This window comes from Prionailurus viverrinus, chromosome X, assembly GCF_022837055.1.
Source record: "Prionailurus viverrinus isolate Anna chromosome X, UM_Priviv_1.0, whole genome shotgun sequence".
In the NCBI taxonomy this organism is placed as follows: Eukaryota; Metazoa; Chordata; class Mammalia; order Carnivora; family Felidae; genus Prionailurus; species Prionailurus viverrinus.
The window spans coordinates 48,090,588-48,234,766 of NC_062579.1; the positions used below are offsets into that span (position 1 = coordinate 48,090,588).

Consider the following 144,179-nt stretch of genomic DNA (forward strand, 5'->3'; position numbering starts at 1 on the left):
ACACACCAGAGACACTCCCTGAAGCACCAGGGTCAGGACAAAACATGACTTCTTATTCTTAGGGCCATTACTTTTAGCAGCAGAAAACATAACTGACTTTTCTAACACAGAAAAGAAGGCAGAGATTGAGACTAAATGTGAAGATGAGGGAATTGATCCCAAATGAAAGAACAAGATAAGGTCATGTCCAGAGATCTTAGTTAAATGGATTTAAGTAATATGCCCAAGGCAGAATTTACATCAATAATCATGAGGGTATTCACTGGGTTTCAGAAAATAATAGAAGACATCACAGATCCTTATAAGACAGATAAAAGAGTTTAAAAAAGAATCAATCAGAGATTAAGAATGCAATAAACAAGATTGGAAGCAGTCTTAAGACAACCAACAGCATTCTAGAAGAAGCAGAGGAACACATTAGTGATATGGTAGACAAAATAATGGAAAGAAATGAAGCTGAAAAAAAAAGAAAGAAAAAGCAAATACTCAAAATGAGCATAGATTTTGAGAACTCAGTGACTCCATCAAATGTAATAACATTTGCATCATAGGAGTCCCAGAAGAAGAACAGAGAGAAAAGGGGGAAGAATATTCATTTAAATAAATAATAGCTGAAACTTTCCTCAATCTGGGGGAAGAAACAGACATCCAGATCCAGAAGACAAGAAAACTCCTGTCAAAATCAACAAAATCAAGTCAACACCAAGACATATTGTAGTTAAACTGACAAAATATAGTGAAAAAGAGAAGAATCTTAAAATCAGCAAGAAATAATTAGCCATTAACCTGCAAGAAAAATCTGATAAAACTACCTGGAGATTTCTCAACAGTATCTTGGCAAGCCAGAAGGAAATGGCATTATATATTGAAAGTGAGGAATGGAAAATGTCTGGAGCCAAAAATATTCTATCCAGCAAGTTTATCATTCAGAATAGAAGGAGAGATAAAGAGCTTCCCAGACAAGCAAAAACTAAAGTTAGTGACCAGTAAAAAGCCCTGCAAGTAATATTAAAGGGGACTCATTTAGTACAAAGGAGACAGCAAAGGTCACACACACACACACACACACACACACATACACACACACCAGAGAAAATCTACAGAATCAAATATAAAATAATTAATAAAGTGACAATAAATACATATCTATTATAATTACTTTGAATCTAAATAAACTAAACACTCCACTCAAAATACCATTCAAAAGACAGAGTGTAAGAATGGATAAAAATAAAAAAAACAAGACCCTTTTATATGCTGCCTACAAGAGGCCCATTTTAGAACAAAGGACACCTGCAGAATGAAGATGAGGGATGGATAAAACTTTATCACACAAATGGATGTCAAAAGAAAGCCAGAGTAGCAATACTTATATTGGACGAACTAGACTTTTAAAAAAGACTTTTGCAGAATATAAAATCCACATATAGTAACTGGCTACATTTATATACAACAATAATGAAGCAGTAGAAAGAGAAATCAAGGAATTGATCCTATTTACAATTGCACCAAAACCCATAAAATACCTAGGAGTAAACCTAACCAAATAGGCAAAAGACCTATATGCTGAAAACTATAGAAAGCTTATAAAGAAAATTGAAGAAGACACAAAGAAATGGAAAAAAATTCCATGCTCATGGATCAGAAGAACAAATATTGTTAAAATGTTGATACTCCCAAAGCAATATACACAATCAATGCAACCCTTATCAAAATAACACCAGCATTCTTAACAGAGCTAGAAAAAACAATTCTAAAATTTATATGGAATCAGAAAAGACTTTGAATAGCCAAAGGAATGTTGAAAAAGAAAGCCAAAGATGGAGGCATCACAATTCTGGACATCAAACTGTATTAAAAAGGTTTATTCATCAAGACTGTATGGTACTGGCATGAAAACAGACACATAGATCAATGGAACAGAATAAAGAAACCAGAAAGGGACCCACAATATATAGCCAACTAATCTTTGACAAAGCAGGAAATAATATCCAATGGGGGGAAAAAAGCAGTCTCTTCAGCAAAGGGTGTTGGGAAAACTGGACAGAGACATACAGAAGAATGAATCTGGAATACTTTCTTACACCATAAATAAAAGTAAACTCAACAATGGGTGAAAGACCTAAATATAAGACAAGACACCATCAAAATCCTATAGGAGAACACAGACAGTAACTTCTTTCACCTCAGTCATAGCAACTTCTTACTATTCATGTCTACAAGGCAAGGGAAACAAAGCAAAAATGAACTATTGGGACTTCATCAAGATAAAAAAAAGATTTAAAAAAACACTTCTGCACGGTGAAGGAAACAATCAACAGAACTAAAAGGCAACTGATGGAATTGGAGAAGATATTTGCAAATGACATATCTGACAAAGGGTTAGTATCCAAAATCTAGAAGAACTTGTCAAACTCAGCACCCAAAAACCAAATAACCCAGTAAAGAAATGGGCAAAGGACGTGAACAGGTAATTTTCCAAAGAAGACATCCAGATGGCTAACAGACACATGAAAAGATGCTCAACACCACTCATCATTAGGGGGATACAAATCAAAACCACAATGATATATCACCTCACACCTGCCAGAATGGCTAAAATTAACAACTCAGGAAAACAATTGGTGAGGATGCAGAGAAAGGGGAAATCTTTTCACTGGAAAATGCAACCTGGTGCAGCCAGTCTGGAAAGCAGTATGGAGTTTCCTCAAAAAATCAAAAATAAAGCTGCCCTACAACCCAGCATTTACACTACTAGGTATTTACCCAAAGGAAAAAAATGATGATTCAAAGGAATTCACACACTTCTCTGTTTATACCAGCATTACCAAAAAAAGCCAAATTATGGAAAGACAGCAAATGTCCATCAACTGAGGAATGGATAAAGAAGATGTGACATTTATATACACCATAGAATATTACTTGGAGATCAAAAAGAACAAATTCTTGCCATTTGCAACAGTGTGGATGGAGCTATAATGTATTATGCTAAGCAAAGTAAGCAAGTCAGAGAAAGATATATGACTTCATTCATATGTGGAATTTGAAAAACAAAACACATAAACATAGGGGAAGGGAAGGAAAACTAAGTAAAATCAGAAAGGGAGGCAAACCATAAGAGACTTAATACAGAGAACACATTGATGGTTGCTGGATGGTTGGGGGGGATAGGATAAATGGGTTATGGGCATTAAGGAGGGCACTTGTTGGGATGAGGACTGGGTGTTATATGGAACTGATGATTCACTAAATTCTACTCCTGAAACCATTATTGCACTATATGCTATCTAACTTGGATTTAAATAAAATTTTTAAAAAAGGCAAAAAAGAAAAAAAAATAAAGACTGTAACAAGTGACAAAGCAAGGCACTATATAATAAGGGGAAAATCAAACAAGAAGATATAACAATTGTAAATATTTATGCCCACAACATGAAAACACCCAAATATATAAAACAGTTAATAGCCCATATAAAGGAAATGATTAATAATAACTCAATAATAGCAAGGGACCTTAACGCACCAATTACAACAATGGACAGATCATATAAGTGGGAAAATAAACACAGAAACAATAGCTATAAATGACACACTGGAATAGATGGACTTAATAGATACATTCAGAATATTCCATCCTAAAACAGCAGAATACACCTTCTTTTCAAGTGCACATGAGATATTTTCCAGAATAGATCACATGAGGTATACATCAGTCCTCAAAATATACAAAAAGTTTGAAATCATACCAAGAACCTTTTCTGGCCAAAATCTTATGAAACTTGAAATTAATCCCAAGAAAAAATCTGGGATGACCACAAATACATGGAGGTTAAACAGCATGCCACTAAAGAAATAAAGAATACATGGAAAGAAATTAAAATGAAAACACAATGGTCCAAAACCTTTGGGATACAGCAAAAGTGGTCCTAAGAAGAAAATATGTAGCAATACAGGCTTACCACAAGAAAGAAGAAAATTATCAAATAAGCAAACTCACCTTATATCAAAAGGAGCTAGGAAAACAACAACAACAACAACAACAACAACAACAACAACAAAGAAGCTTAAAGCCAGCAGGGGAAGATGGTAATAAATATTAGAGGAGAAACAAATGATATAGAAACTAAAAACAAAACAAAAACAAACACAAAAAATCAATAGAACAGATCCATGAAACCAGGAGCTTGTTCTTTTAAAAAAAATAGAGAAATTGAAGAAATTGATAAAACTCTAAACAGATTTATCAAAAAGATAAAAGAAAGAATGTGGGGAATAAGCTTAGAAATTCCCTGGGCTTACACCAATGGGTTAACAAGGTGTAAAGAATTATAAAGCTGTAGGGTGCTCTCACCCAAGCTTGGATGAACAAGATATGACCCCCAGAATGAAGTCGGGAGGGGCAAAGGCCCAAGAATAAAATAGGGAGGGGCCCGAGCCCCCAGAATAGAGAGGGGTGCAAAGGCACCCAATACAAAAGTATATGAGGTAAGCAAGATTAGGCATTCAGGGCAAAAGTGTCCCCAAATTTAGTACTATAGCAGAAAGCTGCTTTCACAGAAGGAAAGGACGGAGTTAGGTAAACAGGTTAATTTGGCTATAAATTGCTGCACTGTGTTGTGGGTGAAGTTGCCGAGTGGAGATGATTAACCAAAGAAAGGTGCCGAGTTAACTCCAAGGTTATTTGTCCTACGTGTCTCATCCCCTAGTCTAGCTAAGATAAACAGAGGTGGTGCCTCATGTCTACTGTAAACAACCTTCCACCCAACTGCCTGATGTCAATATTTTGTTTTGTATTAACCCAAACCCTTAACTCCAAATATCTTCAAGACCCCCTTTCCCTAACATCCCCAAGTTAATGTTCACAGTTTCATTGTCTTTTTGTGAACGTCCATCACCATGTTTGTAAGCCTTCTGATCCTAATAAAAATTGGGCAAGGATCCTTATTTGGGGCTTTTGTCTTTTCCCAGACATTAGCCATCTCTGGCTTTTCATCTTGCATCCTGATCTCTTGCTAGACAAGAGAGAACTTCAGTCTTAAAGTCTACAACAAAAAGACACAAATGAAATCACAAATGAGAGAGGAGAAATGACAACCAACAACACAGAGAAACAAACAATTGTAAGAAAATATTATGTAAATCCATATGTTAACAAATTGGACAAAGCTGGAAGAGAAGAATAAATTTCTAAAACCACGTAAATTACCAAAACTGAAAAAGGAATAAATGGAAAACTTGAACAGTGTGATATCCAGTAAATAAATTGAATAAGTAATCAAAACATTTGCAATGAACAAAAGTCCAGGGCCAGATGGCTTTCACAGACAATTTTCTCCCAAACATTTAAAGAAGAGTTAATACCTATTCTTCTCTATTTTTAACAAATAGAAAAGGAGAACTTCCATATTCATTCTATTTGGTCAAAATTACCATGGTAGTAAAACCAGAAAAAATATTCACTAAAAAAGAGGCATGTAGGTCAATATGCATGATGCACATGGATGTGAATACTCCCAATAAAATACTAGCAAAATGAATACAACAATATATATTTAAAAAATAACTCATTATGGGGGCACCTGGGTGGTTAAGTTGGTAAGGTGTCTAACTCTTGATTTCAGCTCAGGTCATGATCTCATGGTTTGTGATCACAAGCCCCACGTTGGACTTTGCACTGGTAGTGTGGAACCTGTTTGGGATTCTCTCTCTCTCTCTCTCTCTCTCTCTCAACTCTGTCCCACCTCTGCTCACTCGCTCTCTCACTCGCTCTCTCTCTCTCTCAAAATAAATAAATAAAAATAAACTTAAAAATATTAAAAAATCAACTTGTTATGATCAAGTGGCATTTATTCCTCTGTTGCAAGGGTGGTTCACTATGCACAATTCAATCATTGTGATACACCACATTAACAAAAGAAAGTATAAGAATCATATGATTATTTCAATAGGTGTAGGAAAAGGATTTGACAAAGTACAACATCCACTTATGATAAAATCCTTCCAGATAGTAAACTTAGAGGGAATATACCTCAACATAATAAAGGCCATCTGTGTGGCTAACAGACACATGAAAGGATGCTTAAAATCACTCATCATCAGGGAAATACAAATCAAAACCACACTGAGATACCACCTCACACTGGTCAGAGTGGCTAAAATTAACAACTTGGGAAACAACAGATGCTGGAGAGGATGTGGAGAAATGGGAACCCTCTTGCACTGTTGGTGGGAATGCAAACTGGTGCAGCCTCTCTAGAAAACAGTGTGGAGATTCCTCAAAAAATTAAAAATAGAATTACCCTATGACCCAACAATAGCACTACTAAGAATTTCTCCAAAGGATAGAAGAGTGCTGATTCATTGGGACACATGCACCCCAATATTTATAGCAGTGCTATCAACAATAGCCAAATTATGGAAAGAGACCAAATGTCCATCAACTAATGAATAGATAAAGAAGATGTGGTTTATATATACAATGTAATACTACTTGACAATGAGCAATAATGAAATCTTGCCATTTGCAACAACGTGGATGGAACTGGAGGGTATTACGCTAAGTGAAATATGTTCAGTCAAAGAAACAGATATCATATGTTCTCACTCATATGTGGAATTTGAGAAACTTAACAGAAGACCATGGGGGAAGGGAAGGAAAACAAACTGAGACACTGTCAAACCATAAGAGACTCTTAAATACAGAGAACAAACTGAGAGCCAATGGGAGGGACTGGGGGGAGGGGAAAATGGGGGCTGGGCATTAAGGAGGGCACTTGTTGGGATGAGCACTGGATGTTGTATGTAAGTGATGAATCATGGAAATCTACTCCCAAAGCCAAGAACACACTATCTATATACTCTGTATGTTAGTTAATTTGACAATAAATTATATTAAAAAATAAACATAAATAAGTACATAAATAGATAAATAAATAAATAAATAAATAAATAAATAAATAAATAAAATTTTAAAAAGACCATCTGTGAAAAACCCACAGCTAATATCGTCTTCAATGAAAAACTGAGAGTTTTTCCTCTATGATCAGGAACAAGATGTGGATCTTCGTTCTCACCACTGTTATTTAACACAGCACTGGAGGCCCTAGCCTCAGCAATCAGATAACAAAATGAAATAAAAGACATCCAAATGAGTAGGGCAGAAGTAAAACTTTCACTATTTGCAGAAATCCTGAAATAGTCCCCCCAAAAACTGCTAAAACTGACAAAATAATTCAGTAAAGTTGCAAGATATAAAATAAATGTACAAAAATCTGTTGCATTTATACACACCAATAATGAAGCAGCAGAAAGATAAATTAAGAAATGAATACTATTTACAATTGCATCAAAAGTAATAAGATACCTAGGAATAAACCTAACCAATGGTTTGAAAAACCTCTATGCTGAAAACTATAAAACATTGATGAAAGAAATTGAAGATGACACAAAGAAATGTAAAGACATTCCATGCTCATAGATTGGTAAAACAAATATTGTTCAAATGTCTATGCTAGCCAAAGTAATCTATACATTTAATGCAGTCCTTATCAAAACACCACAGGCATTTTTCACAGAGCTAGAACAAATAATCCTGAAATTGTATGGAACCACAAAAGACTCTACATATCCAAAGCAACCTTGAAAAAGAAAAGCAAACATAAGACATCACAATTATGTAATTTAAGTTATATTACTGTTGTGATAAAAACAGTAAAAAGAAAATAATGGTACTGACAGAAAAATAGACACATACATCCATGGAACAGAATAGAATTTAAACCTTAGAAATTAAACCATATCTATATGGTCAATTCATGTTTTAACAAATATGGAAAGAACATCCAATGGGAAAAAGACAGTCCCTTCAACAATGGTGTTGGGAAATCTGGGCAGTAATATGCAAAAGAATGAAATTGGACCATTTTCTTATACCACACACAAAAGAAATTTAAAGTGGATTAATGAACTAAATGTAAGACCTAAAACTATAAAAAAATCCTAGAGGAGAACACAGGCAGTAACTCTTTGACATCAGCTATAGCAACTTGTTTCTACATATGTCTCCTGAGGCAAGCAATACAAAAGCAAAAAATAAACTATTGAGATTCCATGAAAATATAAGTTGCTGAGAATATATACAGATTGCCAATAGATACATGAAATTTGCTCAACATCACTGATCATCAGGGAACTATAAATAAAAACTCCAAGAGTTTTCAACTATTGAGACTTATTCAAAATAAAAGCTTCTGCACAGTGAAGGAAACTATCAAAAAAACTAAAAGGCAACTGTTGGAATGGGAGAAGATATTTGCAAATGACATATGTGATAAAGGGCTAGTATCCAAACTTTATAAAGAACTTATCAAACTTAACATTCAAAAAAACCAAATAACCCAGTGAAAAAATGATCATAAGACATGAATAGACACCTTTCCAAAGAAGAAATTCAGATGTCTAACAGACATATGAAATGATGTTCAACACCACTCATCATTAGGGATATACAAATCAAAACCACAATGAGAAACCACTTCACACCTGTCAGAATGGCTAACATCAACAACACAAGAAACAGCAGGTGTTGGTAGGGATGCGGAGAATGAGGAACCCTCTTTCCCTATGGTGGTGCAAACTCGTGCAGCCACTCTGGAAATCCTTATGGAAGTTCCTCAGAAAGTTAAAAATAGAACTACCCTAGTATCTTGCAAATACACTACTGTGTGTTTATCCAAAAAAAGAAAAAAAAATCAAGGACACTGATTCAAAGGGATACATGCATAGCGATGTTCATAGCAGCAGTATCTACAATAGCCAAATTATGGAAACAGTCAAAGTATCCATTGACTGATGAATTAATAAAGAAGATGTGGCATATACATACAACATAATATTATTGAGTCATAAAAAGAATGATATCTTGCCATTTTCAAATACATAGATGGATTTAGAGAGCATTATATGAAGTGAAATAGTCAGAGAAAGACAAACACCTATTATTTCACTCATATGTGTAATTTAATAAACAAAGCAAATGAGCAAAGGGGAAAAAATAGAGAGAGAGGTGAACCAAGAAACAGTCTTAACTGTAGAGACAGACTAATGCTTACTAGATGGGAGGTATGTGAGGAGATGTCTGAAATAGGTGATGGGGATTAAGCAGTGTGCTTGTGATGAGCACAGGGTGACCTATGGAAATGTTGTATCACTATATTGTACACCTAAAACTAATATAACACTGTAAGTTATCTAAATGGAATAAAATAAATACTTAAAAATAAAAAAATAATAAAACTAAAAATAATAAAGTAATGCATAAAAAATCATAGCATTTGATAATTGAGTTTATTTGTCCCAGGTCATTGTATAGGCCATTATATGATGGATATTTTTGACCATTTATGTCCATTTTGGTGAATATCTATGAGCAAGTATTGATGTGGTATAAGGTATATTCATTTTACTTTTATTTTTTTAATATATGAAATTTATTGTCAAATTGGTTTCCATACAACACCCAGTGCTCATCCCAAAAGATGCCCTCTTCAATGCCCATCACCTACCCTGTCCTCCCTCCCACCCCCCATCAACCCTCAGTTTGTTCTCAGTTTTTAAGAGTCTCTTATGCTTTGGCTCTCTCCCACTCTAACCTCTCTTTTTTTTTTCCTTTCCCTCCCCCATGGGTTCCTGTTAAGTTTCTCAGGATCCACATAAGAGTGAAAACATATGGTATATTCATTTTAAATATTAGCAGATATTAACAAACTACTGTTTTTAATGTTTATTTTTGAGAGGGGGGGATCTGAAGTGGGCTCTGCACTGACAGAAGAGAGCCATATGAGGGGTTCAAACTCACAAAATGGGAGATCATGACCTAAGCCAAAAATGGGAAGCTTAACCAACTGAGCCACCCAGGCATCCCAACAAACTACTCTTGAAGGACGTTTCAATATACAGTTTACATTACAGTATGAGAGAACTTGTTTTTGCACACATTTGCATGCACTTTTATCAATTTTTGAAATGCTTGAAGAATGTTAACAAATAGTTCGTTGGTGAGAAATTATATCATTTGTTACTTTGATTTTCAGTTTTCATTTCCCTGATTACTGGTGAGATTATCTTTTCTTGTGTTTATTTTTCATTTGGGTTTTCTTTTTTATTTATTTACTTTGCCATCTATACGCATATTTTCATGGGTATTAATGTATTATTTCTACATGTTGTTATATATGTGGGAGATATTTTGCCTGGTATATTGCTCCTAGTTCCATTTCTCTCATGTTATTTTTATTGTGGAGAACTATTCCACATATTTTATATGGCACTTTTACTTTATTTGATCTCCAAATCTACATGTGACATTAGCCAACAAGGTGTTTTTTCCTCATTTTAAAGGTGAGAACTCTTGGGGCGTCTGGGTAGTTCAGTCGGTAGGTGTCCGACTTCGGCTCAGGTCGTGATCTCATGGTTCATGAGTTTGAGCCCCGCATCGGACTCTGCACTGGCAGCTCAGAGTCTGGAGCCTGCTTCGGATTCAGTGTCTCCCTCTCTCTCCGCTCCTCCCCCACTCACACTCTGTCTCTCTCTCAAAAATAAATAAGCATTAAAAAAGTTAAAGAAATAAAGATGAGAACTCTAAATCTGAGGTAAAGAAATCTTCCTGGTATTACACAGCTAGTATGCGGCAATAGCAGGACTTAAAAAGTTAAGCCTATTTACCCCTCTATTAGTTTTCTACTGCAATTGTAACAGATTAGCTTAAAACAACACATATTTGTTATTTTACAATTCTAACAGGTTATAAGTCTAAGATAGGACTCACTGAGCCAAAATGAAGATGTCAACAGGGTTACATTTCTTCTGGAGGCTCTACAAGATAATCTATTTAGTTGCCTTTTCCAACTTTTTATGACCTGGATTTCCTGGGTCATGGCTCCTTTTCTCTATCTTCCAACCCAACAGCAGTGAGTGGAGTCTTTCTCACACTTTGTCACCCTGGAATTCTCCTCTGTCTTTCTCCTCCAATTTAAAGCACTGTTGTGATAATATTAGGCCCACACAGATAATACAAGATAATCTCATTTTAAAGTCAGATGATTAGCAACCTTAATTCTATCTGCAAACTTAATTCCTCTTTGTCATATAATTTAACATATTCACAAATTCTGGGGATTAGGGCATGTACATCTTTGAGTAAGGCATTATTCTATCTACTTCATTCCCTCAAACTAGTGTCTTTTCCACTGTAACAGAATAACAAATAGCCAAAGAAGTAGATCAATTTGTTTGGAAGGTAAGGCTGAGAAGGGAGCAGTCTACCACAGCCTGGGCTATACCCTGAGTTTCTATTGTATTCACCTTTCCTGAAGCAACAGTTGAATCCTGAGAATGCCTGTGTTTTCTTCTTCTCATCTAAATAGAGATTTAGATTTCAAAACTTCACACAGTTATTTTTTTCCAAATGGTTAACTTGTCATAAAGTAATTCATGCAAATTCAGCTGCCCTATAACTTGTTTTCAGACACCTGCACATGCTTTCTGTATACTGGTAGGCACTAATCCAAAAGCCTTAATGATAGAAATATAGAGTGAGAAATATTGAAGATACCTCAAAGATCAGCTAATAAGAAAATATAATTTTACAAGTGAGAAGACGGTGGACAAAGAAGGAAGGATAAGCAGTAAACTAGAAAGATTAGGAGGGGCAGATAACATCATGTAATCTTCTACCACAATATGAAGAAAGTATAGGCATGAGACCAAAGACAAGATGGGATCTGGGAGCAAGCATTGAATTTTAGGTACCCAAGAGGATAAACACTCTCCACAAGAGAATGGGTTCTTTTGCTGTTAAAAAATGATGATATGGCATTGACTAGAATTTTTCTCAGGAGTCCTCAATTCAATAGAAAAACGATGCAATGAACAGAAGGTAGAAGATGACAGATGTTTGGCTATTTAATATAATGAAAAGTAATACAGAAGTTGAATGAGTTTTCTTGGGAGATTATGAGCCTTCAGTTATTGGAAGCATCCAGGTAGAGTTTGTGTAGCCATTTGGAAAGAATACTTTATTTACAATTTCAGGTTTATTTTACTAATATTTTTTTCTTTGAATGAAAATCTACACATCTGCTTAACCAAGAATATAAAACAGGTAAATGAGGCTTTTTTCTTTAATTTTTTAATGTTTATATTTGAGAGAGAGAGAGAGAGAGAGAGAGAGAGAGAGAGCAAATGGGGGAGGGACAGAGAGACAGGGAGGCACAGAATCTGAAACAGGGTCTAGGTTCTAAGCTGCCAGCACCAAGCCTGATGCGGAGCTCGAACTCATAGACCCTGAGATCATGACATGAACCAAAGTTGGACGTTTAACCAACTAGGCCACAACCAGGTGCCCCAAAGATCCTTTAAGAGCACTGGGAGGCAACCTAATCTGGAAGCAAACACCTCCCCATGTCTTCTGAAGTCTCCTTTTGATCACTATATTTGTAATCCAAGATACCCCAGGAGAATTTAGGGGTCAGATGCTTAGAAGAACAAAGTTGTGACAGTGTTATAATGGATAAATTAGAATAGCAGAGGGACCGGCATTGACATACAACACATATTTGGGGAACAAGCTGGTTGATCAAGTAGTGAAAATATCAGGTACAACTGAGTCAACCTCGAAGTTGGAAAAGTCCCACCTGTCATTTTCCTAAAAATGAAGTTTACAAATGCAGCCATTTTATGGTAGGATTTTGCTCACCATGAAGCCTGGCTCAAGGCTATTTTTTTATTCATCATTCACGTATTTCATTCATCAAGCATATTGAGCATCAAGTCTGTATCAAATGCTATGCTAGGCTCTGAGGCTATAATTGGAAGCATGAACGAGGTTATCTCTGGTCTCACAGAGCTACCATTATAAGCTTTAAAGACAGGCAGTTAAACAAGAAATTTTAATAAACTGTTTAATATACAGGGTGTATTAGGAGTATATGGCAACGTCATCTAAAAGAGAAACATGGGAAGTCAGGAAAAAACTCTGGAAGAAGGGAATTTTAAAAAGAGACCCAAGGGGCGCCTGGGTGGCGCAGTCGGTTAAGCGTCCGACTTCAGCCAGGTCACGATCTCGCGGTCCGTGAGTTCGAGCCCCGCGTCGGGCTCTGGGCTGATGGCTCAGAGCCTGGAGCCTGTTTCGGATTCTGTGTCTCCCTCTCTCTCTGCCCCTCCCCCGTTCATGCTCTGTCTCTCTCTGTCCCCAAAATAAATAAACGTTGAAAAAAAAAATTAAAAAAAAAAAAAAAGAAACCCAAAAGATAAGTTAGAGAGTAAATAAGGTGAAGCATGTTGGAGCCAAATAGAACAACACATAAGATCTGGAGGTAAGAGAAAGCACACAGTACCTTGGAAAAAATGGGAAACTGATATAATTCTGGCATGGGTGGATCATAGTATATGAGGTGAGGAAGGTCAAACAGTGAGCTAGAAAGATTAGTAAGGTGCACATCACAAAGAGCCATGTAGTCCTTGTTAAAGATTTTGGCTTTTGTCCTAGTGAAAATGAAGTCATTAGTTTTCTTAAAATACAGTTATAACTTTCTTTTTCATGCATAGAAACACACACAAAAAGAAACAAAAGTGAGTTTATATTCACTTTACATAATTAAAAAAATTAATATATGAAGTTTTGAAATTTAAACATTAAATTTCAAAATGAAAAATGCAAATCACTCTTTCCCAACCAGATCACTCTCCCTAAAGGAAACCACTGTTAAAAAAACATATTTTTATGACTATCAGAAAAAAAATCCTTACCCTACCATCTGTGTGTGTGTACACACACACACATACGTACATAGATGTGTGTGGATGTATGTGTGTGCATGTGTGTATCTATAAAGCAAATGCAAGATGTTCACTCTTTTGTGCCTTGCCTTTTACTTAATGATATATCTTGGAGATATTTCCATATATGCATTCACACATACATATATTCAACACATTTTACCAGTTTGAATGTCTTCCTTACTCAGGGGCCCTGCTAAACTCTGTATTACTCTAATTTCAGTCATTACAGCAAATGCTGCTGGAGGGTGTTAAATAAGGTATTAAGTAAAAATCACCTTTGTGGTTTGGGAAAGTAGTTTTGGCTGTTATTTGAAGAGCAGAATATGTGGGACAGAAATTAAGGCAAAAATCACAGCAAGGTGGTTATTATAATGATCCTGTTAAGAGATGAGTATGGCTCAGACCAAGGCTATGGTAGTGGAGAAACAGAGAAGTAGGTGTATTCAAAAGACATTTAGAATACTGATATGACAGCATTTGTCAATGGAATGCATGTGGAGAGTGAGACAAAAACTAGGAATCTTGGATGACATTCAGCTTTTTAGCTGGAGAAATGGGAGTGGGAGGGAAGATGCTATCATCTTCCTGAAGCTTATCCTGATGCCCACCCTTTGAAAATTATCTCTCCTTTCTCTTAAGTGATAGATCACTTTGTATAGGCCTCCCTCTCTCATTTACCATGTTCTTTAATACTAATGAAAGACTTTATTCCTGCATTGTCTAATTCTTATTTACTGCCAGCTTCTTACTGGGGGGTGGGGGAAGATAGGCAGGTGTAAGGAAAGTAGAGGGGGTAAAGAAAGAGAGTAACATTAATTGGTCAACTAGTATGTACTATGCCCTTTTATAGACATTCTTCCATTTTGTTTTCACAACCTGATTTTGCAGGTGACAGATTAAGGCTCAGAGAATTCAAGCAACTTCCCCAAGATCCTCTTCAGGAAGAGGCAGAAACAGGATTCAAACCAGAATTGTCCATGCCCAAAACCCACAATCAGGAAGCCACATAATGTAAAGAAGAGTAAAGTAGGAGCTAATGCCATTCATAGAGCTGTTCAAGGAAGGCAGCCAAAAAACAAGACATATTAACTGAGCATGATGGGGAAAGAGAGGTTTGCCAAGACAGGTAGGAAGGGTCTGGGACAAAGAAGTGGGTAAATAAGTGTTAGGAGGATGCTCAGGGAGTGTGTACATGAATAAAGTACCAGGAGGCTGAAGGAAATATACCTTTGGTCTTGGGACATAGATAGATACCTGAAGACTAGGGGTGTCAAGAATCCAAGAATCAGTCTGCATTTTCAAGTTAGCTAGCAGGGGGTGAGTTTCAAAGCAACTGAGATTTGAGCAGTGGTTCTCAAAGTGTGGTCCTCAGTCCAGCAGCATCAGCATCACCTGGCAACCTGTTGAAAATGCAGATTATCAGGCCTCACCACAGATTTACTGAAGCAGACACTCATTGCGTTAACAAATCCTCCAAGGAATTCTGGTGCATACTTAAGGGTGAGACCCATTGCTTTGGAGGGCTGAAGAAAGCAGCAAATAGAATTCAAGAACTAGTGTTTCCTGAGAGAGCCCAGGACAGTTACACATTGCAGCAGTGTAGATGAATACTTTCAAAGCATGATGGAGCCTGCTGGTCAGAAGTGGTGGTGGGGAATGTAAAGGGAGTGTGGTGGCTTCAGAGGTGTGGTCTCTAGGGGAAAACCTTTTCATCCCTGAACCTCCCCACTTTTTTCCATAGGACTTTCTTTCTTTCTTTCTTTCTTTCTCTTTCTTCTTTCTTTTAGAACTGTTAAGGGTAAGCTAAATCAAATGACCCTGTGATAAAGTACACAGACTGGCTATGCTGGAACACTGCCCATGGCTTTTTGTTTCTGTTTATGTATTTATGAGAGGTGAAGAGGGGTAGAGACAGAGGGGGAACAGTATCTGAAGTGGACTCTGTGCTGATCGCAGAGAGCCTGATGTGGGGCTCTAATTTATGAACTGCAAGATCATGATCTGAGCCAAGAGTCCGACATTTAACCCACTAAGCCACCTAGGCAACCCTGCCCATGGCTTTTATTTTCACCAAGTACCTTATGCTGTTGCTAAATTTCACTGTAAGAAGGATGGAAAGGAAAAATAAAACATTTATTGAAGGTCCTTAATGTGTTGAGCAGTGTGCTAATGGTTCATGCAAATGCAAGCTTATTTAATCCTCACAATGTTACACTCATGGAGATTTATTTATTTATTTATTTATTTATGAGACAGAGAGAGAGAGAAAGAGGCAGGGAAAGAAGGAGAGAGAGAATCTTAAGCAGGCTCCACACTGCCTGATGCAGTGCCTGATCTCATGACTGAGGTCATGACCTGAGCCTAAATCAAGAGTTGGAGGCTCAATGGACTGAGCCACCCAGGTGCCCCCAGTCATGAATGTTTTATTGTTTCTATTTTACAGATGAGGAAACAGTGGCTCAGAAAGGTTAAGTAACATAGTTCAGAAGAAACCATGTAGGATACAATCGCTAGTCCTAACTTCAAACACCATGCTTCTCATATTAGATAGTGAGCTACCCTGTGAACCTCTCATCTAACCATCCTAGGGCCATGCCTTGTGATTATCCATACAAAGTTAACTTGGAAATATCAATTAGGTGAATTGATAAATGGATGGGTTAGTGAAAGTATTTGAAACTTAAAGGACTTTTTCTTTCTTCCTTTCTTTTTTTTTGTTTTTTGTTATTGAAGTATAATTAACATACAGTGTTATATTACTTTCAGGTATTTACTGTAATGACTCAACAATTCTAAACATTGCTCAGTGCTCATAAAGGTAAGTGTACTCTTGATCTCCTTTATCTATTTCATCCCTCCCTTCAACCACCTCCCCTCTGGCAGCCACCAGTTTGTTCTCTGTATTTAAGAGACTATTTTTAATTTTTTTTTTTAAATAAAAGGACCTCTTCAGGCCCTCTACCCATTTTTAAATCATATTATTTGGTTTTATGGGGGTTTTGGTTTTGAGTTGTATAAATTCTTTATATGTTTTGGATATTAATCTCTAATTGGATATATCATTTATAAGTATTTTCTCCCATTCAGCAGGGTGCCTTTTTGTTTTGAGACTTAAGGGACTTTTAAGTACATTCTGGTCTTGTGTTTCTCAAATGTTCTTTTAAAGCTATCAAGATTCCTTGCTGGTGCTCCAGGGTTAAGCACATTGCCTGGGTGGGCAGCCATACAAGTGAGAAAGTCCCTAGGTACCCTTAGCCCTGACCAATTTTTTTCTTTTCCTAGCCTTACCAGAAAAGCTACACTTTCATCTTCCATAGGTAGTGGGCATTTACTGTAAGATTCTGTTTGGGTCAATAGTTTTGCTGTCAAAAATAATTTTGAAAAATGACAAATCTAGACCGCCTTCTTCATTTTACAGGTGAAGTACTCAGTCCCATAAAGGCAAAATCATGTATCCAAGATTACCTGTGTTTTCTTTAGTAAAATAACTAAAACTTAAAACCAGCATTCATGAAATATTCTTTTTTTTTTAATTACAGAGAGAGACAGAGCATGAGCATGGGAGGGTCAGAGAGAGGGTGAGACACAGAATCTGAAGCAGGTTCCAGGCTCTTAGATGTCACCACAGAGCCCTGATGTGGGGCTCGAACTCACAAACCACAAGACCATGACCTGAACTGACCTGAGCTGAAGTCAGAAACCCAACCGACTGAGCCACCCAGGCACTCCAAAATATTCTTTTTTTATTTTTACCATGAATTAGTACAACTTGTTTTCTAAGAAGAATTTAGATTAATTTCTTTGTTGAAAAATTTGGAGTGATAACTTTTTTTTGGAATTTTTTTTGCCAGATACTGTGCTAAATATACTGTGTATAATTTTATTTCAGTTTTCATAAAAGCCTTATAAGATATGTACTATTATTATACTCAATTTTACAGAGGTAAAACTGAGGTTTAGAAGGATTTAATGACTTTTCCAAGGTCACAGGCTCAGGAAGTTGTAGAGTTGAGATTTCAATCCAGATTGTCTGATTCTAGTTTCTGTGCTCTTAATAAGTTGCCATGTTGCAAGTGTTTATATTTCAAAGCAGGATGTAGTGGGAGTATTCAAACTACAGCTTGTGGGCCAAATCTGTCCTGCTTCTTGTTTATGAAATTAACTTTTATTGGTTCATAGATATATCCAATGTGCTGCAATAGCCTGTTTTAATACTTATGACAGAGAGATGCTATATGTTCTCCAAATAAAATATTTATTAACTGTCCTTTTACTGAAATACTTTAAAAACCTCTATTCTATAGGTATCAAGTTAAACATTTTTTAGGTGTCTCCTGAGGAAAAACACCAGAAATATGCCTAGGATTTGTAGAAGAGGTAGGCATTGTGTGCCCTGCAGTGAATTGCTGAATGAATAAAACAAGCTCAGAAACCTAGCCTCTCTGCCTCCTGCAGCCTTCATTGTGTTGGCTTAAGTGTGTCTATATGACCTCTTTCTTGTTGTCTTTTATGAGTCACAACAGAGGCCTTATCCCTTCCACTCCCTGTCATAAATGCCTTAGAGCCTGGACTTGGATCTCAGCTTAATGGGTTTGATCCCCACCTTCCCCTTTAACTCCAAGGTCTGCATCCGTGCCAGGTAGGGAAAGAGGCATGTAACTCCAAGGGCTGCTGTAGCCTGATCCAGCTTCCTTTGATCACTAAGTATTTCTCAGGGAACTGTATCTTGCGACTCCACCCTTCTCCCCGTCAGTTGCTTCTACTTGATTAAGCCTGGGGTGCAGTCTGTGAGGGCAGCTCCCAAGTGTCTAGGCACTCTTAAGCACCTCCACTGGTTTATGAGCCAGACTTTGCCCCACCAGTTCAGTCTTTGAAAGTCCTCCTCCCTGGACCCTGCTCCAGACACTTTGAATCCAGGAGAGAAAGATGTGTCAAGCCTGCCTGGAGAACAGCATCTGCTTCTAGCCAAGATCTCTCATCACAAAGTAAGGATACTAAGTGGTGGAATCACCATCATACCTATCTCCTTCTTATACCTTGTTCTGTTGGGTAGATGCAGTCCTTTCCAAAGAGGCATGAAATTATCTGCCTTTTCTCCACAATTACTCAGTACCCATTCTTTCCTTATACTTTGCATTTTTGAAATCTCTTTTTCTTCTACTGTTAATATAAATAATATGCTGTCTTCATGGAATCCCAGATATGTAAGTTTATAGAGCTGGGAGAGTCTGTATCTAGTTCTATGCCTTTATTATGCAAATGGAGAAAGTGTAGCCAGGAGAAAATAAGAGCCTGGGCCAAGGCCAAATGGCTGATTACTGCCAGAGCAAACCAGGGCTGGAACCTAGGGCACTTGACTGAGGCTAATCACTTTCCACTACTCTCTCTTTCCAGCAGGGACAAGGATAGCCTTTGTTTTTTTTTTGTTATTTTTTTTAATCCAAACTCCAGTTTCACTTAGAAATTTTAGGGCCCATTTACTTTTTTTTTTTTTTTTAGTTTTTTTTTAATTTAATATTTCCAGTTATTCTGGGTCTTCTCAGATTTTAGGATGTTGACCTATTTTCAAGCTACATCTGGTCTCCTTGATGGAAAAATGTTGGTAATATAGTCCTGGGTTTTCACTGTAGGAGTTGCTAGAAATTGCAGAGGTAGAACTAATGTACATAAAAAAAAAAACTATCAGTAACTGGTGGACAGCAGGCACATAATTTTGAAGTCACTTTTCCTAACTCAAAAAGGTCCTCTGTTTCTCCCCTTAGCAGCACAGTGTGGTAGTGTGGCAGCTAAAAGTCTAGACATACGCAGTAAAATCCCCAACTCAACTTTTACTTCCTAACTGTGTGACCTTGAACAAGTTACCTTCCTTCTCAAAGACTGGTTTTATTCAATTGTAAAATAAGAATAAGAGCAGCCTTTTCACAGGATATTCATGAGACTTAAAGAATGCATGTAAAGTGGTTAGCTTAGGGCCTGACATGTAGGAAGCTCTTTTGTTTTATTACCAGATTCATTTTTCTCTATTAACAAGCAATGATCACCTTAGAATAACAGACATGGCTGATAACTGTGCTTCACAGCAAGAAGGAAAACATTTGGCGGTGGTGGGGCCCCTTCCCACATTTAATAATATTTCTGAAATAGAGCTGCTGGAATCTGTGAGCTTTGAATGGGCAACTGGCAGTGCATTCTCCTCCCCTTTTCAGCAAAAGACCAACTACCAAGCTTCAATAACAAAAATGAAGCCCACCCCCTGTGATTCCTCCTGAGATCCTAATCAGGATTTGGAAAACACCCATATATGGTCAAAGAACCATCTAGTGTTTTGTACCAAACCAGGATAAACAAGACATTCCAATATAAGGCATCCAGCACTGCCCCTCGTCCATTCATCCCACCCCAGTAACACCAGCCAAATTGGAATCTTGGACTTAATTTATGAGAAAGGCTCTGTAACCCAGGATACTGACTGAACAGGGCTGGCTGTCTCTCGCTGGGGTCTGCAGTGCAGCATCACTAGGCTGATGACATGAATATGGAAGGATTTACTCTAGCAAAGGTAAGCTTGCTTTCTTCCCTTTCCAAACCCTACCTCACCTTCTTTTCTTTGTAAAACCTTTATGTGGCTGGATTTAGGAGAATTTTTGGCCACTGGGAGAGAAAGTCAGTGGCAGAGAAGTTGGAGGAAGCTTGGCTAGGTGTGCAGGGAAGTTAAAGTGAACAATAGGCTCCTTTCATTCCTTTGGCCAAAATGACCAGGACCACCCTGGCTTAACTGCTTCAGGAATGGTTATGGAGTTGTAGAGAGTAGTTAATTTTCTTGTTGAAATAATGTGCTAGTCCTCTGTCTCACAAATTGAGGAGTTTATTGATGTGATGGATCTGAAGACTAAAGTGAGAATCTCAAATGCTTGAAACAACCACTTGGTTTCGTGTTTTGAGATCCAGATTGGCATAAACTAAGCCAATAAACGAGAGCTGAACCAAACTATCAGCTTAAAATCTAAATTATTTCTCATACATAATGTCTAAATAGTAGAAATATTTTAGAAAACATGTTTTCAAATTCTGGCTTTGGCAGTAACTGGCTGGTTGACTTTGAGCAAATCCCTTCACCTCTCTGGGGTTGAAATAAGATGGTTTCTAAAAGTCTTTATGGATGTATGAATCTATAATGCATTCAGTCTTTTTACAGAGCATCTATTGTATTCCAAGCCCTTTGCTAGGGTCTCAAATCCATTTATTTATTTTAATTTCAAAATACTCCTGTAAGATAAATATTGCTATTTTTGGATGAGAAAACTGAGGCTCAGGGAGGTAAAAGTGATTTGTTGAAAGATCACATAGCTATTACAGGCAAGAGGAAGAATTTGATTCTAGGTCTTCTGATTTCAAATTAGTTTGCTTCTATGATACCACAATTGGAGTATGAAGAAATAAAGCAGTCTTATTACTACAAATGCAAGTATGTAGTGGAATCATATTGTCCCAGAAATGATATAAAGATGATATGCCAGAAATTATTGCCAGGCTGAGGTATCAGGACTCTTAGGTTCTAGTACTAGTTCTGAGGACTTTAGGTGAGTCCCTTCCTTTTTGGGCCTCAATTTTCCTACCTCCGGAATACTAGGATACAGTAATAATGATTAAACAATAATACAAATTGTATTTGTACTATCTGGATCCTCTTGGGGCTTTTAACACTCTCTCCATTTTCCGTCCCAGAAAAGAAAGGCCTATGCCTATTGAAGGTGAGAAAATCCCTATATGGAATCTATTTTTTTTTTTAGTTTTTATTCAAATTCCAGTTAGTTAATATACAGTGTAATATTAGTTTCAGGTGTACAATTTAGTGATTCAACACTTCTATATAACACCTGGTGCTTATCACAAGTGAACTCCTTAATCCCCATCTCCTATTTCACTCATCCCCCCACCCCCACCAACTCTGGAAATCATCAGTTCATTTTTTACAGTTAACAGTCTGTTTCTTGGCTTGCCTCTCTCTCTCTCTCTCTCTCTCCCTCTCTCACTTTTCCCCCCTTTGCTCATTTGTTTTGTTTTGAGTTACAGAGTGAAGAAAGAGCATTAAACCTTTAAAAAACAGAGAACTAAAAGGTCAGTCTTGACAGTGGGTTCTGTTAGGAAGGCTGCTGAGATTAAGACAGGCGGCCAAGAGTAGCTAAGAATTCCTGTGCTCCCTTGAGTGATCCTTTCACTCTAAAATAAACCTGTCCAGCCCAGTGTAGCCCAATGCAGAGAGAAATATGGAGGGAGAGAAAAGAGCATCGTTTTGTTGAAGGAAAAACTTGCAAATTCTAGGGAAAACACAGCAATTTGTCCTGGGTAATGGGGATCAGGCCCACATGATACTGAGATGACAGGAAGATAAGGTAAAGGAAAGAGAGGCTTGACCTACTGCTAGCTGACCTTCCCCCTAAGGCTATTTTCAAGTGTATATTAGTTAAACTATATCTAATTCCAAGTAGCCCAAAAATTCATTCACCCTTTCTCTTTCTCTCTTTCTCCATCTTTCTATTTCCCAGTCTCCTCCTTTGGTCATCTCTTCATTCTTGTTTTGTTTTCTTTTCTTTCTTTTGATTTTATTTCTTTTCTTTTCATCCACGACTCTTGCTCACCTTGCCTATTTCATTTCTTTTTTTTTTTCACCTTTCCCTCTTATTTTCCATCCTCAGTCTGGCCTTTCTTTAAGACTTCCTCCTGTGGACTCAGCTGGGAGAAAATAGCCCTGCCCAAGTGAAAAGTTTACATAGGGTTTTACATCCTTTACCTCACCAGATTTTCATAGCAAACTTTTGAGGAGCCCAAAGGAGAGATTATTTCCATTTAACAGATCACCTCCACTTATAGCTCAGGATATTAGGTGCTTGTTCAATATCACAACTAATACATGATGATTCTGGAACTATAACCCTTTTTTTTCTACAATATGAAAACTTTCAGTTTTACCATTAAATACCCAAGTGATCCTTAAGGAGTTTTATGGGTTTTACCTTTCTTCTATTCTTATACTGTATTATAAAAACAAATTAAAAATGACAACAACAGTAGCAACAACAAATGCAGTTTTGGGAAGAAAAAGAGGACTAGCCAGTGTGTTAGAAACTTAGAAAACTAATATTTATCAGGTGCTTGTTAAGTACTCAATGCTATCTCATTCAAACACAACTGAAAACAATACTCAAACCTGAATTTATCTGACTCAAAAGTTTTGATTTTTTTTCATTATATCATGTTGCTTCCAAAGAGACTAATCTCAGCCATATACATATACATGTACATGTATGCTTAGTATGTGTTACTGTGTATCGGAACTTATGAGTGTGTACATGTTGTAGCTATCTATAAAATGTTAAAGCTTCGTGATCCTGTCAAGTTTCATTTCTAAACCTGTTTCCCATTTGTAATAATAATAGCTATTAATACTTTTTGATTACTGACTTGGGCAACTTGATCACTTATTTGTGTCCTATTAACTTACAGATTTTAATTTATTTAATACTCAAAGCTACTCTGAGATGTAACTAATAGTATTAATTTAATTTCAAAGATGAAAACACTATGTCTAGAGAAATGAAGCAGTTTATAAAATCACAGAGCTTGAAAAAGTGGAGCCAGGATTTTGTTTAGGTAGTCTGATTTCAAACCCTGTGCACTAGATGAAAAATGGGGAAGACAATCCTTATCTCACAAAAGTTTAGAATTAACAAGATGGCAGATATAAAAACCATGTTGTATAGTGGGAAGTGCTAGGCAAATGCTAGGTAGCATTTTTCTCCCAGGATTTATTATCTTGCTCTTCTGGTCATTAGTCACCACTTTTTAATGCTTGTTCATTGTATGCTGAAGATCTGTACTGGTTTATTTATAGAATGTTTTCACATTTATTATGTACTTCTCTAATGGTGAAACTTTTACCTGGGGCAGTTTTCTCTCTAGTTAAGTGAGTTTAAGGCACAACAGCTTTGCTGGCATCTTTGCTTACACAAGGTCTATGTTATATCCAGACTTTTGTTGAATTAAGACACTCCCTTCCTGTTGAGTGTTCCAAGGAATTTGTGTGACCATATGTGGTACTATGTGTAGACACATGTAAATGCACCTGTGTTTCATTAGTGAATGTGAGTATTGGCAGAGTGTGAGAGCTTAAAAGGACTTTTTTTTTAAATTTTTTTTTCAACGTTTATTTATTTTTGGGACAGAGAGAGACAGAGCATGAACGGGGGAGGGGCAGAGAGAGAGGGAGACACAGAATCGGAAACAGGCTCCAGGCTCTGAGCCATCAGCCCAGAGCCTGACGCGGGGCTCGAACTCCCGGACCGCGAGATCGTGACCTGGCTGAAGGCGGACGCTTAACTGACTGCGCCACCCAGGCGCCCCTAAAAGGACTTTTTGAGAGCTCTTTATGTAAAATATTTTTTGTAGTTCTGCAATTTGCATTTCATTATATTCTCAAATATTCTGACCCCACAAAGGTAGTAACTATATAATGCAGCTCTATTATTTTATAGATAGGGAAACTCAGGCTCACTAAGGTGATGTAACTTGTGTAAAGTCACTCTTTAAATCAGTGGCAAACTTGAACTAGTGTCAACTAGTGGAAAAATGTATGTTTGTGTCACTTTATGACACTCTAGTAGTAGCTGTTTATGGTATACCTGCAGAGCCCCCATCACCATTTTTGGCAAAAGATACACAAAGACTTCTAAGACATGATGTCCACCTCCAGAGAGTTTATAGTCAAATTTGGGAAATAAAAACAGTTCATGAGGCAGCTCACCGAAGGGTAACAAAAATACAAAGTCTGACTTAATGTAATTGGGTGTAATAGAGAGTAAGTAGTCTTTCAGAGGACACTGGTATAGAGAGCCTACAAAGGGCCTTCTGGGGAAGTTAGGATTTAGATTCGCCTTAGAGTAGAAATATAGAACATATGGTGTGTGGGGACAGTGCAGATTAATAAAACAAACAAACAAACAAACAAACGAAAACTATAGCCAGGGGGGAAAAGGAGAAGAAAACAAGCAGTTACTTTCTGTTATGTTCCAAACTCTAATTGTACTGAGGCCCTTTTGTGTAAGTTTTCAAATTTACTTCTCCAAGGTTGATATTATTATATATATTTCATAGGTAAGGAAAAAAAGTTTAGCATGGTTAAATATTACCAAAGACTACCCAACTGGTCAGTGGGAGGCCTAGGTTTTGGAAAGAAAAATCCAGGAACAGGTCCTCCTCTATATCAAGGGCTTTCTGCCAAATCACATATGGAGACTGGGGATAAACACTTTGGCCACTGCTGTGTGGGGAAGGGCCTGAGATTTTGTAGACAAGTCTATTGTTCTGTTTATTAATCAAGGTAAATATCTAGGCCTAGCCAGAATAAATATCTGGGAATTTCCTATCCATATGTGAGTCTGTGCATATTTTTGATTTTCTCTTTTTGATTAACAGTCCCTATCTCATGAGTGTAGGACTAGGATTTAGTGAAATAATTTATATAAACCACTGAACATGGTGTTTAGTATATAGTAACTTCTCAATAAATGGCAGTTTCCATAATTATTATCATAATCATAAATGATATCGATTCAGTGTCTCCCTTCCAATATGAGTATGCATGTCTGTTTCTAGAAGTGATTATAACTACATATGATTGCATGTTTCAGAATGTACAGGGTTTTCCCAGATATGGCTATGGATATGGCATATTCATGTTCTCTGTGTATATATGTATGTGAGTGTGCAAGTATATTTTGTGGAAAGTGGTATAGTAAGGTGATTAAGAATATAGACAATGGAATCATAATTTCTGGGCTAACAACCCAACTCTAACTGATTGTTAATGAGGTGACCTTGTTCAAATTACTTTACACTTCTGTAGTTTTTTCCTCCATAATGTAGGGATAATAATGGCATATGTTTCATAGTGCGGTTGTGAGGATTAAAAGATTTAATCTACATGGGCTGCCTAGGTGGCTCAGTCAGTTAAGCATCCGACTTCGTCCCAGCTCATGATCTAGCGGTTTGTGAGTTCGAGCCCTGCTTTGGGCTCTGTGCTGATGGCTTGGAGCCTGGAGCCTGCTTCAGATTCTGTGTCTTCCTCTCTCTCTGCCCCTCCCCAGCTCATGCTCACACTCTGTCTCTGTCAAAAATAAATAAACTTTGGGGCGCCTGGGTGGCTCAGTCGGTTAAGCAGCCGACTTCGGCTCAGGTCATGATCTCGCGGTCCGTGAGTTCGAGCCCCCTGTCGGGCTCTGTGCTGACAGCTCAGAGCCTGGAGCCTGTTTCAGATTCTGTGTCTCCCTCTCTCTGGCCCTCCCCCTTTCATGCTCTGTCTTTCTCTGTCTCAAAAATAAATAAACGTTAAAAAAAAGTTAAAAAAATAAACTTAAAACAATTTAAAAAAAGATTTAATCTACATAAAACACATGGAATAGTGTCTGGCTTATTATGCACACTCAATAAATATCAATTTATTATTATTATTATTAAAGTACAAAGGTTCTGTGTGACAGTGTGGTTTTATGGGTGGATGCAAGTGCGTGCATTTCTGCTTTTAGATAAGATTGCATAAGCTTATTTATGTGTATTTATATTATTGTCTGCGTTTCTGAGTTTGACTGTAGCTGTGTATGGTATGACTGAATGTTTCATCGCCCCCCCCCCACAAGTCTAACATCTTGGCTGATGTACTATGAAAACCTAGAATGAAAGCCTAGAGGTTTTTGTTCTCACTCTGACTCAGGATTGGTCCAATAAAAAGGGTTTGTGCATAGCAGAGAACATTTCATCTGAGAAGTTAATATTTCCCTCACATATTCTCACTTGTTTTGTTTCATTTTTCACTTCTTTGAAGTATAACATATATGCAGAAAAGTGCACAAATGCTAAATTTATAGCTCAATATATTTTCCAAGTTTATAGCTCAATATATTTTCACAAACTGAATACACGCATGTAACCAGTATGTGTAGATCAAGATACATAACATTACTTAGAAGCTTTTATCCTCTTCTTTTCTTAGTCACTTTTCCCTTCCTAATGTTTACTCCACAGGTAAACATTATCCTGACTTCTAACAACATAGATTAGTTTTGTCTGATTTTATGCTTAACAGAAATTAATTCATATAGAATGTACCTTTTTCTCTGGTTTCTGGTGTCTTGTTTCTTTCTGTAACATTACATTTGCGAGAGACATCCATATTTTTATGTAAGGTTGTAGTGGGTTCATTATCATTGCTATATAGAATTCCATTGTATGAATAAAATACAATTTAGTCATTCATTCTAGTGTTCATGGACATTTAATTATCATTTGCTTTTAAACACAATTCAAAGAGGATGGGAAGTGACAACAATGAAAAAAGAAGCAGAGGAAGAATTGGTGACTTGACTTAGGTAATAAGTGAGTTAGTGGCCAAATCAGGTTTCTAGTGCCTGTTTTCTGATTCTTGGGCCAGAGTACATTCTTACTTTTATACTTTTGAAGGAACTCTATCTAGATTTCTAATCTGAAAGAAGTGATACATAATTATCACTATAAGTGACCTTTTAACTTTGCTCTCCAAAGTCCAATATACAGATATTATTGAATGTTTCTTGAACTGAAAGGGATCAGGTAAGAGAGAGAGAGATTCTGGGCTAATTGGTTTTTGCTTTCTCAGGCACTTTGTTTGGCTCTTGCCTTTTTAGTTTTCCAGACACAAAGCCCTTTTGTTTTCTTTCTTTCTTTCTTTCTTTCTTTCTTTCTTCTTTCTTCTTTCTTTCTTTCATACCAGCAGCTATTCATTTGCCTGTTTCCCAGAGTTATGTGGGCCATGAAACCAGGCCATCTCTTCTGGGCTCTGTTGTTTCTGCAACCTTTGTGGCCCCGACTGACTGATGGGGCCACTCGAGTCTACTACTTGGGCATCCTGGATGTGCAGTGGAACTATGCTCCCAAGGGAAGGAATGTCATCATGAACCAGCCTCTGGACAATGATACGTATGTTTAATCATTTGTGCAATTATAGCTGGAGTGGGGGGGGCACCACTGAGCTCAGGAGGCAGCCTTTTGAAGACCTTTTTCAGGGTGTGGTTAGCCAGCTCCTGATCTCCATGGCCATACACACAGTGGCACGTTTCCTGGTAAGATGGTTAGTTCACTCAGGTGCCAGCATCCTATATGGAGTCTGCTTTTCCACACTGAGGTGTCCCAGCATTTTTAGGGTCCTAAAGGTAATTCCATATTCTCTTGATTCTAAAATGTTATCTACAATGCTTTCAAAGAAGAAAGAAATGTGAAAAATATACAGTATTTCTAAGATGTATGTGATGGAACCATGCTACCATAGGTCAGTGGAACTATATTGATTTCAGATATGTGAAAACTTGAAAAATTATGGTATCCTCAGAATCAGGTAACTAACAGTAATGGCTATCACCATGTAACACTTTCTCTATGACAGTCACCATACTAGAAATTTACATACATTGTCTCACCTAATTCTCACAAAACTCTAGGACGTGAGTATGAATATCCTCATATTATAGATGAGAAAACTGAGATTCAGGAAGATCAAGTGACCTGCCCAAGTCCCACAGCTAGTAAATGGAAGAGCTGGAATTTAAGCCTGGGTAAAGTGAATACAAAATTGGTACTCTTGTCACAATTCTGCCTTTCACAGTTTCCATAAGATTAACCTTTCTTTTTTAATGGTTATTTTTGAGACAGAGAGAGAGTGTGTGATAGAGAGAAAGAGAGAGAGAGAGAGAAAGAGAGAGACAGCGACCAAGTGTGAGTGGGGGAGGGCAGAAGGAGAGGGAAACACAGAATCAGAAGCAGGTTCCAGGCTCTGAGCTGTCAGCACAGAGTCCAACACGGGGTTCAAACCCATAAACTGTGAGATCATGACTTGAGCCGAAGTCGGACACTCAACCAACTGAGCCACCCAGGCTTCCTGAGATTAACCTTTCTTAATCTTAGAGGCTTGAAGATTCTCCACAAATATCTATTGGGGAAAAAAAAAGAAATGTATTAAAGATTCTTTTGTGATCTTGAGTCACTTTGTCTCCCCAAAGTGTCAGAGTTTTCGAAAGTTGATTGTAATGTCTTAGAACTCTATAAGAAAAACTAAAGTAAGACTAGCAGCTATCTTTTTTTTAAAAACCACCTTCCTATCCATCTAGTTTTGGAGTAACAGTCTTTTTATTAAAGGTGTCCTTGAGGGATAACTTTATTATCTTCCATTCCTAATACTTTGAAATAATAGTTAACATTTATTAAGCTGTTACTATTTTCCAGGCACTGTCTTAAGCTCTTTATGTATTTAAAATTTTTTAGTCACCAGTATTGACTGTTCAAGTTGGATACCATGATTATGTCCATTTTACGATGGGAAAAATATGCATAAAGAAGTTAAATAACTTGGGGCACCTGGATGGCTCAGTTGGTTAAGCGCCCAACTCTTGACTTTGTCTCAGGTCATGATGTCACGGTTCATGAGTTTGAGCCCTACATTGGGCTCTGTGCTGACAGTGCGGAGCCTACTTGGGATTCTGTCTTCTTCTCTTTCTGTCCCTCCCCCACTTGCTATCTCTCTCTCAATCTAAATACAAATAAACTTTAAAAAAAAGCTAAGTAACTTTCTCAAAGTTCCACAAATTTGTAAGTGACAATATGGGCAGTATGGGAATCATCTGGCTCCAGAGCTTGTGATCTTAACCATTATGCTAGAAGACCTCTCATATATAGCAAGATGACTCAAGTTCAGGTCATATGGATTGGGAGTTGATGACCTAAAAAGAGTGAGTCTGTAATTGCTTGTCTCTTCATTACTATATATTAGGTTGAAGTGTGAAATTGCCTTTTTTTTGTAGTTTAAAAGTGGTCAAATATCAACAATTTAATATGGTCTAATTTCAATTTCATATAGTTGAATTTAATGCTTCCCATTGTCTAACAGTTAGATTCTAACCTAAAGCTTCTGTGTTTTGATCAGTACAATCACATTTTCTTTTAAACAAAAATAGACATTTTTTGGTCAGCTCCCTCTGGAGAAAGGTCTCCAGATGTTTAAAGACTGTGGCAAAATTGTGCATTGTTCTTTTCTTTCTTCCCAGAGTAGCTTCCAGCTTCTTAAAATCTGACAAGAACCGGATAGGGAGCAGCTACAAGAAGACCATCTACAAGGAATACAGAGATAGCTCTTATGTGGATGAAATATCCCAGCCTACTTGGCTGGGCTTCTTGGGGCCAGTGTTGCAGGCTGAGGTGGGAGATGTCATCCTTATCCACCTGAAGAATTTTGCCACTCGTCCTTACACAATCCACCCCCATGGTGTTTTCTATGAGAAGGACTCAGAAGGTAAATCAGACCACCCTTTCTTTCTCCTATCCACAACGAAGACTGCATTTCTTTTAGTGTCATTTTAGAGACAGGAGCTGGGAATGAAAATAATATTTAATCTCCTTATTGATCTGAATTGGCAGGGTAGATAATATGGAGATTCAATCTACCTTTTATCATAAAGAATTACTTGAATAAGATTTTTTCAAAATTTTATTTAAATTATAGTTAGTTAAAATATGGTATAATATTGATTTCAGGAGTAGAATCTAGTGATTCATCACTTATATATAATACCCAGTGCTCATCAAAACAAGTGCCCTCCATAATATACATAAAATATTTGACTGTACTTTGGGAAGAGAAGAGTGTGCTTCAAATGTAATGGAGTGTTATTCTAGTGTCACAGTCTTTTTTTTTTTTTTGCATCCATATACCACATTTAATATAATTTACATATGTTTAATTTACTTATATGTTGAGGTGGGTTTTACTTGACTAGTTAACATATTATATTTTGTAAGCATTTATAATCCTAATTTCATTATTTTACCTTAACATTTTGAACAACACATTCTTTCTTCTGAATCTTAAATAATTCCGTAAGCCCTTGAAAAACTTAGTGAGCATCAGGTACTGTGCCCATGGGTTTATTTATTTATTTATTTTTAATTTTAATTTATTTATTTAAATTCAAGTTAGTTAACATAGAGTGTAGTATTGGTTTCAGGAGTAGAACCCAGTGATTCATCATTTAAATATAACATCCAGTGTTCATCTCAGCACAGTGTCACAGTCTTCTGAAAGGTCCGGTTTTCTTCTTAAGAGGAAGTTCAGTTTACTAATCTGTAACCCCCATCCAATGGCCTATGATAATGACACAACAGTGAGGGAAGTAGAAGGAATCAGGTTTTGACTGGGCCACTAACGTCCTGTATCACCTTGGGTAAGTTATTTTTCCACAGTTTTCTCCTCTGTAAAATGGGTAAGTGGACCAACTGATCATTAAGTTGGCTTCATTTAAAAAAGTAATTCTAATATAGTTAACATTCAATGTTATATTAGATTCAGATGTACAATATAGTGATCAACACTTCCATACATCATCTGGTACTCATCACAAGTGCCCTCCTTAATCCCCATCACTTATTTAAGCCATCCCCCCACCCACCTTCCTTCTGATAACCATCAATTTGTTCTTTATAGTTATGAGTCTGTTTCTTGGTTTCTTCCCCCCTCCCCATTTTATTTATTTTGCTTATATGTTTTCTTTCTTAAAGTCCACATATGAGTGAAATCACATGGCATTTGTCTTTCTCTGACTGAATGATTTTGCTTAGCATAATACTCTATAGTTCTATTCATATCATTGCAAATGGCAAGATTTCATTCTTTTTATGGCTGAATAATACTCCATTGCATATATATCTATATATCAATATCTATATATCTATATATCTATATCTATATCTATCTATCTATCTATCTATCTATCTATATTATAGATATAAGCAACAGAAATAAAACGGGGAGGGGGAAGAAACCAAGAAACAGACTCATAACTCTATCTATAGATATCTATATTATAGATAGATAGATAGAGAGATGGATATCATATCTTCTTTATCCATCCATCAATGGATGCACACCTGGGCTGCTTCCATGTCTTGACTATTGTAAGTAATGCTACTATAAACATAGGGGTGTATGTATCCCTTTGAATTAGTGTTTTTGCTCTACTCTAGAGGAAGGGGGTGGGTCCACACAGTGCTGGGTCCTTTAAGACTTCAAGTTTTGAATCCCAGCCATGTGCCAAAGAAAGCACACAGGAGAGCTGTGGTGCAGGGTAAGTTGACTGATATTGTTATTCTGTGATGGCTGCCTGAACAGTGCAGGGTGTAAGATCCCCTGTCTGGGAACAAGAGATTAGGGTGGTGCCATTCCCCCCACCCAACACCAACAGGATGGGACTTCAGAGCAGCACAGCAGCCCCCAGTGAAAGCAGGAAATGTTTACACTAAACCCACCCCCCTGTGCCTGGCAACTGCATATTTACTAGAACAAGACTGACTTTAAGCCAGCACAGAATGTCTCTCCTCTAGAAGACCAGCATAGGCAGCACCCAACATGCACTAAATATACTGAAAATTGAGTGCTTCAAAATGACACCTGCAGTTCTGGTGGAAATAGGTCCAGGCTTATTTTTTTCCTGTTTTTTCTTTCTTCTTCTTCTTTTTTTCTTTCTTTCTTTCTTTCTTTCTTTTTTTTTTTTTTTGGAATCGGTTCATAGTTTCTTGTTTGTTTCATTTCCATTTCTGTTCTGTTTTGTTTTTTTGTGATCAGTCTTCTTTTTGTATTTTCTTTTTCTTTTTACTTTACTATTTTTTTCCTTTATTTTTCTCTGGAATCGACTGTATAGTTTTTTTTTTTTAATTCGCTGGTTTTTTTTAAAATTCCCTTTCCATTTCTCTTGTTTTGGGGAATCAGGATTTTTTCCTCTAGGCTTATTTTAACAATCAAATCAAAGCACACCTACTTAAATGTCCAAACACTTCCCCTTAAAATCAAAGAGAAACTCAACAGAGGACTGACCAGTGGGAAAGAGCAGACAAAACACAACAGCAGAGTGCACACAGCATATACCAGAAATACTTCTTAAAGTGCCACGTGACCCCTTTTTAATATAGCAGTACTCTCAGTTTCAGGAAACATAACACGCTTTTAAACCATGCAAAAGGCAGAAACTTAGCCAAAATGACAAGAGGAATTCTCCCCAAAAGAAAGGTCAAGAAGAAATCATAGCCAGGGAGTTGCTCAAAAAAGATATAAACAATACATCTGAACAAGAGTTTAGAACAACTGTCATAAGACTACTAGCTGGGCTTGAAAAAGGCATAGAAGACACCAGAGAAACCCTTACTGAATAGATCAAAGACCTAAAATCTAGTGAGGCTGAAATAAAAATTCTATAACTGAGATGCAAAACCAACTGGATTAGTCACAATGAGGACTGAAGAAGCAGAGGAGAGAATAGGTGATACAGAAGATAAAATTGTGGAAAATAATGAAGTTGAAAATAACAGGTAAAGTAAACTATTACAACATGAGGGGAGACTTAGGGAACTTAGTGACTCCATTAAATGAAACAATATCTGTATCATAAGAGTCCCAGAGGAAGATGAACAGGAAAAAAGGGGCAGAAGTTTTATTCAAACAAATTATCGCTGAGAACTTCCCTAATCTGGGAACGAAAAAAGGCATTCAAGTCCAAGAGACACAAAGAACTCCCCTCAAAATCAGCAAAAACACGTCATCAGCTTGACGTATCAGAGTGAAACCTGAAAAATACAAAACTAAGAAATAACTTGGAAAGCAGCTAGGGACAAATGTCCTTAACCTACAAGGGTAGACACATATATGGTTAGCATCAGACTTGTCCACTAAAACTTGGCAAGCCAGAATGGAGTGGCAGGAGATATTTCACATGCTGAATAAGAAAAATATGCAGCCAAAAATTCTTTATACAGCAAGGCTGTCATTTAGAATAGAAGGAAAGATAAAGAGTTTCTCAGTTTTTTTTTTCTTTTTCTTCTTCTTCTTTGGGGTCGATCCCCAGTAGTGTGATTACTGAATCATAGGGTAGTTTTATTTTTAATATTTTGAGGAACTTCAGTTAGCTTTAGTTTGAAATTCTGTAATTGTCTATTTTCCAAAGAGGGCCTGAAGAAAGGGCGGTGGGGGCAGGAATTCTGTCTTCTTTCTTGCTTCTATGCCATTGGTTTTGCACGAGGATACTATTGGATCAGGCTGTGCAGCACTTTCCATGGCCACAGCTCCTTCTCCAATGGCTGGCACCTCTCTAGGTGCTGGGAGGTTGATATAAAGTCTGTGGTTCTTTGGCTGGATATTACCTGAACAGGTGCCCTCTTCAGGTTGTGAGGACCACTGTCTCATATATCATCTCTCTCTTGGCTTCTATATCTGTTACGTTCGTTCTCACTCACCCTGAGATTGGGCATGTGCAATTTCATTTTTTAGGCTCCCTATACCCAGATGGCTCCTCTGGTCAGCTAAAAGCTGATGACTTTGTTCCCCCGGGAGGCAGCCACATTTACAACTGGACCATTCCAGAAGGCCACGCACCCACTGATGCTGACCCAGCATGCCTCACCTGGATCTACCATTCTCATGTAGATGCTCCACGAGACATTGCTACTGGTCTCATTGGACCCCTTATCACTTGTAAAAGAGGTACAGACCCCATGGGTAAGCTACTGAGATGTGGTGTGGGATATTTCCAGGAAGCAGTGATGTGTGTTGGATCACCTACATATTAAACAGGAACCTCAAGGAGTGTTAATCCAGCACCTTTATTTATTATTAGGAATAAACCACACTAAACTTTCTTTCTACTATTTTTTTTTTTATTTCATTACCTTTTAAAAAACTTTTGGGGCACTTGGGTGGCTCACTTGGTTAAGTGTTTGACTTTGGCTCAGGTCATGATCTTGTGGTTTGTGAGTTCAAGTGCTGCATCAGGCTCTGTGCTGACAGCTCGGAGCCTAAAGCCTGCTTCAGATTTTGTGTCTCCCTCTCTCTGCCCCTCCCCAGCTCTCCCTCTCTAAAAACAAAAATAAACATTTAAAAAATAATAATGTTTTCTTATTTTTTTTCTTCATTTTAAAACCTTGAATTAGTAATGATGAGAGTCAAGTAACATAAAAGTAAGGTGTGCACTAAGAGTTTAAGTGTGATTTATATCAAAAGTGGAGCCATTAGGATTTGGGGAGAACTGGAACTTGGTTGGAAATATGATAAGTTTAAGTACTGCCAGGCCCAGAAGACCTGGGTGTTGCAGAAGTATGGTCAGATTAAAGCCCTGGGTTGAAGGCATAGGTAGGGATGGTGGGAGGGATATTAATCCTATATGCTTAACCTTCAAGTCCTAGGCTCAGCTGAATTGGGTTTAACTGGGGTAATCGAAATTTGGAAATCGAAATTAGCAGTAAAAGGGGTGCCAGGTGGCTCAGTCAGTTAAGCATCTGATTTTTGATTTTGGCTCAGGTCATGATCTCACGGTTTGTGAGTTTGAGACCCATGTTGGGCTCTGTGCTGATAGCACAGAGCTTTCTTGGGATCCTTTCTCTCCCCCCCTCTTTCTCTCTGCCCCTCCCCCACTTGATCTCTCTGTGTCTAAAAATAAATAAATAAACATTTAAAAATAGGAAAATAAAAGAAATTATCAGCAAAAGGCCTTATCTGTTTTCCTGTTGACAACAGACTCTTAAGTCACCCTGTCTTGCTATTTATTTCTTATGAGTACCCTTTGCAGGTTACTGTTGCTAAGGAAGGGATGTTTTCAAGGGCATCTTTCTTTCTCACTCTAGGAACCCTGGATGGGAATTCCCCTCCTCAGCGGAAGGATGTGGACAGTTATTTCTTCCTGCTCTTCAGTGTGGTAGATGAGAACCTTAGCTGGCATATTGATGAGAACATTGTCACTTACTGCTCAGACCCTGCCTCAGTAGACAAAGAAGATGAGGCCTTTCAGGAAAGCAATAGGATGCATGGTGAGCTGGGAGAGGGTGGCCACACCATGATAGTGAAGACTGATGGAGAGTTTGTACTGGGCCTAGCATTTGGTGGGTACTTTCACATATTTGGTTCTTTTTAACTTCACAAGAACTTAAAATAGTAGGTATCTTTTCTCTGTTTTACCTATAAGGAAACTGAGGATCCAGGATCACAGCTAACAGATCTGTCAGCTGTTATCCAGCTAACAGATAAACTGCACAGCTAAAATTCTAACCCTTATCTGTCTTACTGCACAGTCTGTGCTCTTGCCATTAGATGCCCTGCCTTCTAATGTGGAATGGCCTAGGTTATCAATTCTAAAGTCAAGTACTATATGCTCAGTCACTCAGGGTGAGGGTTGCCCACTGATATAATTAGTCAACATTTCTTTGTCCTAAAAAGGTTAGAAGAATTACCCACTTTGTGGGGGGAAATGGTTGGCAATGAGGGAGTTGATCATCTTAATTAATCCAAAACAAACTAAAGACACAAAAGCCCTGAGTCATGAGCAGATAACTTATTTTAGTAATAGAAACAATTTGATTTTATTTTTGTTTAATTAAGAAAGGGATTTACTTCTTCTCAAAGCCAGACAATTCCAAGGGGAGGTGAAAACTCAGATGGAAGATGTAGGGATGGCTTGCACAGTTCAAATTTATCTTTAGTGTTACACCAATTGCTTTTGATAACCATGGTAATTAGTTAACTTGAAAATTGTCCTGTGGAAATTTCCGAAGGAAATTGGCCTGGAATGAAAGATTAGCTTGCAAAATAAACCCCATTCTTTAGAAAACTTCTTCAGATTTCTGGGTTGGAATCTTGGTTCTATCACTTAATAGCTCTGTGGCTTTGGCAGAGAAGTAACTTTATTTCTCTGAGCCTTGGTTTTCTCGTTGTTTGTTTGAGAGCAACAATATCTGCTTATTTCCCAGGAGTGTTTGTAAGGTTTTAAATGAAATAAAGCATATGGTCAACATAGTCTACTTTTTAAAAATTTATTTAAATGTTATCTATTATTATTGTCAGATGGCAAACCTTCTCCCATTAGGCTGTATTTTCCTAACTCTGATATTTTATTTGGATTTTTATTTGCAGCAATCAATGGCTTTGTTTTTGGTAACTTACCAGATCTAAGCATGTGTGCACAGAAGCGTGTGGCCTGGCACTTGTTTGGCATGGGCAATGAAGTAGATGTCCACACAGCTTTCTTCCATGGACAAATACTAACCATCCGGGGCCACCGCACTGATGTGGCTCACATCTTTCCAGCCACCTTTGTGACTGCTGAGATGGTGCCTCAGGAACCTGGCACCTGGTTGATTAGCTGTCAAGTGAATAGTCACTTGCGAGGTGAGATTAAGTAACTCTGACCCTTGAAGTATAGAAGGGAGATGGCATTAGGCATTAATGGTCATCAGGTGTCTGGAGCCATAAGATAGGTCTTTCAGGTGGGACAGCTAGGTATAAAGAATGAAATACTAGACTAGAATTCTGGGACCTAGCCAGGACTTTCCCTAGCTCAGCAGTTAACTTGCTGTCCTCTTTGCTCGGAATTTGAAGGAATTAAGATCTGGAGCAATTTGCAGCTTATTGAACAGGGAATGAAGGAGAGAGTAAAGAAGAGTAAGGCTTCTTCAGGAGATCATAGAGTACTGTGAGCAAGTAGTGATGCTCTAGTTGGGAACCAACAGTTATAGGGGTAGAAGATTTGGTTTTCAGAGAGAACATTGTTGAAGTAATGACATAGTGCATTGAGAAGCATCAAAGGAGAAGGAGAATATATGAGACAATGAAAAGAGCACTAGATGAGTGATTAGAAGGTTTGAGATATTGTCTCACCTCTGTCAAAAACTCACTGTATGACTTTGGAAAAGTGTTTTCCCATATATAGACCTCATTTTCCACATCTATAAAAGTTGTTAGTCTACATACTGTCTAAGATCATTGCTAGCTCTTTCTTTTTTTTTCTTTCAAATTTTTATTTAAATTCTAGTTAGGTAACATATAGTATAATATTGAGCTCACACTTTCTAGCATTATTTGATATATGATAAATTAGGTGGATCTCAGGAAGGTAATATGAGCCAGCCAGAAAAGCCTGAATTCAAATCTTGGTTCTACCAGTTGTTTAATTAACTTTGGTTGAGCTCAGGTAACTTCTCTGAGAGAAGAACATAAGCATTCCAATTTGCAGTTAAAAGATAGGATTATAAATCTCAGTTTCACCATTGACGAGCTGTGTAATCTTGGGCAAGTTTCTTAACCTCTCTGATCCTTAGTTTTCTTCATCTGCAAAAGGGCACATTAAAAGTCTGTTTCACAAGACTTTTAATCCTCATAATCATATGAGGATTGAAGGAGGTAACATATGTAAAGGTAACATAAGGTATTATTATCCGTTATTACTATGCATACCTCAATGTAAATTCTTGCACATTTGGAGATACTATTTAGAATTCAAATTTTCCTGGGGTGCCTGGGTGGCTCAGTTGGTTAGGCATCTGACTTCAGCTCAGGTCATGACCTCACGGTTTGTGAGTTTGAGCCCCGCATCAGGCTCTGTGCTGACAGCTCAGAACCTGGAGTCTGCTTCAGATTCTGTGTCTCCCTCTCTCTCTGCCCCTCCCCTGCTCATGTTCCGTCTGTCCCTCTCTCTCTCTCTCTCTCTCTCAAGAATAAATAAACATTATTATTATGATTATTTAGAATTTGAATTTTCCTGACATCCCCAAGTCTGCAGCTTCATCTCTATGTATAGAAGAAGTTCCATTATTTTGGGAACTTTCCAGTTTACATGTAACTTACTTCCCTTTGTCTTCTTACTCCTCTTTTTAAAAAAATGTGATGCTCCTGCCAGCCCAGTAGTAGATTTCTCTATTCTCCTCATTTACAAAACAGGGGTTAAAACTCAGATCTAGGAAGTGACTGGCCTAAGGTCATATAGCGAGTGATAAGGATTAGATTTGAACTCAGGTATTTCTGACTTCAAACTCTGTGATGTTGCTACAATGTAAGCCTTTTGAAGAAGCAAGAATGTGATCTAGTAAACAAACAAGTGGTGGTGAGCAAGTGAAGGTACTTGAATTCCCACATGGAATTCCCACATGGAATGCTCCCTTTCTCCCAGTCATGCTGTTAAGGAGTAAAAGAAAGTGGCATAGTGAAGGGGGGGGGGTAACAGGAGAAGGAGGAAGGTGGGTCATCTGGGTATATGACCTGTTGGGTAGAATGGATCCAGCCATTATGTCCTTCCTCCAGATGGCATGCAAGCACTCTACCAGGTCAAGTCTTGCTCCATGACTCCTCCCATGAACCAACTCACAGGCAAAGTCCGGCAGTACTTCATTGAGGCCCGTGAGATTCTATGGGACTATGGCCCGATGGGACATGATGGGAGTACTGGGAAGAATTTGAAGGAGCCAGGCAGGTAAGAGGCAGTGGGCTTCCTCCCCCAGCTCCTGGGACCAGCCCACCACCTATTACACCCTCTCAGAAATCTTTCACTTCACATAGACGTTACAATCATTGTCTGGCTGGAATTACATGACACAACTGTTAGCCAAATTCTTGTGGTCCCTTAGAGAGTTTGCTCTTGGGAAGCTACAAAGATTTTTGTAGGGTTATGTCATATTCTCAGCAAAGGATCCAAGTAGAGTTTGGGATTGCTCCTGTTATGATTCCAGGCCACATTCAGAAAATAAAACTCAAAAGAAACCAGAACAGTTGAAATGGCATTTATCCAATTCTTCTTTATTTGACTCATTGTTTACCTCATGGTCCCTTCCTTTCTTTTCTACAGCCTGAAGGAGGCAATTGAAAAGGAGTGTAAAAAGCACTGTGAGAAATGTAGGAAGAGTGGGAGAAACCCACATTGTAGCCATTCCATTCTCACCCTTTTGGAAGAACTTCTCCAAATTCTCCTACCTCACCCATGAATCATGTAGGGAAAATAGAGCAGAAGGTTAGTTCCCTATTCAGTTGCTAGGTCTTAACTTATACTGACTCACTGGGCTATCAGTGATTCCAGATCTTTTACAGAAGAGGTACTTAGTAAATGACTAGGAGAGTTTTGGGTGGAATATTCTAGGGCACCTGTCGTGTTTATTCTTCTAGTGAAGAATAATGGAATGAATCTGTAGAAACCATAAAAAAGTAGGAACTTGGATCTCAGCATAGCTTCTAGAATCTCCAACTGTGCTTGCTAAGTTTGTTGGCTTTCACTTTTAAGTTAAGAATATTTTTTATTAAGGTGAGAAAGGATCTTGAATACATGAGGATAATTAGGACATGTATAAGGCTATGTAACTTAAGAGGGCAGAACTTTTCCCATTGTCTGGAACTTGCTAAGGGAAGATTTCAGCCTACTGTAAAGAATCCCAACCATTAAAACTCCAATAACAAGAAGGATTGTTTTCTCTGAAAATAAGTCCCCTGACCTTTGAAAGACTCAAGCAGGCAGAAGCTATATATCATTAATTAGTGGTGTCATCAAAGGATATAACTTCACTGTGTGGAATTTAACCTGGGTTATCCCTGAGATTCTTACTAAACATAAGTACCCATAACTTAATGAGACCAAGGATGAGATGGGGATATATATGATACATAATGAAATCATATGACATTTACCTCTTTATATGCAGTGGCTCAGATAAATTCTTCCAGAAGAGCTCCAGTCGAATTGGGGGCACTTACTGGAAAGTCCGATATGAAGCCTTCCAAGATGAGACATTCCAGGAAAAGGTGCAGATAGAGGAAAATACACATCTTGGAATCCTGGGTGAGGAATTTTTAACATATGAAATTCATTTACTGGAACCTGAGAACTGGTGAGGACTTAGACACTGGAACCTGGGGCACCTCAGAGGTACACTTGAAACAAGCATCTCCCAAACTGAGTCCTGAGGGATGAATATCTGGTGAAAAAAAGGCTACAAGTCTGAATGTGTTTGCAAAACACTAGGTTAAACGTGGTCAAATAGTGTTTTCTGCAGGACTTCTCATAAACTTGTATTTATTTTTGTTCATCAAAAATATTCAAAATGTGAAGAATATATAGAATTCATCATACTTAATTCCTGAACTTTTTATTAGTGAACATCTTCTGGTAACACTGTTATACGGATCACACTTTAATTTTTTTTAACATTTGTTTATTCTTGGGGGGGGCAGAGAGAGAGGGAGACACAGAATCTGAAGTAGGGTCCAGACTCCGAGCTGTCAGCACAGAACCCAACATGGGGCTTGAACCCACAAGCTGCAAGATCATGACCTGAGTTGAAGTTGGATGCCTAACTGACTGAGCCACCCAAGCGTCCCCAGATTACACTTTTAGAAGTGCTTCTCTAGGTGTATTTCTGAAGGGATATACAAGGCAGTAAGACTGTTCAGGTTCCTGGCAATATGAGACCAGGAACAGACTGGCATGACATGCAGACATGCTTGCTATGGTGAGGGATATAGTACAAGGTTTAAAGCCTGATCCTGGATAAGGCATCCAGAAGAATAATATTCTGTAAAGCACAGATATGGCAAAGTTGGGTGTGGTTTAGCCACTTGGTAGAGCCAGGAAGTAAAATAGATTGGATAGAAGAAAACTTTTGTAATGAAAGTAATGGAATTGGCCATGTTCTGGGGTTAAGTGTGTGTCAGTTGATTCTAGGAAATATGAACATAGACAACAGGTATTACATCTGCTGGACAGGAAGATGCAAGGAGCAGAAAGCCACTTTGGGAAAGAAGGTGGGCCCTGAGTATTAAGAAGCTATCATTAGCTGGTGTCCAGTATGAGTTTCAGTCTTCTTTGTTCAACATTTTTATTGGGAAAACATACATATAGCATAAAATTTAACATCTTAACCATTTTAAGTGTACACTTCAACGGCATTAAATACATTTCATAGTGTTGTGTAATCATAACCACTATACATCTTCATAAATCTTTTCATCTTATGAAACTGAAACTTTACACCCATTAAACAATAACTTCCCATTCTTCCCTCTCCCTAGTTCCTGACAACTGTTGTACTTTCTGTCTCTATGATTTTAACTACTCAAAGTGCCTCATATAAGAGGAATCATGCAGTATTTGTCTGTCCATGACCAGTATATTTCACTTAGCATAATGCCTTCAAGTTTGATCCACATTGCAGCATATTGCAGAATTTCCTTCCTTTTTTTCTTGTCATCTATCATTCTCATGTCTTTATTTTTTATTAAATTTAAAAATTTTAATTCTCTTATAGTTAACATACAGTGTTATATTTGTTTCAGGTGTATGATACAGTGATTCAACTGCATATAACATAACACCCAGTGCTCATCATGACAAGTGCACACCTTAATCCTCACCACCTATTTACCCCATACACCCATGTCCCCTGCCCCTGGTAAATAGTTTGTTTTTTATAGTTAAGAATCTATTTCTTGGTTTCTCTATCTCTCTCTTTTTTTTCCTTTGTTCCTTTGTTTTGTTTCTTAAATTCCACATATGATGGATATTGTATGGTATTTATTGTTCTCTGGCTGACTAATTTCACATTATACTCTCTAGCTTCATCCAAGTTAGTGCACATCACAAGATTTCATTCTTTTTCGTGGTTTAATAATATTTCATTGTATGTGTATATTATATTTTGTTTATCCATTCATCTATCAGTGGACACTTTGGTTGCATCCACATTTTGGCTATTGAGAATAATGCTACTATGAATATGGGTGTACAATATCTCTTTGAGACATGCTTTGGATACATTTTGTTATGTGCACAGAAGTGGAAATGCTGTATAATACGGTAAATTTATTTTTTTTAATTTTCTAAGGAACCACCGTACTCTTTTCCATAGTGGCTGTAACATTTTGTATTTCCACCAACAGTGCACAAGGGTTCCAATTTCTCCACATCCTTGCCAATGCTTGTTTTCTCTTTTGTTTTGTTTTGTACTGTATTGTTTTTGTTTTGATAGTAACCATCCTAAGAGGTATGAGGAGGTATCCCATTGTATTTTTGATTGTCATTTCCCTAATAATTGGTGATGTTGAATATCCTTCCGTGTTCCTATTGGTCATTTGTACATTTTTAAATTTAAATTCAAGTTAGTTGACATACAGGGTAGTCTTGGCTTCAGGGTCCTTTGTGTATTCACTGGAGAAAAGTCTATTTAAGTCACTTGCCCATTTTTAGTTGAGTTTTTTTAATTTTTTGTTGTTGATTTTTAGGAGTTCCATATGCATTATTGATATTAATCTCCTATCAGACTTAGGAATTGCAAATATTTTTTCCCCATTCTGTGGGTGGTTTTTAACTCTGTTTATAGTGTATTTTGATGCACAGTTAAAAAAATACTGAAATTCATTATGTTTATTTTTTTCTCTTATTACCTATGCTTCTTGTGTCATATCTAAGAAATCATTAGCAAAGCAAATGTTGGGAAGATTTCGCCATATGTTTTCTTACCAGAGTTGTATAGTTTTAGATCTTAAATTTACGTCTTGAATATATTTTGAGTTAATATTTATATATGGTAATGAGGTATTAAATAGAAGTCCCACTTTATTGTTTTGCATGTGGAAATCCAGTTTTCTCAGCATTATATGTTTAAAAGACTGTTCCCACAGAAAAGGTCTCTTCAACAAATATTGGCAAAACTGGTCAGCTACATGCAAAATAATGGAACTGCACCACTTTCTTACACTATACACAAAAATAAATTCAAAATGGAGTAAAGACCTAAATGTGAGACCTGAAATCATAAAAATCCTAGAAGAGAGCACAAGCATAAATGTCTCTGACATTGGCGGTATCAACCTTTTTCTAGATATGTATACTAAGGCAAGGGATATAAAGCTAAATAAACTATTGGGACAACATAAAAATAAGAAAGCTTCTGCACAGTGAAGGAAACAGGCAACAAAGCTAAAGGGCATCCTACCCTATTTGCAAATTATCAACCTAATATTTGCAAATTATTATCCAATAAGGAATTAGTATCTAAAATATATAAAGAAGTTACACAACTCAACACTCAAAAACAAATAATCCAATTAACCATGGGCAGAATAAATGAACAGACATTTCTCCAATGAGGACATTGAGATACCCAACAGACACATGATAAGATGCTCAACATTACTCATCATTAGGGAAATACAAGTCCAAACTACAATGAGGTATCCCCTCACACCTGTCAGAGTAGCTAAAATCAAAAACACAAGAAACAACAAGTGTTGACAAGAATTTGGAGAGAAGAGATCCCTTTTGCACAGTTGGTGGGAATGCAAAGTGGTGCACCCACTTTGGAAAACAGTATGGAGGTTCCATAAAAAGTTAAAAATAGAACTACCCTAGAATCCAGTAATCACACTACTGCATATCTACCCCCAAAATATAAACACTAAATCAAAATACAATGCTAAACCAAAGGGATAAAACCATCTGTATGTTTATAGAAGCATTACTTACAATAAGCAGATTATGGAAGCAGCCCAAGTGTCCATTGATATAAGAAGATATACAGATAGATAGATAGATATAGATATACATCTATCTATATACATATATATATATACACACACACATATATATATATATATACACACACACACATATATCTTCTTTATATATAATTCAGCCATAAAAAATAATGAAAGCTTGCAATTTGCACCAACATGGATGGTGTTAGAGAGTATAATGCTAAATGAAAAATGTCAGTCAGAGAAAGATAAATACCATATGATTTGACTTCTATGTGTAATTTAAGTAACAAAACAAATGAGCAAAGGAAAACAAAGAGAGAGAGAGAAAGAAATAAAGAAGCAAAACAAGAAACAGACTCTTAACTATAAAGAAAAAACTGTTGGTTACCAGAGGGGAGGTGCGTGGGGGGGATGGGTGAAATAGGTGGTGGGGATTAAGGAGGGCACTTGTGATGAGCACCAGATGTTGTATTGAAGTGTTGAATCATTATATTATACACCTGAAGCTAATATAACACTGTATGTTAACTACACTGAAGTTAAAGTAAGAATAAAAATAAAGAAGAAAATACACTTGCTAGTTACAATTCTATTCAGACTTTCTATTTCTTTATGCTTTAGTCTTGGTAGGTTTTCTGTTCTAGGACTTTTTCCATTTCATCTAGGTTACCCAATTTGTCAGTATACAATCATTCATAGTACTATCTTACAATATTTTTTATTTCTGTAGAATTGGTAATAAAGTCTTCACTTTTATTTCTTATTTTAATAATTTGAGTCTTATCTATTTTCTCTTAATCCATATCTATGACAGTTAGTCAATTTTGTTGATCTTTTCAGAGAACCAACTTTTGGTTTCATTGATTTTCTTTATTGTTTTTCTTTTCTATATCTCATTTATCTCTGATCTAGTCTTTATCAGTTTCTTCCTTCTTCTATTTTTGGATTTAGTTTGTTTTCTTTTCCTAATTCTTTAATTTGTAAAGTAAGTTGTTGATTTGAGATGTTTTTTCAATGTAAATATTTATAGTTATAAAGGTCTCCCTAAGCACATTTTCCATGGCTTCACATTTTGCTATGTTGTGTTTTCATTTTCATTTGATTCTTGGATCATAGGTGCAGCATTAGGTGTGGAAAGTGAGTAGAAAACAAACCAGAAACACTGAACTAGGGTTTAAGCCTGCACAAATGCTCAGGGTATTGTCTTGGTACTTCTGGTTAATCTCAAAGATGACTGAGCTAAGTTAGAGGTGGTGAATAGTGGAACAAAAACGGCTCCATGAATCATGGCCCAACTACCTAGTTCAGGACCTGAATAGAGGATATAATAATTTTATATGCTCAGAATTGGTTTAGGCTTGAGGCAAGATCAGATAGTTAGATGTATCTTACTAGGAAATGCAGCTATGGGAATTGGGGCAATAAACGTAAGGGAAATGGGATTGAACCTGACAGTGGGGGTGGGTGAAAGACTTGGCTTTAAGTCATGATCTGTTTCTAATCAGTTATTTGAATTTGGGAACATCAATTCAACCTCTCTGAGCTGCAGTTTCCACATTTGTAAAATAAAAATATCCCCAATATAATGTTTGAAGATCCAAATGAGATAATGAATTTAAAAAAGAAGTTTTTTATAGCTGTCAATTGCAACACACTTATAAGGGATTATTTTTATTATTACACAGGGAGGGTTTATCTTTTTCACTTCCTTTTTCTTTCCCTCCCTCTTATTTTGTTTCCATCCTCCCTGGTCATCTCTGTTTTCATTCCCATTGTCTCTCCTTTCCATCTTCCAGGACCAGTGATCCGGGCTGAGGTGGGTGACACCATCCAGGTGATCTTTTACAACCGTGCTTCCCAGCCATTCAGCATACAGCCTCATGGAGTCTTTTATGAGAAAGATTACGAAGGAACAGTGTACAATAATGGTGAGCAAGCAGGGTTTCCAACTGATGTGGGCTGCAGTAAATATCAAGTAGCTCTTGAGGACAAATAAATAGGGGAGGAAATGAGGGAAGAGACAGAATTAATTGCCTTGCATGGATATTGTTGAATGCATGCATGATATTACAGTGAAGCAGAGCTGGGCTAAAAAAGAGACATATTCTTTCAAATATATTTCACATATATATTTCAAAATGATTGACATTTCAATGATATTTGTTTTTCCCATCCATGAGCATGGAATGTCTTTCAATTTCTTTGTTTTGTCTTCAGTTTCTTTCATCAGTGTTTTATAGTTTTCAGAGTACAGGTCTTTCACTTCTTTGGTTAGGTTGATTTCTAGGTTCTTATTTTGGTGCAATTGTAAATGGGATTATTTCTTAATTTTTTTCTGCTATATCATTATTAGTGTATAGAAATGCAACAGATTTCTGCACATTTAATTTGTGTATCCTGGACTTTACTGAATTAATTTGCTATTGCCAGTATCTTTTTTGTGGAATCTTTAGGGTTTTCTTTAGATAGTATCATGTCATCTGCAAACAGTGAAAGTTTTACTTCTTTATTACCAATTTGGGTGCTTTTTATTTCTTTTTGTTGTCTAATTGCTGTGGCTAGAAATTCCAGTACTATGTTGAATGAAAGTAGTGAGTGGACATCCTTTCCTTGTTTCTGACTTTAGGGGGAAAGCTGTCAGTTTTCACCGATTGAGTATTATGTTCTCTGTAGGTTTTTCATATATGGCCTTTAAGGTTAGTATCCAAAATATATAAAGAACTCATACAACTCAACACTCAAAAAAATAAATAATTCAATTAAAAATGGACAGAAGATATGAACAGACATTTCTCCAAATAAGACATCCAGAAGGCCAACAGACACATGAAAAGATGCTCAACACAACTCATCATTAGGGAAATGCAAATCAAACTACAATAAGATATCACCTCATGCCTGTCAGAATGACAAAAATCAAAAACACAAGAAACAACAGGTGTTGATGAGAATGTGGAGAAACAAGAATCCTCTTACACTGTTGGTTGGAATGCAAACTGGTGCAGCCACTATGGAAAACAGTATGGAGGTTTTTCAAAAAGTGAAAATTAGAACTACCCTATGATCCATTAATTTCATATTGGGTATACACCCACAAAATACAAAAAACACTACATTGAATATCATGTCATCTGCAAATATTTAAAGTTTTTCTTCTTCCTTGGTGATTTTGATTTTTTTAAATTTCTTTTGTTGTCTGGTTGTGGCTAGGACTTCCAGTACAATGTTAAATAACATTGGTAAGAGTGAACATCATTATCTTGTTCCTGACCACAGTGGAAAAGACCAAATTATTGGTTGCTGGAGGGAAGGTGGATGTGGGATGGGTGAAATAGATGACGGGGACTAAGGAGTGCACTTATTGTGATGAGCACTGAGTGTTGTATGGAAGTGGTGAATCACTATATGGTACACCTGAAATTAATATTACACTGTATTTTAGTGAACTAAACTTTAAATAATAAAAACTTTAAAAATTACCCAAAACACTAATTTAGAGGGATACACACAGCCTTATGTTTATAGCAGCATTATTTACAATAGCCAAACTATGGAAGAAGACGAAGTGCCTATCAATAGGTGAATGGATAAATAAGTGACTATATATATATATATATATATAGCCACATCTGCCTACTTTTTTATATTGTTTTGAAGTTTATATTTGAGAAAGAGATATAGTGTGAGTGAGGGAGGGGCAGAGAAAGAGGGAAACACAGAATCCAAAGCAGGCTCCAGTCTCTGAGCTATTAGCACAGATCCCAATATAGGGCTCAAACTCACAAACCACGAGATCATGACCTGAGCTGAAGTTGGATGCTTAACCAACTGGGCCATCAAGTGCTCCCATGCAACATTTTCTTTATCCATTTATCAGTCAAAGGACATTTGGGCACTTTCAGTAACTTTGTATTGTTGATAGTGCTGCTATAAACGTTGAAGTGCATATGCCTCTTCAAATTTGCATTTTTGTATCCTTTGGATAAATACCTAGTAGTGCAATGGCTGGGTCATAGCGTAGTTCTATTTTTAATTTTTTGAGGAACCTTCATACCGTTTTCCAGAGTGGCTGCACCAGTTTGCATTCCTACCAACAGTCCTAAAGAGTTCCCCTTTCTCTGCATCCTCACCAACATCTGCTGTTTCCTGAGTTGTTAATTTTAGCCGCTCTGACAGGTGTGAAATGGTATCTCTTTATGACTTTAATTTGTATGTCCCTGATGATGAGTGATATTGAGCATCTTTTCATGTGTCTGTTAGGCATCTGGATGTCTTCTTTGGAAAAGAAGTCTATTCATGTCTTCTGTCCATTTCTTGTCCATTTCTTCACTGGATTATTTGTTTATTGAGTATGGAGTTTGATAAATTATTTATGGATTTTGGGTGCTAACCCTTTTTCTGATATATCATTTGCAAAATCTTTTCCCATTCTGTTGGTTGCTTTTTAGTTTTGTTTATTGTTCCCTTGCTATGCAGAAGACTTTTATCTTGATGAGGCTCCAATAGTTCATTTTATTTCTCTTGTCTCTGGAGACATGTCTAGGAAGAATTTCCTGTGGCCATGGTCAAAGAAGTTGCTGCCTGTTTTGTTCTGTAGGGCTTTGATGGTTTAATGTCTCACATTTAGGTCTTTCATCCATTTTGAATTTATTTTTGTGTATGCTGTAAGAAAGTGTTCCAGGTTCATTCTTTTGCATGTCGCTGTCCAGTTTTCCCAACACTATTTCCTGAAGATTCTGTCTTTTTTCCATTGGATACTCTTTTCTGCTTTGTCAAAGATTAGTTAGCCATAGATTTGTCAGTCCATTTCTGGGTTCTCTGTTATGATCCACTGATCTACATGTCTGCTTTTGTGCCAGTCCCATACTGTCTTAATTAATACAGCCTTGTAATGAAGCTTGAAGTCTGGAATTGTGATGCTTCCAGTTGTGGTTTCCTTTTTCAACATTACTTTGGGTATTTGGGATCTTTTCTGGTTCCATACAAATTTTAAGACTGCTTGTTCTAGCTCTGTAAATAATGCTAATGTTATTTTGATAGCAATTGTATTGAATGTGTAGATTGATTTGGGTAGTATCAACATTTTAGCAATATTTATTCTTCCAACCCATGAGGATGGAATGTTTTTCCATTTGTTTGTGTCTTCTTCAATTTTATTCATAAATTTTCTATGGTTTTCAGCATACAGAAATCAAACTTTCATTCTTCATAGATGGCATGACACTTTACATGGAAAATTTGAAAGACTCCACAAAAAAACTGCTAGAACTGATACGTGAGTTCAGCAAAGACACAGGATGTAAAATCAACCTACATAAATTGGTTGCATTTCTATACACCAATAATGAAACAGCAGAAAGAAATCAAGGAATTGATCTCATTTACAATTGCACCAAAAAACAAAAGACACCTAGGAATAAACCTAACCAAAGAGGCCAAATAAGTTTTAAAGGCCCTTTTAATCCTTCAGTCCTATGAGTTTAGAAAACTGTAACTTGGCAAAGTTTAAATTTCCCCAGTTTGCATAACAACCATTGACAGAACCAGAAACTAACTTTGGTCTCTTCACTCCTACCAAGGATTCTTTTTAATATTCTATATTGTACATTGCTGCTGCTCAAAAATACCTTGTGGTTTATAATATTAACCACACTCTTTGGAGCTGTTGATTCTCACTGTAGCAAATATGATAATTAGTCATATTTTTCCCTGCAGGCTCATCCAACCTTGGCTTGGTGGCCAAGCCCTTTGAGAAAGTAACATATCGCTGGACAGTCCCCTCTCACGCTGGCCCTGCTGCTCAGGATCCTGCCTGTCTCACGTGGATGTACTTCTCTGCTGCAGATCCCATAAGAGATACGAATTCCGGTCTGGTGGGGCCCCTATTGGTGTGCAAGGCTGGTGCCTTGAATGCAGATGGTAAACAGGTATTGCCAAGGTTTATGGATGGAAAGCCTGCTGGGAAGAAGACAAGGCTATGTTGTTAAATAGGAGTTAAAAATGGAATGTGTTCTAGAGATAAGGGAATGGAAAAAAATAACCAAGCTATTTAATCAGAAATGGATACTTGGTGACCTCATGCTATTTTGCATGGTATTCTTTCATTCACAAATATCTTTCTTAGTTTCTATTCCTTTCTATTCTTTATCCTCTCATCACCTCCTCATTTTTTAAACCTCTCCTTCCTCTAAACCTTGATCTTAATTTTTTAAATAGTTTTTTTTCTAATTTTTAAATGTAAATTAAAGTTAATTAACACATGCTGTTGTCATGGATTTGGGAATAGAGCCCAGTGATTCAACTCTAAATATGATACCCAGTGCTCATCCCAAGTGCCTTTCTTAATGCCCATCACCCACTTAACCCATTCTCCCACCCACTTCCCCTCCAGCAACCTGCAGTTTTTTCTCTGTATTTAAGAGTCTCTTATGGTTTGCCTCCCTCTCTTTTTTTATCTTATTTTTCCTTCCCTTCCCCTATGTTCATCTGTCATGTTTCTCAAATTCAACATATGAGTGAAATCATATGATATTCATCTTTCTCTGACTGACTTATTTCAGTTAGTATTACGTTCTAATTCCATCCACGTTATTGCAAATGGCAAGATTTCATTCTTTTTCATTGCCAAGTAATATTCCATTGTTTATATAAACCACATCTTCTTTATCCATTTATATCAGTTGATGGACATTTGGGCTCTTTCCATAAATGGCTATTGTTGATAGCATATAAACTTTAGGGTGCATATGCCTCTTCAAATTTGCATTTTTGTATCCTTTGGATAAATATCTAGTAGTGCAATGGCTGGGTCATAGCGTAGTTCTATTTTTAATTTTTTGAGGAACCTTCATACCGTTTTCCAGAGTGGCTGCACCAGTTTGCATTCCCACCAACAGTCCAAAAGTGTTCCCCTTTCTCTGCATCTTCACCAACATCTGCTATTTCCTGAGTTGTTAATTTTAGCCACTCTGACAGGTGTGAGATGGTATCTCTTTGTGATTTTGATTTGTGTGTCCCTGATGAAGAGTAATGTTGAGCATCTTTTCATGTGTCTGTTAGGCATCTGGATGTCTTCTTTGGAAAAGTGTCCATTCATGTCTTCTGCCCATTTCTTAACTGTGTTATTTGTGTTTAGGGTGTTGAGTTTTGTAAGTTTCTTTATAGATTTTGGATACTAACTCTTTTTCTGATATCATTTGCAAATATCTTCTCCCATTACATGTGTTGCCTTTCTTGTTTTGTTTCCTTCACTGTGCAGGGTTTTTTTTGTTTGTTTTTTGTTTTTTGTTTTTTGTTTTTTGTTTGTTTGTTTGTTTTTTTATCTTGATTAGGTCCCAATAGTCCATTTTTACTTCTCTTGCCTTTGGAGACATGTCTAGTAAGAAGTTGTGGCTGAGGTTAAAAAGGTTGCTGTCTGTGTTCTCCTGTAGGATTTTGATGGTTTCCTGTCTCACATTCAGGTCTTGTAACCATTTTGAATTTATTGTTGTGTATGATGTAAGAAAGTGTGCAATTTCATGCTTCTGCATGTCACTATCCAGTGTGATCCTAATTCCTAAATGTATTTTAATATTTGTTTGTGTTCTTTTATTTCCATCTCACCATTTCTAGCTGTATAACCTTGGGCAAGTTACTTAACCTCCCATTGCCTCAGCTTCTATATCTGTAGTAAAGGTTAACAATAAAAGTCGGTATCTTGGGTTTTTGCAAGGATTAATTAAAATAATCCATGTGAAGTTTCTTTATCACAGTATCTGATATATAATAAGCACTTAGTAAATGTTAGAAGTAATAATAATAGTGATGATGATGATAATGATCATCATCATCATAATAATGATAATAGTACATTAATAATAATTATATACCCTTTTCTCTTATTTTCTTCAGAGTCTTCTCTTGATCTCCAAGCCACCTTTCCCCGGGTGACTCTATGCTCTCTTCTATCACTCTTTATTTCTCCATAATCCCCATCTTGTGCTTCTTCATGTCCACTTTCATATATTCCTCCCCTCCAGTCTCGTCACTTTATTTTATTTTGACCTCTTTCACCCACCTTCAGTTTGAAATTACCAGAGGAGGGGCGCCTGGGTGGCTCAGTTGGCTGAGCATCCAACTTCAACTCATGTCATGATCTCACCGTTTGTGGGTTTTAGCCCTGCGTCTGGCTCTGTGATGACAACTTGGAGCCTGGACTCTGTTTCAGATTTTGTGTCTCCCTCTCTCTCTGCCCCTTCCCCTCTTTCACTCTGTCTCTTTCTCTTTCAAAAATAAACAAACATTTAGAAAATTGAAATTTCCAAAGGAAAAACTGTGTAGCAACAACTACAACCCTAAGCAGGAGGAATGGGCATCACTCTGTATCTCAAAAAATAAATAGGAAAAATTGGGGCTTCTTAGGTCTAGAGCTGCACAACTCACAAATGCTGAAACCATTGTCATTTTTTTCCTATGTTCTCTACCATGGACCTACAGAAAGGGGTGGATAAGGAATTTTTTCTCCTTTTTACTGTGTTGGATGAGAACAAGAGCTGGTACAGCAATGCCAATCAAGCAACTGCTATGTTGGATTCCCGACTGCTCTCAGAGGATGTCAAAGGCTTCCAAGACTCCAATCGGATGCATGGTATGGAGAGTTTTTCCCCTGAGCTACAATTGAGAGGTTACAAGTAAAAACCTAACCTAAACGTAATCATGTCCCATCTGTGAAAGCACTGATCCCATGGTCAGCTCTACCCAAAATATGAGCTAGATTGAATAATTCAATCTAAGACAACAGATCTTATATTTTGTGCCTTCTTGGGCTCTATCTTGTGTTACAAAGTATGGGGGGCATTGGAAAAAGGTGCTATGAAATAAGAATTGCAAACAAGGCATCCACCAGAGAGTGAAGAGAGTAAGCTGGGATGATACCCATCCAGTCTTACCTCTTTCTGTTATTGACCACTATCCTTACTCCCCAACTCCATATTCCTGCCAAACAGGACTATTTTTCTCTATATAGACATACCTTGTACTTTTCTGACTTCATGCTTTTACAATGCTTTGCCCTCCAGTTGAAGCGCCTTTCCTTGTACTTTTTCCTTTAGCTTGTGGAAATTCTTTCCATTCCCTAAGGTCTTACTCAAAAGCGACTTAATCCATGTAACCATTTTTAGCACCCAATCCCAGGATAATGACACCCTCTTCTGAACCACTATTCAATTTGATCAGACTATTTTAATAGCATGTTCTATATAGTAATTTGTTACGTGGCTTTTGACTTCTGCTAGAGTGTACTTTCCTGAAAGGTGGGTATTGTTTGCTGCTCTCTGTATAGTCTACATTTTCTAATACACAGTAAATGTTTAATGAACAAGTGAACTACCAAATTAATGGGTAGGTATGTAAGTGGGTGAGTGAGTAAATGTGAAGACATGGTCCCAGTTTGCAAAGAGCTCCCAACATTTTGCAATGAAATAAGACTAATAACACACATGAAATAATTATAGAACAATACAAGATCAATTATAATGAAGTGCTAAATTATGTGAAACAGCTCTCAAATGACATGGAGTTCATAGGAGAACGTTAATGAGGAACAATCCAATTGAGGGATTCCTGGGAGAAGGGAGTCCTGGAGCTGGTTTTGGAAGCTAAATAGGTTTGCGATTATACATTACAGGCAATGGAGGCAGAATCAGGAGATTAGCAACATTCTCATCAGCATTTTGAAGAATTGCCAAGTAGGATTACTCATTAAAGGTGATTCCAGTGGATGTGAGGACATTAAAAGGGGGTCAGATTTAAGCAGACCTCCCTATATTTTCAAAAGGAGTGTGAAGAAAGGGAGGGAGTCATGAATGACTGTGTTGTCTTTTGACTGTCTCTTTGGTTCTCATAACCAGTTATATCAGCTGGAAAAAGTAAACAAGTCCTGTGAACCAAGTTCATTTCAGTTTGACTTTATGAAGCACGTGAGTAGTACCAGACAATATGCCAGGTGCTTGGGCAGTCACACAAATATAGAAAAATGTGCTTGCTTCCAGGTCAATCTAGTGTGGGAGATACATTTGTAAGTAAATCATTGGACTCTGTGATAAGTGATATGGAAGAATTTTGTAGGGGGGGAAATTTCATGGAAATGAGAGAGAAGGAGAGAGAGAGAGGCACACACAGAGAGACATGGTGGGGGGGAGAGAGAAGTAGCCCTGCTTCACAGGGGAGTTGACATTTGAGCTGAGGTATAATGGATGAGTAGCAGTTTGCTGTAGAGAAACTAGAGGAAAATGTTATTCCAGGCAGAGGGAATAGCATGTGAAAACTCAACATGTGTTTATAAACACCTAGCATCTTTAAGGCTACAGAAGGATACAGAGACAAATAGAGCTCACAGGAATAGTGTGTTCCTCTGTGTGAGATAGGGTAGGAGGATAGACTGAAGGCAAGGGTACCAGGGAGAGGGTTTTTTCAGGAGTTCAGGCCAGAAATTATGAGAGCAAGATACCAGGCCGTAGCAGTGAAGTAAAGAAAAAGAGACAGATTGAAAGATGAATATGGAAACTTGAGGAAACCCCAATACTTTCAGGAGGGATGGAGAACAAGAACAAGATGAAAGAGAAACAATCAGAGAGGTTGTAAGAAAACCAGGAAAGTGTGGCGTCACAGAAGCCAACAGAAGAGAGTTTCAAAAGAGTGGGAATAATAGACGCTGGTGTGTGTGTGTGTGTGTGTGTGTGTGTGTGTGTGTGTGTGAAAGAGTTGTGGTAGTGGAAAGAATTTCAGTTTTGCAAGAACGTGAAGTGTGATATAAGAGTTACAGGGGGTGAGTTCAGAAAGGACAGCTGGGCCCTTATCTCAAGGAGGCAGATCTTCATAAGTAGAACTAAAGTGGCTTAGGGAAGAAGGCAGAGAAGTTGAGGATGAATCCAACATTTCAAATTGTGGGAAACCATAGTACAGAACTGATGCTATGCTCCTGGCCAGTGCTTGAAGAATCTGTTCTCATCTTCCTGTTTTGTGTTGTGTTTTTGTTTTCCAGCCATTAATGGGTTTCTGTTCTCTAACCTGCCCAGGCTGGACATGTGCAAGGGTGACACAGTGGCCTGGCACCTGCTTGGCTTGGGCACAGAGACTGATGTGCATGGGGTCGTGTTCCAGGGCAACACTGTGCAGCTTCAGGGCATGAGGAAGAGTGCAGCCATGCTCTTTCCTCATACCTTTGTCATGGCCATCATGCAGCCTGAAAACCCTGGTAAGTGACTCAACAGCTGTCCCTAGGCTGAGAGGCTCTGTTGGGTATGGTGCTGGGTGAGGGGGGAAGGTGAAGAGAAAAGAGGACAAGTTAAGGGTTCATGGGAAGTTTTCAAAACACTCTTATCTCCTCTCTCCTTAATGTGCACTCTGTTCTGGTTATTTGGATTTTTTCTTAGCTGTAGGCAAAAAGTAAAGAGCTAAGGAAGTTCTTTTCTGGAACAACAGGAAAGAAATATGGATACTGCCCAACAACAGGGCAATTCTTTTTTTTTTTTTTTTTTTTTATGAAATTTATTGACAAATTGGTTTCCATACAACACCCAGTGCTCATCCCAAAAGGTGCCCTCCTCAATACCCATCACCCACCCTCTCCTCCCTCCCACCCCCCATCAACCCTCAGTTTGTTCTCAGTTTTTAAGTCTCTTATGCTTTGGCTCTCTCCCATTCTAACCTCTTTTTTTTTTTTTTTCCTTCCCCTCCCCCATGGGTTCCTGTGAAGTTTCTCAGGATCCACATAAGAGTGAAACCATATGGTATCTGTCTTTCTCTGTATGGCTTATTTCACTTAGCATCACACTCTCCAGTTCCATCCACGTTGCTACGAAAGGCCATATTTCATTTTTTCTCATTGCCACGTAATATTCCATTGTGTATATAAACCACAATTTCTTTATCCATTCATCAGTTGATGGACATTTAGGCTCTTTCCATAATTTGGCTATTGTTGAGAGTGCTGCTATGAACATTGGGGTACACGTGGCCCTATGCATCAGTGCTCCTGTATCCCTTGGATAAATTCCTAGCAGTGCTATTGCTGGGTCATAGGGTAGGTCTATTTTTAATTTTCTGAGGAACCTCCACACTGCTTTCCAGAGCGGCTGCACCAATTTGCATTCCCACCAACAGTGCAAGAGGGTTCCCGTTTCTCCACATCCTCTCCAGCATCTATAGTCTCCTGATTTGCTCATTTTGGCCACTCTGACTGGCGTGAGGTGATACCTGAGTGTGGTTTTGATTTGTATTTCCCTGATAAGGAGCGACGCTGAACATCTTTTCATGTGCCTGTTGGCCATCCGGATGTCTTCTTTAGAGAAGTGTCTATTCATGTTTTCTGCCCATTTCTTCACTGGGTTATTTGTTTTTCGGGTGTGGAGTTTGGTGAGCTCTTTATAGATTTTGGATACTAGCCCTTTGTCCGATATGTCGTTTGCAAATATCTTTTCCCATTCCGTTGGTTGCCTTTTAGTTTTGTTGGTTGTTTCCTTGGCTGTGCAGAAGCTTTTTATCTTCATAAGGTCCCAGTAATTCACTTTTGCTTTTAATTCCCTTGCCTTTGGGGATGTGTCTAGTAAGAGATTGCTACGGCTGAGGTCAGAGAGGTCTTTTCCTGCTTTCTCCTCTAAGGTTTTGATGGTTTCCTGTCTCACATTTAGGTCCTTTATCCATTTTGAGTTTATTTTTGTGAATGGTGTGAGAAAGTGGTCTAGTTTCAACCTTCTGCATGTTGCTGTCCAGTTCTCCCAGCACCATTTGTTAAAGAGGCTGTCTTTTTTCCATTGGATGTTCTTTCCTGCTTTGTCAAAGATGAGTTGGCCATACGTTTGTGGGTCTAGTTCTGGGGTTTCTATTCTATTCCATTGGTCTATGTGTCTGTTTTGGTGCCAATACCATGCTGTCTTGATGATGACAGCTTTGTAGTAGAGGCTAAAGTCTGGGATTGTGATGCCTCCTGCTTTGGTCTTCTTCTTCAAAATTCCTTTGGCTATTCGGGGCCTTTTGTGGTTCCATATGAATTTTAGGATTGCTTGTTCTAGTTTTGAGAAGAATGCTGGTGCAATTTTGATTGGGATTGCATTGAATGTGTAGATAGCTTTGGGTAGTATTGACATTTTGACAATATTTATTTTTCCAATCCATGAGCAGGGAATGTCTTTCCATTTCTTTAAATCTTCTTCAATTTCCTTCATAAGCTTTCTATAATTTTCAGCATACAGATCCTTTACATCTTTGGTTAGATTTATTCCTAGGTATTTTATACTTCTTGGTGCAATTGTGAATGGGATCAGTTTCTTTATTTGTCTTTCTGTTGCTTCATTGTTAGTGTATAAGAATGCAACTGATTTCTGTACATTGATTTTGTATCCTGCAACTTTGCTGAATTCCTGTATCAGTTCTAGCAGACTTTTGGTGGAGTCTATCGGATTTTCCATGTATAATATCATGTCATCTGCAAAAAGCGAAAGCTTGACTTCATCTTAGCCAATTTTGATGCCTTTGATTTCCTTTTGTTGTCTGATTGCTGATGCTAGAACTTCCAGCACTATGTTAAACAGCAGCGGTGAGAGTGGGCATCCTTGTCGTGTTCCTGATCTCAGGGAAAAAGCTCTCAGTTTTTCCCCGTTGAGGATGATGTTAGCTGTGGGCTTTTCATAAATGGCTTTTATGATCTTTAAGTATGTTCCTTCTATCCCGACTTTCTCAAGGGTTTTTATTAAGAAAGGGTGCTGGATTTTGTCGAAGGCCTTTTCTGCATCGATTGACAGGATCATATGGTTCTTCTCTTTTTTTTTGTTAATGTGATGTATCACGTTGATTGATTTGCGAATGTTGAACCAGCCCTGCATCCCAGGAATGAATCCCACTTGATCATGGTGAATAATTCTTTTTATATGCCGTTGAATTCGATTTGCTAGTACCTTATTGAGAATTTTTGCATCCATATTCATCAGGGATATTGGCCTGTAGTTCTCTTTTTTTACTGGGTCTCTGTCTGGTTTAGGAATCAAAGTAATACTGGCTTCATAGAATGAGTCTGGAAGTTTTCCTTCCCTTTCTATTTCTTGGAATAGCTTGAGAAGGATAGGTATTATCTCTGCTTTAAACGTCTGGTAGAACTCCCCTGGGAAGCCATCTGGTCCTGGACTCTTATTTGTTGGGAGATTTTTGATAACCGATTCAATTTCTTCGCTGGTTATGGGTCTGTTCAAGCTTTCTATTTCCTCCTGATTGAGTTTTGGAAGAGTGTGGTTGTTCAGGAATTTGTCCATTTCTTCCAGGTTGTCCAGTTTGTTGGCATATAATTTTTCATAGTATTCCCTGATAATTGTTTGTATCTCTGAGGGATTGGTTGTAATAATTCCATTTTCATTCATGATTTTATCTATTTGGGTCATCTCCCTTTTCTTTTTGAGAAGCCTGGCTAGAGGTTTGTCAATTTTGTTTATTTTTTCAAAAAACCAACTCTTGGTTTCGTTGATCTGCTCTACAGTTTTTTTAGTTTCTATATTGTTTATTTCTGCCCTGATCTTTATTATTTCTCTTCTTCTGCTGGGCTTAGGCTGCCTTTGCTGTTCTGCTTCTAGTTCCTTTAGGTGTGCTGTTAGATTTTGTATTTGGGATTTTTCTTGTTTCTTGAGATAGGCCTGGATTGCAATGTATTTTCCTCTCAGGACTGCCTTTGCTGCGTCCCAAAGCGTTTGGATTGTTGTATTTTCATTTTCGTTTGTTTCCATATATTTTTTAATTTCTTCTCTAATTGCCTGGTTGACCCACTCATTCGTTAGTAGGGTGTTCTTTAACCTCCATGCTTTTGGAGGTTTTCCAGACTTTTTTCTGTGGTTGATTTCAAGCTTCATAGCATTGTGGTCTGAAAGTAAGCATGGTATAATTTCAATTCTTGTAAACTTATGAAGGGCTGTTTTGTGACCCAGTATATGATCTATCTTGGAGAATGTTCCATGTGCACTCGAGAAGAAAGTATATTCTGTTGCTTTGGGATGCAGAGTTCTAAATATATCTGTCAAGTCCATCTGATCCAATGTCTCATTCAGGGCCCTTGTTTCTTTATTGACCGTGTGTCTAGATGATCTATCCATTTCTGTAAGTGGTGTATTAAAGTCCCCTGCAATTACCACATTCTTATCAATAAGGTTGCTTATGTTTATGAGTAATTGTTTTATATATTTGGGGGCTCCGGTATTCGGTGCATAGACATTTATAATTGTTAGCTCTTCCTGATGGATAGACCCTGTAACTATTATATAATGTCCTTCTTCATCTCTTGTTACAGCCTTTAATTTAAAGTCTAGTTTGTCTGATATAAGTATGGCTACTCCAGCTTTCTTTTGGCTTCCAGTCGCATGATAAATAGTTCTCCATCCCCTCACTCTCAATCTAAAGGTGTCCTCAGGTCTAAAATGAGTCTCTTGTAGACAGCAAATAGATGGGTCTTGTTTTTTTATCCATTCTGATACCCTATGTCTTTTGGTTGGCGCATTTAATCCATTTACATTCAGTGTTATTATAGAAAGATACGGGTTTAGAGTCATTGTGATGTCTGTATGTTTTATGCTTGTAGTGATGTCTCTGGGACTTTGTCTCACAGGGTCCCCCTTAGGATCTCTTGTAGGGCTGGTTTAGTGGTGACAAATTCCTTCAGTTTTTGTTTGTTTGGGAAGACCTTTATCTCTCCTTCTATTCTAAATGACAGACTTGCTGGATAAAGGATTCTCGGCTGCATATTTTTTCTGTCTAGCACCCTGAAAATCTCGTGCCAATTCTTTCTGGCCTGCCAAGTTTCAAAAGAGAGATCAGTCACGAGTCTTATAGGTCTCCCTTTATATGTGAGGGCACGTTTACCCCTTGCTGCTTTCAGAATTTTCTCTTTATCCTTGTATTTTGCCAGTTTCACTATGATATGTCGTGCAGAAGATCGATTCAAGTTACGTCTGAAGGGAGTTCTCTGTGCCTCTTGGATTTCAATGCCTTTTTCCTTCCCCAGTTCAGGGAAGTTCTCAGCTATTATTTCTTCAAGTACCCCTTCAGCACCTTTCCCTCTCTCTTCCTCCTCTGGGATACCAATTATGCGTATATTATTTCTTTTTAGTGTATCACTTAATTCTCTAATTTTCCCCTCATACTCCTGGATTTTTTTATCTCTCTTTTTCTCAGCTTCCTCTTTTTCCATAACTTTATCTTCTAATTCACCTATTCTCTCCTCTGCCTCTTCAAGCCGAGCTGTGGTGGTTTCCATTTTGTTATGCATTTCGTTTAAAGCGTTTTTCAGCTCCTCGTGGCTGTTCCTTAGTCCCTTGATCTCTGTAGCAAGAGATTCTCTGCTGTCCTGTATACTGTTTTCAAGCCCAGCGATTAATTTTATGACTATTATTCTAAATTCACTTTCTGTTATGTTATTTAAGTCCTTTTTGATCAGCTCATTAGCTGTTGTTATTTCCTGGAGATTCTTCTGAGGGGAATTCTTCCGCTTGGTCATTTTGGATAGTCCCTGGCGTGGTGAGGACCTGCAGGGCACTTCCCCTGTGCTGTGGTGTATAACTGGAGTTGGTGGGCGGGGCCGCAGTCAGACCTGATGTCTGCCCCCAGCCCACCGCTGGGGCCACAGTCAGACTGGTGTGTGCCTTCTCTTCCCCTCTCCTAGGGGCGGGATTCACTGTGGGGTGGTGTGGCTCGTCTGGGCTACTTGCACCCTGCTGGGGGCGCAGCCGGGGAGTCACAATCGCTCGGCGTGCACCACGCGCTGCCCTGGCACAGACAGGAAGACAGGGCAATTCTTATATGGGTAGAGGGTGGACTTAACTGTGCAGTCCCATAGCTATATAGAGATTTTATAGCTAAAATCCTTGCATTGTGAGGGAGGTCCACAAGATGTACCTATCTATAAAGTGCTTTTAACTCTGATATTCTATGAAGATTTGTGCAAACTTCTGGTGGGAGTGGGGTGGGGTGTGCTGTAACAAATTCAGCCCAGGAATCAGAACATAAAACCTTTTAGCCCAAGGTATTTAATTAATTTGCTATTTAATTGTGGTCTAACCAACCCCCACCCTGTGGCTGCATTTCATCATTCTTTTCTTTCTCTGTCCAGCCCCCTCACTTCCTCCCTCCGTTTCCTTTCCCATCCTCCCTTTTTCCTCCCTCTTTCCTTTCCTTTCTCTCCCTCCCTCTCTCTCCCATTGGTCATGCCCCTCCCCTTCCCTCTCTTTATCTATCCCTTTCCCTCATTTCCATATCTTTCTTTCATAAAGAAAATTAGCTAGAATATTTCTTTTTTTAAATATGGAATTTATTGTCTAATTGGTTTCCATACAACACCCAGTCCTCATCCCAACAGGTGCCTTCCTCAATACCCATGACCCACACTCCCCTCTTTACCACCCCCCATCAACCCTCGGATTGTTCTTAGTTTTCAAGAGTATTTCTTTAGATTCCATCTATGTCTGACATTTTATAATGCAATAGTACTTTTTCTTTGCAGTTTGTAGTGTGTATTATTTTTTTAGGCAGTAGGTGGCAATAGCGTTTTCAGAAAAATTTGTGAATTCCATACAGTCTCCACTAAACTCTTATTTTAGTTCTGTAAATTCCATTACTGTTTGGAAAAAAAAAATCCTCAACCAAACAAGTTTCCTTGACAATTTAATAATTTCCTTCTGGCACTACATTTGAAAAACATTTGACATAAAGCTGGTCTCCACAGACTTCTTGGAACTTCATTGATGGCCATCTACCTGGGGGATACTTTCTTGGTTAAGGAGAGATGGTGTTAGAAAATTAGAAACAATGGTTTATGGAGATGAAAAAAAAACAACAGACACAAATGCTTGTAGTAAGGCCTAGGGTGGAAAACTAAATGAAAAGACTTTCCAGGAAGGAAGGAAGGAAGGAAGGAAGGAAGGAAGGAAGAAATAAGGAAGGCAGGCAGAGAAGTCAAAGAAGCAAAAAGTGAAGGGGAAGAAAAAAGACCCTCCTCTCTATCCTTGATCCCAAAACCAAACCCTATGTTTACTCTCCTTCCTGCAAAATTAGCCAGGCTCCTCAGCCAAGTTTATATGTGTCCCTATGCTTACTCTTACTTTGGATAAATGAAATTATTTTTGTACCCACACAAAAGGAGTCCCAAGGAGGGTTGTTGTAGATGGTTTAAAAACATTATAATTGGTGATATGGGGGGGGGGAGGGAGTGAATGGGTTTATTAAAGACTTGAAAGGTTACTCTTGGTCCAATATCCCTTAAATATTAGCAAAAGCCCAGACTCTTTTTACCTTTGCATTTTCCAGATCTTTCAAACTCTTTTTTCTTTATGAATAATTAATGAGTAATAAATTGTTGGAAGTGGTAGAACACTTTTGAGATAATCTCAATTTAGTTACTTTACTAATGAGAGGAAAGACAGAGACCTGGATGGAGGGGGTGATGATTTACTCAGGTTAAATACCTTGGCTTTTTTTTTTTCTTACTGTCTTGCCCTTTCCCTATCAAGTTCTATTAATTCTTACTCCTAGATGATCTCTTGAATCTGATGTTTCCTTCATTCTTTCCCTGAGGGCTTGATATCCAATGAAGATTGAGAGAGACCGTTGGGAGTAGCTCTCCAAACCCAAGACAAAATACTGAGTTAATGGAAAAGCCAGCACTAGAATTTGGCTTTGGAATTCTAGAGGAAGGAGTAGCAATGGGGATTGGTAAATATACATATGTAATTAAGTAACTTTGCAGATGCCTTAAAAACACCACCATGAATATTCAACATTTTGTGTACTGGAGGCTTACAGTTATGTTTAACAAACTAGAAAAACAAATCCCCAGAAAAAATGCAGCAAAAGGTTAAAAGTGTTTGATTCCTGTGGGTTTATTGGTGATTTTTAATCCTCTTTTATTTACTTTAAATTTAAATAAGGTTACATTTAATAAAAATGAACAATTGTATTTAAAATATTATCTTGCATACCTCATCTCTTCCAATACAACTAATGATACTGGAATTTTAATAGACAGGGAAACTGGAAGATAAAAATCTAGGGCTTGTAATGTCTTATTTCCACCCAATTCATGTTAGATTTCTCAGCAGCAAAGAGAAAAATTCATTATTTATTACTTCCCTGTCCTTCAGGGTGTCTTTCCTTTCCTTCATCATTGGAGCTTTCCTTATTCATCATTCCTCTATTCCCTCCTTTAAAATCTTGTTTTCTTTCCACTGCCCCTTTTTCCTGCCGTTTCTCATTTCTCCTCTTCCTCACCCATCTTCTTTGTTTTTCTTATCTTTTTTTTACTTCAAATATTTAATAATAAAAATTCTAATTATTATCTTTAAATAAAAATATTTAACAGTAAACAATATTCAACCACATGCTTCATGTTAATAACAGATAATATCATATTGAAAAAATTACAGTTTAATATAGGAAACATTAACCATCAAATTCCTAGAGGATTTTGACCACAGGCCTTTTTTCTTAGTCCAAGCAATTCTTACTAGAAATGTCACTGAAGGCAAGGTAAACAAAAGCAAACATGAAGCATTGGGACCTAATCAAGATAAAAAGCTTCTGAACAGTGAAGGAATCTTAAAGGCAGCCTACAGAATGGGAGAAGATATTTGCAGGTGACATACATGATAAAGGGCTAGTGTCCAAAATCTATAAAGAACATATTAAACTCAAAACACACACACAAAATGTTCCAGCTAAGAAATGGGCAGAAGACATGAACATACATTTTTCCAAAGAAGACATCCAGATGGCTAACAGACACATGAAAAGATGCTCAACCTCACTCATCATCAGGGAAATGCAAATCAAAACCATGATTAGATATCACCTCACATCTGTCAGAATGGCTAAAATTAACAACTCAAGAAACAACAGCTATTGATGAGGATGTGAAGAGAGCGGAACCCTCTTGCACCATTGGTGGGAATGCAAACTGGTGCAGCCGTTCTGGAGAATAGTATGGAAGTTACTCAAAACATTAAAAATAGAACAACCCTATGACCAGGAATTGCACTGTTAGGTATTTGCCCAAAGGATATAAAAGTACAGATCTGAAGGGTCACATGCACTCCAAAGTTTAGAGCTGCATTGTTAACAATAGCCAAACTATGGAGAGAGCCCAAATGTCCATCGACTGATGAATGCATAAAGATGATATAAATATATATATATATATTCTCTAGCTGACTTATTTCACTTAGCATGATACACTCTAGCTCCATAAACATTGTTGCAAATAGCAAGATATCACTATTGGTTGAGTAATATTCCAGTATATATTATATATAATATTATATATTATTTATTAAAATACATATTATATATGTATTACATATATATGTTATAATGCTATATATGGATATATCTTCTTTATTCAACAGTTGATGGACATTTGAGCTCTCTCCATCATTTGGCTATTATTGACAATGCTGCTGTAAACATCAGGGTGCATGTGACCCTTCAAATCTGTATTTTTGTATCTTTTGGGCAAATAGTGCAATTGCTGTGTCATAAGGTAGTTCTATTTTTAACTTTTTGACTAACTTCCATATTGTTTTCCAGAGTGATTGTGCCAGTGCATTCCCACCAATGGTGCAAGAGGGTTTCCCTTTCTCCACACCCTCACCAATATCTGTAGTTTCCTGTGTTGTTAATTTTAGCCATTCTGACAGGTGTGTGGTGCTATCTCATCGTGGTTTTGATTTGCATTTCCCTGATGATGAGTGATGATGAGTGATGTTGAGCATCTTTTCATGTGTCTGTTAGCCATCTGGATGTCTTCTTTGGAAAAATGTATGTTCATGTCTTCTACCCATTTTTAACTGGATTGTTTATTTTGTGGGGTTTTGAATTTGATAAGTTATTTATAAGATATTGGCTACTGACCCTTTATCAGACGTCATTTACAAATATCTTCTTCCATTCTGTAATCTGCCTTTTAGTTTTATTGTTTCCTTTCTTATGTCTTTTTATCTCTCATTTCTTATCTCTCTTCATTTGTTCATTCTTTTCTTCTTCTACTCCCAACTATTTTTATGTATATTAATTTCTGTCTCTTCTTTTTCTTTTTTTTCTTCCATTCTTTTTATCTCTCTTCTTTCTTCTTTTTTCTTTCTTTTACTTCCCTTCCCTTTATTTTCACCTTTTTTCAACTTTTCTTTCTTCCTTTGTTTTCCCCTCCTTTTTTGACTTTCCTTCTTTCCCATTACCTTCCCTTTTTATTCATTTTTCTTTCTTTCTCTTTTATTTATGTCTTTTCTTTCCCCTTCTTCCTGTTTTCTTCTTTATCCTTTTTCTTCCATTCTGTATATATCTTTTATTTCTCTATGTCTTCCTCTCTGTTTTTCCTTCATTTTTAGTCTTCACATCTTATTTTCCTTTTATTTTACAATTAAATTTTCACAAAACATGATTAATATGTTTTCTTCCACTTACTGGTCTAGATATAGGGATGTAAAGATGAATTAGGCAGCTCATAGTTATTGTGAAATGGAAATGATGACACCATTGTCCCAAGAACTATGGTAATACACAGCAAGCTATAACAAATTCTGTCTGACTTGTAGAGTAAAGCTTTCCTAGAGAATCAGGCCTTCAAACTGAGCATTTAAGTATGAGTAAACTGTCACCCAGCAAAGAAAGGGGATGGGGGGGGTGAAGGGAGCATTATTATAGGCAGCAGGAACTTATGATAGTGACTTGGTAGAAGCATCTGCCTGAGAAAGGTTACATAAATTGGTTTTATTCAGTGACGTTCAACTCAAGGCAGTATGCTAAAAACTGTTTGGAAATGTTTGGAGGTACTTTTAGTTGTCACAATGACAGGGGATATGGAGGGGGTCATATTATTATTTAGAAAATGGGAGTCAGAGATGCTAAAACTTTATGCAATATGTAGGACAGTCTTAAACAATAAAGAATAATCCCATGCAAAATGTTACTATCAGCCCTGTGAAGGAATACTGAGAAGTAAGGCTTAAGTGATGTAAAGTAGGAGGCTAATGCAAGAGGTGATGAGAGGCTACCAATGGGTGTAAGCAACAAGGAAAGAAGGGTTACAGTTAAGGGACATTTGACAGAGAAAATACAAACTTTTCTGAGGGGCTGAGCAAGAATAAAAGACACCCAAGTTTTCTAGCTTATGTATTATATGTTTTGTGGCACCATTAACCAAATGAGCAAATACAGAAACAAGGGCAGAGTAATAAGGTTTTCAGAGAAAGTACTCATTTTAAGGCATGTTGAGCTTTAAGTTCTTCATGAAATACAGGTGGCGAGGATTTCACAATAGGTAGTTATGGGTAGAAATGTAAAGTTTGGGGAGCAAATTTGAATGGTCTCATAGTTCATGTCCATAAGCATGTAAAGTGATAGGAAAGAAAACTTAAAGCAGAAATCAACATTTAAGAGCCAAGAAGGAAAAGAGAAGTCAAAGTAAGGAACCAGCAAATAAGGGGTCAAAGAGTTAGGAGGAGGCTCAGGTTCCAAGGACAGAGGAGTGCTGAAAAAGTGGCTTGGATAACAATGTTCATATGAAAAAAATTTAGATGATGTACCAGTCCAAAGTCGCATGACTTCTTAGAATGTCTTCTATTTGTTTCATTCCCTTCAGTGATCATCAGACTTTCTTCCCCACACCAACTTCTGATCTATGACTTTGGGCAGCATATATGTTTATATATGCATTCATTTGCATATACATTTATTTACTCAAACGTATTTATCACACATTTTCAATGTGTTAACACTGGAGAATAAAGGTGAAAAGACAATGATTCTTATTCTCAGGAAAGATCCACAATAAACACATCAAAACCTACATAAAACAATAAAATAAATTTAGATTGGGATATATGTCATGAAGGAAATAAAATACAGTGATGTGATAAAATGATAGGAGCATCATTACTTTAGACAGGATGATCAGGAAGACATCTTTGAGAATGTGATATTTAAGCTAACGCCTAAATAATGAGGAGAAAAGAGCTATATAAAGTTTTCTGAGCAGAATATTTCAAACAGAGGGATAAGCAAGTGAAAATGTCCTAAACTGGGAAGAAGCATGGATTTTCAAGGGTCAGAAAGGTCAGTACCATTGGATTGTAGTAAGCTAGGAAAGTGACTGACATTATATCAGGCTGGCAAGATTCATATTATGTAGGGTCTTATAGACTATACTTAGGAGATTGGATTGCATTCTTAGTATAAAGGAAGCATTTAAAGCATTGGAGCAATGTGTTCTGAATAATATTCGTTAAAGAGAGCCTTGAATCCTATGTGAGGAATGGTTGAAGAAGGAAGGGGAAGAAGCAGAGAAGAAATTTGGAATACTACTGAAGTTTTCCATGTGATAGATGATGGTGGTTTTGACTAGGGGAGTGAGGGTGAAAATGAAAGGGTAATTTTTGAGGAATAGCTGATAAGATTTACTGATGGAATAGATGTGGGACAGTAGGGGACAGAGAAGAGTTGGGGAGTAGTTGTGGAAAGAAAAGAGTAGAATCTTTCAAGAAATATATAAATGAGTGAAAAACTCTTTCGTAAAGAGGAGCACTTAGTCCTTAACCATGTGGTTTAGATGTAAAATGAGTTAAAAATAGAGAGGCCAAGAATGTAGAAGTCATTGTGGGCCAGAATAGTCATGGAGAGATTTCTAGAAGAAATGAAACATGAGTTGGGTCTTGGAAAATGAGTGAGCTCTCTTAGGTATTTTGGGGAGGGGTGGGTGAGTACATTCTAGGGAGGAACAACATGAGTGAAAATTCCAAGATAGAAATGAGATATGTGATAAGGGATGTCAGGGACAGCTTTAGTTGGATCACTAGGTGCATTTGGCACTGGATCATAGTCTGGAGCCACCTCATAGAGGCCTTTGAAAACCAGGAGAAAATAATCTGTAGTGATGGGATACGTAATGGACAGCAAGGGAAGGAATGATGAAAAAAAATGTTTTAAGAAAGTCATTTTCTCCTGATTAACATTCTATAAGCCTTAATGTTCTTGACATAGAAAGACTGGGGCTTGATATCAGTTCCAGGCAGCTCCACAACTCTCATATTTAAGCCTGGTATCCAAACCTTTTATTATAAAAACCTAGGTAAGGCCAATCCAAAGCCCTCTGATATAAGCATCCCTATAACCAAGTTTTTTGTTTGTTTGTTTGTTTTTGTTTTGGGGGGTTCTATTTAAGGCCACCTTTATTTCCTTGGTACTTGGTAGAAAATAGAGACACTGGTCAATGAATTGTTTGGAATAATAATTATTACAATTTTATTTACGTATTTATAACTTTACTTATTAAAATTTACTATGCATTATGCTAAGCAATGTGTAAACATTATTATGTTTAATTCTAAAACAGCCCAGTGAAATAAGTAAAATGACTCCCATTGTACCTCTGAAACATACAGAGGCTTAACTTACTTCAAGTTATATAGCTAATAAATGTCAGATAGGGTGACCAACTATCCCACTTTGGTCAGAACTGAGGATTTTTCACAGAGTATGGGACTTTCAGTGCTAAAACTGGGAAAGCCCTGGGTTAACAGAGAAAAGTTGTCCATCCTGGAGGCAGAGTCTAGTTTTAAACCTAAACAATGGTAGTTTTGCAAGCAGAGCTTCTTAAAGTCCGTGCTCATTGCTTTCAATACACTTATAATAATCTGTGGGGTGCCTAGATGGCTCAGGTTCTTGGGTTCAAGCCCCATGTCAGGCTCTGAGCCAGCAATCTGTTTTGGATTCTGTCTCCCTCTCACTCTCTCTGCCCCTCCCCTGCTTGTTCTCTCTCTGTCTCCCCTCTCTGTATCAAAAATAAATAAACTTTAAAAAATAACAATAATATTTTATCCAATGCATAGAAGAACCTTATTTGAAACTACACACTCTGTGCAGTATGCCTAGAGTGAGGCAGGGAATCCCCCAGGCGCTATGCAGGGATATTCAGATTCAGGTTTTGCTCTCTGTTCTTTCTTTAGGGATATTTGAGATTTACTGCCAGGCAGGCAGCCATAGAGAATCAGGGATGAAGGCAATCTATAATGTCTCCCAGTGTCCTGGCCACCAACCTGACTATCATCATCGATACCAGGCTGCAAGAATCTACTACATCATGGCAGAAGAGGTGGAGTGGGACTATTGCCCTGACAGGAGCTGGGAATTGGAATGGCACAACCAGTCTGAGAAGGACAGGTAAGGCTTCAGAAAATAAGATATCACACTTTCAGAGACTCTGCATCATTTTACCAATAAGGAGGATACTAAAATTCTGAGAAGAGGACTTATCTAAGGTCACGTAATAGGATACCAGGAAATCTGGAACCGGTGGTGGAATGCAGATAAGCTGGAACTCAGCACTTCTTCTATGTTGCAATGATGTAGGCCTGAAGTAAAAGATCTTATCCACACCTTCATGTTCTTAATCTTTGCCTCTTTTCTTCTGGTAGCTAGTAGCACCTATACCAGAAGTTAAATTTTGTAGAGGTATCACTCAAAAGATTGAACACCCCAAGCTTACCCATCACTTGACAAAATGTCATTAAGCTACAGGCTAAGCTGTATAGCAGAAAAAGCTCAACATAGAGTGCCTTATGTGAGTTATAGTTTTATTTCCTGCTCACATACTAGTATAAATATGAACAGACCAGAACCAGTAGTTAAACTAATCACTCGTAATACATTCTTTCATCTCTGTAGCTAAGATGCCGATTTTTGTTGTAGAGATTCCAAGCTATCACAAAAGGAGAAAGCAGTCCAAGGCAAGCATCACTGTCTATAAGACAATGACCTAAAAGTTGTAGACATCACTTTCTCTCATAATCCATTATCATGAACTTATTAATGTGGCCATACCTAGCTGCAAGAAAGTCTGGGACTTGGAGGTGGTAGATGGTTGGACAAAATGAATGAAGGGGAAGGTGATGTACAAGCTTCCAGTTAAGGAATAAGTAAGTTATGGAATAAATCACAGCATGTGAAATATGGTCAATGATTTTGTAATAAAGATGTATTGGCACAGACAGTAACTACACTTGTGGTAAACATAGCACAAATATATACATTTATCAAATCACTAAGTTGTACACATGAAGCTAATGTAACATGGTATGTCAACTATAGTAAAAATAAATAAATAAAGCCTGGAAAATATAATCTATGGTTAGGTGGCCATGTGCTCAGTTCAATCTAGGTGATTCTATCATTACAAGGAAGCAGAGGAGAACAGAAACTGAAATACAGTTTATCAATTTCCACTACAATTTTGGTGCTCTCACAACAATTTAGCAATTCTTGCCTTTTATGTTGGTTGTTGATTGTTGACATTTCCTTGCTAAGTTGTTCTGAAACCTAGAAAAAGTGTATTTTCTTCCCTGGGCCTTAATTTACTCACCTTTAAAGACACGTGATACAGGGGCGCCTGGGTGGCACAGTCGGTTAAGCGTCCGACTTCAGCCAGGTCACGATCTCGCGGTCCGTGAGTTCGAGCCCCGCGTCAGGCTCTGGGCTGATGGCTCAGAGCCTGGAGCCTGCTTCCGATTCTGTGTCTCCCTCTCTCTCTGCCCCTCCCCTGTTCATGCTCTGTCTCTCTCTGTCCCAAAAATAAATAAACGTTGAAAAAAAATTTAAAGACACGTGATACAGTTAAAAGAAAATGACTAGAAAGAGATAAGGAGGAAGCAGCAAACTTGAATCCAAGTGCATGATCCCTTGATACCTTCTGGCTGACAGTATAAATGAAGATAAGTTCTGTCACCTCTGGACCACTGATTACACTTCTACCTATCTCATTATCTTATTGTAAATGTCAAATGATAAAATGAATAATAAGGTATTTGTAAACCAGAAAGCATCCCTTAAGGAGGAATCTGTAAAATTCCATTTCCTCCTTACCTCTTCCCATTCCTTACTCAGCAGCAGCAGCAGCAGCAGCAGCAAAAGTTAGTACTCTCCTTGCACCTTGTACCTTGTCCTTTTGTCAAACTGATTCCATCTGAGAAATCACTAAGACTGGAGTTGAGCCCAGGGCTTCTGATTCTTATTCCAGTGTTCTGGCCATATTAATTGTACTAAAAATTCCTATCTGGATTATGGTAAACAAGGAAACATTAATATAAACTTAAATCTGCTATCTTTACTGAAGTTATACGACCAATGTGGTGGGAAATCTGACATTAGAAGGATTCTATTTGTGATATGATGTTGGGTCTGACTTAGGTTTCTCATAAGTGAAATTAAGGAGTCGAAGCCCAGGTGATGATACCACTCTTTGTATTCCACTAGTTATGGTCACATTTTCCTGAGCAACCAGGATGGACTCCTGGGTTCCAGATACAAGAAAGCTGTATTCAGAGAATACACGGATGGTACATTCAAGATCCCTCGGCCAAGGACTGGACCAGAGGAACACTTGGGAATATTAGGTGAGTTCTTCCTTGTGTTAGAAGTTTATACTGATCCTAAGGATGCCATGTCATATAAGGACCTTTTTTTCTTTCAATTAGTTTTTCCTTATTATATAATGGAACAATAGTCATATATATTTTTTTAAATCAACCATAAAAATAAGCAATCAAAGGTAGGATTTATTAATTTTGTTGTAACATGAACCATATTTTTTCAGGAATCTCTCTAGGGATGTTTGATTGTGATAGATTTTTTAAATATACTAATGATAGGGGAACTTAGTAACATGAAAGAATAGGAAAAGCACTATACAGGGAATCAGTATTACCCTTGAACCCAGTTTAATTATTCATACAATTTATTCACTTTTTTATGGGCCAATGAGTTTCCTCATTCTTGTCCTCACAGAGAAGAAACCCATTGGCCTTTACAGAGATCCCAACATTTTTTTACTCTGTGCTAAACTCCTTACTGACAATGATTCCACAGAGCCCTGATTACCTAGATCCTTGGGATATTATAGATAATAGATAGATAGATAGATAGATAGATAAATTAAATGCATACATACCTACATACATACATTTGGGGTGGTAAAATAAGGATAATTGGGGCCACAATTTTCTTGTTGAAGTATCCTCATCCTGTAAGTAGCAGTATCAGTTAAAGAGCTTCTGGATTAAAAAAAATAGAACTGGTCATGATTTTCAGTCTAATGACTGAAAACCTTAATTCTAGAGAACTCTTCTGTGTGTCCTTTCTTCAATTCCTTTAGTACCCTTGTTCCAACACTCCACTAATGAGACTTTTCCTTCTTTTGCATATTTTAGGTCCACTTCTCAGAGGAGAGGTTGGTGATATTGTAACTGTGGTGTTCAAGAATAATGCCAGCCGCCCCTACTCTGTGCATGCTCATGGAGTGGTAGAATCTAGCACTGGTTGGCCACTGGCTGCTGATCCTGGTGAGTTGAAACACTTAGCTGAAGGGATAAAAGATGTGTAGCACCTCTGCTTCAGCCCTCTGACTTGTTTCTTTTAATTTCTCTTTGAGAACTTAAAATATAATATTAACCAGGATAAAGTCACAGCCTGAGTTTGTCTCTATGAAACACTCATTTTCAATTTCAGAATAGGGTACTTAGTTTCACCAAAGAAATGCCTAATATTGATCACACATGGAGCAGTATACTGGCCTTAACCCTGGATGCATATTGAGTTTCTCACCCTCTCTAGATCTGAAGTTAATCTTGGCTATAATGTGAGCTTCTAAACATGATTAGAGAGCGACATGTCCCATACCAAAAATTGATCATTAATCTCAGTCATAGATAAGGTTCTTGTCATCCTATTACAGGATAAGTTATAATCCCATTTATATACTAGGTTTCTAATATTAAAATGTAGGGTGATCATAATCTTGACCACATTGTCTTCCATCCATTTATTCATTGAGTAAAGGCTTGCAGGCAGCCTTGTTGGTGCAGAAACAATTTTAGAAGTTATGGATGCAGTAGGAAATAATACTTGCTCCTACCTTTACAAAACAGGCAATTATTATAGACAGACAAATAAACTGGTAATTATAATTCTATGTTTTATGTGTTAATAAGAGTTCTTAAAGTGTGCTGGAGAGGTATAGAAAAGGCTACCTAGGGAGGGGCGCTAAGATGGCAGGGTAGAAGGAGGACTAAAAGCTCCTCTCATCCCTTGAAAAAAAAAGCTAGATAATTATCATATTATTCTGAACACACAAGTGATCAATCTGAGGATGGACATAACAAACTACACAAATAGAGAAAGAAAAGAGGCCACATTGAAGAAGGTAGGAAGTGTGAAGACACAGTTTTGGGGAGCAACAGATTGCAGTTGCTTCAGAGGGGAGCAAGCCCTGGTTTTAGGGAAAGGAACACAAGAGTGGAGCACATAGGATAACACACAAGGAGAACATTTCCCAAGGCCACTGGTTGGGAAAATTAGAGGGGCTGGTTTTTGTGAGTTCTTGTAACCAGCGGTGCTTGAAGACTGGAGTTTTAAAGGTCATTGGACACATAAGTCGTGCATGGGGGGGGGACTGTTCACTCTTCTTGGAGTGCATCTGTGAGAGGTGGTGTTCACAGAGATGCCTTTCTGGGTACAAAAGAGCTTGCAGGTGCCATATACTTCCTCCACTCCTCAGTATATGAGCAGAGCCCAAAACTGGCTGCCTAGCCTGCTTGCTCCAAGTTCCATGCCCCTGTGCTCTGGTGAAACTGACCTTCTTGGATTAAACTACACCAGTACCAGCATGGTAAGACCCTCCTAAAACCAGCAAGGGCCCTGGCCTACAACACATTCCTAAAGTTTGGCATTTTAAAGGTCAGCAGGCTTGGTTGGAATAGAGCCTGGAGGGCACTGAGCTACTACTGTAGAGAAGGAAGGAAAACAACTCAGACACGGATAGCATGAAAATGGCCATCTGAAAAATACCTAAGATGCACAGGGGGGAGATTATTCACTATTCTGGGAGTACTTCCCTGAGAATATCAAGCCTGAAGACCACTCTTCATGGACAAAGGAGATGGCCAGCACCATTTGGCTCCCCACCTTCAGTTTAAGCTCAGAATCACCTTCAGTAAACAGCACAGTGCTGACAGTGCCTGCCTAACCTACTTACACCAAGTCCCACAACCTGCGCTCTGCCAGAACTGCCTTTCTCAGTCAAGTTTGCCTCAATCTGGGACCTTTCCTCAGAAGACCAGCAGAAAACACATGCACACAATGTCTCTGGACCAGAGGGTTCTACAACATTTCAGTTCTAGTGGAAGTAGCATCAGTTCTCATTTAACAAGCAGACCAGTACACACCTAGTTAAAACTCAGCACACTCTGGCCAAGGTCCAAACCCTGCCCAATTCAGGGAAGGAGAGCTTCTGTGGAGGATTGGCCTGAAGGATAGAGCAGCCAAAACACAGCAGCAGTGTGCACGCAGCACACACCAAGGACACTCCCTAAAGTTCCAGGATCTGGACAGTATATGGCCTCTTCTTCATAAAGCCATTATTCTAAGTAATAGAAAACATAGCAGGCTTATCTAACACAGAGAAGAAGACAGCAACTTAGACAAAATGCCAAGATGGGGTAATTCATCCCAAATGAAACAAAAAGATAAGGTCACGGCCAGAAATCTAATTGAGACAGATGTAAATAATATGCCTAATGGAAAATTTAAAGCATCAATCATAAGGATAATTCTGGACTTGATAAAAAAAATGGAAGGCTTCAGGGAGGCTGTTAAAGCAGAGATATAAAAGTTACAAATCTGTCAGAAATTGAAAGCACAATAACAGATTCAAAACAGACTAAGAGTAATGAACACAAGAATGGAAAATGCAGAGAAATGAATACATATAGAAGCTAATAATGAAGCTGAACAAAAGAAAGAATTATGTAACACAAGAATAGACTTAGTGAACTCAGTGACAACATCAGACATAATAACATTTGTATCGTAGGAGTCCCAGAAGAAGAAGAGTGAGAAAAGAGGGCAGAAATTTTATTTGAGCAAATGATAGAAGAAAACTTTCTGAATCTGAAGGAGGAAACCAAACATCCAAATCCAGGAAGCACAGAGAACTCCATCAAAATCAACAAAAGCAGGAAAACACCAAAATACATTGTAATTAAATTTATAAAATATTAGCTATACAAAAAAAAAAATCCTAAAAGGACCAAGACAAAAGAAGTCCCTAACTTACAAGAGAAGACCCTAAGGTTAGCTGCATATAACTCAAAAGAAATTTGGCAAGATAAAAGGGCATGATATATTCAAAGTGATGAATGGGAAAAATATGCAGCCGAGAATAGTCTATATAGTGACGCTGTCATTTAGAATAGAAGGAGAGATAAAAAGTATCCCAGACAAACAAAAACTAAAGGAGTTCTTGACCACTAAACCAGCCATGGAGGAAATATTAAAGAGAACTCTTTGAATGGGAAGGAAAGATCAAAAGTGACAAAGAAATAAGGATGAGAGAAAATCCCCAGAAACAATGAGAAAACAAGTAGAAAAAAACAAAAACTAAAGGAGTTTTTGACCACTAAATGAGCCATTCAAGAAATATTAAAGGGGACTCTTTGAATGGGAAGGAAAGATCAAAAGTGACAAAGAAATAAGGATCAGAGAAAATCCCCAGAAACAATGACAAAACAAGTAAAAATGGCAATAAAAACAAACCTATCAATAATAACTCTGAATGTGGCACCTTGGTGGCTCAATTGGTTGAGTATCCAACTTTTGATTTCAGCTCAGGTCCTTATCTCATGGTTCATGGGATCAAGGCCCACACCAGGCTCCATGCTCATGGTGAGGAGGCTTCTCAGAAGTGCGACCAATTTCTGTATATTGATTTTATATCTTGCTACATTGCTTAATTACTGTTATCAGCTCTAACAGTTTTTTTGGTGGAGTCTTTCAGGTTTTCCATGTAGAATATCATGTCGTCTGTGAAGAGTGAAAGTTTGACTTCTTCTTTGACAATTTGGGTGCTTTTAATTTCCTTTTGTTATCTGCTGATGCTAAGACTTCCAACACTATGTTGAACAACAGTGGTGGGAGTGGATATCCCTGTTGTGTTCCTGAAAAACTGAGAGATTTCCCCATTAAGGATGATATTAGCTGTGGGCCTTTCATATATGGCTTTTATGATGTTAATGCATGTTCCTTCTATCATGACTTTCATGAGAGTTTTTATCAAGAAAGGATGCTGTATTTTGTCAAATGCTTTTCCTGCATCTGTTGAAAGAATCATATGGTTTTTCTCCTCTATTTTATGAATGTGGTGTATCACATTGATTGATTTGTGGATATTGAACCAGCCCTGCAGCCCAGGAATGAATCCCACTTGATCATGGTGAATAATTTTTTTAATGCACTGTTGAATTTTGTAGTATCTTGTTGAGAAATTTTGTATCCATGTTCATCAGGGATATTGACCTGTAATTATTTTTAGTGGGGTCTTTGTTTGGCTTGGAAATCAAGGAAATGCTGGCTTCATAGAATGAGCCCAGAAGATCTCCTTCCATTTTTTTGGAATAGTTTGAGAAGTATTGGTATTAATTCTGCCTTAAATGTCTGGTGGAATTCCCCCGGGAAGCCATCAGTCCCAGCTTTCTTATTTTTCAGGAGATTTTTGATAACCAATTCAATTTCTTTTATGGATATGGGTCTCCCCAAACTTTATATTTCTTCCTATTTGAGTTTTGAAAGTGTGTGAGTGTCTAGGAATTTGTCAATTTTCCCCCCGATTGTCCAGGTTGTTGGCAAGTGATTTTTCATAGTATTCCATATTTTTTTTGTATTTCTGTGCTGTTGGTTGTGATCTCTCCTGTTTTATTTGTGATTTTATCTATTTTGGTCCTCTTGAGAAGTCTAGCTATGCATTTATCAATTTTGTTTATTCTTTCAAAAAACCAGATCTTGATCTGTTCTTTTTTTTTTTAATCTATGTTATTTATTTCTGCTGTAGTCTTTATTTCTCTTCTTCTCCTAGCTTTGGGATTTCTTTGATGCTGCCTTTTTAACTCCTTTAGGTGTAAGGTAAGTTGTGTATTTGGGACATTTCTTTCTTCTTGAAATAGGCCTGGATTGCACTGTATTTTCCTCTTAGGACTGTGTTTGCTGCATCCTAAAGGGTTGGACTATTGTGTTTTCATTTTCATTTGCTTCCATGTATTTTTTAATTTCTTCTTTAATTTCCTGGTTGACCCAGTCATTCTTTAATAGGATGTTCTTTAACCTCAGTGTATTTGAGGACTTTCCACATTTTTTCTTGTGGTTGATTTCAAGTTTAATAGTGATCTGAAAATATGTGTGGGATGATCTCAGTATTTTTAATACTTGTAAATGGCTGTTTTGTGACCCAGTATATGATCTATTTTGGTGACTATTCCATGTGCACTTGAGAAGAATGTGTATTCTGCTGCTTGAGGATGAAAAGTTCTCAACATATCTTTTAAGTCCATCTGGTCCAATGTGTCATTCAGAGTCATTGTTTCCTTATTGATTTTCTACCTAGATGTAAGTGGAGTATTAAAGATATTAAATATAAAATTATTAAATTAAAATTATGGTTTTATTTTATATACATGTTTATGTTTGTGATTAATTGATTTCTATATTTGGGTGTTTCACATTGGGGGCATAAATATTTACAATTGTTAGCTCTTCTTGATGGATAGATCCCTTATGATATAATGTCCTTCTACATCTCTTGTTACAGTCTTTGTTTTTAAATCTAGTTTTTCAGATATAAGTATGGTTACTGCAGCTGTCTTTTGATATCCAGTAGCATGATAGATCATTCTCCATCCCCTCTTTCAATCTGCAGGTGTCCTCCGTTTGAAAACTAGTCTCTTATAGTCAGAATATAGATGAATTTTGTATTTTATCTATTCTGAAGCCCTATGTCTTTTGATTCGGGAATTTAGTCCATTTTCATTTAGAATGATTATTGAAATATATAAATTCAGTGTCATTGTATTATCTATAGGTTTTGTGCTTATGGTGATGTTTCTGGTCCTTTGTAGTCTTTCCACTAACAGAGTCTCCTTTAGGATCTCTTTCAGGGTTGGTTTAGTGGTCATGAACTCCTTTAGGTTTTGTTCATATTGGAAAGTCTTTATCTCTCCTTTTATTCTAAATGACAGTCCGACTGGATAAAGGATTCTTCACTGCATATTTTTCCTATTCAACGCATTGAATGTTTCCTTCCACTCTCTTCTGGCTTGTCAAGTTTCAGTGGACAGGTCTGCTACTACCCTTATGTGTCTACCCTTATAAATTAAGGTCTATTTGTCCCTATCTGCTTTCAGAATTCTCTCTTTATCTTTGTATTTTGCCAGTGTCATTATGATATGTTGTGGTGTTGACCTTTTTGTGTTGATTTTGAAGGGAGTTCTCTGTGCCTCTTGGACTTGGATGCCTGTTTCCTTTCCCAGATTAGGGAACTTCTCAGCTATAATTTGTTCAAATAAGCCTTCTGACCTTTTTTCTCACTTTTCTTCCAGAACTCCTATGATATGGATATTAATTAATTTCATGGACTCACTTAGCTCTCTAATTCTCCTCCCGTAATCTAGTAATTTCCTTTCCTTATTTTCAGCTTCATCATTTTCCATAATTTTATCTTCCATTTCACATATTCTCTCCTCTGCTTATTCCATCTCCACTGTCACTGTATCTAGTTTATTTTTCATCTCACTTATAGCATTTCTTAATTCACCTTGGCTATTTCTTAGGTCTTTGATATTTGCAGCAAGAGATTCTCTGTTGTCTTATAATATTTTTCAAACCAAGCTATTAGTCTTATGTCTATTATTCTCAATTTTTGTTCAGATATATTGTTTACATCTGTTTTGAGCAATTCTCTGGCTGTTATTTCTTCTTGATTTTTTTTTGAGGAGAATTCTTCCTTTTCATCATTTATGGTAGGTTTATGTCTTTTACATGTTTTAATAGCTTGTTATATGTCTTGCACCTGCAAGTACTACTATATTAAAAAAGGGTCATACACTATACAGGGCCTGGCACTTCAGGGAGAGTTTTTGGAGTGTTTTGCATGCACTCTTATTGCCTTTTGGCTGCTCTATCCCACTGGTCAGTCATCTACAAAGCTTTTTCTTGCTTGTAGTGGTGGAGTGTTTGGACCTTCACCCAGGTGTGATCTGATTTGTTTATTGAAGTAATCCATTGCATGGGGAAATGCAGACAAGGTGGCTTACTCAGCATAACCCGGGTGAGCACTCCTACTCTAACCCCAACTGGGGTGCAGGAGCAACTCCTCTACAGTTAGCCCAAAGAGTAGTCCTCAGATGCAGAGCCATGAGGTATCTCCTTGGGATTCTCTCTCTCTCCCTCTCTCTGCCCCTCTCCCACTTGTTCTCTCTCTCTCTCAGGTTAAATTAATAAATAAATACTCTGAATAAATGGAATAAATGCTCCAAAGACATAGGGTGTCAAAATAGAAAAATAAAGGACCATCTTCCTATAAGAGACTAATTTTAGACCTAAAGAACCACAGATTGATAAAGAGGGTATATAGAAACATTATGTTAGTGGATATCAAAAGAAACCTGAAGGAGCATTACTTATATCAGAACCTAGACATTAAAACAAAGACTGTCACAAGAGAAGGGCACTGTATCATAATAAAGGAGATTATCCAACAAGATATAACTACTATAAATATTTATGCCTGCAACTTCTGACACCAAAACATACAAAACAATTTAAACCAAACATAAAGGAATTCATTTATAATAATACAATAATACTAGTGGATTTTAACACCCCACTTACATTAATGTAGAAATCATCTAAACAGAAAATCAACTAGAAAAGAATGGCTTTGAATGACATGCTGGACCATATGTATTTAACAGATATATTCAGAATATTTCATTGTAAAACAGCAGAATACACATTCTTCTTTAGTACAGATGGGACGTTCTCCAGAATAGAACACATATTGGGCCAGAAATCATGCATCAACAAGTAGAAAAATATTGAGACCATATCATACAAATTCTCTTATCACAATTTTATGAAACTTGAAGTCAGTCACAAAAAAAAATTTGGAAAGACCACAAATATATAGAGGTTAAACAACATGCTACTAAGCAATAAATGGGTCAACCAGGAAATCAAAAAAGAAATAAAAAATATACACGGAAATAAGTGAAAATGAAAACACGACAGCCCAAAATCCTTGTGATGAAGCAAAAGCTATCACAAAAGGGAAGTATAAAACAGTAGAAGAAAAAAATCTCAAATAAACAATCTAACCTTACACCTAAAGGAGCTCAAAAAAGAACAACAAATGAAGTCTAAAACTAGTAGAACAATTAAAATAAATATTAGAGTAAAAATAAATCACATAACATCTAAAATAAGAAGAAAAAAATAAAACAGTCAAATGAATCAAGGTGCTGCTTCTTTGAAAATATTGATACAATTTATAAAGCTTTAGACACACATACAAAAAAGAGAAAATACACAGATAAATGAAATTACAACTAAGAGAGAGGAGAAAAACAACCAACACCAGAGAAATAGAATTATAAGAGAATATTATGAAAGACTATATGCCAAAAAATTTGACAACCTAGAAGAAATGGATAAACTCCTAGAAACATATGAACTACCAGAACTGAAACAGAAAGAAATGAAAACTCAAACAGCAGAATAATCAGGGAATAAATTGAACCAGGAATGAAAATTCTTCAGAGCCACATAGTTTCACAGGTGAATTCTATCAAACATTTTAAAGAAGAGTTAATACCTATTCTTTGCAAACTATTCCAAAAAACAGAAATGCAAGGAAACTTCCAAATTCATTCTATGAGACAAGCATTACCCTGATACAAAAACTAGATAAGACTCCACTACAAAAAGAGCATAGACAAATAACCCTGATGAAAACAAATGAAAAATAAATAAATAAAATTCTAACAAACCAAATCCAAAGGTGCATTAAAAGAAACATTCAATTTGACAATAAATTTCATATATTAAAAAAATAATAATAAAATAAAAAAAATAAATAAATAAATAAATAAATAAATAAATAAAAGAAACATTCAGGGGTGCCTGGGTGGCTCAGTCAGTTGAGTGTCTGACTTCAGCTAAGGTCATGATCCTACAGTTTGTGGTTTCGTGCCCTGCATCGGGCATTATGCTGCAGACAACTATGAGCCTGGAGCCTGCTTCAGATTCTGTGTCCCCCTTTCTCTCTACCCCTTCCCCACTCGCACTGTCTCAAAAAGAAATGAACATTAAAAATTTTTTTTTAAAGAAACATTCACCATGACCAACTTGGATTTATTCTTGGGATGCAAGTGTGGCTCAATATTTGAAAATCAATCAATTTGATACACCACATTAATAAAAAAAGATAAACATATGATCTTCTCAATAGATGTAGAAAATGCATTTGAAAAGTACAACATTCATTCATGATAAAAACCCTCAACAAAGTAGGGTTAGAGGGAACATACCTCAACATACTAAAGGCCTTGTACAAAACAAAACACAGCTAATATCCTCAAGGAGTAAAAACTGAGAGCTTTTCCTCTATGGTCAGGAACAAGCATAGGGATGTGCACTCTCACCACTGTTATTTAAGATAGTAATGGAAGTCTTAGACTCAGCAATCAGACAATAAAAAGAAATAAAAGGAATCCAAATTGGCAAGGAAGAAGTACAACTTTCAGTAATTGTAGATGCCAAGATATTCAATATAGAAAACCTGAAAGACTTCACCAAAAAGTTACTATAACTGATACACAAATTCATTAAAATCACAGGGTATAAAATCAGTGTACAGAAATCTCTTGCATTCTGTACACTGATAATGAAGCAGCACAAAGAAATCAAGGAATTAGTCCCATTTCCAAATACACCAAAAAGAAGATGTGTAGGAATAAACCTAAGAAAAGAAGTGAGAGATCTGTAGTCTGAAAAATATAAAACATTGATGGAAGAAATTGAAGATGACAAAAAGAAATGGAAAAACATTCCATGCTCATGAATTGGAGGAACAAATATTGTTAAATGTAGATACTAACCACAGCAATCTACACATTTAATGCAATCTCTATAAAAATACTACCAGCATTATCCACAAAGCTAGAACAAACAATCCTAAAATTTATATGGAACTACAAAATACCCCAAAAATAGCCAAACTTATCAAAGAAAAGCAAAGCTGGAATCATCACAATTCTGGACTTTAAGTTACACTACAAAGCTGAATTTATCAAAATAGTATGTTATTGGCACAAAAAAACAGACACATATATCAATGGAACACAACAGAAAATCAAGAAATGGACCCACAACCATATGGTCTATTAATATTTGGCAAAGTAAGAAAGAATATCCAATGGACAAAATGCAGTCTTTTCAAGAAATTATGTTGGGAAAACTGGACAGCAAAGAATGTCGTAAACATAAGCAAAGAATGAAACTGTACCACTTTCTTACACTATAATAAATTCAAAAGTGATTAAAGACCTAAATGTGAGACAAAATGCTAAAGAACACAGGTAGCAGCCTCCTTGACATCGTCCATAGTAGTTTCTTCCTAGATATGTCTCTGGAAATAAAACAATCAAAAGCAAACATAAACTATTGAGACTTCATCAAAATAAAAAGCTTCACAGTGAAGAAAACAATCACAAACTAAAAGTCAACATGCAGAATGGGACAAGATATTTACAAATGACATATATGATAAATGGTTTGTGTCCAAAATATATAAAGAACTTATCAGACTCAACAACAAAAAAAGCAGATAATCCACTTTGAAAATGGGCAGAAGACATGAAAAGAAATTTTATCAAAATATACAGATTGATAACAGACACATGAAAAAATGCTCAACCTCACTCATCATCAGAGAAATACAAATCAAAACTCCAATGAGCTATCACCTCAAACAAGTCAGAATGGCTAAAATTAACAACACAAGAAATAACAGGTGTTGGTGAAGATGTGGTGAAAGAGGAACTCTGTTACACTGTTGGTGGGAATACAAACTAGTGCAGCCATTTTGGAAAACAGTATTGAGGTTCCTCCAAAAAAAGTGGAAAATAGAATTGTCCTATGATCCAGCAATTTCACTACTAGGTATTTACCCAAAGGTTACAAAAATACTAATTTGAAGGGATATGTGCACCTGGATGTTTATAGTAGCATTATCAACAGTAGGCAAATTATGGAAAGAGCACAAATGTTCATTGACCAATGAATGGTTAAAGAACATATGGTGGGTGGGTGCGTCTGTGTGTGTGTGTGTATGTGTCAAATGAATATAATATGTAATGAATATTACTCAGCTATAAAAATAATGAAATCTTGTCATTTACAACAATGTGGATGGAGCTAGAAGATATTATGCTATGCGAAATAAATCAGTCAGAGAAAGACAAATACCATGTGATTTCACTCATATGGAGAATTAAGAAGCTAAACAAATAGATATATGAAGAAAAAGAAAATAGGAAAACCAAGTAACATACTCTTAACCAGAGAGAAAAAACTGATGATTACCAGAAGGGAGTTGGGCGGGGGGATGATTTAAATGTGTGATAGGTATAAAGGGGACAATTGTGATGAGTACCAGGAGTTGTATGTAAATGATGTTACTAAATGCTACATCTGAAACGAATATTACACTTTATGTTAACTGGAATTTAAATACAATTTGTAATGAAAAAAGGACAAAAAAGAAAAGGTACCTAATTAATGTTTAGACTGTCAAGGGTAGTTTTCCAGAGCAGATGATACATCAGATGAGATTTAAATCAGTAGTTTTCAAAATTTAGTAAATTTCTGGGATCAATTTCAAGAATCTTTGATTCAGTAGGTTTGGTATGGGGTTTAAGAACGTGTTTTTTCAAGGGGTACCTGGGTGACTCAGTCAATTAAGAGTCCAACTCTTGATTTTGGCACGGGTCATGACCTCACAGTTCGTGAGATTGAGCCCAACATTGGGCACTGTGCTGACAGTGTGGAGCCTGTTTGGTGTTCTCTCTCTCTGTCTCTCTGTCTCTCTCTGTCTCTCTCTCCCTCCTTTCCTCTCTTTCTTCCCTTCCTGTGCTCTTGAACTCTCTCTTTTTCTCTCTAAAAAAAGTGGTTTTCAAACAAGTTTCCAGATAATTCTTGTGTTTATGGATCAGAAAAACTCAGAGCAATGTGAGAACCACTGATCTGAAGGATATGAAAAAGCATACAGGTAAAGGTATAGTACAAAAGAAGCACAGAGAAAAAAAAAAGTTCGGTTGTAGGGAACGCAATATGTAATGACCTAGTAAGAGTGGTGATAGTTGGGGTAGAGGAAAGGAGGAAAGGGGATAGGCTCTAAAAAAGATGAATGAAGTGAAATCAATAGGATTCAGTGACTAATTGAATATTGAAGGAGAGAAAGTAAAGGATTTTGGAAAGATACCCAAAGTTCTGAAATGATACCTACATTTTTGGCTTTAAGAACCTAATAGTAATGTCAATATCCAAGATAGGAAACATGGGGAGAATGTGACGTGGGATGGGGGAGATTGGATAATGAGGTGTTCATTTTTGACTTTGTTGAATTTGAAATGTTTGTAAGTCAACCGAATAGAGGCATCTAACTGTCACAAAGGTCTAAAGCTCAGGAGAAAGATAAAATCTGAAAGAATATATTTGAAAGGCATCAACATTTAAGTATAATTGAAACCAAAGTAACGAACACAACTTCCTTAGAAGAGTACATTAAATTAAATCATAAGAATCCTACAATAAGATTCTAGGAAGACCTATTTTTAAGGGAGGCAATGATTAAAAATTAAGCCTGGGGAAAAAGTGAGCAAGACATTAGAAGAGAGAAGATGGTGTCAAACATGTTAAAAAGATAATGTCAGGGGTGAAAAGATCAACAATTTCAAGTGCTTCAGAAAGGTTAAATAAGAATGGAAAATTTCTCATTGGATATAGCAAAAAAGGAGAAGCTGGTTATTTTTAATTGGTGGAAAAGAAGTCATATTAGAATGGATTAGAAAGTAATTGGAAGATAAACCACAATTTATTTATTCATTCATCAGTTGATGGAGATTTAGGCTCTTTCCATACTTTGGCTATTGTTGAGAGTGCTGCTATGAACATTGGGGTACAAGTGCCCCTATGCATCAGTACTCCTATATCCCTTGGGTAAATTCCTAGCAGTGCTATTGCTGGGTCATAGGATAGGTCTATTTTTAATTTTTTGATGAACCTCCACACTGTTTTCCAGAGTGGCTGCACCAATTTGCATTCCCACCAACAGTGCAAGAGGATTCCCGTTTCTCCACATCCTCGCCAGCGTCTATAGTCTCCTGATTTGTTCATTTTGGCCACTCTGACTGGCATGAGGTGATATCTGAGTGTGGTTTTGATTTGTATTTCCCTTATGAGGAGCGACGTTGAGCATCTTTTCATGTGCCTGTTAGCGATCCGGATGTCTTCTTTAGAGAAGTGTCTATTCATGTTTTCTGCCCATTTCTTCACTGGAATATTAGTTTTCCAGGTGTGGAGTTTGGTGAGTTCTTTATAGATTTTGGATACTAGCCCTTTGTCCGATATGTCATTTGCAAAGATCTTTTCCCATTCTGTTGGTTGCCTTTTAGTTTTGTTGGTTGTTTCCTTTGCTGTGCAGAAGCTTTTTATCTTCATAAGGTCCCAGTAGTTCATTTTTGCTTTTAACTCCCTTGCCTTTGGGGATGTGTCGAGTAAGAGATTGCTACGGTTGAGGTCAGAGAGGTCTTTTCCTGCTTTCTCCTCTAGGGTTTTCATGGATTCCTGTCTCACATTCAGGTCCTTTATCCATTTTGAGTTTATTTTTGTGAATGGTGTGAGAAAGTGGTCGAGTTTCAATCTTCCGCATGTTGCTGTCCAGTACTCCCAGAACCATTTGTTAAAGAGACTGTCTTTTTTCCATTGGATGTTCTTTCCTGCTTTGTCAAAGATTAGTTGGCCACACATTTGTGGGTCTAGTTCTGGGGTTTCTATTCTATTCCATTGATCTATGTGTCTGTTTTTGTGCCAATATCATGCTGTCTTGATGATTACAGCTTTGTAGTAGAGGTTAAAGTATGGGATTGTGATGCCTCCTGCTTTGGTCTTTTTCTTCAAAATTACTTTGGCTGTTCGGGGCCTTTTGTGGTTCCAAATGAATTTTAGGATTGCTTGTTCTAGCTTTGAGAAGAATGCTGGTGCAATTTTGATTGGGATTGCATTGAATGTGTAGATAGCTTTGGGTAGTATGGACATTTTGACAATATTTATTGTTCCAATCCATGAGCACGGAATGTTTTTCCATTTCTTTATATCTTCTTCAATTTCCTTCATAAGCTTTCTATAGTTTTCAGCATACAGATCTTTTACATCTTTGGTTAGATTTATTCATAGGTATTTTATGCTTCTTGGTGCAATTGTGAATGGGATCAGATTCTTTATTTGTCTTTATGTTGCTTCATTGTTAGTGTATAAGAATGCAACTGATTTCTGTACATTGATTTTGTATCCTGCAACTTGCTGAATTCATGTATCAGTTCTAGCAGACTTTTGGTGGAGTCTATCAGAAATTCCATGTATAATATCATGTCATCTGCAAAAAGTGAAAGCTTGACTTCATCTTTGCCAATTTTGATGCCTTTGATATCCTTTTGTTGTCTGATTGCTGATGCTAGCACTTCCAACACTGTGTTAAACAACAGCGGTCAGAGTGGACATCCCTGTCGTGTTCCTGATCTCAGGGAAAAAGCTCTCAGTTTTTCCCCATTGAGGATTTTCATAAATGACTTTTATGATCTTTAAGATATTCCTTCTATCCAGACTTTCTCGAGGGTTTTTATTAATAAAGTGTGCTGAATTTTGTCAAAGGCCTTTTCTGCATCGATTGACAGGATCATATGGTTCTTATCTTTTCTTTTATTAATGTCATGTATCACATTGTTTGATTTGCGAATGTTGAATCAGCCCTGAATCCCAGGAATGAATCCCACTTGATCATGGTGAATCATTCTTTATATAAGCTGTTGAATTCGATTTGCTAGTATCTTATTGAGAATTTTTGCATCCATATTCATCAGGGATATTGGCCTGTAGTTCTTTTTTTTACTGGGTCTCTGTTTGGTTTAGGAAGCAAAGTAATACTGGCTTCATAGAATGAGTCTGGAAGTTTTCCTTCCCTTTCTATTTTTTGGAATAGCTTGAGAAGGATAGGTATTATCTCTGCTTTACACGTCTGGTAGAACTCCCCTGGGAAGCCATCTGGTCCTGGACTCTTATTTGTTGGGAGATTTTTGATAACCAGTTCAATTTCTTCTCTGATTATGGGTCTGTTCAAGCTTTCTGTTTCCTCCTGACTGAATTTTGGAAGAGTGTGGGTGCTTAGGAATTTGTCCATTCCTTCCAGGTTGTCCAGTTTGTTGGCATATAATTTTTCATAGTATTCCCTGATAATTGCTTGTATCTCTGAGGGATTGGTTGTAATAATTCCATTTTCATTCATGATTTTATCTATTTGGGTCATCTCCCTTTTCTTTTTGAGAAGCCTGGCTACAGGTTTATCAATTTTATTTTTTTTTTCAAAAAACAAAGTCTTGGTTTCGTTGATCTGTTGTACAGTTTTTTTTAGATTCTATATTGTTTATTTCTGCTCTGATCTACATTATATCTCTTCTTCTGCTGGGTTTAGGCTGTCTTTGCTTTTCTGCTTCTAGTTCCTTTAGGTGTGCTGTTAGATTTTGTATTTGGGATTTTTCCTGTTTCTTGAGATAGTCCTAGATTGCAATGTATTTTCCTCTCAGGACTGCCTTTGCTGCATCAAAGCATTTGGATTGTTGTATTTTCATTTTCATTTGTTTCCATATATTTTTTAATTTCTTCTCTAATTGCCTGGTTGACCCACTCATTCTTTTTTTTTTATATATGAAATTTATTGAGAAATTGGTTTCCATACAACACCCAATGCTCATTCCAAAAGGTGCCCTCCTCAATACCCATCACCCACCCTCCCCTCCCTCCCACCCCCCATCAACCCTCAGTTTGTTCTCAGTTTTTAACAGTCTCTTATGCTTTGGCTCTCTCGCACTCTAACCTCTTTTTTTTTCCTTCCCCTCCCCCATGGGTTCCTGTTAAGTTTCTCAGGATTCACATAAGAGTGAAACCATATGGTATCTGTCTTTCTCTGTATGGCTTATTTCACTTAGCATCACACTCTCCAGTTCCATCCCCGTGGCTACAAAAGGCCATATTTCATTTTTTCTCATTGCCACGTAGTACTCCATTGTGTATATAAACCACAATTTCTTTTTTTTTTTTTTTTTTTATTTTATTTTTTTTATTTATTTTTTTTTTTATTTTTTTTTTTATTTTTTATTTTTTTTTTCTGAAATTTATTGACAAATTGGTTTCCATACAACACCCAGTGCTCATCCCAAAAGGTGCCCTCCTCAATACCCATCATCCACCCTCTCCTCCCTCCCACCCCCCATCAACCCTCAGTTTGTTCTCAGTTTTTAACAGTCTCTTATGCTTTGGCTCTCTCCCTTTCTAACCTCTTTTTTTTTTTTTCCTTCCCCTCCCCCATGGGTTCCTGTTAAGTTTCTCAGGATCCACATAAGAGTGAGACCATATGGTATCTGTCTTTCTCTGTATGGCTTATTTCACTTAGCATCACACTCTCCAGTTCCATCCACGTTGCTACAAAAGGCCATATTTCATTTTTTCTCATTGCCATGTAATATTCCATTGTGTATATAAACCACAATTTCTTTATCCATTCATCAGTTGATGGACATTTAGGCTCTTTCCATAATTTGGCTATTGTTGAGAGTGCTGCTATGAACATTGGGGTACAAGTGGCCCTATGCATCAGTGCTCCTGTATCCCTTGGATAAATTCCTAGCAGTGCTATTGCTGGGTCATAGGGTAGGTCTATTTTTAATTTTCTGAGGAACCTCCACACTGCTTTCCAGAGCGGCTGCACCAATTTGCATTCCCACCAACAGTGCAAGAGGGTTCCCGTTTCTCCACATCCTCTCCAGCATCTATAGTCTCCTGATTTGTTCATTTTGGCCACTCTGACTGGCGTGAGGTGATACCTGAGTGTGGTTTTGATTTGTATTTCCCTGATAAGGAGCGACGCTGAACATCTTTTCATGTGCCTGCTGGCCATCCGGATGTCTTCTTTAGAGAAGTGTCTATTCATGTTTTCTGCCCATTTTTTCACTGGGTTATTTGTTTTTCGGGTGTGGAGTTTGGTGAGCTCTTTATAGATTTTGGATACTAGCCCTTTGTCCGATATGTCATTGGCAAATATCTTTTCCCATTCCATTGGTTGCCTTTTAGTTTTGTTGGTTGTTTCCTTTGCTGTGCAGAAGCTTTTTATCTTCATAAGGTCCCAGTAATTCACTTTTGCTTTTAATTCCCTTGCCTTTGGGGATGTGTCGAGTAAGAGATTGCTACGGCTGAGGTCAGAGAGGTCTTTTCCTGCTTTCTCCTCTAAGGTTTTGATGGTTTCCTGTCTCACATTTAGGTCCTTTATCCATTTTGAGTTTATTTTTGTGAATGGTGTGAGAAAGTGGTCTAGTTTCAACCTTCTGCATGTTGCTGTCCAGTTCTCCCAGCACCATTTGTTAAAGAGGCTGTCTTTTTTCCATTGGATGTTCTTTCCTGCTTTGTCAAAGATGAGTTGGCCATACGTTTGTGGGTCTAGTTCTGGGGTTTCTATTCTATTCCATTGATCTATGTGTCTGTTTTTGTGCCAGACCCACTCATTCTTTAGTAGGGTGTTCTTTAACCTCCATGCTTTTGTAGTTTTTCCAGACTTTCTCCTGTGGTTGATTTCAAGCTTCATAGCATTATGGTCTGAAAGTATGCATGGTGTGATTTCAATTCTTGTATACTTATGAAGGGCTGTTTTGTGACCCAGTATGTGATCTATCTTAGAGAATGTTCCATGTGCACTCGAAAAGAAAGTATATTCTGTTGCTTTGGGATGCAGAGTTCTAAATAGATCTGTCAAGTCCATCTGATCCAATTTGTCATTCAGGGCCCTTGTTTCTTTATTGACCGTGTGTCTAGATGATCTATCCATTTCTGTAAGTGGAGTGTTAAAGTCCCATGCAATTACCACATTCTTATCCATAAGGTTGCTTATGTTTATGAGTAATTGTTTTATATATTTGGGGGCTCCGGTATTCGGCGCATAGACATTTATAATTGTTAGCTCTTCCTGATGGGTAGACCCTGTAATTATTATATAATGCCCTTCTTAATCACTTGTTACAGCCTTTAATTTAAAGTCTAGTTTGTCTGATATAAGTATGGCTACTCCAGCTTTCTTTTGGCTTCCAGTCGCATGATACATAGTTCTCCATCCCCTCACTCTCAATCTAAAGGTGTCCTCAGGTCTAAAATGAGTCTCTTGTAGATAGCAAATAGATGGGTCTTGTTTTTTTATCCATTCTGATACCCTATGTCTTTTGGTTGGCACATTTAGTCCATTTACATTCAGTGTTATTATAGAAAGATATGGGCTTAGGGTCATTGTGATGTCTGTATATTTTATGCTTGTAGTGATGTCTCTGGTACTTTGTCTCAAAGGATCCCCCTTAGGATCTCTTGTAGGGCTGGTTTAGTGGTGACAAATTCCTTCAGTTTTTGTTTGTTTAGGAAGACCTTTATCTCTCCTTCTATTGTAAATGACAGACTTGCTGGATAAAGGATTCTCGGCTGCATATTTTTCCTATTCATCACACTGAAGATCTCCTGCCATTCCTTTCTGGCCTGCCAAGGTCAGAAGAGAGATTGGTCACTAGTCTTATAGGTCTCCCTTTATTTGTTAGAGCACATTTATCCCTCGCTGCTTTCCGAATTTTCTCTTTATCCTTGTATTTTGCCAGTTTCACTATGATATGTCCTGCAGAAGATCGATTCAAGTTACATCTGAAAGGAGTTCTCTGTGCCTCTTGGATTTCAATGCCTTTTTCCTTCCCAAGATCCGGGAAGTTCTCAGTTATGATTGCCTCAAGTACACCTTCAGCACCTTTCCCTCTCTCTTCCTCCTCTGGAATACCAATTATGCGTAGAGTCTCTTTAGTGCATCACTTAGTTCTCTAATTTTCCCCTCATACTCCTGGATTTTTTTATCTCTCTTTTTCTCAGCTTCTTCTCTTCCCATAATTTTATCTTCTAGTTCACCTATTCTCTCCTCTGCCTCTTCAATGCGACCCATGGTCATTTCCATTTTATTTTGCAGCTCATTTATCACAGTTTTTAGCTCCTCCTGGCTGTTCCTTAGTCCCTTGATCTCTGTAGCAATAGATTCTTTGCTGTCCTCTATACTGTTTTCAAGCCCAGTGATTAATTTTATGACCGTTGTTCTAAATTCACTTTCTGTTATATTATTTAAATCCTTTTTGATCAGTTCGTTAGCTCTTGTTATTTCCTGGAGATTCTTTTGATGGGAATTCTTCCATTTAGTCATTTTGGATAGTTCCTGGAGTGGTGCGGAACTGCAGGGCACTTCCCCTGTGCTGTGTTGAACAACTTGCCTTGGTGGGTGGGGCTGCAGTCAGACCTATTGTCTGCTCCCAGCCCACTGCTGGGGCCACAGTCAGACTGGTGTGTGCCTTCTCTTTCCCTATCTTAGGGGCGGGATTCACTGTTGGGTGGTGTGGTCCATCTGGGCTACTTGCACGATGCCAGGCTTGTGGTGCTAGGGATCTGGCATATTAGCAGGGGTGGATAGGCAAGGTGCACGGGTGTGGGAGGGGCAGGCTTAGCTTGCTTCTCCTTCAGTGATCCGCTTTGGGAGGGGCCCTGAGGCAGCAGGAGGGAGTCAGATCCACCACCAGAGGTGTGGATCTGCAAAAGCACAGGTTGGGTGTTTGTGAGGTGCAAGCAATTTCTCTGGCAGGAACTGGTTCCCTTTGGGATTATGGCTGGGGGATGGGCAAGGGAGATGGCGCTGGCGAGTGCCTTTGTTCCCTGCCAAACTGAGCTCTGTAATCCTGGGGCTTAGCAACTCTCCCTCCAGTTGTCCCCAGGCCTTCCCACTCTCTGAGCTGCGCTTGTCTCAGGAGACTCTGTTCTGCTAGTCTTTTAGTGGTTTTCTTGGTTATTTAGGCAGGTATAGGTGGAATCTAAGTGATCAGAAGGACGCGGTGAGCCCAGCATTCTCCTACGTCAGCGTCTTCAAAATCCAATTCCTCTCCCCTTTTTCAATCTACAGGTGTCTCTAGGTCTAAAATGAGTCTCTTGTAGGCAGCATATGATGTGTCTTATTTTTAATCCATTCTGACCCGCTATGGCTTTAGATTGGAGTGTTTAGTCCATTTACATTTAAAGTAATTTTGATAGATATGCATTTATTGACATTTTATTACTTATTTTGTTGTTTCTGGAATTTTTCTCTGATCCTTTCTTGTCTTTTTGTCTTTCGTGTTTTGCTGTTTTTCTTTAGTGATATATTTGGATTTCTTTCTATCTATTCATTGTATGTTTTTTAGTTATTTTTGATGTATGGTTACCATTAGTTTTGTATATAAACTCTTCTGGAAATATCAGTTTATATTAAGTTGATGGTCATTCAAGTTTGAACACATTCACTTCTCTTCTCCCCATATTTCAGGTGTATGTTATATTTTATATCCTTTTTGTACATGCCCGTTCCCTCACTGATTTTTACATAAATATTCATTTTTACTGCTTTTTTTTTTTCTGCGTTTATACTGTCACTTTGGTCTCTACTTTGCACTCAAAGTTTTCCCTTTAATATTTCTTGTAAGACTGCTTTAGTGTTCATAAACTCCTTTATGAGTTTATGTGGGGTTTTTTTGTTGTTGTTTTTTGTCTGAGAAATTCTTTATCTCTTCTATTCTGAATTATAGCCTTGCTGTATAGAGAATTCTTGGCTGCAAAGTTTTTATTTTCATTCATGCTATTCTTTTCTGACTTGCTGGGATTATGTTGAAAAATATTTAGCTAGCCTTATGGGTTTTCTTTTGTAAGTTAAGAACTTCTTTTGCCTTGCTGCTTTTAAGATTTTTATTTGTAATTATGTTTTGACAATTAAATTACAGTATGTCTTGGTGTTGGTCTGCTTTACTTTATTTTGATGGGAGTTCTCTGTGACTCTTGTATCTGGAACGTCTGTTTCCATCCCCAGATTAGGAAAGTTTTCAATGATTATTTCTTCAAATAAATTTTCTGCCTCTTTTTCTCTCTATTCTCCATCTTGGACTCCTATAATATAAATGTTACTACATTTGATGGAGTCACTGAGTTCCCTAAGTCTATCCTTGTGTTACATACTTTGTTTTTCAGTGTTTTTTTGTTCAGTTTCATTAATTTCCATTACTTTGTCTCCTAAGTCACTAATTCATTCTTCTGTTTCTAGCTTGCTGTTCATTGTATCAAGCATGTTTCTTTTAAAAAAAAATAATGTTTATTTTTGAGAGAGAGAGACAGAGAGGGAGAGAGAGAGATAGTGTGAGTCAGGGAGGGGAAGAGAAAGGGAGAGACGCAGAATCAGAACAGGTTCCAGGATCTGAGCTGTCAGCACAGAATCCAACATACAGCTCAAACTCATGAACCATGAGATCATGCCCTGAGATGAAGTCAGATGCTTAACTGACTGAGCCACCCAGATGCCCCTGCATCAAATGTGCTTCTAAACTTGTTTATTGCACTCTTCATCTCTGATTGAATCTTTTTAATTCTTATCTCAGTGGTAAGGGTCTCACTGATGTCTTCTATTCTTTTCTCAAGTCCAGTGAGTATCATTATAATCATTGATTTAAGTTCTCCATCAGACATGTTACTTATACCTGTTTTGCTTAGATCTCTGTCTTTCACCTATTGTGTTCTTTCATTTGGGATAATTTCCTCTTTCTTCACATTTTGTCTAAGTGTCTGTCTTCTTCTCTGTGTTGGAAAAGACAGCTATGTCTCCTGCTCCTAAAAATAATGACCCTACGAAGAAGATATTATGCAATGTCCAGTGCCTGGTGTTGCATGGAATTTCTCTGGTGTGTTCTGTATGCACTCTGATGTTGTTTTGGTTGTTCTATCCTTCAGGCCAGTAATATGTAGTCATTCTTGCCTGATGTGGGCAGTGTTTGATTCTGGCCTGAATGTGGCAAGTTTTAATTCAGTGTGCTCTGATCTGCTTGTGAAATGAGTCCTGTCATCCCTTCCACAGTAACTGAGGCCCTGAAAACTCTCTGGTCTGGAGAAATGGTGTGGGCAGATGTTTGTGCTGGTCTTCTGGGGAAGGGCCCACAGCACTGGAATTGAGACTAACGTGACTGAGAAAGGCAGTTCCACCAGAACGAAGATGGTGGGACTTGGTGTAAACAAGTTAGGCAGAGTTGGTGCTGTGCCACTTCCTGCAGGTGGTTCTGTGTTTATACTGAAGAGTGGGGGAGGGAGATGGCAGCTGCCAGCTGTTTTTTTTTCCCCCGGAGAGGTGTCTCCTTGAACACTGCATCTCAGGGACACACTCTGAGAAAACCAAATCACCTCCCCCTGTGGTCCCCAGGCATTTTTCAGTAGTTGTTTCCATGCTCGCTGCCCCAGAATTATTTGCATGCCTTCTTACCAGGAGCAGTGAAGTGCCCTCCAGGCTCTATCCCAGGCAAGCTAATTGACCTTTAAACTCCAGGCTTTAAGCTTGGGTGACTGCCAGAACTGACAAAATTCAGGCCCTCTTGTTTTTCAAACCAATGGATTTGAGGAAATATTCTTTTTTTTTGTAATGTTTATTCATTTTTGAAAAGCAGAGAGAGCATGAATGGAGAGTAGCAGAGAGAGGGAGTCACAGAATCTGAAGCAGGCTCCAGGCTCTCAGCTGTCAGCACAGAGCCCGATATGGGGTTCAAACCCACAAACTGTGAGATCATAACCTGAGCTGAAGTCAGATGCTCAACCGACTGAGACACCCAGGTGTCTCATGTCCACTTTATATTTTAAAGGATTACATTTCTTGCTATGTAGGTCATGTGTTATGAGGGACCATTTAGGTGTTTATTATGGTTATTCAGGTGACAGAACATGATGGCATAGACTAGGGTATTAACAGTGGTGACAAATAGAAGTGGATGGGTAGGGAATATATTTCTTAGGTATATCCTTCATAACTTGCTGATAAATATGAGCTATAGGGGAAAAGAATAAAAAATAACTCCTGGGGCGCCTGGGTGGCTCAGTTGGTTAAGCGTCTGACTTCAGCTCAGGTCATGATCTCACAGGTTCATGAGTTTGAGCCCCACGTTGGGCTCTGTGCTGACAGCTCAGAACCCAGAGCCTGCTTTGGATTCTATGGCTCCCTCTCTCTCTGCCCATCGCCACTCATGCTCTGTCTCTCTCCGTCTCAAAAATAAATAAACACTATTTAAAAAAAATAACTCCTGAGTTTTGGCTTCAACAACTGGTTTCACTATTTACTGAGATAGGAGGAGTAAATTTGAGGGAGAAGTCAATGATGTACTTTGGATATGTTTAGTTTGAGATGAAAATTAGACAAATGTAAATATCAAGTAGGAAATTGAATAAAGGAGTCTAGAATTCAATGTAGAGGTTGGAGAATAGTTTAGGTAATGAGAAGAACATGATAAAGTCACAGATATGTGAAAGTATGGGATATGCTAAAGTATACAATTAGTTAAATTTTGCCAGTGTATATTTTGCAAAAGTAGGAAGAGTAAAAGTTAAGGCTAAAAGGTAGGTTAGGTCTGAGTTATCAAGGCTTGGATGTTTGGATGAAGTGTTTGAGCTTCATTACTTGGGTATAAGGGAGCCATTAAAATTTTGAACAGAAGAATAACATGAATAAACAGAAGTTTGGGAAGATTGAAATAATATAGCAAAAACAATGTTCAAAAAGAGTAATGAAGTTGGAGAACTTAGACATACCAATTTCAAAATTTACTATAAAAAGCTACAATAATCAAGACCTTGTGGTAAACCCTCATATTTATGGCAAATTAATTTTTAAAAAGGGTGCCAATACTAATTAATGGAGAAATAATAGTCTTTTCAACAAATGATGCTGGAACATACTAAATATCTATATACAAAACAATGGAATCATACCCCCTACCTTTTACCATATATAAAAACTAACTCAAAATGAACCAAGCACATAAATGTAAGAGCTAAAGCTACAAAACTTTTAAAACATAACAGTAAATCTTTGTGACCTTGAGTTAGAAAAGTTTCTTAAATATAACACTAAAAGCACAAGTGACTAAATAATAAATAAGTAAATAAATAAATAAATAAATAAATATTTCGACTTCCTTGAAATCAAAAACTTTTGTGCTTCAAAGTGTACCATCAAGAAAGTGAAAGGTGGCCGCTGCCTCTGGATGGAGAGAAGCATCAGTGGTTCCTTCTAACCATTGCAGAGCTGACCCCTTTGGAGGGCTCAGCAACAGCAGCTCCTTACATGGAGGATCAATGTATTAGTGGTTCCTACTCTTGGAGAACACAGAGGTGTTGGCTCCTTGTGTGGTGAGGGGACATAAGTGGCTCCCTCTTGCGGGTTGAGGTTGTTAAAAGCTCTTTATGGGAGAGCAGAATGTGGCTCTTTGGGTGGCAAGTTGAATGAAGCAGCTTCTTGAGGGGAATTTGGAGCCCTAGCGGCTCCTTCTGGGGTTAGGCAAAGAAACAAGGGGCCCTTATGGGAAATTCAGCACTGATGCATCTCAGGGGGACAGTGAGAAGAAGGGCAGCAGTTTGTTTTTTTTTCTGGGTGTGGGGCATGTAGTGGTAGCAGCTTCTTCTTGGGAGGATGCAGTGGTGGTGTCTCCTTCTAAGGGAGTAGACTAGTAGCAGCTCGTTTTCTGATGAAATACAACAGAAATGACTGCGGAACTGGAAGCAAATAACCTGTGATTCCTTGGGGGAAAGAAGATGGATAGTGGATCCTTAGGGGGCAGTGCAGTGGAGGATCCTTCTTGGGGAGCAAGGGAATGACAGCTCCTTTGAGGATGCAGATAAGATACAACTTCTTGGGTTGGGGCAAAGCCGTAATGATTCCTTATAGAAGTGGCAGAGCAGCATGGGATCCAGGCAGAACCATCAACTGGGGTCAGTGCCAAGAAAGACTCCCTGGTGGTGAGGGCTGCTGGGGTTCACCTTCTGTTCTTTTCCCCCATGAGTTTTCCCTCTTGGTACCAGCTGCACCAGACTGGGACAAGGTAGGTAAGATACTTCCTATACTTTTTTGTATGGCCATGTTCAGGTTTTTGCCCCCCTGGGTTGTTATAATTATTTCATATATTCTGGAGCTCTCTCAGATATATTTTTGTGAGTATATAGTTGCTTATTCCTTATTTTTGTTGTTATCGTGGAAGGAAATGAGCATTGAGACCTTCTTACTCTGCTAATTTGCTGACATCCATCCTATATAACTGAATTTGTATAAAATACTCAAAATGGGCAACTCTATAAAGATATAGATTAGTGGTTGTCCAGGGCTTGAGTGAGTGGGTGATTACAGAATGATGGCGAAAGAGTGAAGATTTTATTTCAGAGGTAGTGATCTTTCTAAAATTGATGTGGTTATGTTACAAAATTCTGTGAATATACTAAAACATTTAATTGTACCCTTTAAATGGTTGAATTGTATGGTATACAAATTCTATATCAATAGAAATCTTATAAAAGTAATATTGCATCAGTTGGAAGAAGGATTGGAGAGGACGAAACTTGGAGGCAGAGAAACGTGTTAGGGTTTTTTTGTAATAGTCTGGTTGAGAAAATAAAGGTCTATATGAGGGCAATATTCTTGGGAATTGGAAGGAGGAGAGCATGGCAACACAATATATTGTAGAGATACAATCAGTAGACTCACTACTTAGTTGCATGTGGAGTGTGTAAAGGTTAGAAGACAAAAACTAAAGTGTTGTGTGTGGGTAAGTATGAGGGTTTTGTTATCATTACTAGATACTGGGAGCACATATTGAGTAATAGGTTCTTTTTTTCAAAGGAGGTAAGTGAATTCAGAACAATTTTAGTTTTTGATGTGTTGTCAGGACAATCTTTAAAAGATGCTCAGTATCTAATTAAAAATTTCAGATTGGAGCTTAATGCTAGCAAGGGAGTTCTGGTTAAGTATTTAAGAGTCATCAATACATAGTTCATAATTGACACCAGAAAGGTAGCTAAAAGCGTTCATAGAGAGAGTATGAAAAAAAAAACCGAGAAGAGAACTGGAGACAGCCTTGGGAAAATAGTTGAATATAAGAAGCATCAGCAAGAAAAGGAGAACAAAGCATGCTAAAAAAGGAAGGAGGGAAGACATTATAAGATGAAAGAACAATATCAGAGTGGATTTACCAGGGGATTGGAACTGGACTTTTAAAGATAGGGGTATAGAAGAGAGGCTGAATGTGTCCCAGGAGTTAGAAGAGCAATATCATAAAACTAAAATGGAGACTGGTATGGAAATAATGGAAAAAGATCTTAAAAGTCCTGAGGCTCATCCACCATATCAACTGGGAAAAAGTTGATTTGGCCCAACTGGAGATCCCTGTTACCCTTCCTAGGTGAGGTTCTCACTTACCAATGGAACATCCCAGAAAGATCTGGCCCAGGGCCTAATGATTCTGCTTGTGTTTCCTGGATCTATTATTCTGCAGTGGATCCCATCAAGGTAAAGACAATATTGATTTCTTGGAGGTGAGTCTCATAAATGGGCAGAGCCCAACCCTGAAATAATGCAGCCCAGAGTTTGGGGAAAATTCCTCAAATGTGGTACTTATTTTAAAGACAGAAGGAGGGATGAAGGGAATAGGTAGCACCATATCTTTGTCCTAAGGGTTTTCTTCTTTGTTTCTTTTCTTTTCTTTTTCCTTTTGAATCCTATAGGTGAGTATGTTCCCATTTAAAAAGCCTAGGATTGGTTGTCAAATGGAGTTTTAGTCCCAAAATTTGTTTCAATATTGCTTTTGGAGTGAATTTCGATAGGGCATTATCTCCCCATTTCCTCATCTGGAAAATGAGTGTATCTATCTATCCAACCATTCACAACCATCTGTCAGCAATAATTTATTGAGAGACTACTATATTTTAGGGATTTTATTTGGTGCTTTGGTTGATAAAAATGTAAGATACAGTTCCCATCTTCAATCATATATATATATATATATATATATATATAATTAAATATATTATAATTATAATAAATAACAATATAATATAACATAAATTAAATATAATATAAATTTATTTTTACATATATTTATTTATATAAATATATATTATATGTATATGTAAATATATATATTTTTTATATATACAAATAAGTAAAATACTAACAGCTCCTTAAAAAAAAACATGTAATAGAGGGGTGCCTGGGTGGCTCTGTTGGATAAACACCCAGCCCTTGACCTCAGCTCAGGTCATGATCTCACAGTTAGTGGGTCTGAGCCCCACATTGGGCTCTGCACTGGCAGTGCAGAGCCTGCTAGGGATTTTCTCTCTCCCTCTCTCTGCCTCTCCCCTGCTCATGTGCTCTTTATTTCTCTCTCTCAAAATAAATAAATAAACTTTAAAAAATAATAAAAGAACCCATATAATAGTACTGTGAGGGGCTCATCAGGGAGTGATCACTTTTGGTTGGAGGAGATGATTAAAGGGAAGCTGTAGAATGCACCACAATGAAAGGTACATGTATTTCATACTTTAAGCCTTGAATACTAAATAGCAGTATACCTTAAGATAAGGTATGTGGCAGAGGGAAGGCATTATACAAAGAAGAAACAACATAAGGAAAGGCACTGGGTTGTGAAAGTGCCTTGTGAGTTTGGAGATCAGTGGATAGGCCAGCCTAGCTAAAACATAGGTTGCATAGGTACCTCTTATCTGTATCTCAAATTATTGTGAGGATGAATTCAGATAATATATTAGAGTTGCCTATAAATGTAAGACATTATGATCAAGTGCTAAGTACAGTAGGCTTGACTTAGAAGTCAGTCTGGCACCATGTACAACACTGCTACCCAGGAACAACTCCATTTGATTTACTGTCTTCCCCTTCCTCCCATCCTCAGGACATGTATAGTGGTCTTGTTGGACCCTTGACCATCTGCCGAAAGGGCATCCTGGAGCCTTATGGAGGACGGAGTGACATGGACAGAGAATTTGCCTTGTTATTCTTGATCTTTGATGAGAACCAGTCTTGGTATCTAGAGGAAAATGTAGCAACCCATGGGGCCCAGGAGCCAGGCCGTGTTAACCTACAGAATGAGACTTTTTTGGAGAGCAATAAAATGCATGGTCTGTAGAAAATAACCTACCTTTCTTCCAAAGAACTCCCCATTGGTTTCATGGAGGTATATGATAGGCCCATCACTACCTAAGGGAGCATAATTGAAAGTATGGGAAAGTAGGAAGGTGGTATGTGGGCAAATTAAAAGAACTGTCTCCTACTATTGTACATTTATATACACAAAATATATAAATAGTCAGCATTAGATCAGGTGCACATAAAGCAAGAAGCTGACTCTGTAAAGTTGTTGTAGTGACACCAGCATACTTTAACACACTAGAAAAGAAAGATGGAAATTTGTGACTCTCAATGGACCTGGTAGGTTGGTTGTTTAGGGTCCTTCTATTTCAAAATCCTGAGTTTAGTCTCTCAATATCATTTTATTTCTTTACCCCCCTGCATCTGGAATGTACTTTCTCAATAGATTCCAAGATAGACAAATTAAGGACAGCTTGTCTTTTAGTCTAATTTCACAACAAAGTTTCAATTTACAAATAGGAAAGAACCTCAGAGAAAATAATGCTGGATTTATATTACATACAATGAAGAGATTTTGATGCTTGAATGGATTTTGGAAGAAAATTGTGCATCCAAGCCTTCCTTTGTTTCAAAGATCTGTGTAGCATTTCACAAACAAAAGAAAATCTAAAATAAGAGTGAGAACTTAAATACATTTAAATGTGTGAAGTGATTTCTCACCATCCTTTCTAGTGTAATATTTCTTTGACATGAGGATAAGGTGCAGCTTTGATAGTGATTCCAATGGAACTCAAAATTAGTATCTCATTGTCGCATTGATTCTAGCTATTTCCCCTTGCTGGAGATAAAAATGATTCACATTGAAATAGAAGATTCACAAACTGAACAATGTGAACTTTGTATCTCCTGACAAATCAGAGAAATTAGTTGCCCAGGGGAAAAAGGGAATTAGGGCACATTTACAACTTGCTAGTGTCCATTTGTTTGGTTAATGCCCATTTCTATCTGTTTGTTTATATGTTCATTCATCCAAACTCCTCAGACATCAATCCATCTACTTATGTATCAGGAATTTGTTGAACACTTTCTAAATGCTGGTACTGAAGATAGAAAGATAATGTTATATTCTGAGGGAAAACAAATAATATATCGTTCCTTTCCCTTCCAGATTCTTGAAACAATTGAGAAAAAAAAAAAGAGATGCTTATGACCAAATGTGGGCTTACTGAGAAGGAACTAATTAGAACTAATTAGTTCTCCTGAGAATTAGTTCCTGAGAAGGACACTGAATTTATTTCTGAAGCTAAATGGGCTTGCTGATACTCCTCCTGCAAGGAATAGATTTTCTACCTTGACATTGATATAGATAAACAACAATAGCCTCCCCTTTGCAGCAGTAGAATCTTCTCTACAATGTAATATTAAATCAATTTGAATTATTTTCTATGTCAAGACTGATTCAAGAGAGAGAAGATTCACAAAGGGTAGAGTTGAGCATCTTTAGTTCCTTTTTTACAAATTCACAATTTGATTGGGGTAAATAAATGACAGGTTATAAATGTTCCTTCCATTATTTCCACTCTTGAAACGTAGAGTAAAAATGACTTTCCCTCCATAAGAATATGTGGGGCACAGGAATGTGCTGTGGGCATAGTCCTGACAATATGAATTAACATGGCTATGAGTAGTTTGTTGTCTTTAGAGCATAGGATGTGGCCTGTGAAGAAACAGATAATGAAGCCTATGCAATTAATATAATTATTAATTCCAAGAATATTGCAAGTACTTTTTATTTAACATGTATTGTAGGCTCAGGTGTCTTCTGGGTGCTCTGAAGAATATAAGGAAACTATATTAGTATAGTATATACTTTCATTTCCTGCTTACTAGGAACCTATAGTCCAGTTGGGGATATGAGCTTCCACCAATTTAAAGATAGGTAAGTATATAAGGGAGGTTTTGGTGACTTCCAAATATGGTACAGACAGTACTGGAGGAGTTCAGAAGTAGAAGTAAATGAAGGGAAAGAGAGTTACTAAGAGGAGCTAGATCAAGGAAGTGTTCTTGGATAAGGTAAAGTTATGATTGGGCTTTGAAAAGAATAAAATAAGGCAGGATTTCTAGGGGGAAATATCAGAAGCATGAGCAAGGACACAAAGAACATGAATATGGGGCCATATTGGGGATGGTGAATAAATCACCTTCATTGGAAAAAATGTGTTGGATAATGGGAAATGAATATGAGAAGGTGGTTTGGCCTTATATTGTGAAGGACCTCATTGGCTGAACTAAGGAGCTTGATCTTTTAGGCATTAGGCATCTATTATAGTATTTTAAGCAGTAGAAAGAAATGGTCAGATTAGATATTTAGAAAGACCACTCTTATAACACCAATGTGTAAGATAGACTTATGGAACGCAAATGTTATAGAGATTAGAGAAATTAAGAAGATATTGTTATCATCAAACATGATAGGGACTAGCCCTAAGGCAATGGCAATGGGAAATCAAAACAAAAGATATGAGACTTTTTTTTTTTTACAGCCATTAATGGAAAGCTCTACAGCAACCTCAGGGGTCTTACCATGTACCAAGGAGAACGAGTGGCATGGTACATGCTGGCCATGGGCCAAGATATTGACCTACACACTATCCACTTCCATGCAGAGAGCTTCCTATATCGGGTGAGCTGGCAAAGGGCTGAGTACCTCAGGAACAATTAGAGGAATGCTTTGACAGTCATTAAGGAAGAAAGGGATAGCTTCTTAAGGAACAAGATAATAGTTAAAAGAGGAGAGGTCTTGTACATGGAGAATTGAACTGGGAATTCTAGTTTGGCTGTGTACTCCAGGGTTAGTCACTTCCCTCTAGTCCTTGGCTTTCCCCTCTGACATAGAAGAAATGAGTAGCTCAAAGGAAAAAAAAGAAGTGAGTAGCTCATTTGTGGTGTAAGTAGATTGAAGAAACTGAAGTAATTGAACATCAGTCAAGGACTGGAGTTCCATTAAACAGTGATCCTAAGAGCAAGAAATTTCATAGTGATGTCTCAGAATCTATGAAAGTTCTTAATCCATTATAAGAAACTTCAATTCAGAAGCTACATGGAACAACATGTAGGTTTTGAGAAAGAAGTTTTAGTCTTAGGAAAAGGGGGCAGTTGAAGGGAAAGGGAGTTGAAGGCATTGATATAGATTTAAAGATATAGAAGTGTGATAAAGATGATAGCATAGAGGAGAAATCTAAATTGAGATAAATTTCTAAAGGAAATAAGTAGTTCCTTCCTAGGAGTCAAGGATTAAGCCAAATTCCCCAGATGTCAGCATGATGAAAAGTATGGAGATACTAATTTTAGCTCCCAAAGTGTCCTTTGGGACACTTTAAGGAAAAGTAGGAAGATAGGGTCTCCTCTGATGGTTCAATTTGTGTGGGCAGATTTATAGAGGAGATGGATCAGTTGTACTTGTTAAGCTGCTCTCTGATCTATGAATCTTGGAGCCCCATGTCCCTGATTTGTACATCCAAGTTTTTTTTTTAGCTCCTATAAGCTCTAAGATGAACTCTTTACCCTTCATTTCTTCTCCTCCACCCCAATCTCTTTTGCAGAATGGAGAGAGCTACCGTGCAGATGTTGTAGATCTGTTCCCAGGGACCTTTGAGGTTGTGGAGATGGTAGCCAGCAACCCTGGGACATGGCTGATGCACTGCCACGTTTCTGACCATGTCCATGCTGGCATGGAGACCCTTTTTACTGTCTTGTCCCAAAGAGGTAAGGTATAACTTCCCCCAAGATTGGAAATCTTTGAATACTTTATGTAGTCTACAGGAACCAGATAATCCCAAGAAATTCCTTACCCCTGTCTTTCTGATCCCAGAAGAACCAGGACTTAAGACAATGCATGCCACACTCAGGTGTTCTCCCAACTATATTTCTCATTCTCCATTGTTTCCTTGCTCCTTCCCCATCCTAATTACTTTGACACTTGTTGATTTCACATGGGTTGACCCAGCCTGAAACTCATTAGGCTCTATGCATTGTTGCTTAGCATAGATTTGCTTCCTTTGAAATATATTTCATTTAAATAGAAATCTATTATTTTAGGATTCATTAGAAGTACTCACTATTTCAAGAAATCTTGCTAATGAGTTCTTTAAAAAATAAATATAGTTCTAATAGTCACCCCTTAATTGATTTGTTTTGTGGAGCTTGTGAAAAAGTTCTTTCTGTATTGGAACAACTATGTCTAAAGCTAGATGGACATATTGGTCTTTAGTTATGGCTTATCTCAGAAAGAGTTGCTACCAAGGGTGCAAAAAGGTTTTGCCTTTTTTCTTTTTTTAATATGGAGAGTGAATTGCTGGGCTGGTTTCTTTATCAGTCAATTTTTGATCATCACCAAGAACATAAAAGTTTTGGCTGGCTATGGATTTTGTCTTTTGGTCATTAATTGTTTAGGAATCTCTTGACCTGTGTCTAGGATTTTCGGTCATTGGCACTCTATCAGCAGAAATACAAAGTTTGAAAATGTCTTTGGGCTTTTAAACAAGCTTAGCAAACCAGGGTAGAGAATACAACTCTGCTCTTTACCCCCAGGTAAAGAGAAATTTTCCATTATAATAACCTGTATCTTTGAAAAGCTTTGTTCTCTAGTAATCTATACTGCTAAAATGTGTCTTCAACTTACTACTATAGTACTATTCCTTACTACTCAGATAGGTACACAAAACTCTTTGTTGTGTTTTGTCAGCCCTTAGAAACAAAGTCAAGTGATAAATTGATGTGTCATCAAGATGCTATAGGTTCAAGACAACAGGTTTTGCCTGTGTATAGTAATGGGTCATCCAAAATCTGGACCATTTCACAAAATTATCTCAATATATAACATCAAAGAACTTCCATGAATAAAGATAACTCATATCTCTCTCTGACAATGAGCCAGCCTACAAAGCCTACCTATTTGCTTTTTATTGTTTGTTTATACTTCAAGATAGTCTAATTCAGTATTGCTCCAACCACATATATGCTACCTGGCCAACCAGAGGGAATAGTTGTAGACAGGGAAGAAAGGGCTAATTGTTGAAACAACATTCCTGATGAGGAAACAGGGTATGAAAACCAGAGATAAAATGAAAAATTAGACTGGAATAGATTTTTTTTTTTACTAAAAGAAGAGAAGACAGAAAAGTAAATGATCATTGTATAAGTTTGGGTGAGGAGTCTGACAGAAAGAATATTTATTTCCTTGTCTCTGCTTCATTTGTTCATTTGTGGGAGAGAATTCATCTGCTTAGAGTGAAGGATAGAAAGTAGGATAAGGAACTTGAAGAGAGTGGGCTAAGGTTTGAAATAACCACTTTGGGAGATGGGAAAACAAAGCTTACTCTGAGTGATAGAAAATAATTTATTGGCAGGAAAAATTGAGGGCTTAGTTAAAGTTTGACACAAAGAATACTTATCTTTACAATTACATGATTTTTATACACCAACATTCAGCATACCAGACAAAACACAGAGAAATCATACTCACTGTGGTTTCATCAGTCAATTATAATGCTCCTGGTAAGTCAGTAGTTGAAGTGATAGACCATAGAGTCTAGCTAGACCAGGAATGGGGTAAACAAAAAAAGGCATGATAAAGCTGACAGTTTGGGAAAAAATGGAAGGATCCAGGAGCTAGAGATCTGTATGAGGTGATGATAACAGGTTAAATGGAATAAGTATCATTACACTATGTAAGGAAGAGGAGGCTGTTGTTAGATTTTATATTTCTGAGATGGAGCAGTTCTGAATAACAAGTTCAATGTGGCCATGGGATTGTTAATAGAATTAGAGTAGATATAAAAGTTGTTGGAATTGAAAGGTACAGAAACTGTGAAGTTTGAAGGATGAATGGGTCAACACCTATGGTGGGAATGGAGGAATGGGAAGACTGAGTCAGGTAGCAAAGATTTCCGTGAATGAAAAGAACTACTAGGTAACAGTAACAAAAAGTGGTTGTGAGTTTTGTAGTCGAAAAATATAATCTTCAAAACAGATAGATATTTACCCCAAAAAGGGAGGAAAAATTATCTAAAAGCAGTATTGAGAGGATATAAAGGAAACATAGTCCTCAGAGAAAAGCTCAGCCTCATTAAAGCAAGAGGAAGCAGTGTTCTCAAAAGGGTTTGAATATGTAGGGATGTAGTTTTGACAAGGAGCAGAGATTTATTGAAGGGAGGGTGGGAAAGGGTGACAAAGAACACAAGAATGTGGGTAGGAAATATCAATAAATATGTACATAATGGCAGAGGGGTGACTTACCTTTTGGACTCCTAAGCCTATGTTTTTGCTTATATTTTTGTCACTACTCAAAACTAAATACAAGCGTCCGACTTCAGCCAGGTCACGATCTCGCGGTCCGTGAGTTCGAGCCCCGTGTCAGGCTCTGGGCTGATGGCTCGGAACCTGGAGCCTGTTTCCGATTCTGTGTCTCCCTCTCTCTCTGCCCCTCCCCATTCATGCTCTGTCTCTCTCTGTCCCAAAAATAAATAAAAAACGTTGAAAAAAAATAAAAAATAAATACATATGCCAATAATGACTTTGACCATAAGGTAATTAATTCCAGGCACCTTCTTTTTGCTTAGGATACTACAGAGAAATTCCTCTATCCAATGCCAATGCCCACAGCAAACCTGTGGATTGGTGGGAAGAATAACAGCGCTAACTAACCTCTTTTTTTTTCTTTTCTACCAGAACACGTAAGCACTATCACCACCATCACCAAAGAGATTGGAAAAGGTAGGAAGGATAATGCATAAACTGTGTAGTTATATGTGGTATGTACTTGGGGGGAGGTGTAGTGCCTCTAGAAAATGAGATTCACTACCAAAACATGGACTACAATACTAGCAGGAAGCACCCTGAAATTTCTGTAATACTTCAAAAGTCAGGAACCCAAGGTTCAGTTTTTCTCAGCATATTTATTCTCTCTGTCCCCTATTCCCAACATCCTAAGTTAGGGAAAACAGCCTCACCCCAGTTGAAAGTTGCTATCTTAGCTTCTCACCTAATGTGTGAAGGGGGGGGGGGTGTGGATTCAAGGTTTCTTTGGGTTAGACATGAAGGAGCTGTAACACAGACATAAATTATTCACAGAGACAGTATGAAACTAGTATAAATACCATACAGTCTACATCAGCTTTTTTATTCTTGTTTCTATGGAATACCAAATAGTTGACTCTTTGGAACCAGCCATTTCTTCCATTCACAAAAGTAGAAATTATTTTCCTACCTAAACTAGGTCCAAATAGTGGGCCTTACCTACCTCACTCTCCCCCATCCCATTTGTACATGGACTGAGAAAGTCTCAGAGGGTTATGAGAAGTAGAAGGGATGCTACAGACCATCAGTTTAATATGGGGATTTTTTTCAGCTCTGTTTTGAAAAGTCCTAATGATCTCCCCAAGTATTTTATAAACTGTGAACCAGGAGACTAAGGTATGTTTTGGAGGGATTGGGAATAGTAAAAGTGAGGTTGGGATAGTGTAAACTCTTGGTCTCATAAAGCCCAAAAATTTTCTACATGAGAAATTGATAAATGGAAAGTAATTTGTCCAAGATCACAAGAGGAGTAAGTAGTAGAATGTAAACTTAGAACTATGAAGTTTCCAGCGTCCATTTTAACTCACACTTCATCTTTTCTTATTTCTTTAATAATGTTCATTCATCCATTTATATATTTATCAAACATGTGCTGAGTTCCAGGGAAACCAAAACAAGTAAGATATTACTATCCAGGAGATTTTCATCTATAAATTGAATGAGATACAAAAACAATAATTGCATTGCTGGTATACATTGTAAAAAGGGGCAAAACGACAGCTATTAATTATTGTTCATTTGCTATCTTCCAGGTGCTATGCTAAATATTTTATAAATATTAGCTAATTTAAATATCACAATAAACCTCTGACCTAAGTATAGTTCTTATCATCATTTTATAAAAAAGGAGACTGAAGTCCAAAAGTGAAGGAGATAGTTCACTTGGCCCAAGCAAGTAAATCATGAGAATACAAACAGTACAGATACTTTGGGAACACAGAAGAAAGGACCATTAACTGACCTCAAATGTAACATTTAATATGCGTATAGAAAAGTGAAGAGGGAGAAAGGGTGCCCTGAAAGAGGGTCACCTGTTCTTGGAAACAAAGAATCAGTTGCTGTGGCTAAAGAGTATAATATAAAACCAAAATGGTAAGTTAGAGCCTGATTGTGAGAGTTGGAATGCCTAGTTTGATTCATAGCTTTGCTGTGTAGGTTAATTGGAGATCACCAAAAGTTTGTATGTCAGTAACTAAAACAATCATATTATTTCACCTCGAAGATCAATGTGACATCAGTGTATTAAGACTCAAAGAGCTGAGAGACAAGACAGCACAGTGGTAGGCTGTTGTCATGGTACAAATAGTCAAATTGAGCATTTATAAGCTAGATGATTGAGTCAAACTGCCTCCTTGAAAATTCCACTCATTGCTCCCAATTCTATCCTCTGGAAACATATAAACCAAATCCAATTCTTTTCATTGTTAGCTTTACATCACAAACATTTTTATATTTGAAGAAATATATCAGGGCCCTTTCTACTCAGTTTTAGTTCTTTCCATGGGGGTAAAGAACACAGTGATTCCTAAGGGCTTTCTTAGCAGTGACTTCCTGTTACACAAATTCTTTGTAACCTATAAACCTGTATTCATCAGCTGGTGTTTTTAGGGATAGGAGCAATTCCTCTGCCCTATGTTGATGGAGTTATTTCCTATTTCCCAAGAGTTGACCGCGAATGGTGCCACATTAGAGTACTCTCCAGCTCAGGGTGCCATTTTTCTCTTGTTCTATTTCAGCATCAATCCTCAGAAACACTGGAGAAGGCAATGTGAGAGTGCTGGGCATGTGGATCCCTGTAAAGAATATTGAGATACTGGCTTCTCTTTTAATTGCCATGAGTATCATTCTCCTCCTCATTGCTCTAGCTCTTGGTGGTGTGATCTGGTACCAGTATCGACAGAGAAAGCTACGACGCAACAGGAGGTCCATCCTGGATGACAGCTTCAAGCTTCTGTCCCTCAAACAGTAGCAGTTGGGTCCTGCAACTGCACATCTTGAATGCAGTCCCAGCAGGTCGTGCTCTAGTAACTAACTCCACTGTCAAAGGGACATGAGTGGTAGAGAGGCAGAGTAGGGAAATAAACTCATCTGGGAATTTCTTCACTTATTTATTTACATGGAAATTATGTACCTTCTCTTTTTCTTTATTTTTTTTCTCCACTTGGGAAGCTGGGGCAAGAAAATCCCATATTATCTTATATCACAAATTTCAACAGCTGGATTATATCAACCACTGACACTTGGAAGATCTGGAAATTACTAATAGCGTATTCTTCTTACAAAGTAGATACCTAAGGTAAAATCAATTGATTAGGTTTTTATTGCTTTTTCAGAACCTAGGTAAGTGAGCTGTGAAGATAATCCACATCTAAACTAAGGGCTAACAACATGGGCATGATGGAGAATGTGTGGGGTGGGATTTGAAGATCCAAATTTTATTTTGATTCTCCTTGGAAATAAACTATTTTGGAAAAGAAGCAGATGGAATATTATTGCTATGAGCACCTACAACCTCTGGAGCCAGAAGCTCCTCAGGAGGTCAGTCTTCAAAATTTCTGGCACAGTTTTCCACTCCATACTGTAGGCAAAAAATACTGTATGTTAAAGTACTTGTTAGAACACTATAAGAGTGAACATGGTGATTTTAATGATCTCTGTGGCCTCTGGGAATCTGTGACCATGATTGAAACAAAGAACACTCACTGGGAGGGGGTATAATATGGGTCTAGCTATCCTTTTTGTGGGGCCTATGTGTTTGTGTTTTGGAAAAAAAAAACTAAGTCAGACTGGTGGGTACCATCTTGTAACACATAGGTGCCAAAACACTTTTGAATTCTAAGAAAATTTTCCAGAGAGAAACAGAAGTCTGAGACAAACCTTAAACCTATCCACTGGGCAAGGTGAGATGGGCACCAATCTTGTGGACTCTTTGGCAATTGGGCGTATGAGAGGTCTACTTGCAATTTTTGGAGTTTTTTTTAAATAGGACAGACTCCTTTCTGGTATCTTAAAGCAATATTCCTTTGTTGCCTGTAAGTTCAAGCCTCTCTGAAAACTTGGTGGGAGACCACAGATGAACAAGATGTAGAGTAAGGATGAGATAGGATGATCCACCCTCACTATATATCCATAATACCATTTCACATGGGAAATGAAGAAAAGAAAACATTAGAAGCAGAATTAAGATAATAACTGAAATATGTACTGATTTACACTTTACAAAACATCTAATACCTGATTGCATTTAACTCGCCTTAGCTTTATCAGAGTGATACTTTGTTTTATATTTGAGTAAACAAATGATCAGAGTAATTTTATCCACGGGCATTCAACTAGAAGTTGAGCAAAGATTCATGTCAATCTATTTGACTCCAAATACTTGTTTTATCCTGGTGTATCATAGAAACATCCACCAATCTCCATCCTTTGTATCCATATTAACTGCAATTTTCTCATCTTCCCAGCCAATCTCTCTGCCTAATTAGGTATCCTATACAGATCAAATGTAGAAACCCACAGGGCTAGTATTCAGTTGCCATATAATGTTGAAGGTTGGAAGAGAAAACATGGTTCTGAGCCTATTATTCATCTTGCTTTACTGTGGTCAGTGGCTTTCTGGTGAGCTTTACTGGAAATCTCAGAAACATAACAGGGGAAGGAGATGATGGAAGGTTTAAATTGCTAGTTATAAAATAAAATGGTGGGTTATTTAAGCCATTGCAAAATCAATGCACTTAAAATCAAACAATTTTGGTCTATGGTAAATGTGGAGGTTATTGAAAACCCAGTGCGCACTGAGGACTCGAGTCAATTAATAGCTATGATTTGCACACAACTGGGATGTTACCTTGGTCATGGTCATGAATCAGAGACAAAGAAAAGTAGGTGGAATGAGGGTAAGTTTCCTCTGGGGATGTAACCCTCCTACAGTTTGGGGAAACTAAGCTCAAGCATATATATATATATATATATATATATATATATATATATATATATATATATTTGTGGTGGTTTTGCTCTCAGTGGGGATGTAGAAGATGTTTTTGATAATTAAGTGACACTTCAATTCGTTCAGTTGATCAAGCCAGAAATCCCCAAAGTAATCACACTGGTGAGCCTTGTCTGTTTGCCTCCTAAATTGGTATAACTGATTCACTTGTTTGTATCCTTACTGCTACCACCTCAGTCTAAAAAACAACCATCTTTTACCTGGACTAGAGTGGTAGCCTCATTATTACTCTCCTTTCATTTACTCTAGCCCTTCACATTTTATTCTCCATGCAGAAAAGTGATGTTTTAAAAATATAAATTGGGCTTACTTTTCAGGTGAGATGCCACAAACTCATCTGTGTTTAATGATAAATAAACACTGTAAATAATGAAAGAGGCAATAGGAAGACTGAAAAATATAGAAAGAAAATGGCAATGTGGAAAAGAACAGGATGACAAAGCAACTGGGTATCTTTCCAACATCCAACCTAGCAGAACACAGACCAACATCAACGAGGAATCCTAATGACAACCCCAGATGGCCCTGGAGACAAAAAGGGGGATTGAGGAAGAGCTCTGCATACATCAAATAGGCAGGGAAACTGGTATTCATCTCTTTTGGTCAGAGACTCCCCGTTCCTAATTAGACATTGGGAAGGACCTGCAGGGGGAATCTCAACATAGCAAGCTGCCAAGCCCAGGAAGCAATTTTGCTGCGAGCTGCAATCCCTTTCACTATCCAGAAATAATAAGTGGCTCTGTCAGGGATAAACAAAAACACTAGTGACACCAGAGAAACCAAGCAAACCAAAATCCCACAGCAAGGTCTCTGAAAATTACACTGTCATTGGAACACAGAATTATGCCAGGACTTGTGTGCTAAATATAAACAAGAAGAATATCTTCTAAAATAGATTGCTTAAATATGCTTCATTATTTCCATGATATCAAGAACGAGCAAAATCACAACTTGAATGAGAAGATAATAACCAAACACAAAAACTGAAATGAAGCAGATGTTCAAATTACCTGAAAAGGATTTTAAAATAGCTATAATGCAACTGCTACAACAAGCAATTACAAATGTCTCTGAGACAAATTAAAAAAATAGAAAACTTCAGCAAAGCAATTAAAAAATATATGTGTATGTATGTATATACATACATACATACATACATATGGGTACATATGTACACACACACACACATATATATACCATTTTACATGGTAAACGGAGAACGTATATATATATATATATAAAACATATATATTATATATATACATGTATATACATGTATATATATTTTCTGTTCTCTGTTTACCATGTAAAATGGTATTATGGATATATAGTGAGGGTGGATCATCTTATCTCATCCCTACTTTATAACTTGGTTGTCTGCAGTCTCACACCAAAGTTTCAGAGAGGCTTGAACTTACGGGCAAGAAAGGAATATTGCTTTAAGGTAACAGAGAGAAGGAATCTTACCTATAAAAAAAACTCTCAAAATTTCAAGGACTCTGCTCTGGCAGTGTGGAGCCTGCTTGGGATTCTCCCCCGTCCCTTTGCCCATCTCCCACTTGTGTGCTCTATCTCTCTGGATAAATAAATAGATAAATAAATAAATAAACAAACTTTAAAAAAATGTAAGATACAGCTATAGCAGTGCTGATAAGCAAATTTATAGAACTAAAATGCATTAGAAAAGATAAAACTTCTTAAGCTGATTAAAAAAATAAGTTCTTACATAAAGAAACTAAAAATAGAAGAGGAAGTAAGTCCAAAGCAAACAAAATAATGGGAAACATACAGATAAGAGCAGAAACAAATGAAATTGAAAAAAGAAAAATAATAGAGAAAACAAATGAAACAAAACTCGGTCACTTAAAAAAGTCAATAAAATATAAAATAAAAGTGAGAAACCAGCAATATTGACAAAAATAAAAATAGTAGAAAAGGTAAAAACCACCAGTATCAGAATTGAAATGGATTTTCATTACAAATCCTGTATTCATGGATGATGATATCATCAAGATTGTAACAAAGGTCATTTCACTTTAGTCTTTCTCACAAAAAGACGAACAAAATCTATCCATAGACAAAATGCCACTGGAAAACCCTAGAACCTATAGGTGAGGCACAAGCACCACACTGGATCAGAGAGATGGAGAATAACAGTAGTAAAAGGGTAAAAGGGAGGGCACCTGGCTAGGTCAGTCAGTATAGCATGTGACTCTTGATCTCCAGGTTGTGATTTGAGCCCCACATTGGCCTAGAGACTACTTAAAAAAAAGAAAGAAAGAAAAATAAAAAGAAAAAGGAAAACAAAAAAGAAAAGGAAAGGTAGAGCAGCAGTTTCATTTTGCCCAGATCACCACTCACCAGGTAAACCATCAGGTTATTCTCAATAGGTAAGTGTCTGTTTCTCTCTTTCTCTTTTTTTCCCTGCTCATTTGTTTTGTTTCTTAAATTCCACATGTGAGTAAAGTCATATGGTATTTTTATTTCTCTGACTGACTTATTTCAATTAACAATATACTCTCTCATTCTATCCATGTTGTTGCAAATGTCAAGATTTTATTCTTTTTTATGACTGAATAATATTCCTTTGTATATATACAACCCATCTTCTTTGTCCATTCATCTAGCCAGGGACACGTGACCTGCTTTCATAGTTTGGCAATTGTAAATAATGTTGCTATAAACAGAGAGGTTCGTGTATCCTGTTGAATTACTGTCTTTTTATTTTTTTGGGTAAATAACCAGTATGATTACTGGATCATAGGGTAGTTTTATTTTTAATTTTTTGAGGAACTTCCATACTGTTTTGCATAGTGGCTGCACCAGTTTGTATTCCCATCAAGAGTGAATGCGGGCTCATTTTTCTCCACATCCTTGTCAACACTTGTTTCTTGTGTTATTGATTTTAGCCATTCTTATAGGTGCAAGGTGATATCTCATTGTAGTTTTGATTTGCATTTCCCTACTTATGAGTGATGTGGAACATCTTTTCATGTGACTGTTGGCCATCTAGATGTTCTCCTTGGAGGAATGTCTGTTCATCTCTTCTGCTAATTTTTAATTTTGATTATTTGCTTTTGGGGTGTTGATTTGCATAAGTTCTTTATATATTTTGGATATTAACCTTTTATCAGATATATCATTTGCAAATAACTTCTCTCATTCCGAGGGTGGAAATTTACATTTTCAATTGTTTCTTTTTGTATGGATAAACTTTTTATTTTGATATAGGCTCAATAGATTATTGTTGTTTTTGTTTCCATTGCCTCAGGACATACAGAAGGAATTTGCTGTGGCTGATTTCAAAGACATCTAAACCTACCCTAAACCTACTTTGTTGAGGGTTTTTATCATAAATGATGTTATACTTTGTCAAATACCTTTTCTGTATATGCTGTCCTCCAGGATTTTTATGTTTTCAGTTTTTACATTTGGGTCTTTAATATATTTTATGTTTTGGGTATAATGTAATAAATTGGTCCAGTTTCTTTCTTTTGCATGTAGCTGACAAATTTTTCCAACACCATTTGTTTAAGAGTCTGTGTTATTTCTCATTGGATATTCTTTCCTGCTTTGACAAAGATTATATGACCATATAATTGTGGGTTTATGTCTGGGTTTTCTGTTCTGTTACCTTGGTCTACATGTCTATTTTTGTGTCAGTACCACACTGTTTTGATTACTACATCTTTGTAATATAACTTGAAGTCTGGAATTGTGATACCTATAGCTTTGCTTTTATTTTTCAAAACTGTTTGACTCTTGAGGGTCTTTTGTGATTCCAGACAAATTTTAGGATTGCTTGTTCTAACTCTGAAACATGCTGATATTTTGATAGGGATTGCATTAAAATGCATAGATTGCTTGGGGAAGTCTAGACATTTTAACAATACTTATTCTTTTAATCCATGAGCATGGAATGTCATTCCATTTCTATGTACTCTTCAATTTATTTCATCAGTGTTTTATAGTTTTCAGAGTACAAATCTTTTACCTCTTTGATAAAGTTTATTTCTAGATATCTTATTATTTTTGGTGTAGTTTTAATGGTACTTTTTTTCAATTTTTCTTTTTGCTGTTTCATTATTAGTGTATAGAAATGCAACAAATTTTTGCACGTTGATTTAGTATCCTTCAAATGTACTGAATTCATTCATCAGTTCCAGTAGTTTTTTGGTGGAATCGTTAAGTTTTTCTATGTAGAGCATCATGTCACCTGAAAATAAGGAGTTTTACTTCTTTTGTTTTTACCAATTTGTATGCATTTTATTGTTTTGTTGTTATCTAATTGCTGTGGCTAGGACTCCCAGTAGTCTTTTAAATAAAAGCGGTGAGAATAGACATCTTTGTCTTGTTTCTAGCCTTAGGGGAAAAGCTCTCAGATTTTTTTTTTTTTTTTACTATTGAGTGTGATGTTCACTGTAGATTTTTTTTATACATGGCCTTTATTATGTTGAGGTATGTTCTCTCTACTTTCTGACAGCTTTTATCATGAAAGGATGTTATACTTTGTCAAATAAGTTTTCTATGTATATTGAAATGATCATTTAATTTTTATTGTTTCTCTTAATTTTGTGATTCCTAACATTGAATGGTTTGCAAATATTGAACCACTCTTTCACACCAGCAATAAATCCTATTTGATGACAGTGGATGATTTTTTAATGTATTGTTGGAATCTCCTGCCCAACTATTGAACATAGTCTCTAAATCTGCATAACCAGGGAGCCCAAAGAGTGACTCTGTGTAGCTTTTGAGTACTGTTAACTGTCTTGCCCACCCATGGAACCCAACCTAGAACCATGCCTGATTAATGAACACAGTCTTCAATATCACCCACAAAAAAGTGACTAGAGCCCAGCTAGTATCCCCACTTGACTATAAAACCAAGTAAGCCTGCCCAACCAAGAAGCCTACCCAGTGGCCACCCTCCAGTGTTGAGTTCAGCCAGCAGACCCACTCAACCTCAGAGCCCAGCCATTGGTTACTTGCCTCCACAATTGGCCTCACCTAACTACAGACATTGATGATAAACACTGACAGCCTGTGGATGTTACCAGCTGACCCTTTCGGTGTCTCAAGCAAAGCTCACTTGTGAAGGTTATTTCCTTGATGCAGTTAACCTGTAAGTTCTGGAAGAGGAGACTGCTTACTGAAATGTGCAAATACCAATGCAAGGATACAGGGATCATGAAGAATAAAGTAAAACTGGAATGACAAAAGGAAACTAATAAAGCTATAAATGAGCCTCTAAAAATGGAGATATAAACACTGTGTAACAAATAACTCAGAATAATCCTCTTAAAGAAGTCCACCGAATGCAAAAGTGCACAGATAACTAAATAAATCTAGAAAAATAATGCATGGACAAAATAACAAGTTAAATAAATAAAAGCAAACAGCAACAAACAGAAATCATAGACCAAAAAATAAAGAGAATGGACTGAAGAATTCAACAGAGAGCTTAAGAACAGACTCAACTGAGCAGAAGTTAGAATCAATTAACTTGAAGGTGAGTCATTTGAAATTTTGCAGAAAGAGGAACCAAAACAAATGTGAAAAAGAAGAGTAAAAACAGCCTGTGAGGTTTGTGGGATATTATCAAGAAAAACAAAATACACATCATGGCATTACAAGGAGAGAAAATGAAAGGACATAGTGTTGATTTAAAGCAATAATGGCTGAGAAATTCCCAAACATGAAGAGACAAATGAACATCTAAATTCATGAGGCTCAAAAAATTGCAAATAAGAAAAATTGGAAAAGGGTTACACCGAGATACATTACAATTAAGTGATCAAATGTCAAAAACAAAAAACTTTGAAAGCAGCAAGAGAAAAGTCACTTGTCAATTGTCACATACAAAGGAGCCCCATAAGACTATTAGTGTATTTCTCAGAAGAAACTTTGTAGGCCTGGAGGGTGGGATGACATATTCAAAATATTAAAATAAAAACCAAAACTGTCAACCAAGAACATTATACATGGCAATGATGTCTTTCAGAAATGAAGGAGGGTTGCCTGGGTGGCTCAGTCGGTTCAGTGTCTGACTTCAGCTCAAGTCATGGTCTTGCAGTTTATGAGTTGAAGCCCTATGTCAGGCTCTGTGATAACAAACAGCTCAGAGCCTGGAGACTGCTTTGGATTCTGTGTGTGTCTCTCTCTCCCCCTCCCCTGCTCATGCTCTGCCTCTCTCTGTCTCTCAAAAAATAAATAAATGTTAAAAAATTAAAAAAAAAATAAAAAAGAAATGAAGGAGAGATAGACTTTCCCAAACAAAAAATAAACAAACAACTGAGGGAGTACAACACCAGTAGGCTTTCCTTATAAGAAATGATAAAGGGTGCTCTTCAAGCTGAAATGGAAAGATGCTAATTCACATGTAAAACCATATGAATGCATAAAACTTACTATTTAAAGTAAACATATGGTCAAAGCCAGAATCTCTAATATTGTAATGGTGGTGTGTAAATTGCTTACAACCTCAGTTTAATAGTTTTTAAAAAGGATATATAAAGTAGGGGTGCCTGGGTGGCTCAATTGGTTAAGTGCCCAACTTTGGATCAGATCATGATCTTGCAGTTCATGAGTTCAAGCTCCATGTCACTCTCTGGGCTGACAGCTCAGAGCCTGGATCCTGCTTTGAATTCTGTGTCTCCTTCTCTCTCCGTGCCCCTTTTCCACTCACACTCTGTGTCTCTTTCCTTCTCTCTCCCTCAAAAATAAACATTGAGAAAAGTATATATAAAGTAATTATAACTATAGTAATTTTTATTGGATACATGTTATTAAAAATGTACATTGTATGGGGCACCTGGGTGGCTCAGTGGGTTAAGTGTTTGACTTTGGCTCAGGTCATCATCTCATGATTCATGGGTTCAAGTCCCACATCAGGCTTCACACTTGGAGACTGCTTTGGATTCGCTCTCTTCTTCTCTCTCTGCACCTCCCCTGCTCTTATTCTCCCTCTCTAAAAATAAATAAGTAAACTCAAAAAATGTATATTGTAACATCAAAAAAAATTAAAGGTAAGAGGAAAGTAGTAAAAATATAGCTCTGTTTAAGCTATTGAAGTTAAGTTGTGACAAAAAATTTTGTTAAGGTGTTAAAGTATACCACTACAAAAAGTAATCAAATTAAATTGGGAGATAACATGAGAGGAACCAAGGAACAAAAGATCTACAACAGTCATAAATATAATTAATAATATGGTACTAGTCTTTACCTACCATAAATAATTACTTTAAATGTAAATGGATTAAATTCTCCAGTCCAAAGACATCCAATGACTGGACTGATTAAAAACAAAAAAGATCTGATGATGTGCTGCCTAAGAGAGACTCATTTTACATTTAAGGACACAGAAAGGTTGAAAATTAAAGGATGTAAAAAGATATTTTGAATTAATGAATACCAAAATAAAAATCAGGGGTAGCTATACTTATATCAGACAAAATGGACTTTAAGTGAAAACTGGTTACAAAGGACAAAAAGATATAGAATATATAATGTGTATGTATATATAATGATATAAGGGTCAATTGGTCAAGGTGATATAACAAATGTAAATATTTATTCACCAATCATCAGAGCACATAATACATGAGGTAAATGCAAATAAAACTAAAAGGAAAACTAAACAACAATACAGTAACACTTGGGGACTGTAATTTTTTACTATAAGCAATGGACAGATCATCCAAAGAGAAAATCAATAAAAAGCAGTGGATATCAAAAACTTTATTGACCAAATGGGTCCACAGACATATACAGGACATTCCATTAAGCAGCAGTAGAATATACATTCTCAGATGCACACACATAATTTTTTACAAGTTTTACTTACTATTTTTGAGAGAGAGAGACAGAGACAGAGAGAGAGAGAGAATGAGCAGGGAAGGGGTGGAGAGAGAGGGAAAGAGGGAAAATCCCAAGCAAACTCTACACGGTCAGCACAGAGCCTGATGTGGTACTCGAACTCACAAGTTGTGAGATCATGACTTCAGCTGAAATCGAGAGTCAGATGGTTAACTGACTGATCCACCCAGGCACCCATACACACAGACATGTTTTAACGAAAAGTTAAGTATTAGCCATCAAAAAAAGTCCAAAAATTTCAAGAAATTAGAAATTATATAAGATATATTTTCTGACCACTATTATTTGAAAGTGGAAATCAATAACAGGAGGAAAACTGGAAAATACACAAATATATGGAAATAAAACCATGCACTACTGAACAGGCAAGTATCACACACACAAAAGATATATATCAAAAGTGATACTCAGGAAATATAGCAGAGTAGGAAGATTCTGAGCTCAATTTGTCCCACAGACACAATGATGTAACAACTACATCTATGTGATTAACTCTGAAAATGACCTGAAGACTGGCAGAACAAATTTTCCATAGCTAATTATAGACAGAAAGCAATATAAAAAGTGGTAGAAGAGAAGAAAGCAATATCAAAAAGGGTAGAAGGGACAGAGATGTGGTTTAGAACCAAACCTCCAGTGCAACTAAGTGTAAACAAAAGGGGTATAACAAACAAAAAGCAAGGGGATCAGACCCCACAGCAGGCAACCCTGACACTAGGGAGTTGTACTGAGAAGACAAGTTCTCATAACATCTGGCTTTGAAAAACCAATGGAGCTTTAAAAATCAGTTGACTTAACTCCAGGAGAGCCAGAGGGTGATAAGAACCTGAGTTCCCACCCTTAAAGAGACATATTACAAAACAAGCCTAAGACACAGCACAGGAAAAGCACTTGGAAAGGAAAGAAAAAAAAAACTGTGGTGTAATACACAAGAGTTATATTAATAGTAATCTTAGAACATGCTATGGAGAGGCAGGGATCTTTAGGAGATCTCCCTGGGAACAAAAGTTCTGTTAGTTTCCAAGAGCTGGTGGTTGCCATTTCTCTTCCCCTCATCCAACCTAGATAGTTGGATATTTATAGGAGTTAACACCATATGCTCTGTCCCAGAATTCCCTTGTGTACTTGCCTCATCCAATTCACCTGCTTCAGCAAACACCCTTTCCAAGCAGTCTCTGACCCAACACACCTAGCAGGTTGTCTTCTGCCATTTGGCATACCTAGAGCTATGGCAGAGAAGATAATTGTAGACTCATAAGTTTACTTTCAACCCTACCTACAAATGAGAATGTGGTAGCTACAGACAGGCCACTCAAAAGAACTGAGAACAAACTCTGCCTGGTGTCCCCACAACAGGCAAAGCAGGTCACTACATCTGCTGGGATGAAGGCAACCAAATCTCAGACACAATAGGAAGGCACACACAACCCATACAAAGGACACCCATGGAGTGTCTGGTCCTATTGACCAAGGGAAATTGTTCTACAGGGCACCATAAGAACTCATCTACACAAGGCCACAATTTTTTTTTAATTTTTTTTTTCAACGTTTATTTATTTTTGGGACAGAGAGAGACAGAGCATGAACGGGGGAGGGGCAGAGAGAGAGGGAGACACAGAATCGGAAACAGGCTCCAGGCTCTGAGCCATCAGCCCAGAGCCCGACGCGGGGCTCGAACTCACGGACCGCGAGATCATGACCTGGCTGAAGTCGGACGCTTAACCGACTGCGCCACCCAGGCACCCCACACAAGGCCACAATTTTTAAGACCAAAAGACATAGTTGACCTAAGTAAGACATACAAAGAGAAATAGAAAAATATGAAAATAAAGAAGATTATGTCCCAAGTGAAAGAACAAGACAAAAATCACAGAAAAACAGCTAAATACAAGAGATACATAAATGGGAGAGAGATACATAATGTGACTGATAAGGACATAAAGTGATTGTCATAAAGATACTCACTGGGCTTGTAAAATAAGTGGAAGAACTCAGTGAGAATTTCAAAAAAAAAGGACATATAAAACATAACCAGTCAGAGAGGGATAATTTAATAACTGAAGATTTAAAAATCCACAAAAAGGAGGGGCGCCTGGGTTGCTCAGGCAGTTGAGCGTCCGACTTCGGCTCAGGTTATGGTCTCACAGTCTGTGAGTTTGAACACTGCATCGGGCTCTGTGCTGACAGCTCGGAGCCTGGATCCTGCTTCAGATTCTGTGTCTCCCTCTCTCTCTGCCCTTCCCCTGCTCATGCTCTGTCTCTCTCTGTCTCAAAAATAAATAAAAACATTAAAAAAATTAAAAATCCACAAAAAGGAATCAACACCACATTAGAAGATGTGGAACCAATTAATGATTAGGAAGACAAGGTAATGGAAAGCAACCATGATGCACAGTAAAATGGAAAAAAAAAGTAATTTAGAAAATGAGAATAGGTTGAAACTCTGTGAAATCATTAACACTAATAATATTCAAAGGGAAAAGAGATAGTGGGGTAGGAAATTTATGTGAAGAAATAATAGCTGAAAACTTCCAAAATCTGTGGTAGGAAACACAATTCTGATTGAAGAGGCACAGAGAGCCCCAAAAAACTCAACCAAAAGAGATTCACATCAACACATTGTAAGTAAAATGGGAAAAAAAGTAATGATAAAAACAGAAATACAAACAACTGTAACAGAATATTATGAAAATCAAAATGCCACCAAACGTGGACAAATTTAGAAGAAATGGATAAATTTCTAAAATCATACAACCTATCAAAACTTAAGCAAGAAGAAATGGAACATTTGAACATACCATTTACCAGAAATGAAATTGAATCAGTAATCAAAAACCTCCAATAAACAAAAGTCCAAGACAAGATGGGTTCACAGGTAAAATTTACCAAATTTAAAGAAGAGTTAATACCTGTACTTCTCAAATTTTCCAAAAAATAGAAGAGGAAGGAAAACTTCCAAATTCAATGTATGTGGGGGATAAGCTTAAGAATCACCCAGGCTTATACCAATGGGTTAACAAGACACAAAGAAATACAAAGTCAATAAAATGTTCACACCCGAGTTTGGGTAAACCAGTTTGGCACTCCAAGAATAGGGGGGTGCAAAGATACCCCAAGAATATGGAGGCACAAAGGTGCCAGGAATGGGGAGGTGCAAGGCTCCCCAAAATAAGGAGAGGGTGCTGAACCCCCCAAAATATATATAGAGAGGCAAAGGCCTGAAATAGAATTGGCGCAAAGGTTCCAAATACATAGGAATAACAAGATTAGATATTAAGGGTGAAGGCACCCTAAGTTTAGTACTATAGCAGAAAGTTGCTTTCATAGGAGAATAGGGCCAGGTCAGGTAAACTGGTGAATTGGACTTTGGACTCCTGTGCTGCAGGCAAGGCAGCCCAGAGCTGAGATGGCTAACAAAAGAAAAGCTGTCTTGTTAACCCTGAGGTTATTCCCCTTATCTGTCTCATCCCCTTGGCTGGCAAAGATAAACAGGCATGGCGCCTCCTGTCTGTGTTAACAACAGCAGACATCTGCCCATGTGCCCAGCACCTGGATTATGTTTTATATTGGCCCAAACCCCAAACACTGTATATCTTAAAAATCCCCTTTTCCTCCTCACATCCCCATGTTAATGTTCCTAGATTCTTTGTCTCTTTGTACATGCCCATCACATTTGCAAGCCTTCTGATCTGAATATGGGGCAAGGACGCTTATTCAGGGCTCTTGTCTTTTTCCCAGACATTATCCATCTCTTGTTTTAATCCTGCATCTGCTTTTCTGCTAGACAAAAGAGAACTTTAGACTTAGAGTCTATGACAATTGTATAAGGCCAGTATCACCCTGTCACCAAAACAAGATAAAGACCCACAAAAAAAAGAGAACTACAGACCCAATAACTCTCATGAATATATATGTGAAAAACCTCAACAAATTATTAGCTAACTGAATTCAACAATACATTAAAATAAATCATTCACCACAATCAAATGGGATTTATTCCTTAGTTGCAAGTGTGGTTCAATATTTACAATCAAAGTGATACATCACTCAATAGAAGAAAATATAAGAACATGATAATTTCAATAGATGAAAAAACTGACAAAATTCATGATAAAAACTTCAACAAAGTAGGTTTAGAGAGAATACACCTCAACATAATAAAAGCCATATATGAAAAATCCGCAGCCAACATCATTCTTAATGGGGAAAAACAGAACTTTCCCCCTAAGTTCAGAAAGAAGACAAGGATGTCCACTGTCACCACGTTTATTCACCATAGTCCCAGAAATCCTAGCCACAGCAATCAGAAAACAAAAATAAATAAAAGATATCCAAATCAATAAGGAAGAAGTAAAACTTTAACTATTTGCAGATGACATGATACGATATAAAGAAAACCTGAACAATTCTACAAAAAAACTGCTAGAACTGGTAAACAAATTCAGTAAAGCTACAGTATACAAAATCAATGTAGAGAAATATCTTCCACTTTTATATATTAATAATGTAAACAGCAGACAGAGAAATTAAGAAAACAAACCATTTACAATTGCACCCAAAATAATAAGATACCTAAAAGTAAACCTAACCACAGAGGTGAAAGGCCTGCACTCAGAAAACTATAAAATACTGATGAAGAAAATTAAAGACAACATTAAGAAATGAAAAAAAACGCATCCCATGTTTCTGGGTTGGAAGAAAAAAATATTGTTAAAATGTTTATACTACCCAAAGCAGCTGCACATTTAATGCAATCTCTATCAAAACCCCAACAGCATTTTTCACAGAACAAGAGCAAGCATTCCTAAAATTTGTATTGAACCACAAAAGACCATGAATAGCAAAAGCAATTTTGAAAAAGAAAAATGTGTCTGGAGACTTTACAGTTCTGGACTCCACGTTATATTACAAAGCTATAGCAATCAAGTAAGTATAAAAATGGCACAAAAGTAGATGCATATATCAATAGAACAGAGTAGAAAATCCAGAAATAGACCCATGCAAATACGATCAATTACTTTATAACAAAAAAGCCAAGAATATACAATGAGGTAAGGACAGTCCCTTCAATAAATGGTGTTGTAAAAACTGGATAGCCACATGAAAAATAAACAAATAAAACTGGACCGCTATCCTATATCATATACAAAAACAAAACCCCTCAAAATGGACTATAGACTTGAACATTAAGTCCTGAAACCATAAAACTCCTAGAAAAAAAATTGTAAGCTCCTAGACTTTGATCTTGGTAATGATTTGTTTGCATTTGATACCAAAGGTAAAGAAAATAAAAAATAAAAATGTGGAACTATGCCAGTGTGCTGGTTCCACCCAAGTGGGTTTATCTATTTTCAGTCTTGGAATTAATCATATCTGCCTCATGATGTTGCAAATAACGTTATTCATCAGCTTTCATCTTCTTTGTGCTGGTCAGAGTTCTGGGTTGCAAGCAACAGAAACTTTCTGTAGTTAACATAATAAGAAAGATGATTTATTTACAGAATATTGGATGGCTCAAAGAGTTGAAAATATTCACTTTATGATCCTCTAAACTTGGGTGTTATTTTTATTACCACGTGTGGAGTAAATTTTTAATTATTCTCTGATTCTTTGCTATCATTCCATTTTTATAGTCTTATGTAGTAAAATCAATTGGACAAGTCTTCTTACCTTCTACCAACACTCACACAATGATGGATTCCCTAAACATATGAAGGGAGTTTTTAGAATAAGCGGCTAAGAAAATAAATGAATAAGTAAAATAAAGACAAATATCCATATACACTTCCTAATGTTTTCCCTAACTCTCAATATCCTCATGATTCTTTTTTTTTCTTTTCTTTTCTTTTTTTTTTACAATGACCCTCCTATACTGGAGCCATATATTTCAAATGTATTCTGCCTTCTTTTCATTTGAATTCTGTTTTTTTCTTTTTAATTAATAAGATCTGGATGATCTAGAAACCACTTATACAAACCAAATTAAATATTGTTTGGGTAAGAACAGTGTATGATACACATTTATCTACAAAAGAAGTGGGATTTGTTTTTATTAAAACAATATGCTTATTGCAAATAAAATTTATCAAAAATGATTTCACTATTTTATAACTTACTTCATATAATAAAATACAAACATTAGAAAACAATCTAGTGGGCATTTTATATTCTTCTGCATCATAAATTGACAAATGTTAAGAAAACAAAAAGCTTGGTATCTACTATCTATCCACATCTGTAAATATTGCAGAGGAGATTTGTGTCAACAACAATGCTACATATGGTTCTGTCTTCTAATACTTAAATTATGCTTCTCAAAATATATTGCATCAAACTTGAAGAAGTATAGAAGGGCAAAGATCTTTGACAGTGTAACATTAAAATTTGTATTCCTTCAGGCCACTAACCTCTGCTGTCAGATCACTAATTCAAAGTGCAGAACTAATGACTGTTACCAGCTGAAAGCATGATGTGACTCAAAATTCCAATGGCATTTTTTTACAATAATAGAAAAAAATCCTAATTTTTTTATAGAATCACTAAAGACCTTAAATGTCCAAAGCAATTTTGACAAAGAACACAGCTGTATATATCACACATTTTGATTTCAAACTATATTACAAAACTATAGTAGTCAAGATAGTATAGTTTTGGTACAAAAGAAGGCACATGAACCATTGAAATAGAATAGGGAGTCCAGAAATAATCCCATGTATATATGATCAGCTAATATTGGACAAAATTTTCAAGAACCTACAACGGGGAAAGGATACAATATACAAACAAGCAAGCAAATGCTTGATCAAAAAATGAGCAAAGGACCTGAATAAACATTTCCCTAAAGAAAACATACAAATGGCCAACAGGTACAATAAAAGGTGCTTTAACGGCAGTAATCATCAGGGAAATGCAAATGAAATTGACAAACATGGAATGGAATGTACAATGGAATATTACTTGGCAATCAAAAATAATGAAATCTTGCCATTTGCAACAATGTGAATGGAACTAGAGTGTATTATGAAAAGTTAAACAAGTCAATCTGAGAAAGACAAATATCATATGATTTTATTCATATGTGGAATCTAAGAAATACACCAGATGAATAAAGGGTAAGGGAAAGAAAAATAAGATAAAAACAGTGATGGAGGCAAACCATAAGAGACTCTTAAATACAGAAAACAAACAAGATAAAAACAGTGAGGGAGGCAAACCATAAGAGACCTTTAAATACAGAGAACAAAATAAAAGTTGATGTGGGGAAGTGTGTGTGGGTTGGTCTAAATGACTGATGAGCATTTAGGAGCATATTGGTTAGGATGGGCTGAGTGTTATATTTAAGTGATGAATCACTAAATTCTACTCGTGAACCAATACTACACTATACGTTCAATAACTTGAATTTAAATAAATTTTAAAAAGCCTAAAAATATGAAATAAGAGTAAATTAAATTAAACAATGAGATATAACTTCACACCTGTTGGGATTGCCATTCTCAAAAAGACCAGAAAAACCAAGTGCTGGCAGGGATGTAGAGAAAAGGCAAGTCTTGTGTATTGATAGTGGGAATAGAAATGGGTACAGCAATTATGGCAAACAGTAATGTGGTTCCTAAAAAAAAATAGAGTTACTATATGATTCAACAATCCCACTCAGGGTATATAACCAACAGATATGAAGTTAGTATCTCAAAGAAATATCTGCACCTCCATGTTCATTTCAGCATTACTCACAATAGCCAAGATGTGGAAACAAACTGTTCATTGATGGATGAATATGGATAATGAAAATGTGTGTTTATGTATAACTAATCCATGAAAAATAAGGAAATCCTGCGATTTACAGCAACATTCGTAAACCTGAAGGGCATCATGCTAAGTGGAATAAGCCATACAGAGAAAAGAAAATACTGTGTAGTATCACTTTTATGTGGAATCTGAAAAAAAAAAAAAACAAAAAGCCTATCTCGTGGGAACATAGAATAGAATGGTGATGGTTGCCAGGGGCTGGAAGATGTGGGAAATAAGGGGTATAAGTTAAAGGGTATAAATTTTTAGTTATGAGTAAACTCTGAGTATCTAATATCCTGCATGATGACTACAGTTAATTATACAGTATTGCATACTTGAAACTTGTTGCAAGTGAATTATAAGCATTCTCACCACAAAAAGAGAAAAAATAATTAAACTATGTGAGGCAATGGACATGTTAATTAATTTGATCATAGTAATCATTTGACTGATTTATGCCAAATCGGCATGTTGTGCAGTTCAAATATATACAACTTTGTGTGTCAATTATTCCTTAATAAAGCTGGAAAAACTATTTTCCATTTTGAAAGGTTAAAACTTGATGTAATGATGATTTAACATAAAGGGATGGAGCATTAAAAATGACAGGCAAGGGGCGCCTGGGTGGCCCAGTCGGTTAAGCGTCCGACTTCAGCCAGGTCACGATCTCGCGGTCCGTGAGTTCAAGCCCCGCGTTGGGCTCTGGGCTGATGGCTCAGAGCCTGGAGCCTGTTTCTGATTCTGTGTTTCCCTCTCTCTCTGCCCCTCCCCCGTTCATGCTCTGTCTCTCTCTGTCCCAAAAATAAATAAACGTTGAAAAAAAATTTAAAAAAAAATGACAGGCAAACGCACTGAAAATTTTGGTTATTTCCTACCTTCTCACTCTCTGCCCACTGACACCCATCCCTGCTAAATCCTGTAGTAAGTGCTAAGTATCTTAGTATGAATCTAATAGCTGATGTTGAGCTACAATGACATGAAGTTTTGAGGGTGATAATGTGGAACTGAAGCTGATAATCATAAACAAGTAAGGCCAGGCCCACTGAATTAATTGGGATGCAAGTCAGGTAGAAATTTTGAGGAATTTTGGTCCCAGGACAATTTGTAAGATTCTTGGAGAGATCCTACACATCTGCTCTACAGCAGCCCATGAGGTATTTTTGGATTTTTCTGTATGCAGTACTTTGATCCCTACCAGGAGAATTCCAATAAAGCAGACAGGGTTGCCACAACCTCCACTGACCTCTGCTCTATGGAATATACCAGGCCTACTATAGGCTGTTATTTAGTTGAGAGGTACACTTAAGATGTCTGATTTCATGGAGCCAAGAGATAAGGGCTCCTTTGGGAAGTGAGTGGGACTCATGAAGGAACCTCAGGCAGGAGCCAATCATTTCTGGAGCAAAAGTAATACCCAGTGTTTACGCACTTTCAATGACATGAAATGCCCAACTCCATCCTTGGAAGAGGCCTTTCCTGCCAACACCAGACTTTACCTATCTTTCTATTCCATACCACAAAGAATCTGTACCATTTCATTTACAACTAAACGTAGAGTGTTGTGTTCTATTTATAAATTGTGTCTAATTATGGCATATGGTATAGGATACTGGTCAATAAAGTAAGAGTTATATTCAGGCACACCTGTAATGAATTATTACCCCACACTAGTAGTCTCAATTATGGTTTCTTTAGGCTGTAAGTAAGAGAAAATCCATCTATAGTACCTTAAACAAATATATATATATATATATATATATATATATATATTTTTTTTTTTATTTACATAACAAGAAATATAAAGTGGTCGCTAGTGATTTAGTAACCCAGTGACATTAGGGCGAAGTCATTGAGATACTCTTGAGCTATTTTCTCACATCACAAAATAGTTACTGTTATTCCAGCAATCATAACTGTATTTAAGGAAGGAAGAAGAAGGAAGAGACTGTGTTTTTCCATGTTTACATTTTTTTAAGTTTTTTTTTAAATTTATTTTCAGAGAGAGGGAGAGAGAGAGAGAGAATGCATGCGCACGTGTGTGTGTGTGTGTGTGTGTGTGTGTGAGAGAGAGAGAGAGAGAGAGAATGCAGGCACAAGCAGGGGATAGGCAGAGATGACCAACAGACACATGAAAAGATGCTCAATGTCACTCATTATCAGGGAAATACAAATCAAAACCACATTAAAAAAACACATTGAGATACCACCTCACACCAGTCAGTGTGGCTAAAATAAACAACTCAGGAAATTACAGATGCTGGTGAGGACATGGAGAAACAGAAACCTTTTTACACTGTTGGTGGGAATGCAAACTGGTGCAGCCACTCTGGAAAACAGTGTGGAGTTTCCTCAAAAAATTAAAAATTGAACTACCCTATGACCCAGCAATAGCACTCCTAGCAATTTATCCAAGGGATACAGGAGTGCTGATTCATAGCGACACATGTATGCCAATGTTTATAGCAATGCTTTCAACAGTAGCCAAATTATGGAAAGAGCCTAAATGTCCATCAACTGATGAATGTATAAAGAAGATGTGGTTTATATATACAATGGAATACTACTTGGCAATGAGAAAGAATGAAATCATGCCATTTGCAGCAACGTAGATGGAACTGGAAGGCATTATCCTGGGTGAGGTAAGTCAGTCAGAGAAGGACATATATCAGTCAGAGAAGGTTCATTACTTACATATAGCACCCAGTACTCATCCCAACAAGTGCCCATCACCCATTTCCCTCTCTCCCCCACCCCCATCCACCTTCAGTTTGTTCTATGTATTTAAAAGTCTCTTACGGTTTGTCTCCCTCCCTCTCTGTTTGTAACTATTTTTTCCCCTTCCCTTCCACCATGGTCTTCTGTTAAATTTCTCAATATCCACTCTGTGAATTCCCTAGTTTCAGTAGATAAGACTTCTACTACCCTTATGTGTCCAGTCTGGTAGGTTAAGGCCCGTTTATCCCTACCTGCTTTCAGAATTCTCTCTTTATCTTTGTATTTTGCCAGTTTCACTATGATTTGTTGGGCAGAACTATTTTGCCAGTTTCACTATGATATGTTCAGCATAAGATCAATTCAAATTATGCCTGAAGGGAGTTCTCTGTGCCTCTTGGATTTCAATGTTTGTTTCCTTCCCCAGATTGAGAAAGTTCTCAGCTAAGTCTGGTTCAAGTACACTTTCAGCCCTTTTTCTTTCTCTTCTTCTTCTGGAACTCCTATGATATGGATATTGTTCTGTTTAATTCAATCACTTAGTTCTCTAATTCTTCCCTCATAGTCCAGAATTTTTTATCTTTTTCTCAGCTTTATCTTTTTCCATAATTTCATATTCTTTTTCACTTAATATGCCCTCTGCCTCTTCAATCCTTGCTGTCACCGCCTCTAGTTTATTTTGCAACTCATTTATAGCATTTTAAATTCATTATGACTATTTTTTAGTTCCTTGATCTCTGCAACAATAGATTCTCTGCTGTCTTCTTTGCTGCTTTCAATCCCAGAAATTGTTATGACTATTAGTCTAAATTATTGTTCAGCTATACTGTTTATATTTATTTTGATCAATTCTTTAGTTGCCATTTCTTCCTGGAATTTCTTTTGATGAGCATTCTTGCATTTCATCATTGTCTCTAGTTTTCTGTCCCTTATGTGTTTTAAAAGCTCGTTTTGTGGCCTGCACCTGTGAGCACTACTATATAAAAGAGGGATAATACACTGTCCAGGGCCTGGTCCTTCAGGCGGTGTTTTGGGGAGTGTTACTTGCTCTTTATTGTTATGACTTTGGTTACTTTATCTCCATACTCTTAGTGAAGTTTTGGACCTTCCACTAGATGTGCTTTGATTTGTTCATTGAAGTAGTCCTGGAAAGGAAAACAAACAAGCAAACAAACAAAAAAAACCCACAAAACCAAACAGAAAACAATAACAAACACACAAGGAGAAAAAAAAAAACAAAGACAAAAACTATAAACACCAGCTACAAGTAAACAACAGGGAGGAGGTGGTGCTGATGATGGAAGAGGCCTTATCCCATAAAAAAGAGATAAATGACAGCGGTGGGGAAAAATAAAAGAAAATAAAAATTGACCAGAAAGAGAAACTATACGACCTACTCCAAAGAGAGAGAAAAGAAATTAAAGAAGGAGGCGGGGAAAAAGAAAAGAAAAGAAAATTGATCAGATAGAGAAACTATATGGCTTAATCCAGAGAGAGAGAGAGAAGGGAGAATAAAGAAGTTGTAGAACATTTATCAAGAAAATAGATTAAATATGTCTGCTTAAACAAACCAACAACCAGAGTAATCAGACTAGAGGAGGGAAGAGATAAGAAGGAGAAAAGGAAGGAAGAATATATCTATATAATTAGAATTGTCAGAGAATTAAATCAAGAAATGCAACAGCATTGGTCTGGAGGATGGGCTGTCTGGTTACTCAAAATCAATCCTGCTCTTGTAGACATGCAATTAACCACTGTGGAGGGGTGTGGTTTGGTGTAGGCGGGTCCTGCATCCACTGTGGGCCCACTGTTCATTCCCTGAAGCCCCACCTTGTTGGTGATGGAAAGAAAAATGGCGACTCCCTAGTTTCCCCTTCATGGACCGGATGTCCCAAACCACTCTGTTCAAGCCATCCTCACTGTGTTGAGGGTGCAAATGAAGCAGTTTGCCCTGATCCTTCGACTCCCATGCCTCCCTGGCACTTGGTTGGGGTTTAAACCCCTTTGTCTTAAACATTCCCACTCCGTGCTTCCCAGTTCTGGGGAAGAGCTGCCCCCCTGCCTCACAATGCTGTGTGTGCAGTTTGTCCCTGCTCTGCCAACTCCTGCACCTCCCTGGTGCTTAGCTGGGACTTAAACCCAGTGGTCTTTAAGGTTCCCACTGCATCTTTCCTGGTTTCTGGGAAGTGCTGCTTCTTTGAGCGGACATTCTTCCCACAGCAGTTCCGGTAGGGGATCAATTTCTCCCACTACAGACTGTGCCTCTGAACTAGTTACTGAGCCCAGGGCTGGCTCCCCTCCTCCCCAGGTTGCAGGAATAGGGCAGCTGACCCCAGTCTGGAGAAAGCCCCACTATTAGAGATTGGATCTTTTCCCATCCCAGTACATGGTTTTTCTCCTGTCAAGATACAGTCCTATGTTTCCCCAGCCTGTCTTTCTTTTCCCTTTGTCTCTCCACAGAAAGGGATCCCACCCCGCCATTCATTTTATCTCTCTCCATTAACAATCACACACCCATGACCTGTCATGTTGTTCCAGTGGGTCTCTGGAAGCATCTCTGTCACTTTTCCACCCAGACTCTTGGAGTTCAAAGTCCTTTGGCCTCAACCCTGCTTTGTTTGAGAGAGGAGGAAACTTCGGATTGTTAGATCTGGGCCAATTATTAGATCTTCTTGTTTCATTGTCCCCTTAATTATAATATAGTGCCCTTCCTCCATGTTGGCAGTGTGGAGCCTGCTCAGAAATCTCTCTCTCCATCAGCAACTTCCTCCTCTCAAAATAAATAAATAAATAAATTATATATATATATATATATATATATTTAAAAAATTAAAAAAATATATAGTGCCCTTTTTCATCTCTTGTTACAGTCTAGTGTATTTGACACAGGTATTGATAGTCTGGCTTTCTTTTGACATCCATTTGAATGGTAAATATTTCTCAGTCCACTCACTTTCAGTCTGCAGGTGTCTGTATATCTGAAATGAGTCTCTTGTACATAGCATATAGATGGATCTTGTTTTAGGTTTTATCCATTCTGACACCTATGTCTTTTGATTAGAGCATTTTGTCCTTTTACATTAGAGTAATTATTGACAGATATGTATTTAGTGCCATTTTATTACTTTTTTTATCATTGTTTCTGGAGATTTTCTCTGTTACTTTCTAAGAAAGGGAAATGGTGACTACTTGCTCCTTTGCTACTGGACAGCTTTTCTTGTGATCCCTGTCTCTCTGGGACATCCTATGAGATAAGTAAATAACTCTCCCTCCTATATGCCCCAGGCATTTCTGAAACTGCTGCTTCCAGGTTGTAAATCCAAGAGGGTTTTTTTTGTCCTTTTATCTATTTAAGGGTGGGGACTTAGCTTCCTAAAGTCCTCTGAACTCGCCCAAAGCTGATCCTACTGAGTTTTAAAATTCCAGGTTTTAAGTTCTGCTGGTTGTAATAATTCGTGAAATCCAGCCCTTCTCATTTTCAGAGCCAACTGTTATAAGGATTTGTCTTCCCCATGCAGGGTCCCCAGTGTGATAATTTGTTTCTCGCTATTTTCCTTGCCCTTGGCTCCTTCCTGACTAGCTGTCACCTTAGGACCCCACAGAATCCATATGTTTCTTCCAAAGACAGATACCAGGTGTCCCCGAGTCCTTGGTGAGTCTTATATTCTTTTATTGTACTTCATTCTCCTTTTATCTATACATACACTCTGTGTAGGTGATCTTATCCAAACTCTGGGCTTTAGTAATAATGTATATGTTAAAAACTCCCAAAATTATAACTCTAGCCAAGTTATTCTTTATGAACAGCAGTCCTCTATATTCAACCATCTACTTGACTTCTCCACTGGATGTCACAGAAGCATCTTGATCTCCATATTGCTCAACATGCTCTTGGTCTTCAAATCTTTCTTTTCCAGTGTTTTTTTCAGTGAATGGATCCATCTATCCAGAGACCTTAAAGTCATTCTTGACATTTTTCTCTCCCTTACCCACATCCTGTCTATCACCACATCTTGCCAATGATACCTAATTCCTAAATATCTCAAGTATGTTGTTACTATTTTGAATAATATTATTTCCAATTACACTGGCACAACCTTAATCCCTTACTTGGGTTACTAAAAGGACCTTCCATTAGTTATTTCTGAATCCACACTTGACCTGTTCTCCTATTAAGTGGTCTTACCAAAACATGAATTTGATCATTTCACGCAACCTTATCTTTTCCTAAAAACACGCGAATTTTTTTTTCTCTTACTCTTAGAATGAAGACTAAAATCTTTACCATGGACTACAGGCCCTGAATAGTATGGCCCAGCCCATTTCTCCAGCTCTACTTTCACCATATTTTACCTCATTTATTTGACTCAAAACTCATTGTCTTTATTTCAGTTTCTTAAATGTTTATTTAATTTTGAAAGAGAGAGAGAGAGAGAGGCAGAAAGAAAGGGAAAGTGGATCTGAAGCAGGCTCTACACTGACAGCAGAGAGTGAGGCTCGAACTCACCAACTGTGAAATTATGACCTGCGCCAAAGTTCGACGCTTAACTGATTGAGCCACCCAGGTGCCCCTATTTAAGTTTCTTAAATCAGTTGCACTCTTTCCTACCACAAGGCCTCTGTGCATGCTTTTCTCCCTGGACCAACTTTCTCCCACACATATCTTTCTTACCTGGTTGATTTCTGCTCTTTCTTCAGATCATAATTTGTGCTACTCTCAGGGAAACATTCCCTGACATCCTTGACTAATTTAAGTCCCAACTTTTGTCCCCCAACAACTCCATACACTATTCAGTGCTCATTAAGATAGGTGTACTCTTAATCTCCTTAACCTGTTTCACACATTCTGCCACCTACCTCCCTTCTAGTAACAATTAGCTGATTCTCTACATTTCTTGTAACAATTAGCTGATTCTCTACATTTAAGAAGCTGGGTTTTTTGGTCTCTGTTTTTCTTTGTTAATTTTTTGTTTCTTAAATTCCACATATGAATAAAATCATATAGTATTTATTTTTCTCTGAATGACTTCTTTCACATAGTATTATGCCCTTTAGATTCCATTCATATTGTTGTAAATGGCAATGCTTCATTTATTTTGTGGCTGACTGATATTCCATGGTATGTATATGTGTATGTATAGTTGCTATACATACTCTTTTCTTTACATATATATATTTATCTATTTATCTATTGATGGACACTTGGATTGTTTCCATAACTTGGCTATTATAAATAATGTTGCAATGAACATAAGGTTGCATATATCCCTTTGAATTAGTATTTTTGTATTTTTGGGGTAAATACCCAGTAGGGAATTTACTGGATCACGGGGTAGTCCTATTTTTAATTTTTTGAGAAACCTTCATATTGTCTTCCACAGTGGCTGCACCAATTTACATTCCTACCAACAGTGCAAAAGAGTTCTTTTTTCTCCACATCCTTGCAAACACTTATTGTTTCTTGTGTTGTTGATTTTAGTCATTCTTACCATTCTGACAGGTGTGAGGTGACATCTCATTATGGTTTTGATTTGCCTTTCCCTGACAATGAGTGATATTGAGTATGTTTCCATGTGTCTTTTGGCCATCTCTATGTCTTCTTTGGGAAAATATGTGTTTATGTCTTTATCCAGTTTTTAAAGATTTTTTCCTGTTCAGTTGTATAAGTTTTTTTGGATTTTGGATACTAACCCTTCATCAGATATGTCATTTGCAATTATCTCCTCTAATTCTGTAGGTGGCCTTTTACTTTTGTTGATTGTCTCCTTTGCTGTACAAAAGCTTTTAATTTTATGTAATCCCAGTAGTTTATTTTTTTTCTTTTGTTTTCCTCTCCTCAGGAGACATATCTAAAAAAAAATTTGCTATGGCTGATGTCAGAGAAATTACTGCTTGAGTTTGCTTCTAGGAATTTTATGGTTTCGGGTCTCACATTTTTACATTTTCATAGCCCCATACTTTTACCTCTTACAAATCATCCCACCTGTATTTTTACATTTTTGTATGATTTTTACAATTACCTTAAAATTTCCCTTACTAAACTGTAAGCTCATTGAAGTTTGAAGCCAAATCTGTTTTGGCTCATGCTTGTATCCCCAGAAACTAGTGCCACATCAGGTGTATGGTAGGTATCCAAAACATTGTGGTAAATTCAATACTTTAAAATGTTGAAGAAGACAGGGCCTGCTAGGTATTGAAGTGTCCAAGATGATTATTAGGGGTAGAATGGGTAGAGAAAGGAGTGATGAAATTATTTATTACTGAGCTATGTCAGTGGGAACAGAAAGAGAGTAGACAGGAAAAATAGATTAAGAACCCAGAATATGCCTGAAAATTCAGATAGCACCTATAATTAGTTATTCAAGATATCTCAGGCCAATTAACCTCAGCACCATTCCAGGTGGTTCTGTGTATCAAGGCAGTAGGACAAAGAAGATGCATAACTAATAAATCTTAGTACTTTTGAAAGTTTACAGACTTTTAATTCTCCCCTATTGTGAACTACAACCTTTAAAATATATACTAGGTGTTTCCTTAGAGACTATCTAGTTCAAACCCTCATGGTAAAAATAGAGAAACAGTTTTCAAAAGATTATGTAATTTAGAAACATGTGTCATGTGGTCAGTTCAGGCATCAACTCCTCCCTGAGATCTTCCTAAATCACCACTGTTCCCTTTCTATTTTGAATATAACTTTATCATACTCCGCTGCAATAATTTATAGACATGTCTGTCACATCATTGACTAGTGAACTCCTCAAAGTCAAAAGATGTGTCTTAGTCATCTCTGTATCCCAAAGCTGAAGATAGGACTTTGCATAGAGTAGACACTTCGTAAATTCTTGTGAACTGAATGAATTAATAAAGAAAACCAAAATCTCTTTATTCCCCAGTGCAAATATCTCCCGTTGTACTGTTTCCTTTTATCCAAGTTTCCAAAATAAAACCCCCTGCAGATGATCTGCCCTCAGAAAAAGGACCTCTGGATGCTTGATCAGAATACTTACCTAGGTTTCAAATCTGCTTTGTCACTTTGCAGGCTTGTGATTTTATGCAAGTCACATTAACCTCTGAAACTAAGTTTTTGTAGTTGTGAAGTAGAACCAATGAATTCTACACCACCTACTTTGCAAGGTTCTAGATCCTTGAGATAATGGCCCTTAAAAGGCTCTCTCTAAGTTCTAAAATGACTCATACATATAGGATTGGAATTATGGTTGCATTAATTCCCCCTTGTGTCTACATTGAGGAATTGATTTCTTCTTTCCTCCTTCATTCCCAGCCCATAAGACTAAGGATAATGTGTCTGACTTCTATCTCTCAGCACAACTATAGTACTTACAGCACATAGTACCTAATTACTGACATAAAAGAGAAATGGAATGTCATTCTTCCAACCCTTGGGAAACTCTTAGCCTGATAAGGTATGATAATCAGAACAAAACATGGGGCTGAGTCAATGAGACCTAGGAACCAACTCTGTTACCCATGAGGTACTTGGTAAAGCTGCTGCCATAAGCAATCCTTCTTATGGTCCTAAGACAAGGCTCACACCTCCCAGGTATGTTGGCATAGGAAGGCAGGCACCAGTAAAACACCATAAAAGTGCAATATTTTATGATGTAATAAGCAAACACAGTAACCAACTCACATTTAATTAATTGGCTTTAAATGCTAGGTTACCTGTGGATCTCTCAGTACCCATCATGATGAAATCACAGATCATGCACTAGTTATTGAATGAACGACTAACTGAATGAATAAGAATCCTTAAAATAGAAATACAATCTCTGTTTTAATATTCTACTGTGCCCTTCTTAAAAAGTTTTCATACAAGTCAGTAATTAATGAGTAGTTAGTAGGTATTAGTGGACACAACTCCAGACCTAAACATTTGTATATTTATGTGACTTTGATTAAGCACTTTCTGCTCTTTGGACCTTAGTTTTCTCACTCTGTGATCACTTAGAAAACGTGTCTTTAGCTATCAATGTTTCTTTCTAATTTGGGAACAACTAAGGATTTTTAAGAGGAATGATCCTAAACTAATGATTGGCAGGCCTGGGCAGGTATAGTAATTTCAAGGACTTACTGCTTGTTAATTTTCATTATTTGAATGTTGATCAGTTAGCTTTGGCTCTCAGTGATTTTTCACTTTGTTTGTTTTCTTCATCTAGTTTCCTACTTTCTAGTAAGTTAGGGCAGACCCTGCTAGTTTACAGGGTACAACTAAGACTACCATTATATATATAAATAAGACAGAGTCAATAGGCATCCCGTGGACATGCCTCAAGGAAGTTAATGCACGGTTGCAAAAAAGAACAGACTTTGTCTTTTTCTGATTGATTTATTTCACTTATCTCCATGCATATCTATAATATGATTTCATATGTGGACGTCTCCTTTAAATCCCTGACTCACATGTCCTACTGCTTATTTGCTGCCTAGTTTCATTTCTCAATATATATCTCAATGCATATATATATATATATATATATATGATTTCACTCACATGTGAAATTTAAGAAACAAAACAAGCAAGCAAAGAGAAAAAAATAAGATAGAAAGACAGATAAATCAAGAAACAGACTCCTAATTATAGAGAACAAACTGATGGTTACCAGAGGGGAGTAGGATGGATGGATGGGTTAAATAGATGATAGGCATTAAGGCAGGCACTTGTCATGATGAGCACAGGATGATGAATGGAAGTGTTTAATAACTATGTTTTATACTTGAAACCTATATAACACTGTATGCTTACTAACTGGAATTAAAATAAAAACTTAAAAAAATACTTTTGCCGAGAAAATAGCTTAGGGTATTTGCAGCAATATATTTGTGCTTTTAACTGAGAACTATTGGGAGAAAATTATATTCAACAATGCAGGAATAAACAAAATAAACTGCAGCACAGCTATTTTTCAGGGGCATCTGGGTGGCTCAGTCAGTTGAGCTTCCGACTTTGGCTCAGGTCATGATCTCGTGGTCTGCGAGTTTGAACCCCACATCGGGTTCTGTGCTCACAGCTCAGAAGCTGGAGCCTGCTTCGGATTTCTGTGTCTCCCTCTCTCTCTCTGCTCCTCCCCCTCATGCCCTGTATCTGTCTCTCAAAAATAAATGAATGTTTAAAAAGTATATATAAAAAAGGAAATAATTTCTGAAACACAAAAAGAAGAACTTCTGAATTAAAAAATTGAAATGCTCATGGCAGAGAGATTAGCAGGTAAGAAAAAGAGTGAAAACACTCAAACAAATGATGAGCAACGGTCGAAATGCACAACAACAGCAACAATATCTTACCAAAAACCATTGTTTCTTTATAGGTAAATATGCACGACCCTCACAGATATCCTATGAGGGAAACAAGACAGAAATTATTATACATATTTTTTTTAATTTCCTTATGGTGGCAATTTTATTTTTCACAGTTAATGAAGTTAACACCTAGAAGACTGGATGAGAAAAATGAACAAAATGCATAAGTGTCTGCAAAATGAGGACAAATGCCAAATCAAAACACAAGAAAACAAGTAATGTTACAATAAAATATTAAAGCTAACTTGCAAATGATATTTTTTTAAGTTGAATTCTCCGGTTAACTTTTTTCCTACAGTATTTACACAAACTACTGACCTTTGACATGGAATTCCTTTTTCTGTTTTTCTTTTCACTTCTTTTTCTTTTTTTCAATATATGAATTTTATTCTCAAATTGGTACGTACAACGCCCGGTGCTCATCCCAAAAGGTGCCCTCCTCAATACCCATCACTTATCCTCCCCTCCCTCCCACCACCCGTTCAACCCTCAGTTTGTTTTCAGTTTTTAGGAGTCTCTTATGCCTTGGCTCTCTTCCACTCTAACCTCATTTTTTTTCCTTGCCCTGCCCCATGGCTTTCTGTTAAGTTTTTCAGGATCCACATAAGACTGAAACCATATGGTATCTGTCTTTCTCTGTATGGCTTATTTCACTTAGCATAACACTCTCCAGTTCCATCCACGTTGCTACAAAGGGCCATATTTCATTCTTTCTCATTGCCACCTAGTACTCCATTATGTATATAAACCACAATTTCTTTATCCATTCATTAGTTGATGGACATTTAGGCTCTTTCCATAATTTGGCTATTGTTGAGAGTGCTGCTATAAACATTGGGGTACAAGTGCCCCTATGCATCAGTACTCCTGTATCCCTTGGGGAAATTCCTAGCAGTGCTATTGCTGGGTCATAAGGGAGGTCTATTTTTAATTTTTTGAGGAACCTCTACACTGTTTTCCAGAGTGGCTGAGCCAATTTGCATTCCCACCAACAGTGCAAGAGGGTTCCCGTTTCTCCACATCCTCTCCAGCATCTATAGTCTCCTGATTTGTTCATTTTGGCCACTCTGACTGGCGTGAGGTGATATCTGAGTGTGGTTTTGATTTGTATTTCCTTGATGGGGAGCAATGTTGGGCATCTTTTCATGTGCCTGTTGGCCATCTGGATGTCTTCTTTAGAGAAGTGTCGATTCATGTTTTCTGCCCATTTCTTCACTGGGTTATTTGTTTTTTGGGTGTGGAGTTTGGTGAGCTCATTATAGATTTTGGAAACTAGACCTTTGTCCCATATGTCATTTGCAAATATCTTTTCCCATTCCGTTGGTTGCCTTTTAGTTTTGTTGGTTGTTTCCTTTGCTGTGCAGAAGCCTTTTATCTTCTTAAGGTCCCAGTAGTTCATTTTTGCATTTAATTCCCTTGCCTTTGGGGATGTGTCAGGTTAAAAATTGCTACGGCTGAGGTCAGAGAGGTCTTTTCCTGCTTTCTCCTCCAGGGTTTTCATGGTTTCCTGTCTCACATTCAGGTCCTTTATCCATTTTGAGTTTATTTTTGTGAATGGTGTGAGAAAGTGGTCTAGTTTCCATCTTCTACATGTTGCTATCCAGTTCTCCCAGAACCATTTGTTAAAGAGACTGTCTTTTTTCCATTGGATGTTCTTTCCTGCTTTGTCAAAGATTAGTTGGCCATACGTTTGTGGGTCTAGTTCTGGGGTTTCTATTCTATTCCATTGGTCTATGTGTCTGTTTTTGTGCCAATACCATGCTGTCTTGATGAGTACAGCTTTGTAGTAGAGGCTAAAGTCTAGGATTGTGATGCCTCGTGCTTTGGTCTTCTTCTTCAAAATTACTTTGGCTATTCGGGGCCTTTTGTGGTTCCATATGTATTTTAGGATTGCTTGTTCCAGCTTCGAGAAGAATGCTGGTGCAATTTTGATTGGAATTGCATTGAATGTGTTGATAGCTTTGGGTAGTATTGACATATTGACAATATTTGTTTTTCCAATCCATGAGCAGGGAATGTTTTTCCATTTCTTTCTATCGTCTTCAATTTCCTTCATCAGCTTTCTATAGTTTTCAGCATACAGATCTTGTACATCTTTGGTTAGATTTATTCCTAGGTATTTTATGCTTCTTGGTGCAATTGTGAATGGGATCAGTTTCTTTATTTGTCTTTCTGTTGCTTCATTGTCAGTGTATAAGCATGCAACTGATTTCTGTACATTGATTTTGTATCCTGCAACTTTGCTGAATTCATGTATCAGGTCTAGCAGACTTTTGGTGGAGACTATCGGATTTTCCATGTATAATACCATGTCATCTGCAAAAAATGAAAGCTTAACTTCCTCTTTGCCAATTTTGATGCCTTTGATTTCCTTTTGTTGTCTGATTGCTGATGCTAGCACTTCCATCACTATGTTAAACAACAGCGGTGAGAGTGGACATCCCTGTCGTGTTCCTGACCTCAGGGAAAAAGCTCTCAGTTTTTCCCCATTGAGCATGATGTTAGTTGAGGGCTTTTCATGAATGGCTTTTATGATCTTTAAGTATGTTCCTTCTATCCAGACTTTCTCGAGGGTTTTTATTAAGAAAGATTGCTGAATTTTTTCAAAGGCCTTTTCTGCATTGATTGACAGGATCATATGGTTCTTATCTTTTCTTTTATTAACGTGATGTATCACGTTGATTGATTTGTGAATGTTGAACCAGCCCTGCATCCCAGGAATGAATCCCACTTGATCATGGTGAATCATTCTTTTTATATGCCGTTGAATTCGATTTGCTAGTATCTTATTGAGCATTTTTGCATCCATATTCATCACGGATATGGGCCTGTAGTTCTCCTTTTTTACTGGGTCCCTCTCTGCTTTAGGAACCAAAGTAATACTGGCTTCATAGACTGAGCCTGGAAGTTTTCCTTCCCTTTCTATTTTTTGGAATAGCTTGAGAAGGATAGGTATTATCTCTGCTTTAAACGTCTGGGAGAATTCCCCTGGGAAGGTATCTGGTCCTGGACTCTTATTTGTTGGGAGATTTTTGATGACTGATTCAATTTCTTCGCTGGTTATGGGTCTGTTCAAGCTTTCTCTTTCCTCCTGATTGAGTTTTTGAAGCGTGTGCGTGTTTAGGAATTTGTCCATTCCTTCCAGGTTGTCCAGTTTGTTGGCCTATAATTTTTCATAGTATTCCCTGTAATTGCTTGTATCTCTGAGGGATTGGTTGTAATAATTACATTTTCATTCATGATTTTATCTATTTGGGTCATCTCCCTTTTCTTTTGAGAAGCCTGGCTAGAGGTTTATCAATTTTGTTTATTTTTTCAAAAAAACAACTCTTGGTTTTGTTGATCTGCTCTACAGGTTTTTTTTTTTTTTTTGCTTTTTTTTGTTTTTTTTTTTTAGATTCTATATTGTTTATTTCTGCTCTGATCTTTATTATTTCTCTTCTTCTGCTGCATTTAGGCTGTCTTTGCTTTTCTGCTTCTATTTCCTTTAGGTGTGCTGTTAGATTTTGTATTTGGGATTTTTCTTGTTTCTTGAGATAGGCCTGGATTACAATGTATTTTCCTCTCAGGACTGCTTTCGCTGCATCCCAAAGCGTTTGGATTGTTTTATTTTCATTTTTATTTGTTTCCATATATTTTTTAATTTCTTCTCTAATTGCCTGGTTGACCCATTCATTCTTTAGTAGGGTGTTCTTTAACCTCCATGCTTTTGGAGCTTTTCCAGACTTTTTTCTGTGGTTGATTTCAAGCTTCATAGCATTGTGGTCTGAGAGTATGCATGGTATGATTTCAATTCTTGTAAACTTATGAAGGGCTGTTTTGTGACCCAGTATGTGATGTATCATGGAGAATATTCCATGTGCACTGGAGAAAAAGTATATTCTGTGCTTGGGATGCAGAGTTCTAAATAGATCTGTCAAGTCCATCTGATCCAATGTATCATTCAGGGCCCTTGTTTCTTTATTGACCGTGTTTCTAGATGATCTATCCATTTCTGTAAGTGGAGTGTTAAAGTCCCCTGCAATTACCACATTCTTATCCATAAGGTTGCTTATGTGTGTGAGTAATTGTTTTATATATTTGGGGGATCGTGTATTTGGCGCATAGACATTTATAATTGTTAGCTCTTCCTGATGGGTAGACTCTGTGATTATTATATAGTGCCCTTCTTCATCTCTTGTTACAGCCTTGAATTTAAAGTCTAGTTTGTCTCATATAAATATGGCTACTCCAGCTTTCTTTTGACTTCCAGTGGCATGATAAATAGTTCTCCATCCCCTCACTCTGAATCTGAAGGTGTCCTCAGGTCTATAATGAATCTCTTGTAGACAGCAAATAGATGGGTTTTGTTTTTTTATCCACTCTAATACCCTATGTCTTTTGGTTGGTGCATTTAGTCCATTTACATTCAGCCGTATTCTAGAAATATATGGATTTAGAGTCATTGTGATGTCAGTAGGTTTCATGCTTGCAGCGATGTCTCTGGTACTTTGTCTCACAGGATCCCCCTTAGGATCTCTTGTAGGGCTGGTTTAGTGGTGATGAATTCCTTCAGTTTTTGTTTGTTTGGGAAGACCATTATCTCTCCTTCTATTCTAAATGACAGACTTGCTGGATAAAGGACTTTTGGCTGCATATTTTTTCTGTTGATCACATAGAAGATCTCCTGACAATCCTTTCTCGCCTGCCAAGTTTCAGTAGAGAGATCGGTCACGAGTCTTATAGGCCTCCCTTTGTATGTTAGAGCACGTTTGTCTCTAGCTGCTTTCAGAATTTTCTCTTTATCCTTGTATTTTGCCAGTTTCACTATGATATGTCGTGCAGAAGATCGATTCAAGTTACGTCTGTAGGGAGTT

General features: G+C 37.3%; 1 protein-coding gene and 1 pseudogene across 6 annotated transcripts; one reads left to right on the forward strand and one right to left on the reverse strand.

Annotated features, from left to right (window-relative positions):
* Window positions 1-13,979: 13,979 nt before the first annotated feature.
* Window positions 13,980-14,078, reverse strand: LOC125158010 (uncharacterized; annotated as a pseudogene).
* Window positions 14,079-27,666: 13,588 nt separating this feature from the next.
* On the forward strand, window positions 27,667-109,696 carry HEPH (hephaestin). Of its 6 annotated transcripts, none has more exons than XM_047843953.1 (20): window positions 27,667-27,846; window positions 29,964-30,208; window positions 34,229-34,441; window positions 35,578-35,760; window positions 36,860-37,114; window positions 39,023-39,191; window positions 40,408-40,544; window positions 46,036-46,167; window positions 49,955-50,166; window positions 52,715-52,865; window positions 55,260-55,472; window positions 69,238-69,451; window positions 71,540-71,679; window positions 72,493-72,624; window positions 98,776-98,882; window positions 100,282-100,507; window positions 103,022-103,161; window positions 104,081-104,243; window positions 107,208-107,252; window positions 109,352-109,696. In XM_047843953.1, the coding sequence occupies exons 1-20, from the start codon at window positions 27,671-27,673 to the stop codon at window positions 109,582-109,584; spliced, it is 3,486 nt and encodes a 1,161-aa protein (XP_047699909.1). In that variant the 5' UTR covers window positions 27,667-27,670; the 3' UTR covers window positions 109,585-109,696. The 6 variants fall into 6 exon arrangements, with proteins under 6 accessions (XP_047699909.1, XP_047699906.1, XP_047699907.1 ...); XM_047843950.1 differs by having other exon boundaries at window positions 27,680-27,846; window positions 46,042-46,167; XM_047843951.1 differs by lacking the exon at window positions 55,260-55,472 and having other exon boundaries at window positions 27,680-27,846.
* Window positions 109,697-144,179: the final 34,483 nt, after the last annotated feature.

Excerpts from the sequence above, each read along its gene's own strand:
- HEPH (XM_047843953.1), top strand. The coding sequence starts at position 27,671 with ATGTGGGCCATGAAACCAGGCCATCTCTTCTGGGCTCTGTTGTTTCTG. Across the intron at positions 27,847-29,963 it reads CAGCCTCTGGACAATGATAC|AGTAGCTTCCAGCTTCTTAA; the intron begins GTATGTTTAATC and ends CTTTCTTCCCAG. Across the intron at positions 103,162-104,080 it reads CAGAGAGCTTCCTATATCGG|AATGGAGAGAGCTACCGTGC; the intron begins GTGAGCTGGCAA and ends TCTCTTTTGCAG.